Genomic DNA, 121,896 nt, shown 5'->3' on the forward strand with positions numbered 1-121,896 from the left:
AGTGTCCAGGCTGTATTTTTTAGATGCACAATGTCCAAAGAAAACCAGAGACACTTCTCTAGACAAAGTTAAATTTTGCACAAGGAGAGAAACAGAACACAACACACTATATGGGCACTCTGGAAATATTAAATATTCTCTAACTAATTCTGAGGTACAGTTGCAAAGGAAAAAAATAGTCCTGTGTTCCTGTGGGACAGATGAAGAGCTAGTGGCTTAATAACTTGTCTCTGCATCACCTAGAAAATCTTCATCACAATTACAGCAAAAGTTCAGGACTACTAAATTTCACCCCCACTGAAGTCTTGTCACCAAATGCATAAGTACTGCAAAGTCTAACTCACAGTCAATTTTTCTTTAATTCACCAGATGGCAAAGGTATACAAGGAAGAAGCTGCAGAAAATTTTCTTTCCCTACAACAGAGGGAGAAGGGGAACTGGTTTCTTTTATCATAAAGAAACAAAATGGTTATGGCTGATTGTGCAGGGATAGTCAAAAAATGTAAAACATCAGCTATTAGATAGCCCTCCAGCTCCTCTCCTCTAGCTGAAGCACGTGTTCCCACGTTGTCTCATGCACATTCCCAGACACCAATAACTAATTACTTTCAGACCTGCCTCCTTTCCCTAAAAATGACAGATGATGGTGGTCTAGCACGGGTCTGCCCAGATTCATCCCCCTGCTGTCCCAGCCTCCTCCTAGCCGCCCCTGCAGGAGGCTGGCCAGCATGGTGAGTTAAGCCTAAGATTCTCAGGATTCCCCACAACATAACAGCAATGCTTCAGAGAGTTTCTGCAGCTTGTTATGGGGGATGCCGTGCATGGTTACTAGAGGGTATATTTTCATTTAGTCTGAATGCTTGGCACCCTCGGACCGTAAACAGAAGCCTAGGTAGAAATAGATGGAATTATTTACTTACACTTCCAGTGATGAAAATGATTAGTCAATTAACTTTTCTAATATACAGTATCTTGTGAGAAGATAAGATGTCAACAGGCAAAGCTAGCCTCCAGGTTGTGTCAATAAGAACAAGCCCTCTGGTATTTACATTGATTTATAGTGAACTATGACAAGTATGTAAATTATGAGAGTCCCTTTTATGTTTACATTTGTGCATTTTTCTGTGGCTATTTCTGATGATAGGCAGATTAGTGCAGCTACTTATAATTTGATATCATTGACAGGAAAGCATTCAGCCTGGAGAGACACCCTGCAGCCCCAACTTCCTGTACTACAAGAGGCTGAGGGCACCGTGTTGGTAAATATTTTCAAGGGGAAAATGCAGCTAAAATTGGCCACAATGACATTACAGGGATGCGATGAAAAGACTGAAATAATAAAAAGTCCAGATGAAAAAGGTTTATAACATGAGATAGGTTCAATTAATTATTCAGTTCATTTAAGTAGTCTGGCTGGACAATTATAGACAGCTACCAATTCCATTACATAACCATGAAGCAATGTGTTCATGAGCTTCTATTTGTGCATCACTGTATCCACCCTCTTTTCAGTTCACTTGTACATGAGAGTTACTGGGCTATGGTCCTGCATGTGTTATATATTCTTGGTGTGTCAAGCCATATAGGTGCTTCAAGCTGCCTCTGACTGAACAGCCAGCTCAGGAAGTGAACATGGTATGAACATGGATAGCCCTGACCAGAGGTTTATGCATTCATTTTATGCAAATGCACCTTCACCCTCTCACTGTGCACTTCCACCATCCTTAGTCTAATCTGCTGCTCTAATTCTACCAAAAGAATAAAGCCCTGGAGATTACAATCAAGAAACAGTATTCCCTCACACATATCTATCTGAGGGAAAATGTTTAAGGAATTAATTTTACAAACACTCTTTGGATCAAAACTCTCTCAAACTCTCAGTTTGACGAAAGTCATGTGAGGAGTTTTGCCACAGGAACTCCATGAACTCTCCATGTCTTTGATTTCAGTGGGCCGTTTTGGTGAGGAGTTAATCCAAATATCATGCTCTCCAGAGAGCATGCTTTAGAGATTTCCTCTGAGCATTCACATTCCATCTTTGGTGAGAGTCACTCAAAAAAATTCGAATTCTCTAGAATATCAAGAATCCTTTCAGAAACCAAGGTGATTTACTCCAGCTGATGGCCAACACATAGTCCAGAACATGAGGACCAACGTGCCTATGTTTGCCCATATGACCATAAAACCAAAACCTGCCTGCATCTTTCTGGCCAGTTCTGTGCATTCAGACACCTTGTTTGCCTTAGCACCAACTCTGGCCTAGAATCAGCAGCAAGCACATTATTCAGATCTGATTCCAGCCTGAACTTCTCTCACACATCTGTAAAAAAATTAGAAGGTGGTTCAAAGCAGAGCCTATCTTAGCACAGGCAGAGCAGTCATCTGCAATTTAATTATCTCCATTGAAGGCTACCTACAAAGCTATCCAGTCACTGGCACCCCTAGATATCAGCTGTGAAGAAAACTGCACATCTCAACTCTCCCAAAGCTTGAATTCAGACCTAAACTTCAAGCAGGTTCAAAAGAATAAAGGTCATGCAAAAAAATCTCTCACCTGAGTGAATCCTGAATATTAGCCAAGCACAGTCACAATTTCTTCAGGGTACAGGAGTACAGGGTACAGTAGCTTTCAGGAGAGTGAAGGGGAAGAGGCAAAGCTACACCACTGGTCTTCTCCTTCTCTTATAGCTGCCACATGTTCCATCCAGTGACATCCTCTCTGGCAATAAGTTCACAGAGGTGTTGGCACTACTGCTGGGCCCTGTAGGCTGCCTAAAGTTCTGAGGGTCTGGGAGGAAACCTAGAAACTACAGGAAAAAAAAAGCTGGTTTGTTCACCTTTACTTTTTTCCTGTGAATATCTGCAAAAAAAAAAAAAATTGAAAGCTTTGAAAAAATTTAACAGAAACATTTTCCGCATAGAAAAGGTAATTTCTCTTGGGAGAAACAGTAAGAGAACCTCTAGTGCCTTTATCTTAAAGGATGTATCTGCTGAACATCAAGCAGTCAATAATCTATCTATAAAAATTAAGCCTTCCATGTGATGTTACTCCACTGAAAAACTTGCAGTTTTGAGTTATTAAAATTCCTCTATTCCTTAGGTCAAATGGCTATAGTGTAGTGTCAAATACACTATAGTGTAGTGTTAACAATACAAAAATATCTCCACATACATGTTCATGAAGTAAAGCTGAGTATTAGCTATTAGATCAATTTTCATTATTTAAACCCAAAGAACAAATATACAAACACAAAGTTCTTAGGAAGGGGTGATGTAGTTAGAAAAGCACGTTAAAGAGATTACTATTCTTGCAAAGTTTCATCTCTTAAACCAGCCAGGATTAAGCACTTGTATTTCCATTATTTCCAGTAGAAACATAGACTTGTTCTTCTAACTAAACAGTGTAATTCACATTCTCAAAGTTAAAAAAATTTTCTTTTGGTTACAAGTAAGTAGCCCACACTGGTATTTCAACCTTCAGTTATTAGAAAATAAATAACTGCAAGAAAACCTGAAAATCCTTGTGGATGAATGCTACTTCCTGGGGCTTCAAAACTTCCAGAAACTTTGCACCTCCAACTCTAACTGCAAGCCAGAAGAAATTACCCAGGGCATCAAAAAAATACATGCAATAAGCTGCTGAACAAATAAGCTGTTTTGACCTCTTGGTTTAACCACGTATGTAAGAGGGCGATAATGTCCTATTTCATTAAACAGAGGCTATCTGAGAAGTTGAAATGAGAGAGGAATCAAATATTCCTGTTCTGTAAGAAAAACAGCCATTGCAAGGATAATATAACATAGAAATTATCCTCCTTTTCTTGATAGAAAGGAGGAAAACAAGACTTAAGTCACTGATTCCAAGAGGAACTAGGCCTTATCTGTTGTCAGAAATAGCTACACAAATCACTTGGAGGCAGGTCCCTGTGTTCTGCCAAATTGCTAGTAACAGAAATAATGTGAAATAAAAAAGTGAGATCATCATATGAGATCAGTTATCCTACTGGGTGCTGAGAACAGTACCTTGGAATGGCAATAAGGACTGGGGAAGTACCCATCATTGGGTACAGTCACAGTCCTATTAAACAGCCAGTTCTCACCCTGTCTGTGGATAAGTCACACACAATAAGTCGTGGGGTCAAAATCTTCAAGAGTCAGTAAGGTATGTCTGTCTTAGACCAGTTTGGAGAAAGCCTAATGGCAGAGACTGCAGGAGTCAGTCTTTGGATATGGGAAGAGTCTGAGCAGTAACAGGAGTGAGATCTTCCACAGAAACCAGACTGTGCAACTTCCCTCAGTAATTGCCAACCAACACCAAAGAGAATAGTCTCTGCTCTGAGTACACAGCTCACTTCATACACACTTGGTTATGTGTAGTGCGTACGTGTATGTGTGTGCTTGCATATTTCCCTTAACATGTCAAAACAAAAACCCGCAAACGCACATATCCTTCTGGAGGAAAGGATGAGAGAATAGATGTGGGATAAGTGTTAATTGCATTGCATGTAGCAATACTTTAAGATACTCCCTCTAATGATGACCAGAGTAGCTGAATATATGGCAAGTAGGAGTGATTTTTGCATAAAACCTCTAAACTGGAATTTGTGTAATTAAACTCTGTAAAACATGTCTGTACTTGCCTGCTGCTAAAAACACCACCAATATGAACATAAAGCAAACAATATTAGTTTCTTCATGTACTGGGGTAGAGACCACATTGATAGTTATTCATTTTAAAAGGAAAAGTATGAGATGTAATCTTATATTTCATAGCTCCATCTCAGCAAAACCTCTTATTTTTAAACATGGGCTTCAACCCCAAGAAACAGTTTGCTGTATGAAGGCCTGGCATGATTAGTGCCAGAAATGAGAGGGTTTCAGAAGCGTGAGATACATACTACTATAAGTGTTAACTTTGCAGGACAGCAACAGGCACCTCTCCTCTTACACAGGCAGCTGCTCCAGAAATACTCCCTTGTTTACTGCTGGCAGTGCACGCACAAGGAGCGCACGCCTCCGCTCCTGCGCCGCATGTAACGAGGGGGTGCGTGCCTGCCGAATCCTCCTGTCAGCAGATCTTCTCGGTTTTCACTTCTTCTTTGCTACTTTGCAAACTCTCAGCTATTTTTTCCCAAGCCGTAACACAGGGGCTCTTAGAGATTATTGCCATTCTCCCCCTGCCTGTCATACACCTTGTTTCCAAGTATGGTCACTATGAGGGGACTGTCGCTCGGAGCCTTTGTGGAAAATTAATGGTAGACAGGAAAGGGCAAAAAAGACAGGACAGATGGCTCTGTCACCACTACCAGCCTGATGCCATGAGAGCTCTTCAGTGCCTTTGCAAATGCCACTCTGTTCCACAGACTTACTCTGAAGTTGATCCAATTGCACCCTTGGCAGCTGTCTTTCTTCTTTTTTATAAGATTTTTCCTTGTCCTTTGACTTCCCAGGCTCATCCACGTGGTGAATTGAAAAGGTCAGTTTTTAAATTAGTGACTGGGTGCTGATGGTCTGAAATACTGTTTAACTATAAACCTATTGGCATCTTGCTAGAAGTAGTGTTGAATAGTGTTGTTAATAGGGCTTGTTTACGTGTTGGTTAAAATCCAAATCGGGTCAGCTGAGACTCAAAGATGCAATGAGTAATCTTCTAATTCAAGTAGGCAAATGGAGTGATGTCATCTCACTTTATTCTTTAAATGGCATTCTGTCTAGTTTCACTTTCACAGTGAAACACACACCCAATAGTATATTGTGTGCCCTTTGGAAGCACAAAGAGATGCCTCTCCTTATGTGAGCAGTGCCAGACATATCGTGGTTTGGTTTATGCACATGCTCGAGTAAAGATATGCTTTATGTCTTTAAAACACAGTGAACAGGGTGAATAAATTGTGATGTGATGCCAGGCCATACAGTCAGAGTCTGCAGAGAGAAAGCTAATCCCTCTGAAGAAGTGGGGTTGTAATGTCTAGTTAAGTATTTTCAACCTATATGATTGTATTTATAAGAAAACTTCTACATTGTATACATCCCAACATGGTTTGCTGTTACGCAAGAACAGTTCATGTGTTTGCAAAGCCTGGGATGCTTGTATAATTTTGTTAATTTGGAGAGAACATTTCCAGGTTTGGTCAAAATTTTAAAAAATGGAGAGTTAGCCTGAAGACCAGAAGAGCAGGTTCTATGATGTGATTTGGGATGGAACCATTTGTCTAAATGTGAAAATGTGTGACAGTCCCAAATCTACAGACAGTATTTAACTTGATGTGAAGGAATACCTGAGATCTTGAATATTGTGGGAACATTAATGGGAATTCTGAGGCAGAAGCAAACAGACCATCGCTCACAAGGGATTCTTGCCATTCCTGTATCTCTGAAGGTACAGGTGGTTTCCCCACTACCAGCTCGAGTCCCCCATTGATGCCAGCTTTTCCCATGGTGGTTTTGTGTTGCACACCAACACTACTGAGTATTGGAAACTTCTTTGCTGGCACTCTAGCTACAGATTGCTTTCAGGAGGATAGCTGACCCCACCTTCTGCAGTGGAAAGAGCTTTCTCTATTACTGTGAGTCTGGAGGGAAGGGGATTGCCGTCATACCACTGTATCATGCATAGTCCATGATGTCATTCCTTATGGAGAAGTCTGCTATTTCACATGCTCGAATTTTGTTTGCCTAATCAAACTTATCTTCAAGACTGATTCAATGAAATTTTACAATGTTGAAGTTTTAATATAAAATGAAGCTCCAATCTGGGCAAAAAAATTCTCATTCTGTAGTGGTGGGTTGCAACTAAGCCTGAATATGACGTAATAAAAGAATTTGCATGATCTATCTCGAAAATGGACTTGAAATAACTGAGTTTGCTAGTTTGTAGTACAGAAAACGCCACCACCAAGCTTTGTGACTTTAATGCACATATGAAAGATCACTTTGTGATAGTCTGCAACAGGGGTAAACCCTGTATTTATGAAAACCAAAGCTGATAAAGGTATGTAGCAGCAGGATTTCAGAAATATTAAAGATGAAGCACTCTTCCTATCATAAAGCAGTCACTGATTAATTTTCTGGATTCACCTGAATCATTCAGTATTCTTCCTGGCATTTTGAGCAAGAAGAAGATGTAGCTGAGTTACACTGTTTCCAGCAGACCTCATTTCTGCTTTGTGTTCAGACAGATTAGAGAGTGAATTTTGTCATTTGCATTTACAAAGCAAGATGATGTACAGTGTCAATGTCCCTTATGAGGTTAAACAGGGAAAGGTGCAAGCCATTGTATGCCAACATGTCTGTTTAACAAAAGGTGGTCCTGCCTTGTCTGGGCTTCACTGACATGTCAGTGCTCAATGCCATGAACAGTAAACATGCTGAGATGCCAAGCATGCTGTAGACACCACTATTGAATCTGTTGTAACCAAAACAAGGTACCATAGTCATCCACTTCCAGGTCTGGAAACACCTGTTTGTGTGTTCTGCATCCTGTCCTAACTTTAGTCAAAGCCTGAAAGCAAAACACAATTGCTGAGAAGGGCATCAAAACATAACTGCTGTCCAATATTGACTCTTGGATGTGGACGTGCTGAGTATGGGAGGTGGCATGCCACAGTCCTTCATGAAAGAACTTTGAATTGTGAATATAAGTGTAATTTCATGTCTTATATTGATGAAGAAGGCAGTATTAGGCACTCCCTAAATTCACTGAGCGTCATCATCTTTGTCTTTTCCAGGATGGAACAAATATATCTACCTTCCTCTCCTCATATGTCTCATGATCACTGTTCCTCTTCCTTTTCATTTTTCTTGAAATTTTCCCTAACACATTATGCCTACTCCCCCTCTTGGGCTGGATAAGTATTCTGTCCTTCCATTGTCCAGCTGTATGTCTTCTCAGCCCCGGCCTAGATTTGGCATTTCTACTAGTTGTCCTTGCAGAATTTAAATAATAAAATGTTGTCAATAGAAGACAAGAATGGGACTTCTGTTTTTGTACGTGGAGGCTTAAGTTCATGTTTCCACCTGCTAGATATCACTTAGACATATCAAAATGCATCAGATAATTTCCTACTATTACATTTCCTTGTAAACAAATGCTATAATCCCCACAGGAAAGTTATGTCATGATGAATAGGAGGGAAGAGTCCTCTGCAATCTACATGGGAGCACAGACACTGTGCCATTCCTTAGCTTCTCTTTCACCTCTCAGAAGCATGGCCTCCGTGGCAGTGTTCAATTCTGCGTTCCCTTTTTATGTGGCAATAATTATATATCACCACCGTGAGATCTCATGAGATGGTTGCAGAAGGAGTTTAGGAATATCAGGTTCTTAGGCAATCCACAAAGCCTAACATGAGGTTACTTTTTCCAGGCGGCAAGCCTGAGTCAGGTGCTTGATGGAGGGTAACTAAATAGCATCTGCCAACTTAGAGAGCACTTTTGAAAAACAAAGGTGCTGTTAGAGTAAGCCCAGAGTTATTTGCACAAAATTGGACTGCAGCTCCTCCTCTTGGCAGCAAGCCTTGGTGCTGTGAAGAGCCTACATGAGGCCTAATGAAAGAGCAGGGCAAATAAAAAGTACTTGTGATTTTAATAATTTCGTTTACCAGGTAGATGAGGAAAGAACATTTTTCCAGAAAGACCCTCAAATCTGAAGATGAGATCTGAATTTTGGTGGTGATTCCTCAGTGGCAATAGGTAGGTGATAAGCTCAGGATAAAGACTGTCCACTTTAGGAAAAGACAAATCCCTTGTGAAGAGGGAGATGGAGACCCCCCCCAATTAAACCGGTTCAGCGGGGAATAAAGTATGCACTCCCTGGACTGCAGGCTAGAAAGGAGAGTGCTGCCTGGGGGTATAGCCAAAGTGGACCAAAAAGAGCTCCAGAAACAGATGAGAGTAGACACAGTGCCTCTCCCCCTCAGCCATGTCTCCTATTTTCTCCTATTTCCTACTCTACTCACCCTTCTGGAAGAGCAACCCAAGTGCTGCCAGTGTTGTGGTCAGAGAAAAGAAGGCAGAGATTTAAAAATGGATAAACCCTCTTCATGTTTACAAAATTTAAAAGTAATACTAATGAACTACTGCTGCAGATTAATTGGAGAAAGAATGAGATCACACTATCTCTCTTTTCTGCTAACAAAATATCTGTATTGATAAGCAGAGACCAAGACTGCCTTTCACAGGATGCGATCCTGTGGATCAAAAGTGATGTGGTGGCAAGGACAGTCGTGTCACAGTGACAGTGGACCCATTTCTGTGCCTACCTGACAAACAAATGCCTTGTACTCTTTGTAGTCTGGGGAACGCAGAAAGACAAGGGTTGCTCAACATAGTTCCTTCCCCAACATCTCATAAGGTACCCTCTGTTGCAGCAAGAGCTGAAAATAAGGTCATGCATGGTGACTCAAAAGTCCTGGTCAAGATTAGCAAATATTAGAGAGGAGGGGGAGAAGAATAGGGCTGCTGCATGGGCCTGGCAGAGAAAGTGTTAGACATGAGGGCTATATGAACATGGCATGCATATGCCATTAGTAATAGAGGAAGCTTAGAATAGACAGGATGCCTAGGAGGACAGAAGCAAGGTGTTGGATAACAAGTTATTAAATGTCAAGTGAATGGAAGTGTCTTCTACACCAGGTCAGGTGAGTGCTAATTAATTCTGCCTGTGTCAGCAAAAGGGGTAAGAACTTACAGTTGCTCTTGAAAAGCAGTTACATGAGGTTGAACAAGATGGCTTTATTGCCTGGACATTTAGAGCAAGAGACATGGTTTGCGTGATGTGATGGTTACAGTGCCTTCTGAGGCCCATTTAGGCCTTATGAACAATAAACAGGGAAAACTGCCCAACGTGCCCCTACCTGTGGTGGGGGGTTGGGAATGTTGGAACTCATTGATCTTTAAGTTCCTTTCCAACCCAACCCATTCAATTCTATGATTTGAAAACCATGGAGTCTGTTACTGAAATAGCAGGATAGGAAATCAGTGTAGTCAGAATATTGACTTGAATTACTATTGTAACAGAAGAAAACTTATCTAAAGGCAAAGCTGATGTAAAATGTAGTGTGTGAGTGCAGTCTAAGGAAAAAACGGGTGCTGAAACACCATGTCTCCCCAAGGGCATGATCACCTCTAGGCTCGCCTTCCTGCTCACCAGAATTTGGAATGTATTGTTTCTTCATTCATCTCTACCTGCTCTCTAACACTGAAGATGCAGTGCTCTAATATTCCTCAAAAAAGCCTGCATTGCCATAGTAAGCTCATGGATAGCCAACACCTCTCACCATGCAATTGGTTCTTGTTTTCCAAAAGTAATGTTCTAAAAGGGAAGGCAGCTGATCCCAATTTGATTTGACTCAATGATCTTTTGCAACCTTTAAAATTCTATGATTCTAGGATTTTATTAATCTGTTTAAAAATACTGTTTAGCTACCTCTCTCTGAATTTGTTTTTGGAAGAGTTCAAGAACCAGAAAAATGACATTAGCATTACAGATCTACAGAGTAGTAAAAGTCCTAGAAAGGTTCACCAACAGTTCTGAGCATGAAGTTGTTCCCCTGGTCAACCTAAACTTGTCTCCTCTTGGGAACTGTTCCTTGAGAAGTGGGCAACGTGAAGAATTGATTAAGGATCTCCACTCTGCACAAGATTTAAGCAAGAATTGAACTATCATAATAATTCATAGCAGATTGCAGGTGCTGTATTAAAATTGCTTTTCTTTCCTTCACTTTGCCAGCTCCTTTTGTCGGGAACAATGCAGGGAAGGGCTGTTTTCAGGAAAAGGTTAATGGCGTGTTCGCAGGAACAAATGTCAAGAATGAACACACTTTTAAAACATTGCCTCCATGATAAGTATAATACACTATTCTATCAAACCAATAATACACTGTTCTATCAAACCAATGGAAATAATTTTCCCATGTTTCAAAGGGCCCTGGGAGTTTAAAGTATCACTTGGCCACCATCAGCTTTTATTATTTGATCTGACTCTTAAAACATTGGCAGTTGCAATTAGTCAATATATGTATCCAGAAAGACAAGCGTCAATAATGTCAGCCAAAAGAGATATGTGAGTAGTTTCTGTATATAGATGACATTTGTTACTACTGTGGAGACTGAGATGAGTAGCTATGTGTGACCAGGCTCTTCATGTCTGCATAAGAGCACCTTAATGATAGTTTGGCCATCTACACTGGTAGGCATTTTTAAACCTTTCAGGAAGCCGCAATCAATGTGCTGCTTAATTCACTGAGCAGGCTCAGTCTACATTAAACTCTTGCTATAGGAAGGACAAAAGAAAGCAGGAAATAACTCAGAGGTAGCAGGAAACAGCAGCTGGGCCAACACTGCTCAGGTCAACTGGTAATAGAAAGTGGGAAAAGTGAGACCCAAGAGCAACAGGAATGCATTAAAAGAATTGTACAAAGTTCTCCTACTCAATTAAACCCTCTATGTTTGAAATTATTTAGCATCTCAAATCAAATATGTAATGTAGAGGCTACAGTATTTAAGGAAGAATTAATCTTAGTTGGGAAACTAACAGTCATGTGGGCCCATAACTACATGGAGAGGAGACCCTGGTAAAGAGGACTCTGAGTAGCAGTTACTGACAACTTCTATGCATCAATCTTCACTGGCAAGACCAGCTCTCAGGCATCTCTGACCCAGGAAATCAGAGTAAAGGAATATGGGATGGAAGGCTTTCCCTTGGTCAAGAAGGATTGGTTTAGAGAACATCTAGGCAAACTTTATATCCACAAGTCCATGGGACCTGATGAGATGCATCCACGAGTGCTGAGAGAGCTGGCAGATTATAGCCAGGCCATTCACAATCATCTTTGAGGAGTCACAGAGTTCAGGAGAAGTGCTTGAGGACTGGAAGAAAGAAAATGTAATCCCAATCTTCAAAAAGGGCAAAGAGAATGACCCAGGGAACTACTGACCCATCAGCCGTGCCTCAATGCCTGGAAAGGTGATGGAGCACCTCATTCTAGAGGCCATTTCTATCCATATGGATGACAAGAAGTTGATCAGGAGTAGTCAGCACTGATTCACTAAAGGTAAACCCTGCTTGACCAACCCGATTGCCTTCTGTGGTGTGGCAGCTACCTGGATGGATGAGGGGAGAGCAGTGGATATTGTCTATGACAACTTTAGCAAAGCTTTTGACTTTGTCTGTCACAACACCCTCATAGGCAAACTCAGGAAGCGTGGCCTGGTTGAGTGGACAGTGAGGTGCATTGAAAACTGGCTGAACAGAACATTCCAGAGGGTCGTAATCTAGGTCTGGTTAGAAGCCTGTCACTGGTGGTGTCCCCCAAGGGTCGATAGTGGGCCCAGTATTACTTAACTTTTCCATCAATTACTTGGATGAAAGGGAGATGCCTCCTCAGCAAGTTCTCTGAAGACACAAACATGGAATGGCCGATATTCCAGGGTGCTGTGCAGCCCTTCAACAGGACCGCAACAGGTTGGAGAGATGGGCGGCAAAGAACTGTCTGAAACTCAACAAAGACAAATGCAGGGTCCTACACTTGGGGAAAAACAACCCCATGCTCCAGTACAGGCTGGGGGCTGACCTGCTGGAAATCATCTCTGAGGAGAAGGACCTGTGGATCCCAGTGGACAAGCTGTTCATGAGCCAGCAGTGTGTCCTTAGGGCCAAGAAGGCTGATGGGATCCTGGGATGCATTAGGAAGAGCATTCCCAGCAGGTCAAGGGAGGTGAACCTGCCCCTCTACCTCAGCCCTGGTGACGCCACGTCTGGAGTGCTGTGTCCAGTTCTGGACTCCTTAATACGAGAGAGACATGGAGTTCCTAGAGCTGGTCCAGCAGAGAGCTACAAAAGGGCTTAGAACATCTCTCTTATGAGCAATGCCTGAGAGAATTGGGCCTGTTGAGTCTCGAGAACAGATGACTGAGAGGGGACATCGTCAATGCCCATCAGTATCTGAAGGGGGGTGCCAAGAGGATGGAGCCGGGCTCTGCTCAGTGGTGCCAAGCAATGGGACAAGAGGCAATGGGCAGAAACTGATGCACAGGAAGTTCCACAAGAATGTGAAGAAGAACTTCTTTACTGTGCAGGTGACTATGCATCAGAACAAGTTGCCCAGAGAGGCTGTGGAGTCTTTCCCATTGGACATATTGAAGCATCACCTGGACACAACCCTGTGCCATGTGCTTCAGGATGTCCCTGTTCGAGCAGGGAGTTTGGACCAGATGAACCCCCTGTGGTCCCTTCCAACCTTACCCATTCGTACACACTTTTCAAAACTCTATATTCTGTTATTAAAATATTTCATACGACTTGACTGAAACATACTGAGCAAAAGGTTTAAATCTTAAAACTTAACATCTCACTAATGAGGATGTAAGTATAATCACGATCCAGGTCCAACTCTGGCACTCCTCTAACCCTGCTCCACTTGGTCACAGTCCCCTTGCCAACCAGACAGGTCGCTTCTGCCTTGCCTGGAATTTTCTTGATCTTCTCTCCTGAGTGACAGTTGCTGGCACCCTGCAAGCATGGGAATTTGCTGGCATATTGTGGGTCAGACACAGAAGATGATGGAGCAGAGCAGAAAAGACAGGTGAGACCCTGCTAACTGAGGGTAAAGACCACTGAAAAGAGGGGGAGGTTTTTCCGCCAAACCTATAGGTCGAATGTTTTTTTAGTTAGTTTCTGTCCAAACGGTAGCCAACCCACAAGCCATTTTCTGCCTGGACCGTATTGATGAACCTGACTACAGTGGCAAGGTGTTAAAAGACCCACGCATCACTTAATACACAGTATTAAGTGAATTCAGGTGCCAACAGTCACAGCCACTTCTCCATGGTGCCAAGTAGCAGAAGGCAGGAATATCCCAGATAATCAAAACGTCAAAATTACTTCCTTGGAGTTGTGACTAATTCTTTAGTCCCCAGGTCCTTCCATCAGGCTCTGCCTGGGCTTAGCATGAGAACCACACTGGGTGCAGACCTGGAGCCAGCTGCACCTCATTGTGCCCTAAGCCCAAGATAGGGCTAGGAACACTGTGCTGAAGTGTCTGACATAGGTCTGGCTCAGCATCCTCCCATCCAAACGGTAGCGCATATTGTCACACCTGACTTGGCACCTGGAGTTTCTCTGCCCCTGCAGAGAAAACAGAGTAAGCAGCCCGTGAGTATCAGATGCATTTCCTGTGGCTTCAAAGCTTTTGTTAGACTGGAATATTTTAAAATACCAGACTGTTAATAGCAACAAACACTTGCAAAAGTACATTTTATTACTGCTCTGTTGTTTAGTAAGCATATTTCTTATTAATTTCAGGTATCCTGCTTTGTGCTGTAACTGAAGATCTCTTGGAAATTGCTTGAGCAACATATCTTAGGAAGAAAAGGAGAGGAGAGGAGAGGAGAGGAGAGGAGAGGAGAGGAGAGGAGAGGAGAGGAGAGGAGAGGAGAGGAGAGGAGAGGAGAGGAGAGGAGAGGAGAGGAGAGGAGAGGAGAGGAGAGGAGAGGAGAGGAGAGGAGAGGAGAGGAGAGGAGAGGAGAGGAGAGGAGAGGAGAGGAGAGGAGAGGAGAGGAGAGGAGAGGAGAGGAGAGGAGAGGAGAGGAGAGGAGAGGAGAGGAGAGGAGAGGAGAGGTGGAGATTTCTTGGGTATACCTCAACATGTAGAAAAGGCTTAGGAAGGGATTTCAAGGACAGCCAATGGTCTTCATTAAAGGACTCAAGGAGGGTATGTATTTCAGGCTCTGGGGAAGTACAGTAAAGTCCAGAGAACTGTATGAGATCTTGACAGATAGGTTGCCATGGCCAGTGGCATTGGCCAAGCCGATGAAGGTATGTGTGGTAAGAGCAGAAACGAGTATAATGGCTATCAGAGTACTGCATTCAAGAAAGTCATTCAAATGTGCACAAATATTTTGACTGACTTGTTTTTGACAAATGGAAAATACCTACTTGTTAACCAGCTAGTCTGTTGCTGTTTCAATTGGAAATAAGCTTTCCCAACAAAAGCTCTGTTAAACCAGATGTCCTGTCTTGTTAGTCTTAGAAATTTTCCGTCATACAACTACATCATGACAGGGTGAGGAGCTAGGGCTATGGATATCTACCACGAAAAAATAATGGCATAATCATCTCTTTAGCTATCATTATAGGAAGTCTTTGGTCAGAAGGAAGCCAGAAAATCCAGCTAAGTCTTCTCCATGAAGTAGATCAACTGTTATCTGAATTATAGTAGCCCAAACTGATGAATTACACGTGGCGCTGACATTAAATCTTGGTGTGTCTAGATCTTTTCTGGTTTTTAAATATGTCTACCCTCTGTTGGAGAGTCAACATGTGTTGTCACAGGTCAGTTGCCTAATTTTAACCACTAGTGGGGCTTGCTTATTCTGGGCCAGAAATAGGAAGCCGAGTGATGGTCATGTGTCTGACAAGGAGCTGGGCAGTGGGCCAAAACACATTTGAGCTGGATGGAATTTCTTGCCACTGTGAAAATGCAGTGCTAAATCTTCCTCCCCCACTCGCCTCTTTACACACAAGTGGATCCCTCTAGTACAGTGAACTGTCACCCGAAACTAACAAGGAGGATGTGTCTCCCAGCAATCCGAGCTTCGGTCAAAAGTTCACCACTTGCCAGCCCCCTATGCCAACTTGGACCAAGATTTCTGGAATGGTTAGAAAAATATTTTAATGTAATTCACCTTGCTATGCTATTTCATTAATAACCTCTAAAAATGCAAAGAGTGCAGCCTTAAAATTCCTTTACATCCTCAGCATATGACTAATAATAATGAAACTTTCTTGCTGTTGGCGGAGCCACTCTGTGAATGCTCAGTTTTCCCTGGAGTTTCATGGAGCCTTTAGCAAATGCAGTACATTTGCCATGTCCATTTTTTACAGCATAGTAACCGCTGTTCAGCCAGGCTTGCCTGAGCTGGCTCTTTGTCCACCCCACCACACTGCACTCTCCTTTCTCCTTGCATTTTGCTGTTTTTCTCACAAGAATATTTTTTACAGGCATAATTTGGACGTGCGTGAAATACTCTTTTGCACGTTACTTCTTTCTTATTTTCTCTGTGTTAGTTCTGAGTCCAGCCTCTCGCTGTCCTCCAAAATATGTCATCCATGCAAAGCATGGAGCTGTTACCAGCCCGAGACTGTGTGTGCTGAGTGAAAAGGGCTCAGTCCTCAGATTGGGACAGACCGTGTCTGACATGCCATTATATAACATGAAACCAATGTATACAAGACTGTCTTTAGGAGTAGACTTTACAGAGATCCCCATTTCTATATCTTGCTTCAAGCATTTCTTTCTAAAATAGCCTTTGAGGAGTCAGTGGATGAGACTCTGCTCACTGTGGGTAAATCCAGGGCTACAGGATTGCTTTTCAAATCACATCTGCATCCAGGCTTCTAGGACCAGGACTTCATAAAACACTGGATGGTACCTAGAATTAAATTAAATTAAATCTAGATTAACTTTTTACTCTTTGCTCCAGATTTTGCCCCAAGGGCAAAAGGAGAGCAAAGAGTCAAAATGTTTGTATGCTCAACACCTCCAAACTAGCAATAAAACAGAAATCCTCTCATCATAATATTTTTTAAAGCCTGTAGCAAGGCCTGATTATGGCCCATAAAGTGTACTCCCTATCAATCCTTGACAGGTCTGTCTTCACTGCATACCCAAATCTAATGGGATCATGTTCCACAGCTCCCAACTGACATGAGAGTATTTGGAGATGCCATGCTAGATGACTGGAATAGATCCCTTGCCCTACCAAAGCTTGCTTTGGACCTGGGAGGTTTGCAAAAACATAATTCTTCTTTGGATCTGGTGTTTTTCCCAACACAAGAAGCAGTTGAGATCAAATCAAGAGAGCTACCAAAAACCATGAGAGGTTATAATCCAAACATATTCTCTCCAACAAGCTTGGCCAGAGGAACAGTTCCCTGAGGGCTGTCCTGCGCCATAACCAACTGCCCAGCCACTCTATTTTGCATCAAGAGATCTGTTCATACCACACCACACCAGAGGCAAACAGGCAGGTTCAGAAAAGTGTAGAGAGGAGAAGTGTCTAAACACTATTTTTATGGCCAGATACCTTCCACTGCACTAATTCTAAATTATCCCTTTCCCAATGAATCCCATTTATTTCGTAACCCAGCCCTGTGCCTGTCTCAACTAACATTTCATTTTTAGATTAAGGTTGTGCCATATGCCCTGAGAGTTTATTTACAGGAATTTCACACACTAACAGACGTAATCTTCTAGGTGATGCTGACCAGTGAAGGAGTTTTCCAGAAGTGAAATGAGAATGGAATATTTTTTCCACAGTATTTCCATGTTTTCTCAGTGTTTTTCTATTTGTTCAAAAATTTGGCCCAGGAAAAAAACTGGAGCATTCCAAACTGCTCTAGAGGTAAGCAAAAACTAAGGGAAAAGAAATAAAAATTTATCAAGACAGATTAACGACATTTTAAAGTCTAGAATACTCATGGACAGATGCAAATATTCCCAGTCCCAGTTGCCTTGGATTTTGTAATAACAAAAAATTAGATTTTGGGAGCTAATTTTCATGGCATGGACATCTGATTTGATTTGTAGAAAACAGACAGTGACTAGTTTTCCTCCAAAGTATGTGCCATCGTTACACTTCCCAAGACATTGCCACATGTGAATGCCATGAACATGTGAACATGAACTATGTTTTTCCACATAGGTTTTGGCCAACGTCTCCAATCATCCAGTTGTAAGTGGTGCAGGAGCAGCTGCAGTCTGAGGGGATTGGAAGTGTTCCCTTGCAGGGGCTTTCTGGAAACAATGACTTCCTATGACCTCTAGGACAGAAAGAAAGGCCTGCATCTGGCATCTTCTGGTTTCAGAGAAGCATCAACTACTGGCCTGGCCCCACTCTTCATGTTGAGGCAGTTCTTCAACTGAATGTTACCTTGTACAGTTTTTTAAGAGAAGCATCCCTTTCCCATTTTTTAGTGAATAATTTCTTGGTTTCTAAAAATCTTCATCTTCAGATCTTTCATTATGGTTGTCAGAGAAGGAAAAAGAATATTTGTGTGTATGTCTATCTATCTGTCTGTCTATCATGTTTATATACACATATATGTGTGAATGTATATTTGCATACATGAACATGGGTGCACTTTTAAACCACTTTTTCTGCCTCCTTCACAATGAACTGTCCATTTGTGACAGCATGTCAGAATATGTTTATCTGGCATGACATCCTATGTGACTGATACAACAATGGTGTGCCATTCTGAGCAGTCACAAGCCCCATTTACCCAAAAAAGCCAAATGTACATGTATTGTATGCAAGCTGATCAGTGGAAAGTAGTCAATACATGTAAATTAATCAGTAAAACAGTCTTTTAAAAGAGCTGTGTAGATAGCAAGTGTTTCCTCAGACTCATTCTTACTGCACTTGATGTTGGCCCACAATGTCAACCCTCAATCAGCACGCTTCTGGAAACTTCTGTTCTCCTGAAAACCAAACCTATTCCTGCACTCATTTTGTTCTCCCTTCCCCCCTTTAGCAAACCATTTTCTTGTTTCCAGCACTTTTGCTCTCTGGGGGTCAGAGAGTCAGTGAAGCTGGAAATCTCAGTGCACATGGGAGCAGGCTGTTAGAAGCATTTTTCACACATCAACAAGACCTGCCCTATGTAGTTTTACAGACTGTGGTGTGAAAAAAGGTTGTAACAGCCAGCTGGCCATCCACACCAGGAATGCTGCTTATGCAGGGCTGAGATGAGGGTGCAGCTTCCTAGGAAAATGTCCAAATCCAAACTGGGCCTGCAGAAGTGGACACCTGTTAAAGGCACACACACAGTGAAGTCTCACCACAGAAACTGAAGGAACCACACTGGGATCTCCAGCTGGCTCCAGAAGAAAAGGTTGGAAAGGAGGACTCTGGCAGAGAAGGGAAGCACAAGCTGAAAGTTCGCCCCTATGACAGAAAGGTCATCACTAGAAAGCAACAGCATCAGGGAAAGCCCTGTCAAAACTATCAAATAAACAGAACTAAATGGTGATCAGTTGTAGTGCTTATAGTAATTAACATGTGATAGGGATTTTTAAAGGTGCTCCAAAAGTTCCCAATACAGGTAGATTTCCAGTCCTTCTTGAAAATGAATTTTTTAAAAATGAGAGAAAAGTATTAGCTCAGTAGGACTGTGGGAAATTAATGTTTTAGATTTTGATCAAGTGTTTCTACAAAAGACAACAGCATTGTCTTTTGGAGACATTATGAATCCCTCAAGGAGGCTGGAGGTGAATTCTGTCCGTGAAACAGCTGCATACTTGCTTTCAGGCTACCTACCCCCCCCAAAACAAAAAGTGCTCTTTCCAGTCCTTAGTTTAGAGTTCCCCCATCATATCTCTTAGATCTGAATGTTTGGCTTATAGATATTAGTTGCTCAGCCTTCTCTTTCCATGACATCCCTCTCAAATTGTCTCTGCTTAGGTATTTGCTATTTGTGAGAAATTTGTATGATAAGCTAGTAGGTAGGTAGGTAGATATTAAATGGATAAATAATCTTGGTAGGAATAGTCTAGCAGACACATAAACTACAACTTCCAAAACATTTGGAACTCTTTAGTGTGAGACATTATGTATCTTGGGCATATTTTCACAGATACTTTAAATGTTTTTTATTCTTTCTTTAAAGTAAAAGTATTGACTCTTTGTGTTGATAAAAAACTTGTAACCTATTTGCATTTTAGGATAAGTGGTGAGTATAGAAGAACACAGTTGAAGAAACAAATGTTTTGGCGTAGAGATGATTGCCCTTTTACTAAGTCAGTGAGGATGATAGAGTAATTTTTTCTGCTTAGTGTTTCATGTATGTATGGAACCACTACGTTAGCATGTGCTCTCTGAGATGCAGAAGAAAACATAGTTCTGGCTGAAGCACATATAACTGCTTGGATAAAAACATGCAGTATCAGCACACCCTGAATACCATTTAGAAAATTCATTTTACCCGTGTGCCAGCTTTCTTTCATCTATGCAAAAGCTGTGAGGCAGCATTACTGATTTAAGAGATTAACACATACAATTCATGGAGTAGGAGTCATCTTGCTTTTCCCACATAAGAGAAGCATACAGAAGAGTGCCACAAGGCAGTTGCTTTTAGGATCCCGGTGGAAGGATCCCTGAGCAGGGAAAACTGGAGAACACTTAACTGATGGACCCTATTTCTATGGGGCAACTGACTTTTGACACTGTGCCAGGGCAATGCACAAAAGTAACATGAGAGAGAACTGGCAACCAACCTCTGAAGCTCCAGCAAAGAGCAGGACACACCCCTCAACCTGTCTGCAAGCAGAAAAGAAGCAGTGTAGCCATAATTCTGCACATGCAGAATGCAGGGCAAGAGAGAACACAGGAGCAAATAAGTTATATGACATCGTCTCTGACACTGGCTTCAAACAGTGTAACTGCACTTGCAGGTCATTGGAGTGTGGCACCTGGTGTATTTCGCTGAATAATGAAAGTTGTCCTCCCCCATGAAAACACATTCACCTGGGAAAGAGAACAGCACGCAAAAATTGGTGTGTGGTTTCCCTGGAGCATGGCAGCAAGCTGTGCCTACATGGGAAGAGGCAGGAGCGGGGTGTCCCATGCGGCAGGAATGTGAGGACTGTGGAGTTTGCTTGGTGTTGGAAGGCGAGAGACTGAAATATGGTTTGGCACGTGCCGGCTGGAGCGACATGCTGAAAGACAGGCTTCTGTCCTTGGGCATGCAGGAGGCTGGGACAAAGCACACAGCATGTGGGAGAGAAAAGAGCTCGAAGGCGTTCCTGAGTGTCCTGATCTTTCTCTGGACTATGGAGCTGATGGCAGGCTTTCCCCAACAGCTCTTTTTGAGTGTTTCTGATTTCCCTGGAAATCACCCTCAGCTCCTGCTTTAGCTGCCTGGCAAGCAACTACCTGCCTGCCCCAGGAAAGCACACAGGGGCTCTTGAAGGCAGCAGCATCCCAGTACAGAAAAACCAGTAAAGCCAGGTACCAGCCTCTTCCCAGGCTGGAAGTAAAGGAGCAAATCAGGACAAGAGACACACAGACTGGTAAAATTGTCCCTAAGATCAGCAATACACAGTATAACAAAAATTGATGCCTTAATGGTGGGCAGGCCAGTTTATTTAATGCAGCAGTTGTATTATTTCAACAGAAATATCTTTGAGCTGCCTTCCTGTCACACTCTGCTTTTGGCCAGCTCTTCAGCTTTCACACTCTCTCCTTTACAATAAACCATACCCCCACCTGACCAGAGAACTGTCTGCATCAATTTCTGAAAAATCTCATTCAAAAACTGTGCCAAATTCTGAGCCTAAATTAAGTCCTGTCTATTCATTTCTTGTGATGCAGCAACTCCAAGTATGTGCCAAACTATGTGCTTGGCTCTTACCAGCTATATACAGAACCCCAACAAAAGTTGAAAGGTAATTTTTAAAATTTTCCTCAATTGGGTTATCTTTCTGAAATGAAAATTGTGTTCTGTTACCTTGATATAAAAACTGGACCTGCATTTCAAAAACTTGATTTGTTAGAATACCATCTCCATCAATTTGATTCAGTAGACAAGAAGTTCTTTAATGCGCACAAGCCTTCTTCAGCAGAGGGGTGAGAATGGCTTACTTTCTCTAAGATCCTCACAGGAGGCTCTTCCTCTTGTGCCAGCTCACTGACTGATTCATATGTACGTGTAAAACTCTTTGCAGTTCAGGGAAGTGCCCACCTCAGCATGAGAAGAGATTCTTCTTTAAAAAGTACAACCATCCTGCATGAAGATCTCAGTACACGAGCCCTGATATGAATGTTATTATTTGCCTTTGGGGGTGTGCTTGTTGCATAGGATTTCACTTCATTCATCCTTATTTTAATAATTTTGTGTACAAGCAAGGGCATGGGCACAAACTATGCATCCTCAATAGAGTCTAGAGCATTGTTATTTATTACAAATAAATCATCTGCATACTAATTTCTTATCTTTCCATATTAAAAGAGGTAAATCTACACAGATACCAATATGAATCTAAGTCAGAGTTCTCATCTGGGCTACAATATGACTATGTATACATTGTTGTTCAGTGGACTGCATTATACAGATATTTTGAAAATCAAATGACATTTTTTTTGTCCCCTTCTCCCTCAGACAGTGCATACCTGTAGTGCCAGTACACTCCTGCATTCTTTTCTTACTGTCTTCCTCTCTCCTTCTTCTTTGTTTTTCCAACCTCATTTCTGAAGATGGAGTTGGATTTTGCAGCTGTGAGGACTAAGTTCTCTATTAAATATAATCATAAAAACAAAAAAGTAAATGTAGGCTCTGTTCAGTTTCATAAAGGCAGGATATTTTCCAGGCCCTGAAATCACCCCTATTTACACTTAACCCAGGAGCTACATTATTTGGGGCAATTCCAGGCAATGAAAACACAATTCCCTGTAGCATGGCTCCACCTCCAGTATTTTGCTATGAATTTTCTTTTTACTTTATTTTGCAATTTTGTTGTTTAAAATATACTCTGTTACCATTTCCTAGTGGCACTGTCTCAAAGCTTAGCCAAATACACACTGAATAAAACAGAAGTGACACAGTGAGCCCCTCTGGTATGATATAATATTGCCCACTCTGAGCAATTAAAGTTGAGGAAGACTTAATCATGGAAGTAAATGAGAGCCTTTCTTTTCCTCATCCCAGCTTCACATTATTGGCAGCCTACTAAAGTCTGTGCAGACATTAAAAAACACATACCTTACCTGTTTGTGCTCTACTGAAAACCTGATTTTCTTGTTGTTTCCTTGTGTCAAGCCACTTACTCTCTCAAGCTGCAGTCTTCCTCTGCCACCTACCTCCCTCTGCCTGAAATATTATCTAAAAAAGTAGAAAGAAAGATGCTTCCAAAATGAAAGCATTTACAGGAATTAAACTCTTTGTACAAAACCACTTTCTTTTTCAAAACAAAATGGGAAAAGGTATGACTGTGCAATCAAAATCACTGATACTGGACATTGCAGAGGAATTACATCAGGAGTTTAGTGACTGTATTAATAGAACTGGTGCATCAGAAACTTCAAAAGAGCAACACAGCCTTTTTCTGCTTTCACATGTTAGCAATTTAACAAAAAAGGAAAATAAAACATAAAACCCCCCTATTTTGTGCATGGAGGCAATTGTTAGGGAAAATTTTCACTGAAATAATCTTTCTTCCCTGCACACAGAAAAAAATATGTACTGTAGATATTATATACAAATACAAAAAAAAAAATGTATCTTGGTGTATGAATCTCAGAACAAGCCAGATTCACCTTTCTGATGGCTCACTGCTGAGAGGGGGAAAGAGGTGCACAGTGATTCAGCTCAGATCTGAATGTGCCAAAATACCTGCATCAGAAAAGCTGATGCCTCCGCCTCTGAGGGCAAAACCAACTCTGTTACTATGCTGACTTGGGAAAAAACTTCCATGAACATTCCTATTTCAAAATCAAGCCCTAAATTCAATGCATTCAGTGTGTTCTCACACATGTGAATGTATTCCCTCATGACAGCTCTGGATTTCCCTTCCAGCCCTGCATAATGATCTCTTCATCTGCCGCCATCAGTAGAGGAGAGACAGGTGATGCCTCTGGCCTGTCAGGGCTGGGCAGGACGGGTGAGTGACACGCACCAGATGCTGCACCCTGAGCTGGGCTGCAGCTCCCCTGGAAATACATCATGGAGTAAAAATCAACATCTACATTCCAGCTGCTGCAGAGCATGTCACTGGAGCAGACGTGCTGTCACATGTACAAATGCACACCAAATAGTATCTGTACAGTGTGATCAATTAGCAGCTAACAGTTAATTCTCTGAGGTGTAGGGGGAAAAAGGAAAAGGGGGAAAAAATCACACCTTCAAAAGAAAATCAAAATTAACTGTACAAGCTCTCTGAGGTTGAAAACTAAAATAAAACCAGGTTCTCCAAGATAATGAAGGAGACAATGAAGTCAGTGAGATGTGTCCCCTGACTTTCACTTCGTGTTTTACTATATTTATAACACTGATTTTTATCTTTAATGTCAGTTAATTCAGTGCCCACAAAAACTACCAAACCAGAAGCTCTTGAGCCTAAAGTCTTCTGTATTAATACAGACCCAGAGGCTGGACCTCAAAAACATTCCTGAGAACACCATGGTAACAGTTGCCAAGCCCTAAAAAAATAAAAAGCTTTTAGGGATATGGAGCACAAAGACAAGATAAGAAAGAGGAACAGCATTATCTATCTTAATTCATTTCAGCCAAATTTGACCCATGTAGACCCACAAGTAGTACATTCAGCTAGAAGCTAAGTATGTGCTGAGTCCTACAGGCAGATTGAAGCATTAGAGATTTAAAGAGTAAAGAGGAGAGCAGGAATAGGAAGACCAGTGAAACTGAATTTATCATCTCATAGAGGAAACACTGCACAATATAAGTGATACACACAGCAAATAAACAAGAATTGCAAGACATAAGTCAACACACAATCTTTAGTATTTAGAAATATGACTATTGCCACATAGGAGTATAGTACATTAACAGTGTATAGGAATATTTGCATTAGTTAGTTTGTGGTCTGTGCAAGATGATCATCAGTAACTTGAAAGCTGATATAAAATCACACCAACAAATTCAGCAGGTAGCATAGTAACAAGAAGACTGGTGAGTAAAGTGGGAATTGGGACATTTGGCAATACCTTGAGTCCATTGCTGAGTCTCTTGGCATTCTCAAGAACAAACAGCACATGAATGGAGCTGTTTGAAGAGTTGCACATCTACGACCAAGGAAGAAAAGTGATGGAAAAGGTCTTAGAAAGGATGACTGTACAAGGTGTCATGAGCAGGTGTCATAGGCTCACATGGGATCATCACAGTTTTCAGGCCTAATTATTTGCAATATCAGATATGTAAGAGTTTAGAAGAGGTTCCAGAAACTTCCAAGTGCCATCAGCTCTTCACCACCATGTTTTCTATATACTTGTAGTATCAAAACTAAAAATACTGTGCTCATCACAGTGGGAGAGCACATCAGTATGACGTCTTTAAAATTGTGTCATGACAAAAAAACCCAACAGCCATAAGCATCAATTGCTAAGAAGGTATTTTACTTTGTGTATACTTTCAGCAAGAGAAATGTTAGAATAATAACAAATTCTTGCCTCAATATTTTTAAAACAATGTTGAAAATGTTTCATAGGTTGCAAATAAAAAAGGTACAAAAACTATTAGAGGAATTGCAGTAGAATTTTTTTTTCCTGCCCATTTATTTGGCAGGAAAAAAATTATTTTATGAAATAAATAAGTTTCATAAGAGCAAATATTACAAAGGATAAAGGAAAAAGCAAAAGGACTGTTTAGATAAGTGAAGTAAGTCATTATATGAACCAACAGCTGGAAGCTGAAGCCAACCCAACTCAAGCTGGAAGTGAGAAACACCAAAGGCTGCTTAGCAAGTGGCAAATGGCTGCAGTGAGGACTGGATTCTCCACCCACCTCATGGTATCTTCTATTTGGAAAAGCATGCCTTTCTGCAAACTGTTAAAATTTACCTGATCTTCTAAATAAGTTTATTATGAACAGCAAGAATGATATATGTGGTATAATTGAAAAACCAGAAAGGTCCCTTCTGGATGATAAATACTTAAATCCTTTAATTGAATGCGATACTCCCTGCTCAAACCTTCACACACCGGGGGCTGGCAGGCCAGCACCAGACGTAGGATTTCCAGGGATGATGAGCAACAAATGTGATCCATGCCACCACATTTTTGTCCCAGTCTTTCTGAATGTTGTTTTGCTTGATGATCTGTTTGCTAGTCTGGTAAACCATTTGCAGTAGTACCCAATTCTTGTTTTGTGAAAGGTTCCAATTTAGTTAGAAGATAACACTGACTTGCTTTAGAGAAATGTTTTCTGAGGCAAGTTGTAAGTTTCTGCATCTCATTGTTTATCAGAACCCATCATTCTTTATTGCTAGCAAGATTTTCTTTTCATATTACTGCTGTGAAATACTTACCAGTGTATGGCTTAGGAGTAGGCCCACGCCAGTGCTGTAATGGTACACAGCCAGTTCTTAACCTATGTCCTTCCCAAAATTATGCTTTCTTTTACTGCTGTCATAATTTTTTCTCTGAAGTAATTCAGCTGTTTCGTTCCAAGTCTTTGTAGTTCCTGATGTTACTCAAACCAACTAAAATTCTTTAGTTAAGACCAAGGAAAACTATTTTTATATAATTGTAAACACACAGTGAGATCATTAGTGAATATAGTTTCTGATCATTGGTTTCCAGGATGATTTCCTATAGCAGCACTAATTTCACAGATGCACCAAAGAAGCAAAATAATGCCAGCATTTTTGCATGAATATTTGTATTGCTCTGCAATAAGACACTGAAGTTTACTTGTGTCTTACACTGCACAGTTTTACAGTTGAATAACTGTCTATAAAAGAGACTGAATTCATACCGAGCCGCATCAGACCCGGTTCCCCTTACATACAATTGAGTGTGAGGTAAAATCTCAAAATTCAGCCCTCAAGGAGAGATTCTTCAGGGTACACAAGCCAGACCATCAGCCACATTGCAGCACCCAGTCACACATGTTGCTGTTACACTTTGGGTTTTTCTACACAAGAAGGGAATGCTCAGCCTTGGCAAGTGTCAGGTCCTACCTTTGCTATGGCACAGAGTCCTGGTGAAGGGCTGGTCCGAAGAGCAGGAAGGCATGCTGTGTCTTTGGAGCAGGTGTTCATTGGACTTACCCTCTGAGAAATGGGCTTTTTCTGGTACCTTGCCCAGCATACTAACACCTTTGAAACAGGCACAGATCTGTGTGTGCTGGGAAAGCTCCCTGCCCCTCATAAGCAGGGACACAGAGGTGGAGTGAGATCCTGTTGTCCTGAGTAAGATCCCACAGTCTCTCACTGTTTGGAGCGAAGGGCTGTTCTTTAGCTGACTGCTTTAATTTGGACACCAGCCACTGAGTGAGTCCTTCCCACTACTGTGACTATTTGCTTACTGCTCAGGAAGGTATATATATATATATATGTATATATATATAATTATAGAGTATATGATACATTTCTTATTTTAAAGCCTAATACCCAGAGGTAATCCCCTCATTTTCTTGACCACTGACACAAAATTGGCTCTGATGGGGGAAGGAGCAACGCTGAGGCAGAACCCACAGCCACAGTGTTTCAGGCTGCATTGGAGTAGAAAAACCAAATTTCCCAAACTAGAATAGGGAGAAAAAATTTTGCTTAAACATGAATTTTAAACCTTGCACCTGGTTCAGGAAACATTGAAACATGCTCATCAGGCACTGAAATATGATTTTATGAATGACAGGCATTCAAAACAATTTCTAGCACTTGGAATATAAAAATTGTATTTTGGAGAAAACAAAATAGAGTTGATGTTTAGTTATAAACATGAGGTTTTTCTGCTAAAATTTGTTTAAATATTTCCAGGTCTTCAAAATTCAAAGTGTTCATTCTTTTTAGATTTTTCCCAACACTACTGTAACCAATCAGCACTTGAAAACTGAGTAATATACTTTCTCTCATATTTTCTATATTTTTTCTGCTTTATTACAGGTGCTTAAAACAAAACAAAATGGGTCTCTTCTCACAGCTGTTGTGACCCATACCATGAAGCTGAACATTTCAAAGACTTGATATTGAAATGAGAAATTACATCTCTGTTAAAAAATAATCTGCCTCCTATGCAACTCCTCTAAAATGAGCAATGAAGATACATTCACCTGTTTACAACTTTGCATGTCGTACTCAGCAGAAAGCCAAGGAGTAAATCCAGTTTACCTTCACAATAATTTGTTGTTTTGACGTGACTTTGCCCTCGGCGTAGTTTTAGTTTCTATTAAATGCAAAAGCATTGCCGTTCCCGGGATTTGTAATGATTCAAAAGTTTCTGGGGAGATTCCTCCTCGGGAGCAACTGGTTTTTCCTCCTTCGGTTTATCAGACCTCTCAACTTCTGTGGCTTTGGTGGTGGCATTTTCCGGCGGACGCCGGACTTGGTGGGATTTGGAGGGGGTCACCCAGATCCCTGCCTTTCCCGGAGCTCCACTTCGCCCCGGCCAGGAGCGGGGCCTGACGAGGTGGGGGGCGGCCGGGGCATTCTCCCCGAGGGCAGCGGGGCAGCACCCGGCACAGGAGGCACGTGGAATGTAACGAAATAAATGAAATAAAATCAAAGGCAGCGGGAGATGGGTTCACTCACTGGGTAAGCCCCCATCTCCCGCCGACCCCCGGTTCCCCCCGCAGCCGCCTGCCGGTCCCTGCGTGGCCGGAGCCCCCTCCACGCCTCTCGCCCCGCTGCTCTCGGGCAGTCCCGGCTGCGGAAGGGGGGTCTCCCTGCTCCCTCCGCCGCTGCCACCCGCCGGGCCCGGGGCTGAAATTCTCCCGGCGGCCGGGGAGCCCCTCCAGTCCCGGCGTATTTGCGGGAGGGAGCCACGCTATAGGAAGGGCGGAAGGCAGGGAAAGAAGACAGGGAGGGGGTGTCAGCACAGCCCAGAGCGGCCTCATCCCCCCTCACTCCTCCCACCAGTGCGTGGTGCCTCTTAACCCCCAGGAACCTCCCTCCCGCGAAGCATTAGTCCACTTTGCAGAACACGAGTTGAGAAAAAAATTACTTCTCGGCCGCGGCTAGCCATGAGCTGTTTGGATGTTATGTACCAAGTCTACGGTCCTCCCCAGCCCTACTTCACAGCAGCCTACAGCCCCTACCACCAGGTACGTGTAGGGGACAGCGGGGAAGAGGCAGAAGGTGGGAGGGGTATCGTCTGGAGGATGGCCGTCTGGGGCCTCACCAAAGGGAAAAAGGGAAAAGGAGAAGGGGAGGGGAAAGGGGGGGCGGGAGGGGGGGAGATCTGTGAGCCTGCGATGGTGAGCGGAGCACAACCGCATCCCACCTTGGCGCGGGGCTCGGCAGGGTACGTACCCCGGCGGCAAACGACCGGCTACGGGATGCCTTGGGAGAGAGGGTGCGATTTTAACCCTCAGAAGGATTTTTAGGGTGTTTGTTTGCTTGTTTGTTTGTTTGTTTTAAAATGTTTGCTTGTTTGTTTTCTTTACCGGGACGGGCTCCCTCTGGGCGCGGCGGGTCGGGGTAGCGATGTCCACCGTGTGTGGGGACCGTCGGGAGCTGCGAGGCCGGGCTTCCCGGGGCATCGCTCACCCCTGCGCTCCGGCATCCCGGCCGCTGCCGCGGAAGCCGCTTCGTGCAGAGATTTTACAGCCGCCTCGGAGGGCTGCTCCGGAGTTACGCTCTGGAAGTGGGGGTGGTGAGAGAGACGGGAGGTTGAGCGGTTTCCCCGGTTTGACGAAGAAGAGGAAGCCGCTGCCGTGAAGGGGAACAAGGGGCTACAGGATGCTCCCCTCTGCCGGGGCGCTCTCGGCGGCGGCGGGACCCCGGCCCGTCCCGTCCCCCAGCCCTCCCGGCTGCCAGCGGCGGCCGTCCCCTGCGAGACCCTCAGGTGCTTCGTGGACAGGAGCCACGTCTAGCCGCCTCACTGCGCGTAGCTCCGCCCGGGTGGTCGCGGGTGTCAACTAATCCCGAGTTTTCAATAAGATGATCCCTCTGCCGCGGGGATGTTTCGGGCACGCACGGCCCGTGGTGTGCGGGGATCTGCTGGCGCCGGGACGGGCACCTTCCCGCGTGGGTCAGGCTCGGCTCCCCGGGCTGCACCTGCTGCACACCGCTTTCCTTTTACCCCTCTGCGTTCCCAGTTTTTCCCTCGCCCTTACCCCTTCCAGAAATTAATTCCTTCCTCCCCCAGCATAACGAAAAAGGGGATGGATATGGAGAACAGCGCCCCGTGCCCCAGGCGGGTGCAGCCCCCGCCGTGCAGCGCCGGGCCGGGGCCAGCGGCGTGGCGGTCCCTGTGCTGCCTCCGCCGCCCGGCAGCGGGGCCCAGTACCCGTCACAAATAGCAGATGATGTCTTCCCCCACCTTGCCTTCCCTCCCACCACCCCTTCAGCCCCTGGCACACGGCTTATGACATTATTAAGGGGGATGATCATTACCTCAATGGCCGAACAGGGAGCCAAGCGGAAAGGCGGTCTTCGCGACGAGTGACATTTTTAAATATATCGCGCGTCTCGGCCCAAGACTCTGCCCCGTCCCCTCGGTTCTTCCCCCGCCGGCCGCCCCAAGGCTCTGTCCGCAGCGGCCAAGCCCGGGCTCCGCGTCCCAGCGCTTATTGCTAAGAAACTCCCAGCAGTTGCAGACACGCTATTGCGCATGAAGACGGGAAACATCCGACAAACTTCAACGCCCGCCGTTTTCCCACTCGGCGGAGTCCAATAAAAGGAGATTAGCCTTGTAGTAAATACCTGGAGCTTCTTGCTGTCCAGGGAAATGCTGAGTTTTGACATGAAATGTGTCTAAGACTGCCAGTCTTTCCTCCCCCTCTTTCCTTCTCCCTCGCCGCAGTGGGTTACAGGGCACTCTTTTGCACCAGATTTTCGGAGCCGGGGACCGAGCGGCTCTCGCTTTCTCCCAGCTACGGGCGCTGCTCCGTGGGTGCCGGCCGTCGCCTGCCCGTGCCCCCTGCCCATGCCCCCGCATTGCAGCCCCTTGGCGGCCGCCGTCGGCTCCGGAGCCAGCTCCAAAGCGGCTTCTCGTGCGGGGCTTGGAGCAGGGGGAGCCGGCGGTATGACCCCCACCCGGCTGCGCCTTCCCCACCCGGAGGCTGTCTTGCTCCATCCCGGCCGGCACCTGTGGGTTTCGGGCCCCCAGGCCTATTTGCAGTCCCTTGGTTGACCCCGGACTACAGAGGGCGATATGAGGGTGTGGGGATTGTGGTGTGTGCTGAGGAAACGGCGGGCAGCCGAGGACCAGTCTTTTGCATCCCCTCGGAAAGACCTCGGGAGAGGGTTCGGCGCTGCACGCCGGCTGGCACAGGACGGGCCAGCGCACCTTGGTGTGCTGCGTGACCGGCTCCGTTTTCTTTCCTTCCCTATAGAAACTCACCTTTTACTCCAAAATGCAAGAAGCCCCGGAGAGCGGCAGCAGCGCCAGTGCCGGCAGCTCCTTCTCCAGCCACCCCGCGGCCAGCATCAAGGAGGAGGACTGCAGCCCCGAGAAGGAGCGACCCCCCGAGGCCGAGTACATCAGCTCCCGCTGCGTCCTCTTCACCTACTTCCAGGGGGACATCAGCGCCGTGGTGGACGAGCACTTCAGCCGGGCGCTCAGCCAGCCCAGCAGCTTCTCCCTCGGCAGCGCGAAGGCGGCGCGGAACGCGGGCTCCTGGCGGGGTGAGCGCGCAGCGCGGTGCGGGGGGCGGCGGAGGCCCCCTCTGGGCCGGCACCTCGTCCTCACCTCGGCTGCGCATCCCGGCTCTCTCCTCCCTCCCACCAGCGGCTGGTGCCCGGCAGGCCATCCTCAGGCCAGGAGCTGCCAGCTGCTTGGCCCTTTTAGGGTAAAAAAGGAAAGAATAAAGCCCTTCAGATTATGCCGGGTGGACATGGCCCAGGGGCATAACAGCCTGGGAGGCGGTCAGGGGAAGCAAATTGTCTTTTCACTGCAGGTGCTTTACCTGGAGGGGGCTACAGCCCAACTAGCAGCAGAGTGACCCCCAAACTATGATTGTGATGAGTGCATCCCCCGTTGATCCTTTCAGCTTTCACTTTAGAGTGGTCATAGTGATGGGAGCAAAGCAAAAAGCAGATATGGGAACCATCTCATCATCTTCCCACCTCTAAAGAAATTATTGTGTGTGTCCCTGTATCTTGCCCTGAATGTATCACCACCCTGATTGCTGCTGGAGCACTGACAAGGACTCTTGAGTTTCTGAAAATGAGGGCTTCCGGACCTGCCCATGGCCATGTGCTGTCATGGCTTATGCACAGCTCTCCGTATCCGTTCCTGATTCACACTGGACAGGCCCATGATGGTACTCAGGGCAGAGGGGAATAACCTTCCTCACACTCCATCTGCCAGAGAGTTAGGGCTGGCACTTCCTTGTGGGCAGTCTTAGTAACTCTCCCTCACAGGGCCACCTGCTCGGCCAAGGCTGGTTTCCCAGTCCCTCCATGAATTGCTGTCTGTAGTGTCTAAGAATATTTCACGGGTGAGAGATATTCAGTGCTGGAATTGATGGCAGGAGAGGAGGTTTTTTGCTCATCATGAACTGCTTCCCCTTCTCCCTAGCAATGCCAAGGCTCAGAGCTGACATACTCCCCTGGTAAAGAAGTATTAGGAGCATTTCTTTCAGGAACAGTGTGCATTCCCAAATAACCATGCATAACATCTATTTGTGCTATTAATAATCACCAGTCCATCTTGCATGTTGCTTACTGGGCTAAGAAAATGTAGGGCCCTTGTCCTTTGCCCTGCCAATCTCCAAAGGTCTGCAGAGGGCTTCCCAAAAATGTTGACAATATACCTAAGAAACAGGCCAGTGTAATAGATGGAGAATTGCCCCCAGATATTTGAGTAATTCAAGCTTGCCTTTAGTCACATCGCTATTACTGCCCACTTTGCAACTGCACTGAGGCATCAGCCACTTTCCGTGAAGTGTTGGGCATAAATGCTTAGACAAGGAGGTTATGATGAAAACAAAAAAGAAAAACCCAGTCCTGAGAATTTCAGTGGTGTGTAATAGCTCTCACTCTGTTTCCACCACTGAAGAAAAGAGATGTTTCTCTTGCCTTAGATAACAACTTTCTGCCCATCTACATACTAAGAGAAACCTCGAGCAAATAGTTGCAGTTTCATGGATAAGCCATAGGCTAGGTGTGTTGGATGTTTAGTTGGAGAGGAATCTGTACTTGTTTGGAGCAAGTTCTTGTGTTTGGCAGTTTTTCGTGGAATAAAGGGAATGAAAGGTCTGGTTTGGGTGGATCAGGGAGGGACAGAGCCCTAGGGAAAGGAGATCAAGGCTTGTGGGGCATGCTCTTTGCTGACTTTCTTTCCCACTTCCTTCACCCAGATGGGTCCTTTCCAATGAGCCAGCGCATCTTCCCACCATCCTTCTGGAACAGCACGTACCAGCCCTCCTCTGTCCCAGCCAGCCTGAGCAGCCCCCTGGCAGCTGCTGCCCACAGCGAGCTGCCCTTCGCTGCTGCCACTGACCCCTACGCACCCGCCTCTCTGCACGGTCACCTGCACCAAGGCGGCCCCGAGCCCTGGCACCACGCCCACCACCACCACCACCACCACCACCACCACCACCCCTACATCGGGACACAGAGCACTGCCTACCCCCGCCCCACCACCATGCACGAGGTCTATGGGCCCCACTTCGACCCCCGCTACGGCTCACTCCTGGTGCCCACTGCCTCCGTCCGCCCCCACCGCCTCACCCCCGCCTCCGTATCCACACCAGTCAGTCCCCCCTGTGAACTGGGCAAGAACGAAGCGGGTGCTACTGCGGCCTGGACAACACCGGGCCCCTTCCCCAATGCAACGGGGGACATGGCACAGAGCATCGGCCTCAATGTGGACACAGGTAATGAGCTGCCCCTGGTCCCTCCAGGTCCTGGCTCAGCTGCACCTCTGATCCCTGACTCCACACCATCCAGAAGGACTCATGGGGGGTGGCTGAGGTTCTGCTGTGGGGGAATGAAGTGAGGGTGGAAGCCCCATGTGTGACACCTGAGCTCTGCCCTGGCTGGTCTTCTTGGAGCTCTCAGGCCAGGCAACTGAGGAAGGGAGAGGAAGTATGGGACAGGCCAACACATCACATCTCCACAACATTGTTTGAATTTCTGATGCCCTCAAACATGACCTGAGGCTACAGGTTGCTTTGAGGTACTCTTATCCTGGCCCTGGCCTTGCTCCTGCATTGAGCAGTGAGAATTTTGAGCAGAATGGAGCAGCCCCAAAGGTTGCTGCTTGGCCCCATTCCTGTGCTGCCCTGAGGGGTCATTTCTAGACACCACGCAGTTTCATGAACTAGTTCCTCTCCTTATTTACCTATTCCTTCCAGTTTTTGAGATGAAAGCACAATTGCATTTGCTGAGCAAAAAGGCAGTGGTTCTCCCCTGGTAATGCCTGTTGGGGTGTCTTGGAACCAAGGCTGTGACTGTAGTGCTGACAAAAATGGGTACACAGGTATAGTCAGCAGTGACAGATCCTGAGTCAGTGGTTGTGAAGGCAAGGAGAGTCTGCTCCATGCTGGTTTCAATATTGCAGCCAGTAATGGCTCCTTATGGTGTCCTCACTTTAAGCAGGAGGGACATGTGCCTGTCTCCAGTTTGGCTTGGGCTCTTCTCCTTGTTTCACAGCCTTCTGGGGCTCTGGAGATCCCATGCTCTAGACTGATCTCAGCTGGCAAGAAATGCAATTTGTTTTCCTCTGTCCTTAAATGCCTGTACCTATTTTTCTTCTTCCTTTTTTTCTTCTCTCCGTTCTCAGGTTTGCAACCTCAGGATAAAAGCAAGGATCTGTACTGGTTTTAGAGCTGTCCTTCATACTTCTTCCCCTGGCTCTCCCCTGTAGGTCTCTACCCGTTAGACATGGTGGCATTCAGAGCTGAAATCGGGTCAGTTTGTAACAGCTTCTGATCTTGGTTTGCAGCTCGCCGTTACTCCTTCTGTGGTGGATCCCTTCTGAGCTGATGTGCTGACTCAAAGACTCTCAGATCCCCCCTTACCCTTTTCCAAGCCCACCGTGGCCCTGCTGCTCGGGGAAAGACAACGGGATTTAAAAGGACCTGGCATTGCAAGGGGGATACTTTAGACTTACTTCAGAAAGGGAAGGCCTTCTGTTGCAAGAGGAGAGCCAAAGACATTGAACTTCTATTTAAGCAGACCCCACACCCAGACCTGCAGCCAGACTACTCTGAAAGAGTTAAATGACATCATGAATGGTGATGCAAAACCCCTGGCCTTCATACAGGGAGCAGAGGAAATTGTAGAGTTTTTTTTAGTGGTGTGAATATGAATATTTTTTTATGGCAGTGAAGGTTATTTCTTGAATGCAAACATGGCAAGGCTACTCAGCAGTTTTGAACTGGATTTTTACTTTGCATTATAGAAAAGTAAAAGGAGAAAAAACTGGAACTCACAAACATTTTCGGACTATCGAGGAACCAGTCAGATTTTTCAGCTTTGTGGTTGTGAGTGGCAAGTGTCTGACTGAAGCCACCTGCCCTGGACTTACAGATATGCAGCTGTTCCCCTCACAACTGCTTAAATCCCAGAAAGACGAAAACCAAGGTGGCACTTTTCAGAGTTTGGCACATTTGCATTGGACGTATGACAGTTGTTGGGTTGGGGGTGGGGTTGTTTGGTTTTGGTTGGGTTTTTGGTGGTTTTTTTTCTTTTTTTTTTTTTTTTACAATAAACATTTTCTGGTGAAAGTAAAACCCTCTTAAAGCAGGGGGGAGAAAGGGATATGATGAAGAACGGCTCACCTTCAACCCAACAGCCTTTAAGGGGAACACCAGAACGAAAAGCACGTGATGGACACTTGGTCTAAGTTGCCTCTAACACTTTCCTTTGTCTACTTGTTGCTGTCATTTGCCACTTTAGTAGTTGTTTTGTTTGGGGTTTTTTGAAAGGGGGAATTAGATATTTAACAGTAGCAAAGCTGTATTAAAGGTATCTCCTTCTTTCACCCTGTGTACTTTAATGAAGTATTAAAGCTAAATAAGAGAAACGAGGCAAACTGGAAACTTCAGGATGAAGCAGGAAAAGTATCTCTCATGTGGAGGAAGTGAGTTATTTTATTATTTTGCATGAAAGATAAATAGACATCCTAACAGTTGAAAATATTTTCTTAGTAAGTAAAATACACAGCGATAAATACAAAAGATAAGAAAATATGAGACCATTGCAGTGCTATATTTTAGCGTATGGTGTGTCTGTAAGATTGGTTAAAGTAAGGGATCTGCTCCATATTTTTTCTGCTAGAAGAGGAGACTGTAGCATACAGAATTGCTATTGCAGTGGTAAATTAAAATGTTATTACCAGGTGATGAATAATTAATGAAAGAGAGCAGAAATGGCACTTACCATGTACTTAAAAGCTGATTTTTTATAGACCAAACATCTGATCCCAGTACTACTGTGTTTTGGGGTTTTTTTTCTTGGTTTTTTTTTTTTTCTTAATGTAATGTCTTTGAAGCTGACAAATTTTAAAGCACATAGTAGGAGATTCCTGACATTACCCCCTGACACTAGGAGAAGCAGTAGAAAATGGACTTTTGTGCTGCAATGAGAGCTTTTACCTTCCACACTCTCAGAAAAGCTGGCATAATGTTCACCGTGTGTCAGAAGTGGCATTATGAATAATCCAAAGTGGCATTATGAATAACCCAAAGTTGCTTCTCCTAGGTTTGGTGGTAACTCAATTTCTGGGAAAGAACAGGAATCTTAATAGAAAGAGTTTGACAAAGCAGCATGAGTACATTCTGTGAGAAGCTGACAAGGAGCACCCCCAGCCAGAGCTTAGCAAATGGCAGGGGGAGACTTGCCCTGATTCCTTCAGCCAGACAAACCGGTGGGCATTTTTCCCTCAGCCTCCAAATAGCCAGAGCCCAGACAAGCTGCAAAGGGCAAGGGAATGACCCCAGAATTTACATTATTGGTTAAACCAAAAACATTCTGTGGTGTTTATCAAGGAAGAAGGCACCAGCTTTTTGCAGGAGAAAAGTAACTAAAAACGGCATTTAACTGCAGAGGCTTGAAGTTAGCAGGGTCATTTTGTGAGCATTTGCCTGAGGGTTTTTTCAGGCTGTTTATAAAGGGGTTTTTTTTAAAAAAAAAAAAGATAAATCTGAGTCTATCATTGGTCGTGCTTCACCACAGTTATTTCTTTTTTCTTTCTTTTTTTCTCCCCTCTTCTCTGCAATTCCTAATGAGGAGGGTTGAGTGACACAGCCCAAATACATTTGGAAATATTCATGTAAGCATAAACCAGTAATTTACTACATTGGCATTTACAATTAATTTTGACTGTGAATGTATTCAAGCATGAGAATTTATGCAATGACTACATGAATATTGGTTTTGGCATTTGTTCTGTGGGTACGTTTTTTACTGTTGTGTCATGAAACCATCCAAACACAAAAGCCAAGACAGCGGCTCAAGGTGTTAAAAGTTCAAACAACTTTTTAAGAATGCTCCTACTCTGGGTGGACTGCAGCCTGAAAGCACACGTCCTATTTTGGCTAATCCTTGCAGTTTTGCTCACTCTCTGTTATTCTGACTCCTGAAGGACCGCTCACAGCACCAACCTTTAAGGCTTGAGCACGAATCTTTGCAGGACTAGGACCACAGCTCCTAATGGAGTAACAGTGCACATGACCTCCATGCCATTTCTCAAGTCTGTTTTATTCCTCTTTGTATCATAAGTTATTACTCCCTTAGTCATGAATGCTTGCAGAAAATCTGGAATTACAAAAGAAACCCTTCTTAGATGATGTGTAAATATTACCTATCACGTGCTTGTCATACACTGAAAGGGATGTGAGCCCCCATCCCTGCAGCTTGAAGAGCAGATCCTCCTGATGTCCCTTTCTGAATGTCATGCACCAGACTGTGCTCTCTAGCTGCCCACCCGACAAACAGACTAGCCCAGCTGGGACAGAGAAGCAGACACAAACAAACAGCTTCAGACCCATTCGTGCAGGGTCCAGTGAAGGAGGCAGAGGGATGGGATCTTCTGCAGAGCATGGCACTGCTGAACATAGCAAGGGTATGTGCTGCTGCCCAATAGCAAGAGTGTGCTCTCCACAAGGAGTTTCCAAAATGAGCTCTGGATGTATTCACCACAGATATTTATTTCCCTTTCTGAAAATAGCTGAAAATTAGCAAAGCATGAAGCAGTACTATTTTAATGATCTCTGAGGTTTAAAGTGATCTGTCAAGGGAAGGATGGAGGTGGGGATAAGGCATGGTATTTGTGGGTGCAGTCTCTACTTTATTTTAAAGAGGTTTCTGCTTCAGTATGGCTGCAGTCACAAGAATGCAGCATAAAACTCTTAAATGCATGTATGTGCCCCTACACTTACAGCCTAATGCTGGAGAGCTTTAGGGTAATGTTGCTTACTTCTCATCTCCTTTTCCAGTGTGTTTGCCATAGGAGCTCCCCAGCAGAGGAGGAGGAAGGGAGAAGAAGAGGGTGAAAAAGAGTTTGAATAATCCGTTTTGCATCCCCTAGACCGTGCGCTGCTGCCTCTGGGGAAATGTATCTGCCCTGTCTCCTCCTTGGGTCAGGAGCTGCTGACCCTTCTCGCCTTCCCTTTGAAGTCATATTTAGGTTCACAAGACAAGCTCTAGCTAGGGCTTAAATGTTGGGCCCTTCTCGGAAGGGAGGAATATGCTGCTGGTGGCTTTGGATGCAGCAGCTTTCTCTGACAGTTGCTGTGCATCTTTTTCTGGGCAAGTGTTGTAATTAATGTGCCCTTTTGATTACAGAAGGATGAGCCAGCTCCTGTGGAGGATTGTAGTGTCCTGGCTGTCTTCCCAGGCCTGCCACCCAGAGGAGCAGTTGCAGCAGGGAAAGGAGAGAGTCCTATGATTATTTTCAGGAGTGAGACATTGATTTAATATGCTTGGCAATTTTGCATAGGGAAATGCAAGTAGGACATCTTAAAAAAAAAAAAGAAAAAAGGGGAAAAGAAGAAGAAAAAAGAAAAATAAGAACAAAAAAAAGAAAAAGAAAAAAGAAAAAAGGAAAAGAAAAAGGAGAAAAAGAAAAAGAAAAAGAAAAAGAAAAAGGAGAAAAAAAAAGAAAAAGAAAAAGAGAAAAAAAAAGAAAGAAGAAAAAGAAAGAAGAAAAAGGAAAAGAAAGAAGAAAAAGGAAAATAAGGAAAAAAAAAGAAAAGAAAAAGAAAAGAAAAAGAAAGAGAAACAAAAGTTTTACTTTAGTCAGTTCCCAAGTTTTGGGACTGCAGCCTGGGGAACCATATTGTTAATTTAGCTCCCAGCATGGTAGCACTATTATCTAATCTGAATCTAGTGACAAGAAACTCAGCCTGGGCTCCTCATGTTCATTTCTAATCATAGAGGAGGAGTTACCTTTGCAGCGCAGCTTCTACTGCCTCTTTAGCCAGGCATAACTCAGGAGTAATGTGCATTGACGCTGTGAGTGCAAATCATAGCAGAGAGGCCCTGGGGTGCCATGTCCCCATCCTCCTGCCCCTGCCCTCTCTGCATCAGGTCCCACAAGAGAGAGGAAAGATGCTGGAAAGAGCCCATTCAGGTGTGCAGGAGTGTAGGAGTGCAGGGATGCAGAGAGCAGGAATGCAGATGTGCAGGGTGCAGGGATGCAGCATGCGGGAGTCTAGGAGTGTAAGAGTGCAGGGATGCAGGGTGCAGGGATGCAGGAGTGCAGGAGTGCAGACGTGCAGGGGTGCAGCTGTGCAGGGGTACAGGAGTGTAGGAGTGCAGGTGTGCAGAGGTGCAGGGGTGCAGGGGTATTGGGTTGCAGGGTGCAGGTGTGCACACCCCTGGGCCCCACTCTCATGCATGGGCACTTCCATTTGCCATGCTCAGCTGCATTTCACAAAAGCACAAGCTGGCAGAGGACTGGAGCATTTCTTTAGGTATGCACCAGTTGCTTATTCATTCATGGTAAAGGCAGGATAAACACCTGGCAGGAGTGCTGTCCCATTAGGAGATGTAATACCACATCGGATATTAATGAGGGTACTCTGTGTCCCTGCTCCATGGCACATTTCCTTCTGCCCTACCTGGCCCAGGTACAGCTGCAAGGTGCCCCTCCTCCCTCAACATATCCACCCCAACATCTCTGCTTCTCCTCTCCTTGACTTCTGTCCTCAGCCCGCACCCTGCATCTCATCCCCTCTCTGTTCTCCTGTGTCACCCGGGCTCTTCCCTCCTGCACTTAGTATTCTGGCCCCACACTGAAGCAGAGAGGAACAAAGAAACAGTGTTAGGACAGGCACAAACTTTCCTGTCAATTTTGTTTGCATGGAGTCAGTATTTACACAATAAACAGGGTCGGACAAACACAGACCTTCTCAGGAAGAGCCAGTGCATTGGTCTAATCCTGCACTGAACCGCTGTGGAAGGAACCAAGCCCTAGCCCCTGATCCAGTGGAACAACTCCTTTTTTCCAGAAGTTGGGTCCTAAAGAACTGTGACAGCCCCAGTTGCACACAGACACAAATGATTATTCTCTCTTGACAGACCTACACAGCTCCCTCCTTGTATTTAACTGCAGTCCAAGTGAGCTGGATCAGGAAAGAGACACTTGATAGCTGCTGTTTCCGTGGTTGAAATATTTGTGAAGTTAGCGCATAATCTGAAAGCAGAAGCTAATAAATTATAGGGTGCTAATTGGGGCCGGAGTGGAGCTGTCAATCATATTATCCTAAACACACAGAGACCCTCATAACCTAAAAAGGCAAGAAAGCATCTAGGAACAGCTCCCAGTTGTCACTAGCCATGACCTCCACTTCAGTGAGTGCACAGAGAGTCAAGGCAGAGAGTTTATTCTGTTAAGAAAATGCAAATCCTGTATTTAAGAGAGCACTTGTAGTTGACTTTGTTTACACTCTTTGGGAGTGTGTTTCCAGAGGCACTTTATTGTTTTCCTTTGCCACTTAATTTGACACTTTGTCACTTAAAAAAACTGTGTAGGTCAGATAAGAATTTGCAATTTGCATATTTGCATAGTCCTTAGAATAACAGTCATTTTATTCATAGTCCAACCTCCTTGCATATAGGCTTGTTTTTTAAAAGCCATCCTATTACTCATATAACTTTTATTGCTTCCCATGCCCCAGAAACATATATTCCACTTAGGACCTGCAGGACTCTGATCTGAGCCAAAAACACAACTGTGCAAACATGGTAACTATAGGACATTTGCAGCTCTAGTCACTTTGTCACTACTTTTTCTTATATTGCTTCCATCAAGTATTTTACTCATAATATAAAACTGAATCAAAGAATGCTAAAGAAATTTTTAGTAACACTTTTCCCCAGAAATTTATTTCTGTATGCAGATAGGTAGGCATTGTAGATATAAAAATGCTGCTAGCAAGGATTTTCTTGCTATTTTCTAAGTCTGTGAGAGACTTTTCTCTCTCACAGAAGAGGTAGCAGAGTTATGTAAACAACCAAACCACCTTCAACCTTGAAAAGTCTTGTTTATGGTACAGCAGAAAATATTTTGACAATGGATGTTTTAGGATTTTAGCCAATCACCCCCAAGGGGTGGCTGATCCTTTGTCCAATTAGACTATGAAGAAAAAAGTCTATAAAAGAGTTTGTAAAATAATTAAATCAATCATGCTGCACAATTCCTGCCTGCTGGATCTTCTCTCCTCCTCCTCCCTATGGCTGCGGGACATGGTGGTATGCACAATTCCTGCCTGCTGGATCTTCTCCTCCTCCTCCCTATGGCTGCGGGACATGGTGGTATACCCTAGGGCCTAGGCCTGCAGTAATAGGCATTCCAGAAAGCATTCCCTGAAGAAAATATCTCAGTGGATCAGATCACCTTGAGGGCCATCACACAGAACATGCAGGACAATCAGGGCATCAGGCTCAGGCAGTATGGGTTTACCAAAGGCAGGTCTTGCTTAACTAACCTGATGTCCTTTTATGGCAAGACGACCCACTTAGTTGATGAGGAAAAGGCTGGGGATGTTGTCTACCTGGACTTTTATTAAAGCCTTTGACACTGTTTCCCACAGCATTCTCCTGAAGAAACTGGCTGCTCATGGCTTGGCCGGGGCTTTACCCAGCTCACTGGGTAAAAAGCTGGCTGCATGGCCGGGCCCAGAGAGTGGTGGTGAATGGGGTGACACCCAGTGGGCAGCGGTCACAAGTGCTGTCCCCCAAGGCTCAGTACTGGGACCAGTCCTGTTTAATATCTTTATCAGTGATATGGACAAGGAGATTGAATGTTGCCTCTGACACTTTGCAGACAACACCAATCTGGGCAGGAATGTTGATCTACTGGAGGGTGGGAAGGCTCTGTGGAGGGATCTGGACAGGCTGGATCTGTGGGCCAAGGCCAGTTGTGTAAGGTTCAACAAGGCCAAGTGACAGGCCCTTGGGTCACAATAACCCCAGGCAGTGCTACAGGCTGGGGGGAGAGTGGCTTGAAAACAGCCCAGAGGAAAAGGGCCTGGGGATGCTGGTTGGCATCCGACTGAACATGATCCAGCTGTGCCCAGGTGGCCAAGAAGGCCAATGGCGTCCTGGTTTGTGTCAGAAATTGTGTGGCCAGCAGGACCAGGGCAGGGGTTGTCCCCCTGTACTCAGCACTGGGGAGGCCACACCTCGAATCCTGTGTCCAGCTGTGGGCCCCTCACAATGAGAAGGACATTGAGGTGCTGGAGCAAGTCCAGATAAGGGCAACAGGACTGGTGAAGGGTCTGAAGCACAAGTCTTGTGAGGAGCAGCTGAGGGAGCTGGGATTGCTTAGCCTGGAAAAAAGGACACTCAGAGGAGACTTTATCACTCTCTACAACTGCCTGCAATTGAGGTGGGGCAATTTCTCCCAGGTAACAAGTGGCAGGACAAGGGGACATAGCCCCAAGCTGTGCCAGGGAAGGTTCAAGGTTGCACATTAGGAAGAATTTCTTTATGGAAAGGGCTGTCAAGCACTGGAATGGATTGACAAGGTGGCAGAGTCACTATGCCTGGAAGTGTCCAAGAAATGACTGGACACAGCACTTAGTGCTACGGTTTAATCGACAAAGTGGTGATTGTTCAAAAGTTGGACTCCATGATCTTGGAGGTCATTTCCAACCTTGATTCTGTGAATCTTAGAAGGGAATCAGAGCTGATGAAGGGTCTTGAGCACAATTAGCCTGGAGAAAAGGAGTCTCAAGGGTAACCTTATCACTCTCTACCATTACCTGAAGGGAGGTTGTAAGAAGGTGGGAGTCTGTTTCTTCTCTTAAGTAACAGGAGACAGAATGAGAGGAAACAGCCTCAAGTTGCACCAGGGGAGGTTTAGATTGGATTTTATGGGACATTTCTTCTCAAAAAGGGCTGTCAAGCATTGGAACAGGCTTCCCAGGGAAGTGGTGGTGTCACCATCCCAGGAGGTTTTTAAAGGACAAGTAGATGTGGTGCTTAGGGACATGGTTTAGTGGTGCACTTGGCAGTGCTGGGTTGATGGTTGAACTCAATGATCTTAGAAGTCTTTTCCAACCTAAATGATTCTATTCTATTCCAGAAAGAAACCCCAGCTATGTCAACAGAATTGCAAAAGAAATTATTATCCAAACAGGGAGTGGTTATTTTACAGCTCTGTTCTCACAGCAAAAGATAGAAGACAGCGATGAAAATCCTCCAAATGGAAGATGTCACACAAAAAAGTTAATGCATTATATAAAAGGTTATTTATACAGCAGTATCAGTTATGTCAGTGGAAATAATCACAATATTTTGGCATCTTCACTTGGCTTTGATGCCTTGAGTTTCTGGCTATTTTTTAGAGTGAAAACATAGTATCAGTTAGATTTGCTAAGTGTCATTAAAAATAGAGCCATAATTGTTTGAAAAATCCAGCTGGTAGGCAAGCTTCTGCAACTCACTCCAGAGGGTGTAACAAAAAATTTCAAGAATGAATTAAAAGAAACAAAAGTGAGTTAGAATTTTTTAGTCACTAACAGACCTGCCAGGGCTATTTTACAGACATTCTTTTCTGTAACATCCTTTTTCAGGTCTGTTATTAATATCAGCTTTGTGTAGAAAGAGGTACATTTGAATCTAGAACAAAGCTTCCCTTCACAGTTACTATTAAAACGCATAGTCCTAAACCCAGATTACAAAGGATCAATTTCACCTGATTATGCTCAGTAAAGCGACACCTGAGGACTCAAACCATCACAGACAGCATGCCACAGATGTCAAAAAAAAATTTTAAAAAGAGAAAATAACCTGGAGACATTAGTCAATTCAAATAGATGCTAAAAGTTTCTCTGCTGAAAACCGTCATGGAAGGCAAGGATGCAGTGACTCTGCCATCACGATCTTTGTGTCCTTCTGTACAAGCAGTGAGAGAAGCAAATTTTGAGGGACGTTGTGATCTAGAGGGTGTTAGTAGTCTCTGTTATCTAGGGTACCAGGAAAGCTGAGGAACAACAACTTTAGCCTCAATGCTGGACCCCAGCTTGAGGTTCTCAGATAAGTTAGGCTGAGGTGAACTTAGTTCTTGCTTTTCTTGTCCTCACCACTTCCTAGTTTCTGCAGGTAACAAAGACTAACAGAAAAAAACTTGAGTTAGTGTAGCTGTACAACCTTTTGCCTTTCTGGTGGTCATTTTTAAGTTTCTCAAATCTTGTGATGCTGCTATTGAATGACTGACAGTAAAGTCTCCCAGACCTGAATGTTAAATATAAAAAAGACAAAGAAGTCATCCTGTTCCAAATCACCCCAAGTTTTTCTGTCCAACCTGATAAAACCAAAGACGTCTTTTGCCTTTCATATCTTGTCAAATCATCCTTTCAAGATGTATAAATTTTCCCTTCAGGGCTCTTGACAGCCACATTCCCATAGCTTATGTCAAACTCCTGGGCACTCCCTCTGTGGCACATGGGGATAACAGAGTGATCCTGCTAGAGCCTGGCATATCTCTCAGCAGCAGCTACATGCACATTTCCATTATTTTATCTTTGATCTAATAATAATGTCATAAAACATTGGTTGTACTTTCATAGTATCCTGATCATGGTCCCAAATAGAAAGCATGAGGTACACAGATTTTGGATAGATCTGGTCATCAGTATGTGCCAGCTCAAAAGCCCTTGAAAGCAACCTTGAAAAACAGAAATGCACTGATGGCTGGGTGCTACCACCTGCTGTAGACCTGAAGATGGAAGACTTAGAATTGATGCCACTGAGAATGCTGATTTAGTTAACCAGTAACATCTGCCCTGGCCCTTCATATTTACAAAATAATTTACAAACATTAATTAATCACCACAGCATTTGTGTTGGTTTGTAGTAAATACTAATCACAGGTAGAAGTAGAACATTTGTCATCCATTGGTATGAATGTCAGGTCTGCAGTTGAAGGACTAGACAAACCAGCTACAGACACACAATATGTCCATGTCTATCCAAGCACAGCTCAGAGTTCAGCCATGGCCATTTGAGAGACCAGCACTTGTGGGTTGTGTGTGTGGCATCATGTGTGCAGTGTGTTCACCAGTGCTGCTCAGTGTCTGTGCTGGCAGCGAGGAACAAGGAAGAGCCTGAGACAGGAACTGGCTGTGGCCCAGAAACTCACCTGGGGCATCCCCTGATCAGCGCCTGGGGCACACCTCTCCTCTTCCCCAGCAGATTAGACACTGTACTGGGTTGGAGTGTATTTTCTTCACAGCAGCTTGTCTTGTGTTGTATTTTAGATTTGCAACCAAAACAGTACTGATAACACAGTAATATTTTACTTATTGCTGAAAAGTGCCTGCACAGAATCAAAGCCACCTCTGCTTCTAACTCCATGCCCCCTCCCCAGTGAATAGACTGAGAGTGCACAAGATATTGGGAGGGGACACAACCAGGCAGATGACTCAAATTAACCAAACAGATATTCCATGCCATGTAATGTCATGCTCAACAATAAAATGGAGAAAAGGAGACTTAAAGAGATTAGCCCTCCTTTTTCAGGAGCTGGGTGGGCATAGGTCTACCTGTCTCAGGACAAAATTCAAGCTAAACACTTGGAGACAGTTTTTATACTGCTGTACATCAGCTTAGCTTAACATATCTAGCCTGATTTACAGCAGTTGAAAATTGGGTCCACATGCCTTATACTACCCTTATCTCACATATAACCTTTCTGATATGTCAGGGTTCTTTTCTCCCCTAAATATCTCTTTCCTTTAAATGACATTATCACCCTTAAATCCATCTATACTTATTTAAAATCTGTAGCCTTGAAAATCAAGACATTTGAACTCAAGGATTTCTTGACTCTTTCCCGTGATCTGCAATAGGAGGATGCAAAAGCAGAGGCAAACACAGGCCAGGTTAGCACCCATTTCCCTGCCCAAGAGAGAATGTGCTTAAGAGGTCTTTCATTCACATCACCTCTTATAGATGTGTCTTCCCTACTGTGTCCAAAAGTAGCATGAAAATTGCCATCAGGCCCTGTCTGCTGGAAAGCAAGAGGTGACCCCCTGATAGTGAATAAGCGTTGATGAGAAAAACGTGAATCATCAAGAAGAGTTTGAATGAAGAGAGAAAGCAACACTTCAGTAAGGTAGAGATGAGTAGGGCCATGCTCAGAGCTCATACTGTATCACTGAGCATGATTCAGGTGACTGCAATTACTGGGGAGGTTTGGTATTGTGTCTTCCACTGAATTCAACAAGTTATAGATTAGGATCCTCGAATTTGGATCAGTAAGTTAATTTTTTATCCTGTCCAATACATTTTTCATACTATAAGGTACAAAAGGCATAGGTCACTGCTCAATATCCTAAGGTTTCATTTCTTGGCAATGTGTTAAACTTGACACTTTGTTCTCATCATGCTATGATAAATCTTTCATTAAAACTAGGCTCATCTTGCAACACTTACAAAAGGCAAACACAGCAAGAATTATCTTCCCTCTTTTCCTTTTGTGCTGCTTTGTATATTTGTGACTGTTTCAAGTCCTGAAGGGCATTACTCCTGACTGCTCTCTGTCACTGATGCTCATCCTGCCCACTAACCCAGTTTACACATGTTGGTTAGGCTCCCACTATTCTTTTCCAATGCAGACCTACACAAAACTGAATTGACTTGGGATATAACATCACAGATGCTAGCAAGACCTGGGAAAGGTGTTGTCTTGGCAGAATTTTGGGAGGCTTCTCCTACTAAAGAAAAAGACTCATATGGAGTCCTGTGGTTGTTCAAAACCTTTGTCTGTGGCTTGCTGACTGAGCAAGCTTCTTTGACTTAAATGGAACTATGCACACAGAACACATTCAGGCGTGGTGCCTACAGAACTGGGATCCTCCTGGTTTCTGGCCAGCACATGACATAGGTTAGCAAACATTACTAATTTTTAAATTACTGAAATGGAAGGAATGGCTGTACAATCAATCAAGCAGCACTCGAAGAGGAAGGAAACATAATACAATATTTATTTGTTTATCTGTTGCTCAGAGTCTGGTAAGCACAGTGAACTACTGCAATTGTTTTTATTAGCAAATCTGTCTTTTACACTGATCTGTAGATGGAGAAAAATATTTATATAATGATTGAATGGGCTTTTTCAGGGACTTTGAAGAATCCTAATTCAAAACATCTCAATTTCTATTTCATTTCAGTAAAATGTTCAGACTCCAAATTTCTTGTTCATCTGTATTGAATCTCCATTTAAGAAACTTTTGAAGCTTGACTGCAGTGGAGTTGCTTCTTGTAAATGTATATGTTCTGACATCAGATAGAGCCTTTACTACTCTCCAGTGTGCCTCATTATCAAATATTTGCATAAAATTACAGAATGTTTCTAGCTTCCTGAAAGATGTCAGTGAATAACTCTGTATAATTTGCAAACTACTGCTCATTATGAAAGGCTAGAAAAAGCTTATTGCTGTCTTTTAGTCAATAATTATTTGTATAAAATTTTATTATATACTTCGAGTTGATCTGTAAACACACCAAGGAAGAGTTCCTCCATACACCCAGTCTGATAAAAAATAAACGAGGATGATGAACATTCAAAAAGTAAAGGAGAAGAAATGTAAGAAAACAGGACTGTCCAGACTCACAGATCAATTGCTGTGCAACTTAATATGCAAGGTGATTGCAAACATTTGTTTAAATTAAATAGGGAAACAGACCGCCCGCAGCAGTGGAGAACCTGGTCACCCTTTTTCAATTGCTTTCTGATTAGGAGTCTGGTATTGATGTTGTTTTTTCAATTTGTAAAACCTTGTTTGTGCACAGTGAAGCTAGACTTCAGCTGTTTGGTTTTATTCATGAACAAGCTGGTCTGTCCTTTGAAGCAGCATACCAGCAATCCCTTTTTAGAAGGACTGCCTTGTGCCTGAGGCATATGTGATTGCATAAGTTTAATCAATACCACAGTAAAATCCCTGACTGTCTGATACATGTTTTTTTACTTTAAACTATCTCCTGTGGTGCACCCAAACCATAACATGTAGAAAATCAAAGGATATGTAATCACTGTCTTATCCTGACACACACCATTCAGAACCTTATTGTGTTTTCTGGTAGTTTTATTAAAGAGTTGGGTTTTTTTTTTAAGATACCTCTGTAAGTATGATGATGAGCAGAATATTTTCCTTGACTTATGTCTTCTTTGAAGAGTTTTTTCTCCTCTTTCACTGTCTCTTTTAAACGGTGGTAACCAGACTTAACTAATTTCGGCAGAATTGATGCATTCTTCATCTTGGTTGCCTTCTTTGACTACTACCAAATAATTTAAGCCCTCTTGATTCCTTGTTTCCATTAGTGTGGCTGAAAGAACACTGTCTGAATCTGCACATGGAATATCATTATCTGCATTAGAAGAAAAAAAAGGAAAAAGAAAAGGGGAAAAAAATTAAAAACTAAAATAAATTTAAAAAAAGAAAATACAACAGCCCAGTAATATACATGTAGTATTAGAAAGCAAACAAAATCAGACAACTGTTGGAGAAAGTTGGTCTAGTGACCTTGTAAGAATGACTGATGATTCAAATTTATTTTCTGCTATTGTCTGCATGGACCAAAACTTTAAGCAAATCACTTGGGGAAGGTTGCTTATCCGTCATATCTCCAGAAGCAGCAATACAGTCATGAATACATGACTTGCTTCTTTTCCTTGTAAAGAGGAGTAAAGCTAAAGTGATTTTACTCTGAACCTTTGCAGTAATCCTGCTAATAATACTGCTAAAGAGTCCTGTAACATTGGCACATTTCTATCTACGAAACCATTATATACTCTCTCTCTAGAGGCCTAGTCTAGACTTCTGTCTCTCTAGTATTCTGTCCTTCTAGAAACTTAAATTTGGCAATTCATTCTGTTTTTCACTTTTTTAAAAACTTCTATTTTTCCCTAATTTGATGCATACATGTATACATAGTTTCTTGAAATCTATTGCAGGGGATATATATTTTTAAAAATATAAAAATTGTTAACTAAACGCTCAAGTTATAACTGCTACTATTTTTTGCGTTTGTTTTTGTAATGTATACCTTCTTTTATTACACTCCCTCCTTATTTTACTTCATAACTGAAAAATTAAGCATGTGACAGTCAGGGTTATCTGTTCAAAGGAATCACAAGCACTGTGCCGTTCCACCAGGCAACACATAATTTGTTATGTCACTATAATCACACATCTCCCCAAGCTATAAAGCCAGAAATTTATTCCACATGCTAGAGTCCATTAGGAAATTTTATCAGGAAAAGTCTGAAAGAAAATTTTGATTTTAGAAACCTGTTAGCAAGATGGGATTTGGGACACAGAGCAAACTGTGGTCACATACCACAGTGACTGACAGCAATGAAAAATCATTTGGTACTCACTATGTCAGTTCAGGGCTATTATGGTCATATTTAGTAATTCAGGTCCAACTAAGCCTTTACCAACCAATTCAGCTCTTCTTTGTAGTTGTTTTTTTGTTTAATTTAATGGCAACCTTCAGGGGCAAGTTGCTTTTGAAAAGGCACACAGGCAAATGCTGAGGGGATGTTTGCAGCAAACTCTTAAGAGGGAAACCTTAAAATAAGGACCCAAGTAAAACTGGGTATTTACAGACCAGACATATGCCGGCTGACCTGCCTAAGTATAGAACACTAGAGGAGCATTCAGATTTGTTTCCTGTATAAGTATCTGGAACTGATGAGGTGATGTTTACACAAATGTGAGTATGAGGTCACTGAGATATTTTTACCAGATATATAGATACATTACTAATTCTTTCCCCAACAGGTCTGAAGAACTACAGAACATATAAAATTTTATAATCCTTTTTCAGCTTATGCGCCACTGTGTTTCTCATTACAGAAAAAAAAAGCTAAAAAATCAAACACCTTGCCTTGGTTTTACTTTTTGAGCTTTGGGAATGCAATAAGGAAGAAATACTATTTTTGCAGAATATTCTTATCATATCCAGTGATGGAGGAAGAATATAATATAGATGACCTTTCTCCTATGACATGACGTGTAAGATACATGGCCACTTTCACAGTGACATTTTTGACTGTAAGTGCCCTTTCCTTCACTGTTGAGTCATCTCTTAGTGCAGTGTTCAGCACTGATGAAAGTTTAGCACCATTCTGCTGTACGAGGCAAAGAAGCGACACAAAGATTTCAAGCTGTGTAGCACAATGCTTGACTGTTATGTAAGTCAGCAAAGCAAGCAAATAATTTTTGCTCATTTAGTTGGAGCAGAAGAATGGATGGAGACAGAAAATACTAAAAATGAGAAACTGAAGAGAAAAATCCATGATATGTTGTGAAATTCCCCCAGAAATGTGAAGACTAGAAGCACGACCAGCACTCTGAGAAGCCATAAGTCAATTCAGAGAATTATGAATAATCTTTGGAAGGCCCTCCCAAAAAATGTTAAGAAAATGAAGGAAGACAGCAACCAGATTGGAGAGGCAGGTCAGTATATTTATGAGATATCATTATTTTCTTTTCAGTTTTAACATCGCTAAAATTAGTTGATTGATGTACAGTCATGCTGGGTTATACGTGAGTAAATGCAGGATAAACCATGTGATGTGATCCCCTCAGATTTCACAAGCAAAGCCGGGCTGAGTCAACAAAACACCTCAAGAGGAGACGTCCAAGAAACACCTTCATGAAATCTGAAGTCGTGCTGGAGAGTCAACTCTAAAGGCTTAAATTGTGAGGGGTTGTCTACACTGTGAGCTGCTGCATAGTGTAGAGTTACCCACATTTGCTTTAAACAGTCTGTCTCAGGGCACGAGGCAGGCTAGCTCTGTCAGTCCAGAGCTTTGTACACACCTAGAGGAGTACCCCACTGAGAAGCAGGTTCCCACTGGGCTCTGTGCTGTCCCAGGTAGACTGCTTCCAATAGTTAAAATAGCAAGTTCAAAGCTCAGCATTGTACTTGCACAGACACACGTCTCAGGTCCTAAATTCATGTGGCTTTGACCTTGCTGGACACTTTTCCTAGTAGAGCTGTGCTTAAAGCTTGTGCTCAGAGCTTGTATGTAAAGCACATCTGAGCCAAACCGCAGGTAAATTAATTACACCTCTCTCCGGGGATAGGGAGAAGTTTACTCTAGAGGGCCCCACAGTAATTGACACAAGAAACAATGATCGCCTGACTCATACTAATGAGGAATAGGGTTTGCTTGCTTAGCCTCCTCTGAGAAGAGCAGCCCCGACCTGATAAAATCTGTGCTTCCCCCTTCCCAATCCCAGCATCTCAGTCGGCTGCTTCCTGCCGCAGGGCAGCCACAGTGCCGAGCCGGGCCATGGATCCTGCCTCACGATCACAGAGTGCCTTTCCTTGCCTGCTTCGTAAACTCTGGGGGCTTGCAACATGTTCTGAAGTCCTCCCTGGAAAGGTGCAAATTTTTGTGATGTCTTGATAAGCAGATGAGGGGTTTTTGGCGTTTAAATTCAAGAAGGTGACAACATTTAAGAAGAAAAAGAATGTCAGTAGAAAAGCTGATTGATTGAGACTGAATAAACTGATCTAGAGATGCTGATCTTATATTACAGCTATTTCAGGGCCAGATCCTCAGCTAGCATAAATTAATGAAGTTCCATTGAAACCAGTGGGGTGCCACCAATTTACACCAGCTAAGTAGCCAGCCTGAGACGTTACTAATTCTGGGTGACATAATCTCATATGATGCTTAGCACCTTCAGTATGGTAAGATATTTAGAAGTCCAGCCACATTTGCTTTTTCTCAGTAATACCCTCCTGTTTTTCACATACGTACTCTGTCCTTTCTCACTGCTACACAATGTATGTGGCAGTAAACAAGAGACTGGCTGACTTACGGGCATGGAGGAAAGATATACCCCACAGCAAACACATTCGAGAGAAACACTTGATGACATGTCTTTGCTAAGGGTGAAAAAGGTGGCTACTGAACCTTGACTTTTTTACCTCAGCCACGTTGGTTAGCTCCACGTGATAGTTCCTGTGTAGAGAGTATTTTCCTGATATCTGATGGCCACCTGGAGCTGGAGGTGCTGTGTTTCTGTTTCTGCACATAGCCAGTAAGAATATAAATAGAACAAATATATATCCATTTAAAAAGTCCACTCTGTATTATGTATCAGTGGAGATATATCTGTGTTTCCTGCCTAATGAGCCATATGATCTTGCATGGTTTGAGGGTGACTCACTGAGCTTTGCTATTCTGTCAGACACTAAAGGCGCTAAAAGTGAGAATTTTGTTCACCCTACATTTCCCCTGCACTAATCTGCCTGAAGAATTACCTTTCTTTTTATTTTAATATATTTTTTAGAGAACCGTGGACTGAAATCTCTATGTGCAAGAAGCTGTCCTCGTAATTACAGATATAAACTACTTCTTCCTTGTTTATTAAAATTTATAATATAAATGTACAAAAAAAAAAAAAATCAACAGTTCCATATTTGCTGTAATGCAGTAAGGCTATGTAAATAGGAAAGCACTCCCTTTCTCCAGGTTACAAAACAGGATTAATTTTACCCAGTTTTAACCACCAAGGTCTTACATGTCCAATTTAAGCTCCTTGCCTAGGCTGTCTTTACAGTCAACAGAGAAAGGAGGAATGAATAGCTTTGTGGAGATGCTTAATCCACATCCTTGCCTTTACACATTAACATCCCCTGAATATGCCTACGAGTCTCTGGTGACTGTCAAACAGCCTAGACACCCAGTGTAAATGCAGTTTTTATGTTTTAGTTGCCTATATCTGTCCACATCTGTCTACACAAATGTCAGCTCTTACAGTCTTATACCATCTGATTTTTTCCCGTGGTCCACAGCAAAGTATTGGCATGAGTTCACTTGCAGAGTCTTAAGGCTCATGTGAATTCTCTGGAATCAAACACCATTTGTCTGGAGTACAAATAAGAAATTGCTACACCACCAAGTTCCCCTTTGCTTGCAGTGTTGTAACCACTCACTCTTTTTTGGAAGAAGCCTTTCCTCTGACCTCTGCTGGCTTTGGGTCAGCCACTCACTAAGCTAAGTGGGGAAGGGGATTACTGAATTTCAGAAAAATACAAAGGAGACTAGATACAATGTTCTAAAAATGTCTCTTATCAACACATCTTCTTTAGAGAAGCTTCCGTTTGTCTAAGTGATTACGTTCAGAGAGGGGTGTGGAATAGTTTTTAAAAGGCAGTTGGGTTTAGGAAAATAAACTGATGACTCTTACACAGGGAACAGAAAACAGGTGCTCAGCCAGTAGAGAATGCAAACATAATTAATGATGAAGTCGCTGATTCTAGCTTTTAATATCAAGTCCTCTCTGTGCAAAATTTTGCACAGAGATTTTAAAAAAATACAAGTGACAGTTTTAGCAAGTACTTGAACTGCTAAGAAAATAAATACACTGGCTTTGGAAAGAAAAATGAAAAAAAGAAATATTACAAAATTCTAACTCTTGTATCTTCCCACATTTTTCAAGCAGTATCTCCAGTTTAGGGATTTAAAAATCATAGGTTTTAGACCAAATGTGTTTCCTTTCAGTCTTTAGTCTTTTATCCTGGATTTTCTCCAACTGCCTGGCATCTCCTCTTGCCAGAGGAGCCTCTTTTTCTGAGCAATTAGAGTTCTTTTCCATATGGGTCCAAAAGGCATTGTGAGGAACAGCCCTGATAAGAATAGTCCTTCTGGGTCATAAAGGCAAGAAGTTGCTCCAGCTGCTTAATGCCCAGTTGTCTGATGTCAGGAAAGGCGTTTGCCAAATCAAACAGGTGTTTCCATCTGTAAAGGGGCACTCATGGGACCTGAAAAGCTATAGTGCTGTCTTATATGTGCAAATGTAAAAACTGATGTCTGAAAATAGATGGTCCAGTTATTTTTGCAGCAATGCAGGGACGTCCTTCTAGCATGCTGCACTTCTCGGATCAGAGAGAAGAACAGACTACCTTTCAGCAATGAATGAGAACCCCAGTGACAGGGCCTGTGCTCAGTAAATTTCCATTGAATTCAAAACCCACTGATGTCTCAGTCCTCCAGCTGGGTAGTGCTGCCCTCACTCAAATAAATATTGTTACTGCTACTTTAAGCCCACAAACAATGTCTTGGGAAAGCCTGTAAGACCAAGAAGGAAAAAACACTAAACTGGTAGACCCTGGTCCTGAGTTTGCTTCCCTCCCTTCCAACGCAGCAGTGCCAGGAGGTGCTGGTATTGCTCAGGCATGTTTATTGACACTTGATGCCTGCTTTAGAAGGGTAACTTGCAATAACACAGCATGTGCCCCTTTTGCCATCCCCATGCTACCCTGTTAGCATGCTGTCCCCTAACAGACTGTCTGTATTGGTTTACCCACACTTGCCATCTCTGTGTCATACTGCACTAGCATTAAGATTATTGAGAAAATCTAAAGTTTTTCAGCTCTCCCACCTATGAAAGTCACCAACAGCATGTATGGACCTGCTAAAAGTGTGGCTACCCATAGGTAGGTAAGACTTAACAGAGTTTGGAAGATGTATGATTCCCTGAAAGGCTAAGTATCTTAGTTATTTTGAGGCATGTCATTTCACTTTGCTTGACATTTGTCTCTTTCTTTTGGAACTAGGTCACCTGGTGAGAGCAAGAATTTCTTGGCAGGAGGCTCATGACTGGAGTTTCATTACACACAAAGGCCAATGACCGTGTAGCATTTTTGGAAAATGTTGTCCAGGACAATCCATCATGGAACAGTCTTTTGGATTATTTGTTTTGGCTGTCATCTTTCTACTACTACTACGAACACAAGAAATACTTCACTTAGTCTCAGCTAGAAATGAATACACATTTTAAAAATCACTAACTTATTATACAATGTGTTACAAATTACAGACTGAGACATATTCCATGCCCCAAACTGTTTTCGACAGGGTCGTAGTGGAGCACATATTTTAGTCTGGAAACACAACTAGAACCTGAATGGCCTTTTCTTGCTTAAATCAATCTCACTTCTGGAGCCCACATTTCACTGAATTCCACTGCATGAGAATTACATGGCAGGCAGAAAAATTGTCAAATTAATTCAAGGCTGGAGAGCTACAGAAACCTGACATGCATGTGTCCCTGATCAGATAATCCAGCAACATTAAGACATCATGAGGACTCTAGGCCTTCAGTCAAATATACAGCATAACATTTTAATGGGCTTTTTAAGGCTGTGCTTGGGGAAAGAGGGAGATAACCTACAGGTGAGCTATAAACATACAGGAAAATAAGTATGTGTATTAAAGAGACATGTAAAGAGCTAATAAAGTGTTTAGTCTTTTAAGTACATTTAAATGGAAGGATGAAATGTAGATGAATAAAATTCAAGCTACCCTGTTTCCCAATGGGTATCTCCTATATGAGAATCATGAAATGAACCTGGGGAGAAGTTAAGGACTTTTGAGAATTGAAGCATGAAAACATTGAATGGAAACATGAAAATAGTTGCTTTGTCTTCTCCTCCCAATGCAGATCCAGCAATTGGTCTGTGGCAACACCAGCTGGGCAGAACCTATGGAAAGGGAAGAATGGGGGGAAGCCAGAAGAGGGAACATGGCAGCTGGTGGGGAAGGGTACAAGGCTCAGGAAGAGAGTGTGCCAAGCAGAAGCTCTGAGGGCCAAAGCTGTGCCTACACTGAATTGCCCTGCTTACCACAGTAGGCCAGATTTTACTAAGTTATTATAAACAGGTTTAATGGAATCTGATTTTAAAAGTGACTGCCATCAACACATTCTCTGACTAAAATGTACGTTATAGAGTACTGCTATTTTTAAGACCACCCTTAAAGTCCATTATACTACCACATTTTCTGCAGTAAATGGATTTTTTTCAAATTTTTATCCTTCAAACTGCCACTTTTCATGGAAGCTTCAATCCATGTTTTCCTTTTCAACTTGGTAATTTCCAATAAAGCAACTTTTGTTCCTGGCAAACAAACAAAACAATGGCTTTTTCTCTGTGACCTCTGCTGTGTGGCAGAACCTGAAATTTTGGCAAAATTTTGTTTCTTACATTAAGAATATGCATTTATCATCCCAGTGAAAGCAAATATTTGCTTAGATTGAGCAAGTTAGCAGCTGGAGAAAGACCAGGCTTATCTGACACATACTAAGCAGACACTTGCACTGAAACTAAAATTCTTTCATGTTACATCAGTGCCAGGCCTGCTCCACCACAAACACAGTAACCTATATTCCAGCCTCTTTTCCCAACTCCAAGCAGCAGAAGGGCAAACTTCTCTAGAAATTTCAGCCCTGATAAAGATTTGACAGATATTGATGTATTGGCTTCTTAACTCCATTAGTTTTCATGTCTCTATTGCCTCTGGAGTTAGGGACACAAAGAAGAGATGTCTAAGCTAGGAAACCAAACTAGTTCAGGAGTAGGTGCAAGCAGCTGAATCAGTAGAGACCTGTGTCAAGTGGATGTTGTGTTCCTGTAGTCATCTGAAAATTAAACATCTGAGATCCTATAGCTGAGATGTTGTATTTTGGACACTATACTGAGTAACGTGTTTGGGGGGCACCCTGCTTGAGCAGGGATGTTGGACTGGGTGACTTGCAGTGGCCTCTTCCAATCTCACCCACCCTGTGATTCTATGTGAACCAAATTAAATATGGAAAACCACCTAGATGCCAGCCATCATCAGTGAAGAGTAAAGCAAGAGGTGACTCCTTTCCTGCTATGAAACATGCCTAAAAACCAGGAGTTGTCACTTTCTGGAGGTGTCTGTTTCTGCTTCTGACTACAGAGCTACCTAGAAGAGTATCCTAGATGAGAGTCCTAGCTTGGAGACAGCTGCATGTAGGTGAGACAAAGTCCATCCAAAATGTAAGGCCTATTAGCTTGGGCATAGTGCCTAATTAATTGGCTGTACTCCTTTCCTGAGCCAATGCCAGGCTTACATTTGTGCCAGACTAAGTATCTCTTTCCTGAATGTCATTATTGAGAGCTAAAATACCCTTAAAGAAACTAAGGAATTACACTGTATGCAAATAGCTTTTCATTATAGCATAAGGGTGAAAAGTCAGCTGTTAAGAAAGCATGAAATTAAGATTATCAATGCAGGTCCCATCATGTCTTTGTAAAGTTTTTAGTCTTATAATGACATGTAAACATGTAATGAACAGACTGGATTTGACATAAAGAAATAAACTGACATTTGTAAAGCTTCACAATGAATAAAGATTTGCAAAATATCAAATAGACTACTATCAAGTGACCATTGGACAATGCCAGTGAATTGAACATAGGTAGTATCCTGAAGAAAAATGTCTATGTAGGTGTGTAATTGAGTACTGTGTCATTCCTGGAATGGATTAGGAAGTTTTTAGGAAAACATGAAGTACTGAAGTATCAAAACTGTTTGTTAATCAGGGTGAGTTCCTAGTTCACCAACAATTTTTGAAGGGGAAAAAAAAAAACCCCACAAAAAATCCCCACCAAAACTAAGCCTTTAGATATTTTAGAAACATTCAGGTTTGGTTTTTCTAGAATGGAAAGTAGTTCTCTTACCATTCAATATTTTTCATTATGAAACCATAGCATGCAAACAGATTAATTGAAAAAATAAAACTGTGAAACAAAAGTGAAATATTTCAACCGAAAAAATATTTCTTTTTGTAGAATTCAGATCACATTGTGTACTAATATTGTTCACTTTTTCTCAATATTTAGTTAGTCAGGAATTACTGCAGGGTGTGAATAGATTGCTGTTCTGGCTCAGTCAGGATGTTCATTTCCATATTTAGATGATTTACACCACAGTTGCACAGACGACTTCAAATCTAGTATTACCTTTTTTAAATTCCTGTCTTCACAGCTTTAATCATGTCAACTGAGCTTTGTTGTGTCCCGTATCTTAAGTATGTCTTCCCTAATATCACTTAGTTTATTCATTCACAGTGTGCAGAGCATAAGCAAGACCTGAATCTATCAGGGTTTGGGCTTGGATAAAGGCTACCTTAGTAGAGTGCCTAAATTATGCCTCACTTTCAGGGGTCAGTGCTGAATCAGTACTCCTATAAGAAATGCCCAATGGCCATGTTTAGCTCATGGAGAGGGCATAGATGTCTTTGAAATTGGAACAGACTTCCACATGGCTCTGCAAGGAATTTAGGCATCTATTTTAGTGTAACAGGGTTGTGAAGTACCAAGAGTTTAGAGGCAAGTTGGATGTCTCTGAGAGTCAGGCTTAATTACCTCATTAGGGCCTTTTTGCTTGGTAAACTTACACATCCTTTATCTAATGCATTGTACCTAGCAGACACATAACAAATCTTTACAAGTTCAGTACAACAGAGGTAAATCTTTGCTGTTTCCATTTAGCAGCCAGAGAATGTGAGGCAGTGACAAATGTAATGAAAAGCACTTTGCTTACAGGGAAGAGGCCACAAGAATAGCAGGTGCTGGCCTAGACTCACCTTCAAAAGCTTCATTGATGACTCCAGTTGATGCCTCTTTGTCTTCAAGGCAGTGGATGAAGGACAGTGGAGAGTGTCTTATCTCTTGCAGTTTGTCATGAATATAAGAGAAAGTAGGTCTGTTGTGAGGTTCTTGGGACCAGCATCTTGTCATTAAATCACATCTGGAAAAAAAAATTAAATTCAAACAGTAATGATAATAGAATAATTCATCTCAACACTTACCAATAAACATCTGAGAAGCAAGTTTGGCCTGAAAACTTTCTATGTGGTACAAAGATTATCACCAGCTGCTGAGGGAAGGAAAAACAAATTGAAGATCAAATTAAAGTCAGGAAAAATCACTGTGAAACATTTTAGTTTTTCAAAGATGGATATTTTTGAGATTGGGAGCAGATAGAACACTGAAAAAAAAAGACATATTTGCCATTAGCATCCACTCTCAGTGAAGAAGTCAGGAATACTTTCTAAGAAAGCAGACAAGAAGGAAATTCTGTCACAGAAAAAAAATTTTTAAAAAAGGAAGTGTAAAACCAGAAATGAACCTGAAGTTCTCAACTTATTTAAACCTCCTTCAACTCAAGCTACCTCAAATTTAGGGGAAGGTCAAGGCAAACCATCCAGCACAGGGAGGGTTAATTTAGACTTCTACCTCCAGACCAAAACAAATAGGAATAGGTTTTCCCATCAAAGGCAAAAATGGTATGAATTTCCTGTGGGAGCAGGGATTCCAGCCCACCCTGTACAGCACTATTGCTACCATTTAGTGGAAAACTTCACCTCCTGTTTGTCTAAATGATAGGGTTGGTTTTTATTCCTCGCTCAAGGTGAGTTTATGCTACACAAAACCAAATCCTACAAAAGCCAGGGGGAGACAGCTTGAAAACCAAAACACAGCCAACACCTGGACATGCTAAGTGTTGGGAGTGGAAAGAGGTCTTAGAGTCTCAAAACCAGAGAGCAGCCAGTGAAAGGCTGGTTCAGAAAGCTGCATCTGGAATGTGGAGCATTTACCTCTAAGCCTTAAGTTCAAACCCTCCCCTGACAAATATCTTCCCAGACCTGCTGCTACGCGATACCAGGCATTAATCTGTTATGGAAAATGAATTGGCTTGCTCAGATCCTTGCTTATCCATCCTAAAAAGATGACTGCTCTCCTTCACCACAACTGGGCATCTTAATTTTACAATCTTGATTTTACAATTATACTTTTCTTTAAAATATTAGTCACGTGAGAATGTGAGTAGAAAAATCGTTTCAAAACCACTTTTCATCAACCTGTATTCTTGTGGTTTTCAAGTTGAATAGAGTAATTTTTTTTTCAAAAAGATTCCATGAAATTTTGAAAATCCATTTTAAGAATTTATAGAGTGGTAGTGGCTTCTTAACACTCTGGATCACTTCATCTGCTTACTTTCAGGTGTACTGGTTACTGATGACATTGGAAATACAGAAGGAAAAGGACTGAATAGGACTCAAGGTTAAATAATTGGTTTTCCTTCTGCTGCCAGAAAAGTGTCTGTCATGCTGAATTCCAGCCTTGGATGCTGGAAGCCAAACAATCTGCTTTCTGGTCATGCTTGCTATCCAGACAAAAAACATGAGTTCAGGTGCTGTGCTTCATCAGGTTTGCACTTGGGCTCTCATGAGCAGAGCCTTGTGGAAGAAACAACCAGTCACAGAGGAAGAAAAAACAGGAAATGATACATAAGTCACAGACTCATAGAATGTTTTGGGTTGGAAGGGACCTTCAAGGATCATCTAGTCCAACCCGCCAGCCATGCACAGGGACATCTTCCACTACATCAGGTTGCTCAAAGCCCCACACAACCTGGTCTTGAACAGTTCCAGGGATGGGGTATCCACAGCTTCTCTGGGCAATCTTTAGCAGTGTTTCACCACTCTTATTGTAAAAGAATTCTTTCTTATAAACAATCTAAATTTACCCTCTTTTCATTTATGAAACAAGAACATCGTGAGCGTGGATTATTAATATTTTTGTTTTGTTTCCTATGACCAATCTCTTTCTAAATAACTATTTTTTTTTATTGGACAATCTGCTTTATACAGCCATTCAGTTTTGCTTTGGAGTAAGGCGATTTCTGCCAAAACTGTAATTCAGTACTGTAATTTTGTTATTTTAATTATATTCCATATTTTTATTGCCTAAATCAAGTTACTTGGTGATTGGCTTAAAATATCAGTACTGGTATTTTTCACAAAGTATTTAATTCAGATAGGCTTCAGGTTTCTAATGATAAAAACTTTCATGCTTTCTCAGAATACATCTGCAAATTTTACATGTACAGCTATTTGTGGCATGACATTTAGCTTTCGGGGCATCTGTGACATCCAAAGTTTTAAGTCATAAGGCACAAACTTTCACTAGCTCAGAAATGCGTGACTATGAGACAAGTCAAGAGGGTGAAAGCCAGCTTAACATGCCAAAATACATCTAAGTGACAGATTGAGCATATTCCTATGTTTTTGGAGAGCCAAACATGGGCTAGCAAATAGTGCATCACTTCAGCATGAGAAAGAGACCCAGAGGATTCCCCTACTTCCTAGGGAAAGCCTTTCAGGAAAGAAATGAAAAATGACAATTCCAAACACATCATCAGCTAAAGGTTTGTGTTAGGTTTAAGAACTAACATTTACCCTAGATGTACACCTACACACCTACACTTCACACCTGAGTTTTTTCTGGGGGCAACAACCATATGTCCAACAGAGCTGCTTATGTGGGACTAGTTAGAATTTGAGAGCCTGGAAAAGTGAAGAACTAATATTCAGTATCTGATATTGCAGGCAGAAAGTGAACATTCCTGAAATGCACTGTAGTGCACAGAAGCTACAGGCATTACCAATTTTTTCTCGCATGAAAAGGAATATACAACTGATGTGTGATTTTCTTAGAAAAGGAGAAAATATATTGCGATGAAGAGCCCCTGATTTCATCTGATACATTCTGTGCAAGGCCGCCTTCTGTCTCACTCTCTTAATCCCTCCAAGTGATCACTCCCAGAAAAAAATAGCAAAAAGCTTTTAGTTACTGAACTAAAATTTCTTCATCAAAGTCTGTTGTATAAGTTTGTATAGGACTGAGCATTTGATGAAACTGCAACTTCAAGTCAGCAAATGTCCTGGTCCTTGTACAAATTCTCTAGACTGTAATCTGTGGCCTTTGAGGATCTATATTAAATTAGCTCAGTTCAGTCCAAACCTTGGCATTCTCTTGTGTGAAAACCTCATACCCAGCTGGCTGTTCCAGATGTGGATTTCTGACTGCAAATATAGTTCCATTCATAGATCTAATTCATGTTTCAATAAATGTGTCTCATTTATACATACCCAAGCCCCTTCTTCAATTCATTACCAAGCTTTACTGAGCCACAGTTCTCTGTGGAAAAGTAGATGATTAGTCCCTGGAGTAACAACTTGTGGAGGCAAGGGGAAGAATTTCTCCCCCTGAAAAAAAAAAAAAAACCCCAACCAAACTAAACAAACAATCCCACTTCTTTCGTGCTTTTACACCCCAAGGTTTCTGTGCCAGCCCTACTTGCACTTGCAGTGTAAGCCTACCACAGATTCCTAAACACTTCTCAGCTGAAGTACTTTGGCCTTTGAACTCTCTTCCTATCAGTGATGGTTTGTTTTGTCAAATGACAATGAGCAAGCCAAAGTGCAGAGGAGACAATTACTGACTGCTGATGTCCTGATGCAGGTTCAAAACCACAAGGAGGGAAGCAGGAATGTCAAGAATCCCAGCATGCCATTAATGACCTAGCAAAGCAGCAAAAAGCTGTTTATGCTACTGACAGAAGCTGCATGCAGGTGCTGAGTGTTCACCAAATGAGATAAAAGATGGTACAAGAGTCTAAGCTCTTCAGCTCTTTGGCTGTCAAAAACTACTCTCAGGCACTGATCCTACAAGTTACAACAGGAAGACCAGTATTTAAGCTGTATCTGCTATGCTAAATTCAAGATCTGGGACCTTAAAATTATTTCAAGAAAAGTTTTCTTGATTTTTCTGAAGATCTGATCACTCGTTTTAAGGCAATTTATGAGCCTTTGCTTAAGTTTGAATTTCAGAGTAGTACATGGATATAGCTTTCTCCTGTGCTTTTTTGTTCACAGGACAGCTGTCAGAAATTTTTTGAGGAAACCTTTCTCAGCAGAAAATATTGAAATTAAAATCTCTTTGGGCTTTCATTAGTTCTGTGACTTCGAGTTCTCCCTCTGTTATTAAATCAAAATTCTAATCTCTTCAGTTTTTCAGTTCCTTCAAGTGCTAAACCTTGTTTTGGGGGGTTTTGTGTTTCCTATTGCTAATATGGTATTTCAGCTATATCTACATAATGATAAATAATCACCTTCTCTTAAACTCCGAGCATGGTAATTAGTCTAAGATCTATCACAGAGATATTAGCTTGCCAAACACAGAATTATTCTCAAGCCTTTTCCTCAGCCCCAGGAGTCAGAATTGTTCACTTTTAGTAGCCTCTCCCTCTATTTGCAGCTGTCATGTGCATTGCTGTGACTGCTTATGCAGAGTGGGGGATAAAGAAATTGAGACATGAAATTAGACAATACTGAGTGATTGTTAAGCTCATGTTCTGGTTCCTCCTTTATACACCTCTGGTCAGTATGGGTTTGATCCACTTGATGTATTTATTTTACTGTGCTAATTGCAAGAATTTTGCAATTAAACCTGAATTTTATGCTCAAGACACAAACAGGAATTGAAGGATTTACTTATCCACTCCAGCTGAAGGCTAACCAGAAGTGCAGACTTCCCTTTTCCTGCACTGCTTCAGCTTTTCTTATTGGCTTTTTGGAGTTCTCTCTACAAAGGGCAGAGTTTATTTTTCACATAGGTTCTAATATTAGCCTAATTCCTGCAGCTACCATTGAGAAAGAGAGTTTTATCCACAATTGCAGACACATGGTGTACAGAGACTGGTAAAATCTTTCTCAGAGCCATCTTAACTTCTAACCAATACCTTCAGGTACTCTCAGTCTGTTGTCACAGGACTACCAGATCCATGCCTTAAATTCTTATTCATAGGCTGGACTACTGGATGAATTAGTAGCAGGTTGGCCAGTTTTATTGGAAACAAAAGTGGAGGATGTTGGGCTCTGCATGGGCATGATTAACCTTCAAAATTATGACAAACTAGCAAAAAGCCTCTTGCTTCTTATAAATATTATCAACAACATTTAAACAAAATTAACTTACAGGTCACCAGGACAATTGTTTGGAGATTCCAGCCTTCCCCCTGATCGTACATGTTGTACAACTTCTGTATTGGAGAAACCTGGATATGGCTGCTGACCCAAAGTTAATGTTTCCCACACTAGTACTCCAAAAGCCCTAAGAAACACCATGAAAAAAGAGAAAAATTAATAACCATAGTTATATAACCATAATGAAACCTCCCTATTAACAGTTAGATCATGCCTAACCAAAGAGTAAGACTCAGAAAAATTAGGAGTAAGAGGACTTAATTTGGTTTTGTCCCTAAGCCAGCCTCTGGAATAGCTAAAATAAATAATAGTGTGTAGAACTGAGACACTTTCCCAGACTCACTGAGATGCAGATCAGAAGACACTGAGTGTCCACATCTTCTCCGGGCAACACTCCAGCTGAGCATGTCCTCATATAAACAAGTGTTTAGAAATCTCTAGAGGTGTGGTTTAAAATGGAGAGAGACAAGTTCTGAGCACCACTTGTGGAGCAATCAGCACCTCATTTGGTTTGGCACAGAGTACTAAACTACTTTCTTAGATAAGCGCAAGAGTAGCAGTCAAATAGATGGGTGCAGGCGCTGGGGACTTGGAAAAGACCTGTGGGCTAAGTACCTGCGGCCACTAAAATCTAAACTTATGTGAATATCCATGGATATTCATGGATCTGATTTAGTCTGGGGATTTTTTTCTATGTCTCCTGACAGTGGGTCTCTGCTTCTTCACCATAAACTCAAAGCCACTCAAATACACTTTTAGCAAACCTCCACAGCAAAGTATTGTGACCTTCCCCTGATGATGCTGCAAAGTCTGGTCTTTGAAGTAAAGAAGTCTCTAGAAGAGGGTGAAACTGCAAGGGCAAAGTATTTGGCTGTAGGAAGGAAATGTCAATAAGCCTAATGGAAAGCAAAATGGAACAGCATGCAGGCAGTCAATTCACTGCCCAATCAAGCAAAAATCACATTGTGTGCCTGGTATAATTGTAAAATTGTTTGAGTGACACTACTTCCTTCCCGCCAGAATCCAAAGCTAGAGCCCAAAGCATAAAGAAATATATCTATGAAATATACTTTGTGGTATAAATAATTTGTGGTAATAAAATTTCTCATTAGATCCTTAAAATTTTGCTTAGGAGGAAATCTGCTCAAGCCTAAAAATTATTAGAGATGACAACATACGACCCTGTAATTCCTCCTATAAACCAATATTTTCTTGCTGTGGGATTTAGTATGGTTATCTCCACAGCTGTGTGGCTCCTATAACTCACCAGACATCAGAGTGACTTGTAAAGACACCATCAATAAGGCTTTCAGGAGCCATCCATCTGACAGGGAGTAGACCCTCTCCTCTTTTCCTGTAATAATCATTTTTATAGATATCTCTGGCAAGTCCAAAATCACCGATCTTTACTATCCGGGATGAGCTCTCATATTCCTTCTCTGACACAAGGCAGTTGCGAGCAGCCAAGTCCCTGATTTGTAAGGCAGAGAAAAGAGGATGGAGTTACCATTGCAGAGTAATTCAGGTCTATATGTCACCTGGTTCAACACTCTCTTCAGAGCAGTGCCAACCCCAAATTTGGATCAAGTAATTTAGGGTCTCACCCAGTTAGGTTTGGCATATCTTCAAGACTGGAGATGACACAGCCCCTCTGGACAACCTGTTTCAGTGATTGATCTTGGATGTTGTGAACAATATTATCTAATTTCCTTTTCTGTAAGTTGTGCCTGTTGCTTCTCATCTTTTCCCTGTACCTCTCTGAGAAAAGTCTGGCTCTGTGTCCTCTAAAGCTACCCATTAGGCAGACAAAGACAGTACATGAATCTTGCCCTTCTCTCTGTTGCACAGGGTAAGATTCTTGTCTAGGGTGCAGTAAGTCCTTGGTTCAGATCTTAGAGTAGCCCACCATTTTGTGAGAGAACTGTGAGTGATATTTAGCAGAAAAGCATAGCATTAGATTTTACTCCAGTGCTCTCTCCTTTCTTGTTCCATTGTGACTTCTTTCTAGAAATTTTTTCTGGGTAAGATAATCAGTCCTGATACTGTGGGTAAACCTGGGAGGACTAAGGAAATAAGTTCTGTACCTGTGTATAAAATGCATTTTCTCTAAATAGACACAGCCTTTGCAAACATCCAAACATATATCCAAGAGGTCAGTGACTCTCAGTAAAGGGCTCTGGAGCTACAAGAAAGAAAGACAGAAGTTAGCTATGTCTTCCAGCTTTACCAACTCAGAATGACAACCTCCCTATGCAAGATTTCCCCATCGAAATGTATACGATTTTTCCAAAACAGTCAAAGTACAGATGCAAAATCTCTGTATGTCAATGGAGTGAATGCTAATTTGAAGCAGGGTAAATTGCCAAATCACTGCACTGTAAGGAATATGCAAATGATATCATCCTGCTTGATTTGCAGCTAAGAATACCCTAGGGTCTTCAGAATTGTGGAAGAAATGGGACCTTCAAAATTTCCTCCTACTATCAGATCAGGTTTGTTTGTTGCTATATAAATCAGTGTAATATGTTATTCTAGTAGAACACGTGTATATGCATTTCAGTAGGATTCAATACTGACTGTGGATTTGATCTGATTAAGTAAATGAACAATACAATTGCTATAATGCTATAAAATTTCATTGTTGAGTCCTTTTGACCTCCAGTCCTACCATCCATATTCCTAATCTGCACACTAACTAGAGAGAAATTTACTTGAAGTTGTTTATTCTTTGTTCTTTTCTCTTCTTTCCTTCTAAAGAATTCAAGGACACAGGCACAAGGATAGTAAATTCTTATATGCTTGGACTATGCTTCTCACATAAAGGATACTGTTGTTATTCAAAGACAAAAAAAGACCTCTATGATGCCTAGTAGACCACATACATGACCACCATTATTTATTATCACTTTCAAAGGGACAGTTTATGATTTTCACAGTGAGAAATCCAGCCGACATCTCATGACTGAAACCACAATTTTGGTCAGTGATCTAATGACATTCAATCTCCTTCACAGCATCATTGAATGCAAGTCAGCACCCAACACTGAGGTCCCAGGGTATTAAGGAAAATCCAGGTCAGACCTTGCAAGTACAGAAACAGCTGAACATCAGCATAGGCTTTTAGAAAGGGAAAAACTGAGAAATTGTGGGCAGTTAAGGTTAAAAATGTGAGTCTCATGTTCTTTACCTTTTTCTTCCTGGCTCCTCGTAAATAGCCAAGTAGATCCCCTCCTTCCATCAGCTCCAGTATAAGATACTGAGGTTCATTTAAAAGACACACACCAAGTAACTTCAGAATATGGGGATGATCAAATTTACTAAAGAGAAGGAAACAACTGTAAGATTACATATGAGAAATCCAGCTGGTTGATAGCTAATGGAGTGTTTATAGTTGCAAGCAATGAATGAGCAGTTTGGCCTTTACAATCCTGCCTCTATGAACAACATGATTCAGTAGCTCACAGTGCCTGGATTTGCTCAGTCATGGGGAGAGTTCAGGGACATCCTTCCAAAACACAGGCTTACACTGTCTTTGACAGGCACTTTAATGCATGCACACTTCATCATTTTTCCAGGAAGAAAAGAAACGTAGTCAAATGGCAATTTCTTCTAGGAATAAGAAGCTTCGTCACCTGTACATTGAAGGTGTCTGTATTATTTTAATAGAGTATTTTTACTACTATATTCACAGTATAATGGCTGATTCAGAGAAATACACAAAGGCAAAAGCACAAGGTGCAATATATTATTTTCACAGTTCAGAGGGGAACAGTTTTTCACAGTACATTTTCAAAAGAAACAAAATACATATGAGGAATACTTCTAATTATACTAGCAATTGTCTCTGTGTGTCTAAGACAGGGATTAGCACAGAGAAATCAGTACTCTCAGTACTGCAAGCATTCTTTGAAGAATGAAGAATATTTATTGCCTCTGTCAGTGCCTGCATTTTTTCAATCACTTCACTTGTGTTAGAAAATGGTTTTCCCTTCTCACTGCTGTGTGAAAGCACTTGCACAAGCAGTCAGAGAAACTTAACTCTATTGGGAGAATTGATGGTGTCCAAAATGCTGTCAAATGCGGCAGTGTAAACAAACAAGTAAGAGAGGGACAATTTCCTTCTAATCTCTTTCAGTTCACCTAATCTCAGGTGTGGGCATAGACTCTTGCAAAAAGTGTGATTTAGAATTTGACAGTTCCCCCCTGGCCCCTAGCACACACCTCTCAATCAGACAAACTTTGGCACTTTCAGGAGCAAAAAGAGGGGAAGGAGCACCTGGCACTTTCCTTGCACCCAGTGCAGACCTTTCTCCACTGAACTGTCATTCCTTACTTCCCAAGGGGAAGACACAAGAATTTCCTACATGTATTTGCACACAAGTGACTCACCAATAACCAATATCAAATGACTTTTTGAAATAGAGGCAACTCAATTTTCCCTTTGCTGCATAGCAATAAGAAGGAACAAATAGTTCTGGCTTAACTGAGCCAGCATGCATAATATTACAATCCAAATTTTAATGAACATCCAAAAAGGTAAGCAAAATAAAAGTTGCACTTATGTATCTTATCTGTTTGTAAGTACTCAGATGCAATTTTTCTCCTTTCTACCCTTTTTTTCATTTGTGAGACCTTACAGATGAACATCAAGTAAAATCATTAAACCCTCCATGAGGTAATTAAATAATTCTTTTTTTATATTAAAATATGAAATATTCAAATAATACAAAATATACATTGTTGTTGTTGTTGCTGTTTTTGCTGTTGTTTAATGACTACTGAGATTATAATACTTAAATTTTCTGTTCTCTTAATTTCTGATTCATTATATTGGTGTACATATGGGCCCATATCAGTGTTTACATTTAAATGCAAAAATATTTCAATTATGTACTCTTCCAAGATTTCTGGGTTTGGATTATTATCTGCAACAAGAATTGGGGGAGCTTCAGAAACTTTAACTATGGCTTCATATAATTTCCATACTACACAGGAAAAAAAAAGACTTTAACTGGGTTTATGACTGCTAGGTAGACTAAAGATAGATTATAAGGAGTTTACATACAACTCTTACTCTTTGTCATTAATTTGCATTTTAATGACATGGTTGAATTTTGGTTTTAACAAGCCTTTTACCTCATTCAGTTACAGTGTGTCAAAAAGGGCAAAAAATGCAAGATTTTTTTTTAATGTGTAACAAAAAAAAAGAATGCTGCAGAAATCAATTTCAAATTTAATAACACCATGTTTTCTGTGCAGAAATAAATCTTTCATTTTTAAAAAAATTGCTTCTACTTCTGCACTCATGAGATAAAGTCAAAGTGCAAAAGTGAATCTGAAAACTAAACTACGCTCTCAATCTTATGCCACCAGCTGAAAATTTCAGTTGAACTTCTACTTATTTCTGGGGACACTCTAGAAAACCAGATTTCTAGCTGAAACACAAACCTTATTATGTGAAATTCTTGCACTGGTGACAGATGCATAATTTAACACTACCTCAATAGAAGAGGCATGTGGCAGCCCCTAGTGGCACACTTTAAAAAATATTTTCCACTGTAAGTTGTAACTTTAAAGCATCAGTTTGGTCTGATTTGTTTCTTTCAGTAAAACAGGATTAGCCAAATGATGTCCAACTGCCTTTAGTAACTAACTTGGTTTTAGAGGAGCAAAGATACTGAAACACACCAGTACAAATCCAAATAAATCCATGATATGAGCATACTGAACTTGCAGTCTATAGCTTAAATTTTGCTTATCAGATTTATGGCTTTAGTTCCATGATATTCATCAGTAGTGATTTACTGGTTTGGCAGATACACAAGGACACCCCAAAAATGCCAGGAAAGTGCTGCTTTCGTTCCTCTGGAAGGCCAGCACCCTCACACCAGCTTTGAAGGGTGCCCAGCGACAAAGCTGTCCCTACCTCATTAAGTGTGCCTCCTTCAAGAATTCACTCTTCTCATGGTCTGTCGCACCCTTCTTCAAAGTCTATTCAACAGAAAGCAGAAGTGTAGTAATACTTTGGCCATCATCACCATTATCACATGGCACTTAAGTAAAACAATCAGACATAGATGTGGCCTTAAATACATATTATTTTCTACAAATCACTACAAGGCTAAATGTTAAGAGATTTGCAAGAAACACTGCAAGGAAATACCCAGATCAGCCATTTATCATTTCTCAGGTAAAACCTCTGAGACAGATCTCTCTGCCCATCCCATTCTCTTGCCAAAGAAATACACAGCTGTGATTACCTTGACTGCTACTTTGGATTCTCCACTTCCATCTGCCAGGATATCTACTGCAGTCCCTTCATATACCTCTCCAAATGCTCCACTTCCTAACAATTTGTGTAAGTTGAGTTTGTCCCGAGGGAAAGCTGGCAGTGATTCAATTTCTGCTTGAGAAGGAAGAGTGCTACAAAACAGCAATACTAGTCACTTGTTCATACCTAAGGATGTCTGAAATTTTATTAAAATTCTTCTTCAAATGAAGCTGGTACTATTTGTCTCATCAGGTACATTTAAGGGGAGCTCAGGTGAGGCCTGGATGTTTTGGAAGTTATTGGAAAACATCAGGTCTTCTTCCTTCCCTGTGCACTTGTGTTTCTTGCCAGAGTGACATGAAGGATGGGCTGGGGGCGATCCAGGCAGGGCTGTGTGCCAGGGGGGCAACATGGCAAGGCATCCTTTGGAGCAGACCTGCCCTGCAGCACACATGCAGCCCTTAACTCTACCTTGAGGTTTTAGGGATAAGTGCCCTAAGGAAAACTGGTCCAGGGAAGACCTCTTAGACGTTTTTGTCCTGAAAATACATTTGCTCTGAGGACATACCGTACAGCATAACAGGCATTGGCTAGTCCCACTGTCTCAGCCATCTCCCTGAGTCGAGCCAGTTCTTTATCTTCCTTGATAAACACTATTTGTCCAGGCAAGGCCTGTTTTCCAGATTTCAGTCTTCGCTTCCATGCTGGAATAGGAAAGGAGGCCATTAGCTGTCTCACTCTGAGAGCACCCCAGTGTGTGAGCAGGCTGAAAGGCTGCAGGTTTTATGTTATTCTGCTCAACATCACCTCCCAACAGCTCATGTAAGTAAGAAATTTTTATCTGGCCATTTTTTTCCCACAAAACACAGACAACTGTTCATTGAGCTGAGAACTCAGTCAGGTATCCATTTCTGTGTGTGACAAGACTCCAGGGAAAGGATGAGGAATGAGAGGATAGGACCATCACATGTGGGCATTTGCATCTCAGGGTAATCATTACAGCCTTTCTTCAGGGACAAAGCTTAAGAGAAAGAAAATGGGACCCTTTTGTGAATAAATGTAGTACCGAACTTGAGAATTGTAAGGTACAAGGATACACACAAGCATTAGAGTTCCTTAAGCACTCCTGTGCTCTCCCTGCACGTAACCAACAGCAAGAAATGCCTGAGGATGGAGTGAATTTCTATCCTGTCCTTGATACCAAAAATATAATCAGCCATCTCTAGAGCCTCAAAGAATGAGAATATACAAATTCCTGCCAGTTCCCATCCTAGGGGTTGTTCAGCATTTCCCTAAATCTGGAGGCCAACCATTTCCCACCTTCTGAACTGCCTTTCACTGAGGCCTGGCAAACCAAGGGTAAACAAAAAACTCAGTCACATACCAAAACCAAATAGCATGATCACAGCCAAACACAGCACAACAACTCCAATCACAGAAGCAATGGCAATGATGGTGCCCATGGAGATCATATTATCTGTTAAAGAGAAAGGGAGAATTGCTTAATTACTGTGTATGCCTGCAATGTCAATCCCACAGAGAGGAGCACACCTGAGACAGCCCTTCAGCTACCTGCTATGTAAAAGCCTTCCACTGCACAAAGCTCTCTTGTAGGCTATATGTGGATGTGCATTTGGTCAGACTAATCCTTCTCCCCCAGACCTGGGCCATTCCTCTAGTAATGACCTAATGTATATGCAGAAATAGAAAATGCTGATCTGTTTGGCTGCTCAAGGTGGGATTTCCAAAAGTACCCACAAAGCGTAAGTCTAACACTCTGGCTGAAGGCAAGAAGTAATTCTGGTATCTTTACCCAGTGTGTGAGCTTGCCTGTTTTCAAGAATCACATCATAAAGCAGAGTGGCAGAACCACAGAGACAAACTGGTATAAATGAGCAGAAGCATTTTTCAGGCCCACTGTTCTGAGCAAAAGAGCCTGGATGACCACTACCAGCAGGAGTCACCATATAAACATCACCATTTATTACTCTACCTTTGGAGGAATATTGTTATTAAAACAGCCAGTTTCTGTTCATAAATTGGTATGACTATATAGAATAACATGGAAAAGACTAACAGAATACAGAAGTGTGATGTTGTATTGTCCACTGATTCATTTATTAAATGCCCTTCACATTGTTCCCCCCTCACGTTCCCCTGCTCCTAGCCCTGGCCACTCCCTCGGGTCCTCCCTATTGGTTCCTGTTCCCCAACTCCGCCCATGTACCGCCCCTGCGATGTGACAAAACCCCCCTGCACCCGGATCACGAGGGCTCTCTGCCTCTGCGGATTGCTGGGACAAGATGTAAGATTAGAGATCTTCTTAAACCCTCATGGAGAGACCCTTCTCGCCTCCTTTGCCATCACTGGTTGTAGGGCTGCCAGCTGCCAGAGCAAAAACCCTGGAGCCATCTGAAATGGACTACGGGAGGGCAACCATGGTCATACTGCCCTAAGCAGCCCCGCTGAGCTCTCAGGAAAGCTGCAGCCTGCTAAACTAAACCTAGCATTACAACACAGAAGTACAAGACATACCTTCACTCAAAATTATATCCACACTGATGTCACTGTATTCACCAAGTCCTAGCACATTTGCAGCTGCTGCTCTGAACTGGAAAGTTCCTTTTACGTTCTTGGCCTTCCATGTGCAAATACTGCCACAAGAGCCATTGTAAACCACCTCCCACGTGGACTTCACATCGCTGCTGTTGCCAGACTGTTTCCTGCAACATGTGCAGCACGACACAGGAATGTCATTAATGCCATAAGGGTAGTTTACTACTTTACCCTCCCTCCATTTTTTGCTTCAGTTCCATGGTTTTCACAGCATTTCTCTGCCTGCAGGAAAGCTCAATCTGGTCATGGGATTTTGGCTACAGAGAAGAAGATTGTGCCATGCCATTTCAGCAATGCTAAGAATCAAACATCTTTATTTTGGCATTGTAAATGAAATACTAGAACATTTTAGACATGGAAACTGTTCGGTATATGCCTGATTCACCTGTTTCAGTATATGCCTCACAGCCAAGACTTCAAAACTTTCTTATTTAGCTTCCTGAAAATAAAAAAAACCACCATTTATTTTTTTTTCTACTCTGCTTGATCTTTTTGCTCTCCCAGACCCAGAGTAATTCAGTGTCTCTTGTGAATCAGGTTTCACAAGCTAAACAGGAAGCAAATCATTGGCAGGGAAGATACCATTCTTTAGCTAGCCACTTTCCCATAGTATCTGCTGACTGCTGGGTATATTTCTTCATTTCCCCATTGGACTGAGATTGACTGCTCACAATAAATTCAGAGCTGATTATTCACCAACCAAAATAAGACCATGTACTTAAACTTGAAAGGCCATATCTGAAATATCATTTCATGTCACACAACACCGTAATACATCATGTGAAATGACCTTCATGAGCATGTCACTCATTCTCCCAACACGCTATAATGAAGAAAAAAAGGCAAAAACTTCTAAAACAGAAAGACATGGGAAAACAATATGTTCATGTGCTTGGTGTGTCCATGTTGCCACTAGAGCTGTAGGGAAATGGAGGTTGCTTAAAAGGGTTAGGCAAACACTTTCTAGAATGCTGTACAACTGACCTAACATTTTTCTACCTGATGTGAAATTCAGTCAAAAATATCTGCATGCATACATTCCAACTGCAAGAGAAAATCTTATTTCATTAAAAGACCACCTCAGTGATGCATTATTCCAGAGACGAATAAGAAGCTGGAGTCTGGAGAACAGAGCAGCTAATGCACAGACCTGGCACAGGCCAAGGGACTGACCTTTCCTTACCCATCTGCAAAACGCCAGGTACAGACTGTCTGTTGACATATCAAAATTATTGTTTTCTCAGAGCATGCGGGTCAGTGCTCCTGCATGCTCACAGAACTGTAGGAAGCTTACAGCACTGGGAAAATATGTCTGGGTGAAAACTTATACAGGTAAAGCATTTCCTGCTCCAGAGTGCTGTCATCCTCAGCTTTCATAAGCAGAGAGAAAGACATAATGGCTGAGTTTAGAAAATTGCTTCCCTCTATCAGTAATGACTTCAAACAATCACTGGAATATCTCAGAAGATGGACTTTCCTAATTTTTAAATAATACATTAATTAAGCTTTGCACGGACTGCTTTAAAGAAATCTCTCCAGAGTCACGGTCAAAAAAGTAGAATTTCAAAGTCACTGCCCACAGCAACATACTCTAACCTGCCCAGTCAGCCCTTCCAATGCCAGTGCAGAAATAAGTGTGAGCTGGCACTCTAGTGCGACATGTATAGCCCAGGCAATCAGTATGTGATGACAGAGCACTTTAAAAATTATACAGTCATCCCACGTGGAAGGGAATATTTTATTTCTGGCAAAGTTACAACACCTTCTTTGAGTCCTCTGAACACCAATATATTTATACATATATTTTAGCCAAAAATACATACTACATGTAAGCTGAGATTGGTGGTTTGAAATTATCTCTAGATCTTCTAATTCACTGACATATATCCAAATATATAATTGTATTTCAAGATGGCTCTGAAAATGTTGTTAGTGTATATTTCCTTCTATGTTTTCCCGGAATTTCTGGAAATTATGGGTACTTGATTTATCTAGGAAAGAGATCCCAATGGCAAGGGCCTTTTGCATCGTATATATTTCATTCTTCCCATCGGAGCCAACCTGAAAACCCCTGCACAGCCGGATTTTTTCTGGGCTGCTACCTATGGGAAGAGTGCATCATGCATTGCTTACCTGCTTTCTAAGACGTAGTAGGTCAGTTTGCTTCCATTGTCATCAGCCTTTTCCCACTGTAGAGAGTTTTTAGAGTCTTCTGCTTTTTTAGGAACTCCTGGCTTACTGGGAACACCAGCTTAAGCCAAGCAGGGGAAGAAACAGAACCCTTAAAATGTATTTGTAGCATGACAAAGGGCTAACAGATACGGAGAAAAATCTGATGTGTACATGGGTGTTTACACATACAAAAGGGAGGAGGATCTACATTAACAATCCTCATAGAGGATGAATCCTTGGCCTTTTCTTCGTGATGGATAAATTCCAAAATTTTTACTCACATGCAGCTTTTCACCAGTAATGAGTTCACTTGCATTATAGGTGTTTCATTTCAATTCCCCTCACTCTTTCCTCTGCTCCACTTGGAAATGAACCCCATTTCTTTCCCCCTATTACTTTTGAAGGTATGGTATTGTGTTATTCATTTTTCAAACACACAGAACAGAACTATTGGGTCTTAGTGTAAGAAAGTTGCCTGCTAAATTCTAGAAAGTATTACATTTAATATTCACAACCTGAAAATAGTCTTAAAATCTTGTTATCCTGCATTAAGTTCTTACCTGTAGTTTTAAAGCTTGTTGAAGAGGAAGTGCTTTTCACTCCTGTAACATAAACTACTGTTACTCTTACAAAGTAGTTGGTCCAAGGAAGAGTTCCTGTGAGGTTGCACGTGTAAACAAGATTTCCTGTGCACAAAGTGTTTGCAGGAGAAAACCAGTCACTTTTTGTTGGCCACTAGGAAAATAAAATATCATTATGGTCAACTTTCTTGCTCTGCTGAAAGTGTGTCACAGTTCTATTCCTGGGTGGATTAACTACTTTGCCACCTCTTAATATCATAGTGGAAATCTGACGCAGGTGCTGTTTCAACCATGGGACTTTGTCCTCTCAGAGACCAAGGACATAAACCCTAATTTTCTTCTTTGTTTTCAGGAGACCTACAAGCCTTGGCAGTAACAAAGAACAACAGATTAAGTGCCTGCTTTACGCAGCCAAAAGGAGCCTTCCCCTTATATTTCTGGATCATCATGACATGCCCATGAGTTCAGCTTGCCATGATGCAGTTGAAAGGAGGTGGGTTAGTGGAATTGTGATGTGACATTTGTTTTAGGCCAGGGAAATGTTTGGTGTAGGCCTAATGAATCTGATTCTCTATAGTAAAGAATCTGCATGATCCAGTTTAGCTCATGACTTTTTGTGCGTCCAGTGGTTCAAGTGTTGAAGTCTGAAGTTTCCATGCATGCTGCTCTCACTGCAGCACTTACTTCCTACTCCTTGGATCCGGTCTTCTCTCCGACATTTTCTCCTAACCTCTATCACAGCAAAATAAAATCCAGATACTAGGTTGTATCTAATATTTATTGCTGAAAACCCTTTTCTTCTTTTTGTTGTGCAAGGCAGACATAGGATTTGCAACTGCAAACCCAGTTGGGGCAGGGCAGTGAGGAAACAGGGATAGGACTGCTGAAACAGGAGACTCAGGCGGAATTCTGGTGAGGTCATCCAGGATGTCCTTTGGCACTATGGAGTACTAAATGCTACAGCTGCACTCCTCCTTGTTCCTGGCAAACACTGACTCCATCCTGCCCCTGCTGAGCAGCTAAGACTGACATCACCATGCCCAAATTATCCACTGAGACTCTTCATGTACATCCTGCCACCCACCCTGTCCTGCTTACCAGGACAGGGAAGGTTAAAGTTTCTCTGATCTGAAAAAAACCCACCCCAAAATTTAGAGGTATTTTTACCTTACGCAGCTCAAACCAGAAGCTGGTTTCATTGACGTGCAGAGGAGCTCTCCATTCTAGCTGGAAACTGGTATTTCTGGGAATTATGTTGATAGGTGCAGGTGGAGTCTCAAAAGTTTTTGCAATGACAGGGACACTTTCAGAAAACCAGTTCTCATCAGGATGAAAAGCAAGAACCTAGTAAGGAACAGATGAACTGTACAACACCAGAGCAGTTGGAAAGGCAGCTTTGCTTTAGCAACACCACGTGTTTGGAAGACTAACTTTTCGAACAAGACAGTATTCAGGCAATACAGATATAGCTGTAGAAAGATTTTGAGCCTCATAGCTGCAGGGTTATACACCTTCAGGCTGGAAGTTTGTATCCAGGAGTACCCTTCATCAGAGACTCTTCTTAGTTTCTCATCTCAGCTTTCTACCAAGTCCCTTCTCTGTCTAGACCTTTTTAAAATGCCACACACTCTTACACAGACATGCAGATGTCACACCACATGTTAGGCAGTGTTTTAGAACCACAGAAACACAAAGCCGAGAGGTGCCTCAGCACATTGCTTTTCACTAAGCCACAGGCAAATATAACCTGTGTTTGGGTATGCATACTTCCATACACACGTACAGGTATTTAGGTATGTGTGTGTATATATGTTCCCCATTATACCATCCAAATCATTAACAAAAGCCCAAAGTCAAATTAATACCTACAGATCCCCTCCTGCCATCATCTGAATGTTCTCCCAACTGTGTAAATCACTTTATTTTTGATACCCAGTGCACATTCTGCAGACATGTTTACTTGGTTACTTTTGAAAATGTCACTCTGATCATAGACCTGCTGTCCAAATACATCATTTACTACTTTTTTTTAAGCCTTCATCTGTAAAGGGTGAAGCAGTACATTTTGTTCTTATGAATCCACATTGGACACTTTTGTCTGCTTTACAGAAGAGCAGTCTAAAGATTTTCAGGTTGAATAAACCAGTAAAACTACTTGCTATTATACCTTGAATAAATTATTTGTTCCAGGATGGAGCCCACTGACAGACCAGGCAAGCATCCCATTTGAAAATTCACTTTTTCGTAAAGGTGTTGCTGGGACAGGAGGCAATAAATTGACAGAGATCTGATAGCGGATGGATTCAAGAGGTCCATTTGGCTCCAGAGGTTCACTCCAAGATATGTTGATGGTGGTGTCAGATAAAACTAATGTTTTAATAGTGTCAACTGCCTCTGGTACTGAAACAGAAGGAAAAATTAATTGCCCTCTTAGAGAAGTCAAAAAATGTAACCAAGGAAAGAAAAGAAGGTTATAAATGTATGAATATTATTCATTTACAGGACTGAAACTCTACACATGTAAAACTCATGTTCTTGTATAGTCAGTCACCTGCAGAGAAGTTCAAAATATTTTTAGTATCTTCTTGGCTGTCCTACCATGCAAGCAGACAAAAAACCCCAACAACAACAGAAAAACAGCTGCTCTCATATACCTCTACATTTATAGTCATATCACTGAATTCCTGCATTCTCTTAGTTTCCTAATCAGGGTCTCAGATGTGAGTTTACTATGGTGCTTACTTGGATATACACACACACAAAAAATAATACCTGCACTATTCCAATTGGAAAGTCTTTTCTTGAACAGAAAAGTATGAAGGAAGAAAATCCAAAATTAAGCGTTATTTCCGATAATTTACAATTTTGCTTAGAAATACACAGTTTGGCTGAGCTGCATATGGAAGAAACTGGGTTGCTGGTCAGATGTCCATACCAGCTGATTATTCACTAGTTGTTCTGGAAAAATCAACCCTTCCTTTGAAGCTTTAAGATCACAGACTTTGTAATGGTATATGGTATGTCCCTACTCTGCATAAAAAAATTCTTTATTTCCTATGGAGCTGTCCAGACAGGTAAAAAGTTAACAAGTCATTACACTATTTATGTTCCAAACATATCAGAATGATGAGTCCATATGTTCTAATTCATATCCTAGTAGAAAGACTACAGATTATTTAATGCAAAATACAGAAACTAGACTAGGAAAGAAGACAAATTTCTCATTTGTCTAGCTAAAATGTGTGGAGTAAGAGTGACACTCTGTGGCAAGAGCAATGCATTAATTGTCTTCCTCTTTTTTTCATTCCCTCTATCTTGCTATTTGATGGAAAGCACAAATTATTCCAAGCTTCTTTCACTTCATTAGAGAATGAGAGAAAGGCAGAGGGAATTCACACAGCTTCAGAGGTGTTAAATAGTGTACACACTTCAAGAGGCTCTAGCAGCATCTGATTACAATTTAAACTAGCAGTTACATTCATGAAATTGAGAACATAAGTGCCAGGACACATATACCTTCTATTTACAGCTGGCTGGAAGTTTTTCAACAAATTGTGTAAAGCTCTGAATGTTGGTACAGACATTTATTCTCAGGGTTTGTAGGCTGGGGTGGGGTGAGGAGTTTTTTTGTTGGTTTGGTTTGCTTTTTGTCTAAGACTTGATTTTCATCCACATTTTTTGTTTTGTCCCGACTAGAGAGGCCTGTTCTGAGTTTCGTGTTTCATTTTATCATGAGACTGAAAAATTCCATTTGACTGGAGCAATCCAGTCTCCCATTTCAGGTGCTCCCTTTATGTTTCATCACTGAAAGAGTGTTTGTTGCTGCACAGTTTACCTGACAAAGAAGTAATTGTGTCAATTCTTGCCACATCCCAATAGTATTTAATCATATTCAATCAATGTGCCACACAAATTTTGTATTACAGATGTGGAATCCCGTGCAAAGAATTGAAATCTACTGATCGAAGGCTAGAGTTGTTGGGTGTTTTTTGGGGGTGGGTTTTTTTGTTTGTTTTTCTCCATAGAATCTGTAGGAAGGTAGAATCATCAAGGTCGGAAGAGACCTTTCAGATCATTAAGTCCAACCATCAACCAGCACTACCACTGTAATCCCTAAACCACTAAACCACATCACCCAACATCAGGTGCCTCTTAAACGCCTCCAGGGATGGTGACTCCACCACCTCTCTGGGAAACCTATTCCAGTGCCTGACCACTCAAAAGTGTAAACATTTTTTCTAATATCTAATCTGACTCTGCCATCTCAGCTAAAGCCCATTGCCTCCAGTCGTCTTACTGCAGGCATGGTAGAAGTGACCGGCTCACAATATTCAGAGATCCACATAGGATGGGAGCCTATTTGCTTGATGGTGCAGATGCTAAGAGATCTGACTGTTGAGAGAAAAAAACAGCATAGTTGAACCAGAGACCTTCCAAAGTATTGCATATCTGGATTCCACAAGAAGGCTGCCAATATGCCTGCACATCTTGTTTCACTTTCATTTGAAAGATGAAAAGAAGTTCACTTTAAACAGAGGGTTTTTAAGGGGAAAAATGTGACTGCTTCCAGGACAAAAAATGGGGAATGATATGTGCATAAGAGAAGCCACTTGGCAGCATCACTGGTGATGCTCTCCTCTGGACAATGGCAGCAAAAAGAGAAGCTGATTATTCTGTGAATGAGCCTTTAAAGAAACCACACCTTAGAGTGCATCCCTAAGGAAAGAAGAAAGGAAATCAGGACTCCTGGCATGTACTTGTTGCCAGGTATTCTGGATGAAGTGTTTTCTTGGGCACAGTTGATCACTAGGGGGAAAAGACATTGAGGAAAGTAAGAAAAACCCAGTGGTGGCTGTCCTTACTTCAATTCCAGTTATTTCACCACCTTCTGAAGCAGCTAAAAACCGAGGAGAGGTAAAAAGAGGTAAGAGAAAACCTTAGGAGTCCTGCTGTGGCTCCCTCACTGCATGTCACGGCAATATCTGCATGCACAGCTGTGCAGCGTGCAGTGCTCTGTGTCAGCCACAGCCAGCCCTGATGCAGCTGGGCTGGGGGAGCCAGTGTCCAAGGGCCAGGGGCTGCTGTGCCTCTCAGTTTCACTCCCTTACCCTCCTCTCAAAGAAGAACTGCTTCCACTCTGCAGGACAAGAGCCAGGCAGGAAAACTAGCGAGGATTGGGGCGATAGCATTCCCACATCCCAGTGAGTTCAACACCAAGTATCCCAAAGTACCACCTCCCCAGTCTTTCTGCAAAACACAGACATGCTGTCATGTAGACTTGGCTGTAATTCTGACTGCTGACTTAGGAATTAACAGAGGTGCCTTATGGCCTTGCAAGTAAAGAGTTTATGTGGATCTAGCTGATGCTGGCTGGTGACACCAGGCACAACAGAGAAAAACTGACATGACAGAAGAACAAGCACTATGTATACTATGGGGAATAGCTACCTCTTGTAATGGCTTCCCATGTTTTCAGCAAGTGAGTTAAGCAGAAGCACTGAGAAAATTATCTGAAGAAAAGCACAAGGGCAGCTCGTCGTGAAGACAAGTGTGCATGTACAAAAATACACATGCGAAACAAGAAAAAGCACTGAGCAAGGTAGTTCTATTGGGTTGGGTTGCAACACGTGCAAAAGCATAACATGCACCTTTTGCATGATCCTTTCCTTTCTGGAAGATGTCAAGAGCTTCAAGGAAACTGGCACACTAGCTGCCCCACAGCTGCAAATGGGTAGAATGAAGCAGGGAATGAGTAGAAACATCTTCCTGCCCTAATTGAGGTATTTACAAGCACAGGAGGCATCTAGCTCATTTAGCTCTGTAGTATTCTCAAAGAACAAGGACTGAAAGGGCACATCAAAATTCTTGAAATCAACTGAAAATGGGCTGTTGTCATTCAGGCCAAAAGTAAAAACAAAGCATTGTCTTTTCAGCCTGGTTCACAACAAAACAAATTTGCATTACCCTTAGAAACAGCAATTATGAAAATGACATCAAGCCAAGGGAAAAAAATCTGAATGCTGAATGAATACATAACACAGATATTTAAACATACAGAACCACATATACATTCAAATACAATTTATTTAAAGATGTGGTCCAAGGCAGAAACTGCAACTGTTTAGTCACTTTTCAGCCATAATTTATCTTTCCTCAGGAAGCCAGTAAGCCAGTAAGCCAAAGCATTAAAGAACATATATATATAAAAAGCATTATATATATAATGCCAAAGCATTAAAGAACATATATTCATATGTCTTATGAATCTTAGAAATTCGTCAAGTCTGTTTGCCAAAACCTTGTGAAGATCTACACAGGTTACATTTTAAGCAGACTATTTGTCTGCTTTCTGATTTACAGCCCAAACTTGCGCACACCTTTCTCTGAGATGAGAACTCTGTTCAAAATCAGAATAAAATATGAAACAAACCTCCGTATAGAGTTGTGCCAACTGTGCCTTCTCCCACAGGCAGTGCTTCCTCATCTGAATAGTAGTTTTTCACTGCAACTTGTATGGCATAACTCGAAAATGGCTGTAGGTTGCCTAAGACAGCAATAGGACCCTGATATTCCTGTAAGTCAAAATCAGATAATAAACATGCATTCTTAGAGAAGAGTCATATGTTAACCCAGAAACGTCAATGAAATGTGTGTTAAAAAAATAATATAGTAGTGTTTTTGCATTGTAATACACTTTAGTGTTTAAAAAAAGATCCTTAAAATCACAGTTTCAGTAATATGTCCCTACAGAAAAGAAAGCACATACTAAAAAACAAGCCAAAGAGTAGAGGGGTGCTTGCACAAAGGAAAACTGAGGTATCTACCACTTAGCAAATACAAGAGAGAAAAGACAGTTACTTTTGGGATGTAGAAATGGAAAAACTCATGACAGAAAGCTACAAAATGGTTCATGAAATTACTAGAAGTGATATCCCATTCCCTGTTTATATATGATACCCCACGCGTTTCAGTGTGAAATAGCCATACCAATGTTTTTTGCTGTGGAGCAAACAAACAGTATCCTGAGTTCCTACAGTTGTTTGTCATTTGTCTGGAAAATACCAGGTGTGTCGGGGTAGGCTGGGATATGCCAGGGCATAGCTGCTGTGGTGTGACAGATGGCAAGCTTAATGTAAAACTGGTGTTAGTTGCAGCAAGGATAGTAGGTTTCTCAGTGGCTGGCAAGAGAATCAGGCATCTTTTATCTAGGAAAGACATCAAAAGATTAAAAAAAAGTTAATTATGGCTGGACCAATTCAAACTTGCTTGGGATTCTACCACCATTCTTATGAGAAAACATAGCTACAAAGTATTCTTTCTGCTTTCACAAAGAGAAACAGAAAAAAATCCCACCTGAAAGTACTTTATTTGATTACTTTCATGGACACAAAAATAGTGGCCCTCAAAGAAACTCTCATTTATCTTTGGTAAGATACAACTTTAATAAAGAAATTAGGTTCTTCTTGAAGTAGAAGATGGAAATGCAAATTGAAGTTGCTGTGTTGTAAAGGGCAGTACATACTGACGAGCCCAAACTTGCCTATTACAGGAAAGACAGATCTGTTGAATAGACAGTGCCTTTCTCTAGCAATTAAATGTTATCTGCTTTTTGCTCCAAAAAGGTTTCCATGTGTAACGTGGTAAGGAGAGATAAATTTGGGAGGTAGAAAAGGAGTCTGTAGGGAGAAAACAATGGAAAACTACACTGACAGTTACCAAAAAGTAACGAAAGAAAATTCCTCATCACTCGAAGTACTTCCAAAACCAAAATAAAAATATATTAAATAGACTTCCTGCTAAGAAGGAAGAAGTTTAGGCATGTGCACAGGGAAGAAGGTACAAGGATGAATGCTTGCCCTCAGGCCAGAACAACTGACCTCATTGTCAAGATCTTTTCTCCCAAAGTGAGAAACCCTGCCATTCCTACCAAAGTCAGGTTCATGCATATTCCTCCAAATATATTTGCAGCAGACAATGTAAATTAGAAAGTCTCTGTGAGGATCTCTGGGTAGAAATAATCCGTTTGGACTGAAATTTGGTTCTTCCCTTTCTGCACCAGCTAAACCTGCAGCTCTTGCAGGAAACCCTGTCCCTGGGGATAGGGATTGGCACATTCTGTACCAGGGCCAAACCAAGCTCCTGCATCAATGCCAAGCCCACACAGATCTCATGAGAACAAACATGCCCAAAGTGCTGGCAAGGATAGCCTGAGCACTGGTCAGAGCAGCTGCAGGCAGGCATGACTGTACCGGCTACTCGAAAGAATGTGAAATTTTTTTATTCCAAAGAAGTCCATCTTGTTAGAACATTCTCTTGTATATTTGCCAGTTCTTTTATGCAAAACTGGAGTTCAAGAATTATTTTGTATATATTCATCATGCTAGTAGCTGTTCTAAACCTCTGCATTTACAAAGATAATCCTTATAGGTACCATGAATCCTAATTTTCTACTAAAACTAATGTTTTATTTCTTTCATTATCATTCTACAATGGTTTGTTTAAAATATTATGAGTTCTAAGTGAAGCCTGGGTCTACTATAACATAACCTGTAATTGTCTCTTGAGTACTTCTTTATAAATCACTTTAATAAGCAGATTTCATATCTCTTTGTCTTTAGAAGGACAGATTTTTTTCAGTTTTATGTACTTGTGAACAAACTCAGAAATCTATGTCATAACAGGGATCACTATCAAACTCTTGCTACAACACTGTGGAACATATTTGCTCTTTTTCTGTGCTGTAATGTGCACCACCTTTTCCACATCTCCAGGTCTGACACAACTTTGAAAATAGGCATAGTCTGGCATTTAACAAACAGGGGCAATATTCATCATCATGGCCTTCCATTATATCCAACAGAAGGCCAGTCCTTATATTCATCCTTTTAAAAATGTGCAAATTGTTTCTCTGTAGAAGGTACCTGAATCCATGAAGCATGCTTTACACAAATACACGTAGCACAATCTGCAACTTAAATACATGCTCTGAAATAAATTGGTTACATTTACAAAACAAGCCAGATCCCCTCTACCTGGATATGATTGTGCTGCTGAGCTGTAAGCTAAGATTTTCAGTACATGGTTTGCTCTCTTGTGAAGAAAGTGTCTTCTACTTTCTTTATTTGCTAGCCAAATTTCAGTGTATTCCTTTGTTTCAGCAGTCCAGTATATAAATTTGTTATCTGCAGTCAAGCTGCCAATTTTATTACCTGTAGGAAAACATTGCACAGTTAAGTTTTAAAATCAACCCTGAGCAGATGATTTTACAAGAGCAGATGGGTGCTTGTATTCACAGTTTGTCAATATAGGTATCTTGGCCATACTGTATCCTCGAAGACTTCCCCTTGAGAAGAGACTTCTGATATTTTCCAGTGGGTCTCGTAAAGCTGAGACACTGTTATTACAGTTTAGAAATGTAGATCTGAAGGCATTTTATTTTCCATAACTATGAGAACTGCTATTCAATTAACAAACACAAGAAGTAAAACACAAAAGCAAGACCTGTTTAAAGAAACTTTGCTCTTTTGTCCAAGATGAAAACCACCATGATCTGTCGTCTCCAGAAACAATTAAGACAGCTCCTCTGGTAACAGAGCAGCTTTACCAGCATGCCTCCAGAACGGAGCTGAAAACCGAGTAACCAAGAGTGAATGTTATCATCACAAGAAGTGAAACATGGATAATTTGTCATATGAGACCCTACCTGCGTGACGGACCTTCCCCACATAGTGAAGTCTGCAATGCCATTTTCAGGTGTAAGTCATTATTGTATCTTTTCATTGAGATAAACTGCAATAGGTGTAGCTAATACAAAACCCTAGCAAAATAATGTGTTAATATTCTAAGTGAAATCTATTGACAAGTAGCACTTGAGGTCGTAGCATCTCTTTTGATTTACATCTTACTAGAATACATACTTGCATCAGTAAATATCCTCACACTGCTCTTTCTCCTCATTTGTATAACAGGGTACACAACTGGAAACACAGAACACAAACATTTTGTCCAGATTGACTATAGAGGAATTAGTTTTATTTTAAAAAGTGCTTCATGAATGCTATTTTCAGAAATGAATGTTGTTTGAAGTAAGAGACAGCAAGAATCACAAACTACCTAGAAAAATAAGAGTTCTCAGACCTTGAATAGTTGGTATTTTGGTAATTCTCCAGCAGTGGCAACCATCCACATCTGAGGCCCATATTTCATCTCTTCCTCTGATAAAAAGCAGCTGGGGATTTTTGGAGTCAGACAAATCTATACTCAGAGGTCTTCCTAGCTCTGCTTCTGTGACATTACAGGTGCAGTAGTTCCTCATCTGTTTTTCTACCAACCCGTGCCCCAAGATGTGGTGCACGGTGTTATTCAGAGTATCATAATAAAGGATGCAGCTGCCATTATCAAGCTCTTCCATCCAGTACAGGCGGCTAGCAAAGAAAATGCATTGCTTTCAGTAGAAAAACTTCAACCCAACCAATCTAAATGCACTTCTAGTCTGAGTAACTAGTCACAAATCTCCCAAACATTTAAGATCAGGTAACTAGAGCAACATAATTGCAAAGTGATTTCAGATGCCAAATTATTATTTTTGTATAGAAGGTCACAGTAACTGACTATTCTGGATAAAATGGTTACTGTAAAAAAAAATGTTGTCTGGTGCAGAGTTTCATTTGCATTACTTACATAGAAGAACCTATCAGTATTTAAGCATAATTTGAAATCTTTACTCAAACACAGACATCTTTTTGAAATTAGATATGCCCAAGACCAATTAGCAGTACCAAAGTGGTACTACATCCAGAAATTTCTGAGATTTACATAATGCCAAAACTCATCTACTTTGAAAGTCCTTTTTGGTCCTTAACAGTTCAAGTTTTGATGAAAATCATGTCTAAAATTTGCTTTAAAAGAGTTATTAGTAATATGCACCTTACCTTAAGAAAGGATAGGACAACAGAGATGATACAGTTGAATTACTTTTGCCCAGATGCACGTTCAAGGCTTTTAGAGATTTTTTCTTGAGCTCAAGATCAATAACAAATATTTGAGTTTCATTCTGTGGCGTTTTCAGGGCAACAAAGAGATGCCTTGCAATCCAGTCAACTGTGATGGCTGTGACATTGTGAAGATATGCATCTTTGAAAAACTTAAGAAAAAAAATAAAAAAGGACAGAACTTTCCAACCTGATATTAGGACATTATGAAGTTCAATTTGTTTCTGAAAGAAAAATGTCTGCTTGGGAAGTAGAAGTCAAAATATAAAGATGTGTCATGGATTGGCAATATTTTTAGACAAATCAAAACTATTGTTCCACAAATATCAATTGTTGCTTCCACATTCTTGAAATTAGAATGAAGTAAATTAAATTAAATTAAATTAAATGTGATACAAATATAAACTTCTTTTATTTACTAGTCTAAATTTCAAATTAAACATCTGATAAAATATCAGCAAGGAAGATGTCAGTATAACCATTTATGATTGATAAGACTACTTTAACAATGGTATACTCTGGTCATTCTTACTTTTTCAAAAAACACAGTTGGCCATAAAATAATGACAATAATGGCCACATACTTTCCTAGATTCTCTCAAGTAAGGGAGTGAATAAAGGAATACCTGAGACATTGAAGCATTCTGTATATTCAGAATAAAAAGAGAATCCTCAATGATATGGTATGCTTTGTCATCATTAGCAGTATAACAGATGCCCTTTACATTCTTTGCTGAAAGTTCCCATATTGTACGACCACTGTCTGTGTCAGTAAGAAACAACTTGTTGGCAGAAATAGTTATTAGAGTTGGGACAGGGAAAAGATCTGGAAGGAAAAGGGCACAGAAGAATTTACAAAAAACCTCCATCCTAGATAATCACAGTCAATGATAAGAAAAGCAAGTACAAGATACGAATAAATGTATTATAAATGTATACAAATAAATGTCTGAACTTACTGTATTTGGGTGTATGTCACAGTAAATAAATAAGGAGATGCCCTATTGTCATCACAGTCAAACTACTAAGATATTTTCAGTGGCATTGTGAATGCTTACCTAACAGATTTAAGCATAGTAAAAGAGATTTGCTCATTTAATTACCTTTAACAGCCAAACTAGAAATAGCCTATGATCTCTAGTGAATCTCTAACTCTCTTGGTAAACTTTGACAGTCTAATTAGAAATATTTTATGATCTCTAACAGTATGCAGGCTACAGGTGAAAACCTACTGTTCCATGCTAGCCTGAAGTTGCACAAAAAAGCTAATTAAGCATAGTTTTGAGGAAAGGCTTGACAATCCCAAAATTTAATCTAATGATAAGGAATGTGTTAATCCTTCATATCAGAGGATGTAACCATTTCCTCCATTGTGTCTGCTGTATGTCACATAAAATGTTGGAGGCTGTTTATCAGGTTGCCAAATTCTTGTACTGACGTTTTCACCAGCTATTGCACACAAACCATGAGATGGCAACTAAATCATCCATACCTGATGAATTCCTCTCTGCCACATCAGATAAGGGTCCTGGACCTACAGAGGTGAAGGCCTGCACCTGTGGGACAGGAGATTGATACTTATGTTAAATAACAGAATAAAGGACTGCATTTGAGAGCCTGTAGAGTCAATAGAGACACCACCCCTCTCTGTCCATTTTGGAACATAAGTGTGTGCTCTGTTTGACATAGGGCTGTGTTGGTCAGTTTAAGGTCTACATTCAGGTTGGGACTGTGGCTATGAAGAGCATTTTAAGCAGTGGCCCAGAGATTGACAATCCATGCTGCATCTAACAATTAGAGCTCAAAGGACTCCAGACAGTCTTTTGGTTTCCTTTCCCAGCCTGGAACAATTCCTACTATTTGTTGCCCTTGCAACCAACATGGTGTTCTCCCCTATTAGTATCTGGTCTATTACATGCTCTCATGCTTTTAATTTGTCTTTCAAGCACACTTTCTGTATGTTCCAAAACTTCTATCACAATGAAAATATGACTTCTTCACAAGTTTTGAACTGGAAGCCTCTTTCCATGGAAGGCATGTGAGTCCTTGCATTTCTCAAACCGTGGCTCTGTTCAAAAGCCCTGTCACTCTCCACCAGATCAGTTGAATCTGTGTTCAACTTGCAGGTTTTAGCAGCGGCTTGGGGAAACCTCTAGAAAAGTTTCTTTTGGGCTTCTCCATTTAGTAAACAATATGATACAAAAAAGGTTAAGCCAGGTATCCACGGGTGAGTCAGCAAATCAGCAGTTCTACAAGCAGAAACCACAAGCTCTTGCCCCAAGCCAAAAAAACATCTCCCAGGCAAACATATCAGACGGCACAGATAGCATCTACCATCTAGCACAAGACAAGCTTAGTAATTTTTCATACCTGAAACCTTACTGTGAGGCTGGGAAGCACATCCTTGAGGGAAAACTGCATCTGGGTGGGTTTAACATGGCTTTCAGTCCACTCTGTGTAAGTGCCAGCAGTGCTGCTCTGATTCAACAGTTGGTAGTAAATCCTGAACTGAGTTAATATTCCATTGTCCCTCTCAGGTCTGTCCCACCTGAACTCCACAAGGACTTTCCCATCACTGTCATGTAGATTATTTTGTAACACATATATTCTAGGGTTCCTAGGTGCTGAAGGAACTGTATAAAAAAATAAAATCCACAGAACAAAATACTCCTATTAAAACACAAACTCTACCTCATAACTAACTCTTTTAGTTTTGAGCCTGAGCTTTACATCCCCAATGATGACAGAGACATATAGCAATTGGTGACATGTAAACTACAGAAGATTTTCTAAAACTTTATGGTAATTCCTTTCTATTTTTCATTGGTGTGTGGATATCTGATCTTAACTTGCCTAACCAAAAGAAAGAGCTGTATAAACAGAGAAAAAATGCACTCCTTTACTGAGATTGGGACATATCTATTTAGCCAAGTCCTGTATGTAACTATGGGGGTGTAAAAATTTTCACAACACAGACCATATTCTATGCCCTCTCCTATTCACTTTAAAATCTACTGCATCTCATAAACTTTCTCAGTGGTTGTCACTCAACACTATATTTTAGCTAACTTAATTTTGATGTGCATAAGAGCAAAAATACTGAAGCAAGAGTAAAATGTTCATAACATTTATTAAAAATCTAGTAAGTAGTTAAGATATTAAATGCAGCCTTTGGTGTTCATAGTAATGAATTCAGTTTCTCTTTCTTGCTTGTAGTCACAGGCACATGGGGGATATATTGTCCTGCATTTTCTGTTTTGAGTTCTATTACTTCAATTGTCTGCATTTGTGTTTGCAACAGATAATCGCCAAAGATTCTCAGAAACATGTCCTCGCAACTCTGCCTGCAGCTGACTAGCTCTGAAAGCTGCTCATCCCTCTCCAGGGTTTCACTTGCTGCCATTGAGATGCTCCCAGTACACATTACACGTGAGGAACAAGATTTAAAATTTCAGTACCTCCTTCAGGGGCTCGAAGGGCTACAGATGTCACTGGTGCCTTGCTCCAGTATGTGTATGCAGTGACAGAAAAAATAAAGAGTGTAAATGGTTCCAGCCAATCCACTCGGTAGGATGGCACTGTCAGGTTATGGGGATGGAGGCATCCTTCACTCTCCAGAGACTGCAAATGGAATAAAATAGAACAAAATAAAGAAAGACTCTTTTCCTGCTCAGAAAGGCCTTCAGTTTCCCAAAATTCCCTCATCAAACTGGTCAACTAAATCAAAACACAGCTTCTCTTCTGTGAATGGTCATTGTTTCACCAACTCCTGTGGCACTGTAGTGACGTGTAGCAATGTGCCAGCAATCTGCTCTTTGAATTTAAAGTAAAGCTTGCCAAATGCACTAAAGTTAAGGGTGGATGAAGGCTAGATTTCACATTCAGGCAAAGGCTATCCCACTGTAATCTCAGAGGACCCTTCTGTCTCCGAGTTACTGTGAGAGGCCTTCTCATGAATCTTTGATCACCGTGAACTCCTCGCCTGGTTCTTCATGCTCCAGCCGCTAGCCCAGAGCCACTGCTGGCTGCAGTGGTGGAGAAACTGGACAGCCTGCACTCTGTTTGCAATTTAGTTTGGTTCTTGACCAATTTGTAAATGCTGGAGAAGAAACAAACTCTATTTCTTTTTAAAAATAGATATATTAGCAAGTAGATGCAGTAATACATGCAGATAATAGGAAGAGATTGCATCAATGTCCTCACTTGCAGAGCCTTTGATCCCACGCAGTAAAAGACAGTTCCCCATTCCACCTTTGTGGGACTCCATGTGATGTGGAAACTAGAGGAATTTCCTTCAATTCTGAAAGAAGACTCTGGCACTGAATCCGGAATCACTTTTGGTGTAGAAGAAAAGTTTCCTGTCCATAAATGGAAGAAATAATAATAATCTAAAGAATGTGAGGAATAGGTGGACTATTGAAATGTGACTTAAAACATTAAAGTAAATTCTGTAAACCGTCGTTAAATAGAAACAATAAATAACAACACCATGAATTCTTTTTATCCATATCCGTACCATCAGCTTTTATAATTGCACATTATGCTGATATATTTATCAGGTGATGTATATATCTCAGGTGTATCCTGATATATTTATTAATAAGTTCCTCTTGTCCTCATCTTTTGTCAAATGACTAAAGAATTTCAAGAATGAAGAATTGCAGGCTGACAATGAATACCTTTATTGAGGAGTTTAGAAAAAGAAAATAATGTACCTGGCAACGGTTTAAGTGATGTGTGAACAAGGGTAAAGGCTGTAAACTCTGCTGGTTGTGAGAAGGGAATGCTAAGGCTCTGATTGACTTCCTGGGTTGTAATGAACCGAAGCCTATTAATCCAGAACAGACGACCGCTGTAGTATTCCAGTGCACCCTGAGATATTTCTGAAGTACTCCATGCTGCAAATTCTGTGACGATGGCATTACCACAACTGTGGAAACATGAAATTAGCAAAATGATAGGACACATGTAGGGAACAGATTTATGCAATGTTTGACATATTGGTAAGTTTCTTATAATTCAAATTCTTAGTACTCATGTACGGGGCAGGAAGACAAAGCAAAAAGTTTTCTTTATGCTCTTTAAAGCAGAACATTTTTCAGAATATGAAACATTGTAGAAAGGACAGAAAGGCCTTCATTCTCTTTATTTTATTGGTAAACAGTTATAAAATAGTTTAGTATTCTGCTGCATAGATGCAGAAAAATGAGTATTTTGAAAAATCAGCCCACCTTCTCTCAGCAATTCCACTGAGACAGTGAAGTCTACTTCAGCGCATGAGATTCATTCTACTTCATTACATCAGGAATCCGGAGTTATTTGACCCTGCTAGTTTCCTTCCATTATTTATTAAGCTCTATTAACATTTTTCTTCACTGGGATCACTGGTGATTTAATCTGCCTTGTATATTGTATGTCAAAACTTACAGGCCTTTTTAGATCCCAATTTATCTTCTGGGTAGGAGATTAAGTATGTTGTGAGAGGCATCATTTTGCCATCTCAGAAATGTCTTTGAGCTTAGACACATGCCATCCAAAACAAATTTGGAAAAGCTTTGACACACCATCAGGTTCATTAGGCTGGATTACTTCTAATCTCTGTATTGTGGCATGCCAGGGACAATGATTTATGGCTGCCAATTGGTTCACAATGGAGTTGTATGTTCCAGCTAAAACTAATCAACATATTTTGATTCTTTAAGTGTTTGCTATTAGTCATAGCAAGTCTAAAATCAGTCAGAAAATTCAGCTGTTTCCACACAAATCCAGCCTGCCACATTATGAGCACATGTAAATACAGATGCTGCTCAATTAAGTTTAAGAAGTTTAATCTGATGCTTGAAAAAAAAAAAAGGCATTCTCCACATGGAAAGGAGCAAAAACATAATTTCACAAACTACTATGCATTGTACACTTTGCACTTAGAGAGCTGTCTTAGGGTGACTTTATTATGTGTATCCCATATCACTGCCCTATGCCCAGAAATTAATTTTTGTGCTTTTCTATGCCTTTAAACTAAGCCTGAGAGGGGGAAGGAAAAACTGAGCAAAACTTTTCCAAAGCAGTTTTCAGCTTGTTCAAGGTTACACAGAGATAGAGACCTTTTTTTTCCAGCTGTGGCAGGGGAGTGAAGAAGCACCCATCTTGCTGCTTCCTGGTCATCTTCTGGCCAGTTTCAGCTTCTTTTTCTCTGAAGAGAGACTGAGAGTTGAACTTTTTTCCCTTCCCTGGAATTTCGGATTTTCTCCCTTTTCCACTGGACTGCTTCAATATCAGAACACATTGGGAGAACTTTCCACTGAGCACAGAGGGCCTGGCCCTGGGCCACGCCCCAGCTCCGAGGAGACCAAAGGGAGGACTCTGCCACTTTCCCAGGTTTTTTCTCCACAGTGAAAGATTTTATTATTTAGCATTATTTTCTTTTTCCTGTGTGTTTGTTAAGTAGTTTTTATCTCCTTCACTTTCCTTTGAGGAAAATTTATTCTTTCCCGAACCTGGTGGGGGAGGGGTGGTGACCTGCCTTCTCTCAGAGGATATATTTCTAAATTTGGCCAAACTGGCACAAGAACAAAACATCATTTTTCTCAAGGTTTTAGTATATAATAAAGCACCATAAACATAATTTGTTACGTTTTGTCTTTTCAAACTTTGCCTTTCAGGAATAATGCAGCCATTTCATGTTCAGAATGATCAAGAGGAAAGCCTGCCCAGGTGAGAAAGTGGTGTCAGTTCAAGTCCTGAGCTTCATGAAAGATGAGCAAGTTACAGAGGTTCAGGCACTTGGAAGCTGTCAAGTGTTGTAAATCCCAAGATAAAATAGACAATAAGCAGCAATTATTCCCTAAAGCTAAGCCTAAAAATTGATGAGCACGACCTCAGTTCAGCTGAGGTTCCACACTATGTTTCTCTCACTGTAAAACTGTGTTACCAACCATCACAATGTGCAGTTTGTTATCAGCTAGCCATGATCATTAGCTCTTATTTTTGTTAAATTAGTAGATAGTGTGCCCAGTGCTGGACATTTTTTTCTTAAAGAATATTCCAAAACCTAATAAATGCAGACTTCCTTACCTCTGCTATACATTTACTTACCCTTCTTTGCAGAGGGAAGTTCTGTATAGGTTTAGACATAGACCATCTTGCACAAGCCAGTAAAGAAAACCATAGGTGAGATCCAAAGTTACACCAACCACCTAGAAAAAACCGGTCCAAACAGCAATTTGAACACATCTTCACTTCTGAGGTAAGAGCCCTTAGGCATAACAGTTGTCTGGACAACATCAGAGTAGCTCATTATTGGCAAAAATAACATTACTACCATGAATGTTCATTCTAACACAAAAAGAGATAGCACTAGAAAATAATGAGGTACTTGGTGGACACCTATTTATAGCAGCTGATGATTTTCTAGATAGCATTTTATTAACACCTGTCACAGTGTTCAGCCCTGGAATATCTGAGTACCTCAGATATGATGGCAATAGTATATCAAGTGATTAGTGGAACTACTTATCAAAATCTCTGGAACACCCCTGGTATTTTAACATTCTTTATCTGAAACAGATGGGTGATACCCAGTCTGAAAGTCATAATAACCTTTTGAAAAAAGTATTTCAAATCTTTTGTCTTTGTTTTCCAGCTTTGATTTTATACAAAAAGCATTTAATGTGTTGCATTACTTATGGAAAATAGATGCAAAATTTTAATTCATTTATTTGACTAAGCAGGAAATTTGAATATTTAAATTTTTGTAAATAATTTATCATTAAATAAAGGGGGCAGGAAATTAAACAGTCTTCCTGCTCATTACTTCAATGTTTCATCTTCCTTTAAGTGAGGTGAAAGATTTGTTGTTTCTTTTTAATAGGATCTAATGTTCAAAATAGATTTTCCTTGTTTCTGCAGTAAACAACAGATTCAATACCATATGCAACAGTAATAAAAATCAGACATTTAATAATCTGTTCTATGAATAAAAAAGAATTTGCTTCTATAAGTTAGTCGGCTAAATGTTATCAAGTTTAGTCTATTTTATATCATTAGCACAGCTTACAAGTTGTTTGGGGCCTCTCTGAACATGTTTTCCAGCAGCTCTCAAACTTCTCATGCAAACACTAGTCGTAACTATTCTTTTATAAGCTTAAATTTCCATTATGTATGTAAGTGGAACAGCCTCTTTTTTTCCTAGCTCTTCATTAATAAACTGCAGAAGATGATGACAGGAAAGCAAATGCTATATCACTTAGTTGTCTGTTGCTCCTTATGTAATCACATTCTTGACATATTTCTGTTGACATTGTATGTCAGAAAAGCAAGGTTTGAATGATTGCTCCTGTAGGTTGTCCTGTTAAAAATATCTCACAGCGTGTATGTGCCCAAGTGTATATTTAGTGAGCTGTACTATATTTTATCCCATTTACCTATTCTCCCTCCCATGCTCAACACCAAAAGACATCTTCCTGAATTTATGTTGCTTTTTTAAACATTTGGGTCCTTCTTCCTTGCCCCACTTTTTTTTCTGCATCTATTACATTGTCCTATAGATGTGCCCATCTTCTTTCTCCTGATCCCTGTATCACCATTATTAAAAGGCACATAAATATTTGTACAATTCATTTTCAGGAGTTAGACAGAAATTTAACACTTCCCTTCTGTTATGCTTCAAAAACAGGCAAACATTTCCCAGTTCATGAGAGGTATTAGTCTCTGGGCACGACCTGTATCTGTGATGGTGCAATGTAACTGAACATCATAAGATGCAGGATAAGCTTAGCTATTTGAAATACCTTTTGACTAGAGACAGAAACCACATCTAAAGGGTCCTGGCCCCACTTCCATATAATGCACTTTGCTGCTCCCCTATAAATTACTTTTTTTCTAGTCATATTGTACAGTGTAAACAACTTACTAAGGGCTTTGGAAATTCTATGCCAGATTCTAAGTAAGTCGGAAAAAATCAGAGTAGCTCTGCTAAAATCAATCAAGCTCTGCCAATACACACCAGCTGAGCTAAACAACTGATCAGAAAATAAAATAATTGCCATAAAAGGATCTAGTTCCTGCCAAAGAAATTAGACTTTCAAAGCTCTGCCTTTGTATTTGTTTAGGAAACCTGCCATTTTCACAGTAGTCTCTTCTATTCCTATTCCTAGCATTCAGATTTCAAGCTAAAAGGAGGTACAGATACAAACTGCTGAAGATCCAGCTGAACAGCAATTCTTTATTAGAAAAACAGATGGTAAATACCAGTAAGAACCACTTATGTGGAGAACATGCTTTAACTGCTGGATAACAGCAATTAGCTATTACATCTGTGTTTTAATACAGAGGTAAGATGCATTCTTCTCAGGTAAAGGACTTCATTGTGCAAGGAAGATACGTATTAGTACCTGTGCAAACATATTGCCACTTGGTATTGAGACAATAACGACCAGCTCAACAATTCCACCATTAAAGAACACTGTGCTGTCCTTTTTTTCTGATAGTTTTATTCTGGGTTTTATTTTAATAAAGAGACACCTGTCAGCTATAACTGGTCACTTCTCAATCTAGACATTTTTACTTGGCTTTTTGCCTGTGTGCATCACAGCAGGAGGCTGAGTTCAGGAAGTCAGTGCATAGATTAGGGCAGCAGAGAAGCAGGAGAGAAGATGTTTGTTTGTAGGAGGTGTGAATAAGTGAATGGTTGAAGGCTGGTATCACTGACATAGCGAAAGGTGCAGAAAAAAAATGACAGGACCAGACAAGCAGTCTTATTGCTGCCAAGGTTCTTGAAAGCAAGAACAAGAAATCTGAGGTTAGCATGAGGCGATCCAGAGAAGCAAGTAGTGAATCAAAAGACGAGGGCAAGGAAGTTGAGGTTTGCCACTTAAAATAAACTGGAACTTGTCAGTCCTTTGCAACAGATCATCCAGAAGATATATGCTGAGTCCAAGTGGGCCACTGAGCTTGGACAGCATATATCTTTCCATGGAGACGGTCCACACCAGCCAGCTTCCACAGAGGTAGGGAGACTAGTACTGGAAGATACACTGATCCTTTGCAACACAGAGACTTCTCTCATGTACAAAAGTTTTATAGCTCTTCTGTATTCAGGTTTACAAGTACAGTAGGTACCACACCAGAACCTGCCCTCCTTCTTCCCAAGCCCTTATGAATGTAACATACTTGTGAGATTGATGCCTTTTCCTGGTCTTAAAATCAGGAGTCAAACACGGTTAGAAGGGAAAAAGGGATTTTACCTCGGTATTTATTTTAAGGATCCTTAGGTGCACCACATCCAGGTGGAACATGCCAAAATGCACACAATCCATCGGGTATAACATTATAGGTCTTACTAATTAACATATCTATCAAAGATTCTCCAATGAGAGGCTCAAGTGACCCCCCCTCCCCGAGGAACCCTCCCCTGGATGGTTCTATCTCAGTTTACAGAATGTGTTCTGGAGAGGACCTTGGGGTCTGGGGCATTCTGATCCCTAGCTACGAAGCTTCTAAAATGTTTAGTCTCCTAGCTTGACAAATAAGTCTAAGAATGTAGGCTAAAAAAAAATAAGAATACAAAAGTTATAAAAAGGTATATAAAAGGAGTATAAAAGAAAAGGCAAAAAATCATCATGGCATCAAGATTAGCTGGTCTGTCTGAACATTAATTCATTTTCATGTACTAAACTAGGCCTGGCTTTTTTTTTATAATCAGAGAAACACCAAATTCCTTTTTTCGGGAAAGGAAAGTGAAATGTTCTGGGGAATGATGCAAAGATAACCAAGAGAGATAGAACTCTAAAACTGGAAAAGGTCTTTAATAGTTTAAAAGGCTTCTGGTGAAATGGGAGCACAATTTGTATGACAGATGGAATAAAAACAAAGGCTTATTTAGCAAGAGCTGTGTTTTAAAGTAAGCTGTTGCAGGAAATAATTTACCTGTGCTGACCTTGTTCTGTGGCAGTCAAATTATGCCTCATTCCAGCACTTGGGACAGAGGGTACAACCCCACACAGGCTGTGCTTTGAGCTGTGGAGCATTCAGCTCTTCTTACAGAGAAACTCCATAGACTAAAAGCAGTCCAATGGATGTCATGGTCCCTCAGCCTGACCTGCTTAGGACACAGCCTGGAAAAAGTTCAGAGGGAGGGAAGGCAGGAAGGCAGAAAGGCAGGAAGGAAGGAAAGCAGGAAGGAAGGCAGGAAGGCAGGAAAGAAGGCAGGAAGGCAGGCATATGCTAAGACCCTGACAGATCTTTTCAGGAGGAGAATACTCAGTGTCAGAGTTCTTCCATTGTGTAGGTAACACCAAATTCCACCTACCAAGAATGAGGTCAAATCTCACATGGTGGCAGAGGCAGGATGGATTTGGAGAAGACAACAATGATCTATGAGGAGCCAGCAGTGAGCCAAGTTTTTAAAAGAGACTTGATAGGACCTCAGAAAGGGGTGAATGGAGAAGAAAGGCAGGGGAGAGGTCAGCAGAGATAGAGAGGTTGTCTGTGCACAACAAAAATGTCTCCAAGTAGGGAAAGGGAGCTAAAGAGCTTCCACATACTACAGGACCTCTGCTATAGGTGAGCCATAGATGGAAATAGCATCTCTATTTTCCCTCTCCTTTCTACTGCTGCATGGGACCCAGTCCCCACCCCAATACAGCTAAACCAATAACCCTCTGTCCATTTTTCCCTCTACACTGTCCAGTGTCTTTACTCACTCTTGCAAGAAGCCCCCTTCTACCTGAGGAGCCACCCTGCTCAGCACCAGCCTCTTCATAGCCTTCTGGAGCTCCCTGTGAGCCTGGAGCAAAGCAAGAGGGGCCAAGCTGGGACCAGGCCTGTGTCTGACTTGGGCAAAGGATAAAGAGAGGATGGGGAAAGGAAGGGGTAAGTTGGGGAAGGAGAGCCTTGACAATCCTCAAGGTGTGGGACTTGCTGTTCCTGCCACCACACGAGGGATAGGATCAGGCAAGATGGAGACGTTCAGTGGCAGATGTGGCACCCTCACCAGCACTGCAGCAGCGGCAGCAGCAACAAGCTGTGCCGGGCTGCAGGAGGGGCAGATGCCATGCCCCCTCTCTCATCACCACAGGTAAAGCCTGTTTCTGCAGCAGCACCTCTGCAACCTGAAGTGCAACTCTGGTGCCCTGGCAAGTGCTAAGCCTCAAAACTGGCCCTGTCAGGTCCTGCAAGCTGGGGAACATCAAAAAAGAGGCTATGAAGCTCTGGTTCCATATTTTGATGTGAAAGCCAGAAGTGACCATTAGACTTCAATCATTTGGAAAAAGGAAGTACCTTTCACGTGGGGGAAGGACCAGCCTTACAACCACAATTTTGTCAACTATAAACACTAACTATATTCAAGAGATCTAATTACTAAAACACACACCATGTCTCCACCCCATCACTCCAAAAAGAAAGAAAAGTAAAAAATCAGTCACCTGTTTACCAGAAAACTGTAGCTGCTCTTGTAACATGAGATACTCCTCTCCATTCAATCTTGTGCTCTCCACTGAATACGTTGTGGCCCAGTACAGATAGCCATTTACTGAATCCACTGCTAAATCCTTCACTGGGAACACAACATGAGCCACAACATCTATATGGCCTCCCTGTAGTGATTTTCTGTAGATCTGGGGACAAAAGAATTGTTTTTAGCATCACATCTAAATCAGCAGCTATGATCAGCTGAGTGTACATTAGTGACTTCCACAGCTGTTTATCAAAAGACTGTGCAAGCCTTAGGCTTTCAAAGCCTAAACCTTTTGCATTCAAAGTAAAAGGATGAAGACTAATGCAAAATTATTAGTTCATTTTTGCCAGAAAGTAACAAAAGAAAAAAGCTGAAATAGCTTTTTCCCTTAGCTTTCCCAGTTTTGGCAGCCTTCTGTCTGACAGAATTTCTCACCCACTTCATATTCACTATTCACAAGTGTAAATGAGGGTGCAAGGCAGTGTGAAATCTGGCCTCCTAGCTCCAGTTTTTAAAACAGCTTCTGACTTTGCACTTACAAGAAATGAAAGGCATAATTTGACAGCGCTGCATAAATTAGCACTACAATTTTGAAGTCAGATACCTTTTAAATAATTCACATGTCAGTGTTCCTGATATGAGAGTGTACAAAGTGCAATTGTAATTATTTTTTAACTGCAGTGATCTGCAAAATATGACAGGACAGAGGTCAACCTCGAAAATCTCTGTGTAAACAAATAGTGCCAAATTTGATTAAAATAAAGTCCATCTACTTCTTGGCTGAGATCAACAGGCCAGTCTCCATTTTCATGATCTTCATTTATTTTACATAATGACATAATGAATTTTATTCATTATGTTGAATCCAACAAAACTGTTGATAGCATGTTTGATTTGCCTGTTTTGCACCTGGTGAATTCAGTATCCCGCATTAGTGTATGTTAGTGAATATTTTACCCCAAACTTTTGTATAACTGTGGAAAATCACTTAAGGAAAAAAAGGGCTCTTTGTTCTACACTATAATAGCAAAGGTCCAAATGTATCTCAGGTTGCAAGAAGTAGGCATTATTTTCCCAAATACTGCCTTACAGTCTTTATTGTTGACTTACGGGATTTTTTCTTTTAAGAAGTGCAGCTATACCTACCGTATTTGCTTTACCAGCCCAATACAAGCATTGACCCAACCAATCAAAGGCCAACATCCTTGCATTTCTGATATCAGATACACAAGTGTTCTCAGTGGTGCCCTTTCTTTTGTTCAATGTCCAGGTCTGAACTTCCCCCAAGGAATTAATCCAATAAAGAGTGTTATTATACCAATCGAGGTCTTGAAGAAAAAAAGGAAGACGTTAAGCATTACACAAGCATGTACATTAAAAAAACATTTTTTAAAGAATAAAAAGCATCCAGGAACTTCAGCTTTTTAAAAAGCAATACAAATGCACAGTTAGGCTCAGCTAACGTGAGGGTAGATTGTTCTTCATAGGCAATAATGTACATGTATAGTACATATATAGCCCTGATTACTATAAATACATGACATATATTGAGATGCTGGAGACAGAACTATCTAGTTCAGAGAGTTGGTTTTAGTTTGCTTGACTGTGGTGATGCCAGAAGGGTTCCACTAAGGATTAATTTGACTCATAAAATAGAAGAAAGGGGATGAACCCAAAGGGTTGGCTCAGTGAAGCTGCTGCACTGCACTGCACGACATTGAAGTCTAGAGAACTCTTGTCTTTCAGTTCTGTTGGCGAAATTTATGGAGAGCTAATAAATGCCAAAAAAAGCCTGTAGGAACAGCATGCAGTTTGTTTAGTGCATACCTGAAATGTTTCTTATATGAGGATAGAGAGGTTCTCCTGGCCCGTAGCTGTCCACTTGCTGCTTCCAGAGACCTTTAGGCCCCACTGCCAACATGTATGGTTCTTCTTTGGCTGTAAAGGAAGAAAACTGCAGTTGTGCACACCAACAAGAAATTAATGTGTAATATTTGTGTTTCAGTAGCAGCAGTTCCTGTTTCTGGAAAGCTACAGAAGCACCTTTAAAACTGCCCTTGTCCTAAGGAATAAAGGGCAAAGAAGAAATGCATGAAAATCTCATAATTTGAGAAACTCAGAGATTCAGGGCAGGTTCAGATCCAGAACAATAAGGCAATTTGGAATCCTATTAGATGTTTAAAAAACACTGTGGGTTTGGACCTGCCCTTACCAAAGTCAGGCAAAAGTCACCTCTAAGCCAGTCCAGCACCTTAAGCTGGAAGCTATTTTCCCCTCAGACATTGGTTAATTTAGGTGAATTAGGCTTCAGAAAACATTCCAAAGACATGCAAATCTCAGATGTTTTGCACACATCCATTTCCCCTTATTATCTATGCTCGAACCAAGGATTTTCAGCATTTGGTGAGCTTCACTTTTCCATGAGCTGTCATTAACCCCCAGGGCACTGCACAAACCTATTCATCATAGAAAGTTCTTTACAGAGCAATGGAAAGGGATAACACATCTTGTACTGTATCAAATAATGGTTTTGGTAGAATATCTGCATTAGAAAAATGTAGATAAGTACCAATATTAATGCATAAATAATATTTAATGTCATTATTCTAGTTTGAGAATCCTACTACTTTAACTAAAACCAAATTTACTTATCCTGTATTCTTTAATATTTCTAAGAAAAACATTTTTGTGCCCCTTATTTTGCAGTCTTTGCCCAAAGTGTGTGCCTTACCAGGTGGAAAGATTTATACACAATTCATTCTTCATTTTTCCTGTGTGACAAAGCAATTCTCACCTTCTTCTAAAGTTGTACCTCTAAATGACTCTGACCATGGCCCTGCACCAGCTGGAGACACAGCTCTAACTGACACCTCATATGCTGTGAAGCTGGCCAGCCCATTCACTGTAAACCTTGTGTTACTAATATTTGAGACAATCCATTCCTCCTCAAATGGATGCTGAGGTGACACTTTCACATCGTAGGTCCAGTTCTGCCAAGCAGATAAACCTGTGCAAAGCAAATAATCGTGTTATTATGGAGTAGATGGTTGTAACTGGTGATACATATTCTTTGAGAAAGATGTATATTGGAGACTCCTTTCAAAAATGCCAGTGTCAGTGGAATTAGGAAAAAAAATGTACACTCTTCACCTTTGTGACCAACCAAGAGTAGTACTTCAATCCCCCAAGTAGATAATAGAAGAACAAAAATTTTCCCTGGCCAGGTAATTTTCTACTCTTCAAAGACACATGCACAGAGGATAGAAATCATAGCACAGTCACTGATAAAAAGTCATTACATCTCTGCCATGCATTTGTTGTGTGATATCAGCACCCAACACTACTGCTACTCCATACCATGCTCAAGATCAAGCTTTCCTTAAAATCCTTGCAGGGGATGTATGAGTTACCAATATGAACTTGCATTAATTTAGACAGAACATTTAGCTATTTTACTGGCAAACTATGGGCTAAATTTTTCAAACAGAGGGAAAATTCCGTAGCTTCCATCAGGATCATCTATTAAAGTCCCTAAAGCCCAAATGAAGAAATGGGAAGTCAAAAAGTTACTTCTCTAGAAAGAAAAGAAGTGGACTTCCAGGGAGAATCAACTGAACTTACTGGTTCCAATAGTGCGTTCAGGTGGTCTCCAGCTGATCACAGCTCGGTCCAATCCAAACAGAGCCGTGACAAGACGAGGAGCAGTTGGTAAAGGAAAAGGCTGAGTTGATGCCCCATAGAAAACCAAATTGCCAATGCCAAAGTATTCTGGGTACACCAAATTGCAGTCCACAATGTACTCATTGAAGCTAGAACTTCCCGCTGGAGAGACCTCCTCATGGAAAACTGCCGAGCCATCTGTGACTGTAAATGTGTTATCCTCATAAATGAAGCTCTCCATGTCATTAAATGGCACGTGTGATCGCAGCGTGTGAAACTCTGAACCATCAAAAAAACCTGACACAAAGGCCTGTTCTGTTTTGTTGAAGAAAATGAGTCTCTTAGATTGGAAGTTGATCATGAAGACACTCAGAGCACTGGATCTCACCACTGGTGAAGCTGTGGAGGCAGTGCCAGGAAAGAGTGGAAGGTTTGCTCTGTATATGCCATCCTCCAGGAGACAGAAAATATAACTGGCCATAGAGCAAAATAAACCCAAATAACTACAGTGCAAGAAGTCCACAGATGAGCCACAAATATTTTAGCAGCTAAGAGATGTGCCTGTCTTTATGCACAATAGAAAAATGCTTTTGGCACTATTAATATATATACTGGGAGAAGTAGGCACATCAGTTTTTACCTTCTGGGAATTTGGATAGCAGATTATTGGAGAATATTCTTCCGTAATACTTTAAATGTTAAGCATGAAAATTTAAAATTCATAGAGCTTCCTGTTTATAAGAGCATGAAATTTCTGAAACCCAGATTTCTGTATTGGAAAAGCTTTATCTCTTCTGCTAGCGCCCTAAAGAAGAAAATGCAGAAAACAACGCTGCATGGCACCACTTTTGTTCCAATTGTTTTGTAGTTTGTTACTTGTTGCCAATTGCACTTTTGTTTTGTTAACTTAAGTGCTTGAAACAGGAACCTAGATGACCAATGAACTGGAGAAAATTAGAGAGGAGCTTTATAGGACCTTTGACACCAACTGCTCAAAGAAGTTCACTTACCCATTATAGGGATCAGCTATAACCTTCCTAGGGGATGTCACATAAAGAGGAGTGATGTCTTCAGCTACCGTGCAGTTCTCTAAATGGCAGACATGTATCTGGGGAATGAGAAAAAGGCGGGTGATGCATTCATAGGGTGCTTGCTAATGAGCAGACAAGCTGACCTGAAATTCTTTCAGGGGACTGACACAGTGAAATACCTCTCTCACAGTCCTAGGTCCTTCTGGGCTCCTGAGTTGTCAGTCAGCCAAGTATAACCCTCGTACACAAAGCCATGACACCTTACTCTGAAAGAGCCATCAGCCATACCTCTAAGCTGGAGGGAAAATTGTGTGTATCCAACTGCCTATACTCAGTTTGGAGGGTATAGGCAAACTGTACTTTGAAGATGATCTGGGAGGGAAGGGAAGTGCTTTTCTGGTCCTGGAAGTAATACCTTGGGATTCAGAAATCTCTGCCATCAGTCTGTTCATCTACAACTCATTTGTATCTTTTCATCACTACTGCTTTTCCTGTCCCCCTCTTCCCTGAGCAGTAAGTGAAAAATCAGACATGGCAAGAGAACTAAAGAAAAAAAAATCCCCCACTAACCATTTAGGGCAAGTTTCTAGTCCTTTGTACATTAGAGGACTACATAGGCACATGCAAAGTCTGACCACTAGTGTAACTCATGTTTCATGAGTAGGAAATCCAGTGTAGGGTTGCCATCTCCATTTTTACTTCATACTGAAGCAGCTGTAATCTGACATGTTGCCATTGTATGAAACACATCACATATTTTGTCAATTAAGACAGACATTATAATCACTGTCTAGATATCTGACCGCCTCCTGAGGCAGAGTAGGAAATGAACAGGCTAGATGGGTAACTAAGTGAGAAAAGCAGTGTGTCTGCACTGGGTATGAGGAGGGTGTGAAGTCAGTCTCAAAAACCAAAACATTTATGTACTAAGGAGAAAAATAAGGCAAGGAGCCAGAGTTCCATCTAGGGTGTTTACTTTAACTATGACATGATAGTCAAGCCTTCCTTCTTTTTAAAATGATGAAATATGTGAATATTAATTTTATATTAAAATATATTTTTGTAATTATATTTGTGCATACATATCTATACATAAATCATATATTCTCATGTAAAATTAATCACATGATGGTTCAAATGAAGTAAGAAATTAATTAAGCACTAGAGCATTACCTTTTCACTCATGACAAAGTATATCCTCTGGTAAAGCCAGTCTACTGAGATGGATGTAATATTCCCCCAGCCAGCATAAAAGAGCATTAGGTCAGATACATCAGACATATTTGCAACTCCTTTCACCCAGATAGAATTCCCTTCAGAAAAATAGACAACTTGCTGATAAATATTCACAGAAATTCCTAGAAATAGAAAGATATGTGCACACAGATAATAGAAGAAATGTTTCAGCTTTTCAGTTAATTTTTCTACTTGCCTTAAAAATATGTATTTTTCAGTCTGCAACCCATCATCGTCAGAGAAAAGTTAACTGTTTTTTCTCCTCACTTCTAGTCTTCTTTCAGATAATAAGGAAACATTCCCATTTGCTATGTAATTGACATTATTATAGAGAATTGCCCTTCAGAAAGGTAATCAGACAAAGAGAGGACATGTAATATGCAAACCGACACTGATTGCCCCTCTACAGGTCAAACAGATGCAATTGGCATCTCTTCACAAAGCACCATTCACTCTAGAATTCAAGCTTGAGATAATCTGTGCCACCTCTGCACTATCAAAGGCTATTTAGTCAGGGGCAATATTCATTCTCTGGAGTCTTTGTGGCTCTGTGAAATTTGGTAGATAAACTCAGATCTCCACACTGTCATCAAGGACCAGTATAGATAAGAAACATTAGGGTGGTGAGTAATTCGAGATAACATGGTTGTCCGGTGACTTCAACTACTAAATGCCTCATTAGTATGCTGACATACTAGCACTGTCTTTTAACACATGGCATTATTTTATTCAGAAGTTTGAACCACTTTCCCCATATTCATGTTGAGAAAAAAATATGTATTAATCACAGGGAAACGTGGATTCATCTTACCTCAATTTAGATACCTCAAATGTAAGAGATGAACCAGCTGCCTAGATACAGTGAAGAAAAAGTTGCACTGGGGAGAATGATTAATCTCTTCCTAGTGCCTGTCACTTCAAATAGGTCAAATCATGTCCTGAAAGTTTCTATTTCTCCTGATCAGCTGTAAAGGGAGACTGGATGCTGTCTCAAGCTATGTGAGGTACATTCTGTCCTTGGTGAAAAGAGGTCTTAGACACACTTGACGGGAAAGGGGAGAGCCCAATCTGATTTTACCTGTAATGTTGTGGTGTATAGTACCATTTGGCAGGCACTGAGCAGCTTCAAGGAAATGCTCTGTGTGTCTCTTCCTTAAAGACTCTTTTCTGGATAGAAAAAGCCATGCTGCTTTTTCCTTAACTGGGAAACAGAGAAATTCAGAATTTAGATGACCTCAACACGTTATGTTTCCTCAACTCAGATACATCATTAATAGACATGCACATGCGTGTGTACACAAATGTATGTATGCATGAGTATATTCTTACGTTAGCAGTTACAGGCCAAAACTTAAAGTCTTTGAGTTTTGAAAGTGTATGGGGTTATTCACCATTACAGTTGATTCTGGCTCCTCCCACAGGGTGAAAACACACCATGTGAATTTCACACCATCATTTCCTGCAACAGTAGTCAGTTCCCTAGTGAGGGAAAGTAAGCTGGAGCACCAAAGCCCCACTCTGACTCAAGGAAATTAAGGCACTAAGATATCCATGTGATTTCAACGTGCAGCAGAAATAGGATATTTAACCCCTCTGGACTTCTTTGAAAGCCCCAGTCAAACTAGAATATTATCCCACAGAGTTGGAGAAAAGCAATGCAAGTACGTTTATTCCATGTGTTTCGTTGTAATGCTTAGTGACTTATTCAAGAAACAAGTACCTTTCACAGGTAAAGATGATAATGGGATAATATAATCTGCTTCAAAGTTGATAAACTTAATAATTTTTTTCCTCATAGAATTTAATTTCCTCATAGAATATAGTCATAGAATTTAAAGTCAACAAGGATAGTTTTGGTCACATGAATTGACTTCATGCTTATAAAGGCCCAAGCAATTTACATCAGAACCTCTGCAGTAAATCCGCACCTTCTGTCTGGGCTATGCATAGCTCTGGGAAAGATAGCTTGCCTCACTTCTGTATCTCAGGTCCTTGAAAATGCAGCACATGCCCTGCTAAATTGATTGTTACCTTCATTTTAAAGATGATGTATTATTTCAAGTATGATTTTGGCTAATTTCCATCAGCAAACAATCCTTCCCTTTTTTTTTTCCACTCCAGTTTAAGCAGCTGTCTGCAATCAGATATCATTTCCTCATATGGGTATCACAAAACTGTGATCAAATGCTGTCTTAATTTATTCCCAGATAATCTGCATAGATTGAGCTGCATGTATTTCTCACATGATGCACACACTGTGAGTAATTTCAATAATGATGCCTTCAGAGCAGAGTACAAGAGGCCAATATTGCCTCTTTATCTCTTTTCAAGTAACATTTCTTGCAATCTACGGCAGCAATCAGATTCTTTCCCCAGCCCTTCTCAGGGCCCAGATCTACACATCTCAGTACCTGATGCAGTAACACCATTTCTGGACATGATAACATGAGGAAGGGTTGTTCCTGTTTGTGTCAGCACAGAGAGAAAACACAGCGCCTGTGCAATTCAGGGGGAAACAACTGAAATTTTAAGTGGTGACTAGTAAGGGGAGTGGGGTCGTTCCCCACCCCCGTAAAGTGTGGGTCTTGGGGGCATAGGGTTTGTTTGTTTGTTTTCTACCTTAAATTAATTGCTTGGAAATTGGATTGACATAATTACCACAGTTCGGACTTTTCAAAAACGACACAAATATTTATGTCTCAGGGTCGGCCAACCCTAGAGCAAACCTCTGTGCAGTCATCAAGTAAGGACATGCCAGTTTGTCTGAGCTATTACACAAAATAAAAATTCATATTTTAAAAAGCACTAGAGAAGCAAGTTCAATTTCTTTAACCAATAGAAGAAAACTGGCAATTCAGTCTTGAAGTGTTTTCATAGAGCTGAAGCATTTCCAGGTGTTTGACAACTGAATCTTTTCATGAGAAGGGCAGAGTCTTTTATTTTCTTTTCTAAAAGAACATTTTGGTGACATTGATTTCACTCTTATTTGTGTTCTATCTCAATATGTATCTTTCTCTGCCAATTAATTAATAATTCTGCAATTCTTTGAATAATAGCTATAGTGCACCATTACTTTCAACATTAATTAGTTGATATGGTAAAATAAATACCTCCATGAAAGAGAAAAGAAATTGGTATGATTTCACAGATTTGGCTTGAGATAACTGAGAATTTTTGACAAAAGAGTTTCATGTTAAGTATTTAATTATTAGAAGAAACACACTTGTTTGACTGCTGTTAAAATCTCATCTAGAAAATGGAATCAGGTTTTGTTCAGTCGCCACCTCAGACCACTGTGGTGTTTTTCATTTGTAATATAATTCAAATCTGTTTGGGCCTACCAGCTTCACAGGCCATTCCCATGCTGTGCAGCCGTATAATGTCTACAGCTGAAGTACAGGACCCTCTCTGATTTGCTGTTGACTCCTCAGCGTACAACTCCTTGACATGTTCAGAGCGTAAATATTCATCTCTTCTGCCAGGTATGGGGCAGGCCGAGGAACACGAGTTTGTCCCCAGGAACAGATGGTGATAAGGACTCTGCTACTCTTGTACCTTTGGATGCCAGGGTTGTGATGTTGGCCTCGGCAGGGGGTCCAGCACCAACCTCATTAACTGCCACAATACTGAACCTATGGGACAACAAAGAGACAGGTTTTGGTTGGCAGGTTTCTTTTGGAAGATTGCTTGAGTAAAATTTTATCAAATAAGGAAGCTGCTACAGAACTGCTTGACTTTCAGAAGATGCCCATTTAAATATAATGCTCTGGGAAAATTTAGAATAAAAACAAAACCAACCAAAGTCTGAATTGCCCAAAGGCAGAACAACAACAGAATCTTCTAAATTTAAATTCAAAATAAATTTTCAGACTCAGAAGAACAAGTCAACTTCATTTCAAAGGAAGATCTGTATTTACCAGTGCAAGCAGAATGCGGACCTTTGCGTTTAATAAAAATGAAGGAATTTTTCCAGATGCTTAAAGTACTAGAGAAGACTGCTCTATCTTTCTCCTGCTATACTAAAAACACAATGCCACACAAGCCAAAAAAAATTTAAAACAGCAGCTAAGAAAATGCAGCCTCTCAGCCCTATATCAAATTGCTTTTCCTTCCTCACCATCTGACTTCTGCAAAAGCAGCCAAATTACTTGGGATAACTCTGCTACTTCAAGGATGGTGCCCTTGCTTTTGGCAAGAACATAAGTAAATAGCATAATTGTGCAGAGGTCATGTTATAAGGCATACTCCATGCTATCTGGGCAAGAAGTGTGACTGCATACTTGGCCACATTGGCTATCTTTTCTTTTTGTACCTGTAAGTGGTGTTTGGGAAGGTAGAGTAGAACTGAAAGCTGTGCCCTCTTGAGGCTCTCAACAATTCGTGATTGTCACTGGTGAGGAGCAAGTTATATCCAATAATCAATCCATTTGGAAAAAGTGGTGGAGACCAACTAACTTCAACAGTGTTTGGACTTGAACTCTGAATATCATTAATGACAGGAGCTGTTGCAGGAACTACAAGACAGAAATATCTGACTCCAATATTTGATTAAAACATTAATTGTTTTTCATTTTAAAATACATTTTTAGGTTTCACACATGTTAATTCATTTATACACCAATAAATATTATTAGGGACAGTTAACATTTCAGCAACAATTCACTTTTTTTTTAATGTCCAGGAAAACGGAACTGTGTTTCAATCAACTACATGTATAATTATGTACAAAAGTATCCCATGTGCCCTCCCAATTTTGACCATGTACTTTTCTGTGCTTGCTTTTAAAACCAAAAGCAGGGAGAAGCCCTAAATCTTCTAGGTTAAACAAAAAGAACCTGTAGTTTGTTAGTTTGGTCTTCTGCAGCTACCCAAGAGACAAAATACACATGATTCTGAAGATTAGGGACCAGTGTTGTCTGCCAAAGAAACAGCAATTAAACCCAAATGTTTCTGTTAAGGTCCTGAAAGATGCAATTAATAGTGCAATTCCTTACCTCCAAAAGCATGTGTCCGATAGCTGGGACTAGGTGGAGAATGGAGCTGCAGCTGAGATGTAATGATCCAAACTACTTGAAACACGTATTCTGTGAAGGCTTGAAGGTCTTTGACTGTATATGCAGTTTCAGATACTACCTAGATAAATGCACAGACACAACTGGGTTTTTCCCTTACTCCAGCTGCAGCTGAAAGTTATTTTCAGCGTAGGCTTTGATTTTCTATCTTTTCAGAACATTTTCTCTTCTCTTTCCTTAGAACCTGGCACCAAATCTCAACAAGGAGCAGGTGGATCAAAGGACTAATGCAATACAATAGTAAATTTTAAGAAAAAAGTAAAAAAAAAGCTAGAATAGTAGCATATTACAAGCAATGTATTTTAAACATATACCACAGCTTTAAGATACAAAGGATCCTTGTTACACTGAAATATTTATTGTCTGAAGTAATTGCTCCCTATTATTTCATCAATAATTCATTCAGAAGAACTTCCTGCTTAGCAAATTATCTTTACCTTTGATTTGTGGCACCAACTTGTCATGCCCTGTAAATTGGTCCAATAGAGATGATGGCAAGATAACAAGTGCACAGCTGACGCAGAAGAACAAATTATGAGAACAACTCTACTGAGCCAGAACAAAGGTCTTTCTAGCTAAGTATTGTGCTTTGATGAGAACCAAAAAAATTTCTTCAAGGAAAGGTATTAAAAAAAAAAAGAAGAAAGCCTACAGCTGTACTTCTCCTGAACATTCTCATTGGCATTTCACAAGCATGGCTCAACACGAAACAATGGGAATATTTGCAATTAGTAGAACTCGAGTTTTTCTTCCACTAATTTTTCCAGTCACTTTTCAAACCCTATTTAGTAATTTTAGCAATTTTAGTATTCAGGAGTTTAAATATAGCGATTTAACATCCACATGTGCCAGGAAGCAGATGAACATTTCGACTACCCATTCAGTGAGGAAATACATTTTGCTAGTTTTGAACCTGCTACCTGCTAGTTTTCACGAAGGTCCCTAGTTCCTATGTTGGAGGAAATGGGGAATAATCTACCATTTCTCAGCTTCTCCATGCCACTCATGATTTTGAAAATCTCTTTCATGTACCTAACATATTATCCAATATTTTTCTAAAAACAAAACAAAACAAAAAACTAAGAGCAGAGAAGAGCCAATTTCCTTGCAAAGTAAAAGGAAATGTCCTCCTTTACCTCTGTGTACCTCCAGTCACCAGGGAGCTGATTTAACTTCCACTGGATAATATATTTCACCCCAGAGATGTTAGCTGCCTTCCACCCTAGTGTGACACTGTGGTTTCCAATGGCAGATGCAAATGGCGCACTAGGATTGTTCAAGTAGTCTGAGGGGAAAATACAATCCAACAGTAAGAAAAAGTCTTTCATGGCAATCACTGCATCTCGAAGGTACAAACCTCTTGCCTCACACACCTGAAAGCCGTAAAGCCCATAAAAACACATAAAAGAGTATATTGAAAATGTTGCTGAGTAACTTGCATGGCATTTTGAAGACAGTTTGGTAAGTCAGACCGAAATGGGCCAGGTTCAAGTTGAGCAGTTGTGACTACAACTCCATACTTGTGTAAATGCATTTTTAGTTACAGCTACTTAGTAAAATTTTTCTGAATAGAAACATAGAGAAGGCGTGGGAGTCTTCTGAAAAGATTTTCAAGGGGACTATTTCAATAGATAGTATTGGCCCAAGGTATCCTCTTAAACAGTTGAGACTGGATTCAAAAAGTCTCATGCCCATGAAAGGAAGGGAAAAATGTTTTACTCCAAGATAAATTTCAGTGTATTTGTTAAAAGAAAGAAGAAGGGTGGTAGTTTTCTGATTAATGAAAATCCTCAACGCATTCCTATTTTTTTTAAATAAATCCAGATCATAGAACAAGACTATGAATTTATCAGACTGTCAGTTGGACACAGGATTCTATTCAAACTTACTTAGTACTTCAATTCCATATGCATCCTCTGCACAGCTACAGCCAAACTTACAGGAAACTGTCTGTGTAAGGCACAGAAGTCACTGGTTAGCTTTGTGTAAAGGCAGACTTCCTTCCAGAATCATGCAGACACACTTTAAATACATGCAAACTCTGCGGACATTTTGCATACACATAAACCTTGTGGAAATAATTACATTAAATCTAAAAATTAGCAGTACCATGAATTCACTCCAAAGATTTTCTTGAGAGCTTTTTCATCAATTCACCAGGCCCTGAATTAAAGGTTTCCTCTTTATACACTGTCCCTTTGTGGAAAGCATGAATATGGGTCTACATTAAAGTTGGAAATAACTTCAGTGATGACCATGGAGTTAGGAAGACAAGGTTTTGGACTAGTTAGTAATATATTCCACATGTTACATTTCACCCTTTCCTGCTTCATGTACTCTCTATGAATGAGGCACATTCTTACAATGTATTTCCAGTAAATTTTCAAAATAGCTGAAATCCGCAATTTTTAAGAGCAGCCATGTCTAATTCACACTTCATTTTCAGCAGCTACTCCTTCTGTTACAGTTGTGCCTACAAGCTGCAAACATAACAAATACCCCAGGGTAGTGAGCTCCACACTCACGTCCTAAGAACAGAAAAATCCTGAATTTTCAGTTCGGGTAGGGAAGATAGGTATAGTGTCATCCTGCTTTTTATGTAGAGAACTTAAGAAGAAGCAGAAACATGTTCTAGGTGGGTCTCAGTAGCTTTACAATTACATGCAAGACCGAGTCTCCTGGAAATCCAAAACTTTTGAGAAGTGGTGATTTGAGCTTTTCAAAGTAGGACATTTATTTGGGCTCGTTTTATTCTGCAAGTTCATTAAGCCTTTAAAATCTTGACGTTTGCTCCATACAGCAGTTACTTTTAAAGGGATAATTAACCTTTAGATCATTCAGAAGCAATTCACTATGGCAAGTGAGTAAAGTTTTTTAATCACTCTTCCTATGATTTGAGGAAACACGCTTCCAGCACCCTATGGAAACTGGTAAGACAGGTTATTTCAGACAACACAGTTGCACCCGAGACAGATTTGAAAACTTGCTTAGCAGTGTATTCCTATATACATTATCTCACATCCAGACATTCAATGCCAAGTGCAAGCACTTAAAATTTTTTTCCAATATTTTCACATTCAGAGAAATAAAATACTTCCAGGTAAATTATCATAACTGTTAGCAGGCGAAGATTCAGGTATTAGTACACATAAGTTATCAACTGTACTATCAACTAGAGTTTTCATTTATGACTAACATTTATTTGTTTTAAGGGGTAGTGTCCTCAGATTACATGCTGATTCATAGTGCCTTCTGCCTCATTTAACACACGTATTTCTGAACACTTGGTTTTTGTTGCATTATTCTTTCCTCTGATTTTTATCTGAACCTGAACCATAAATCCAATTTTTGCTTGAGGTAAGAGGATTGTTAAAGCTCCTAGCTTTAAACTTTGAGGGAAATTTGCCATCTGCTCTACTTGGAAAGAATAAATCCTCATATTTTCTCCATTCATCAGCAATGTCCTTGTATAAGCCACGGTCTGACGTCTTTTCTTGTGAATATTCCCATGAAATTCAGTGGCAATCCCCTGTTCCTAGGTGGAAGGAGAAATACTACCAGATTTCAGTTCCAAGGGGTATTCACAAAACAGAACTGAGCTAAGTCCCACTCTTATGCCCACTCTTTTGCTCTGCAGACTGCGATGAGCTGATCCTCTGCATGCAGTGACACACAGTGCGTGCCTGACATGTGGACAGTCAAATTGGTCAGCTGATCCAGTGGAAAGATAATCCCAAAAAAGACCTTGCAGAGTCAGCAAATTTAACTGGCATATTGAGTGGCCAGACAGGCAAAAAACCAGCTCAACCCAAACCCAAAAGCAATAAAACCCCCACACTAATTTCATATTTCTACAAAAGCAATTTGGTTATTTCTTGGACTGTTCCTACACTCCAAAACCACCATTTAGTGCATTAGTAAACCTTTGTCATCATCACAATTTGATCAACTAAAAAGCATTAAAAAAAAAAGAAAGAAAATAACAACCCTTTTAATCAAATTCCCAGGCTGCCTATGGGTTTGCATTCTACTCGTAACTCTCTCCAACTCCTCCATCACTTCCTTGAAATATGTTGCCCCCATCTGGGAACAACCTTCATCCTGAGGTCTGAACAGTGCCAAACACAATCTTCCAATCATCTCATCCCCATCCTGTCCTATCCTGCACTCTATGTTCATCCTGAAAGGGGCCATCTCTTTACCAGCACTTTGTTGAACCCATACTCATCACTGTGAACACCAATCCATCCTCAGCACAGACAGGCACACCCCACCTGACATCTCTTTCTAAAGGGCCACATGTTGCCCTTTACTGAATTGCATTTTATTTCATTTAGACTGTCTATCCAGTCAAGAGTTTTGTCCTCTAGCTCCCACTCTTTGTTCCACTTCTCGCCAAGCTGGCATAGTACCAGCCTTAACAAATATTCTCTCTGGATAATCTTTGACAGAATTAACTAAAAACTGGATGAACAACACTGTAGTGAGAGCCTAGAACATGGTTTACATAGGTCTGTCCTGTTTCATAATGTGAGATTAGTCTGCTTTCTTTACAGCAGTGTTCTTTGTCACACAGCAGTTTTTAATGCAAACTTGTCCTTAGTCACCATGCTAAAAAGGTACGTAACTCATTCTTCAGCTTTAGGGAGTACAAAACAATTAGACCTGAATTGATAAGTTTTTGTATCTACATCATATTTCTTAGCACTCTGTGGACATAGCAATCACTGAAATAGTGATTTTTTTTATATTGCTCTGATGGCATTCAACTTACCTCACATGCTCTATTGTATGTCTCGTTCTGCCAAGAAGCAAATTAATAAAATGTGGAGTTAGCATAAATATAACCACAGAGTATTTCGAACATATAATACCAATTAATTAGAATTTCTTACGGTGAAAGTACATTACAAAACATTATCACTGGCAAAAATGAAAGAAGGAAAACCCACACTTGAAAAAACAGAAAGTTCACTTTAGAATGATTGATTTTCTAAAGTCAGCAATGGTTGAATGGCATTCAGGTGTTCAAGAGATGCAGAAAAATGAGCAGTTTAAAAGCTATCATGGCAGTTGTCCCAGACCAATGCTAGTTCTCATCCACCTGGTTTAGTAAAAACAAGAAAGCAATCTGCTGAAGGCCATGTGCTTCATTTACATCTGCATGCATCTGAGACAGTCCCGGTAGAGTAAAATCCTGAAAAGCACTAGTGCATTCTCACTGTCTAAAAATCTGTGTTGAGCTTAATGAACTGTAAAATGCCCATACATTCTGACAAATGCAATGAAAACCTTTGATATTACAGGCAACTTGAATAGCAAGAATTATTAACTTCCCAAAACAGAATTTATGAGGAACTGAGAGAAAATACAGACATTACATCTTTTCATAGAAACACTGCTCTGAGTGGATTTTGAACGTTTGCCATTGGATAAGGTCCTACCTCATGGACTGTAGACAAGCGCTATAGAGCCAAAGCTCAGGTAATACTCACACATTTTAGTGGACAGTGGGTTTGCAGGGCTGCATTCCAAAACTGACATCCCTGTGTACACTGCAAAGACAGAGGATGGCTTTAAAAATGCCTTTGAAAGCAGGGTTCTAGAGGGAAGGGATACTCCAGCACTAGAGCTACATTGTAGGTACATATGGGTATTATAGGTACTCAGATCCTACAGTAAGAGAGTTACCTTGTATAGTGCCCTTCTTAATGTAAAACCAAATAAAGAGCAAAATAAATTCAGTCTTGTTCTGGGAATGAGTTCACTCAGCCAGCTATGATGTGGCCAGCACTCCCACCCTCCCAGCTTTGTTTTACCACTTTTTCTCTGCAGAAGCAGCAATATGCAGTATGCAGGACAGCAAAGCACAGAGGAAAGCTGGTCAGCACCAGCCCTCCCACACATGCTCTCCAATAGGCACTGGCTTTAAAACCATGAGTTTTCAGAGAAGTAATAAATATTATGTCACTCAGTTTTGATGTTGGACCTTTCTTGTTTATGCTGCCCCATCTACTTCTTAATGGTCATGAAGGTTTTCCTTTTTAAAGGGAAGCTGGAACAACTTTAGAAGCAGAAGACTCTGATACTGAGTGTTGCAAAGCCTAATGAAAAATATTTGAGGACTTGATAACACTGAGCAAAGATACACAGTAACCTTAACAGGTGAGTCAACCTGGCTATGTATTGTCATGACAACACAGACTTTTATGGTCCCAGCATCATAAATGGCCCAGCCTCTCTAGATACCAGGTGCTGAGGGGCTGCTTGCCACTAGTCTCTGTGGAAAATATTGAAGACTGAATTCTCCACCGCTTTTCAAAGAATATGTATAATTACTGATACAGAAATTATCAGGAACAAACTTTCCAACACAATTAGAAGCATTAGAAAGCAGGCATTCTTTATCTGTGCAGGACACACAGGAGGACATCTCCTTATTTTTGTGTGTATTGTGAGACTTTGCAACAAAGTGTTTATTCACTATAATCATACATATTCATTAAAATGTATTTCTTATCTAATACATAAACATCACCTTCCTAGAACTAACTTCCATGTATCTGCCTCCTACTGGAAGTCCTGTTATGGTCCTGAAAGTTTATCAAGAGGGGTCTCTGGCGGCTCTATTCACTGAATGCTTCGATATTAAAGGTGACCTTTCCTTGAACTATTTCTTTGGGCATGTGCTGTTGCTTCTTGTTACATAACTTGCAAAAACCCCACCATAGTCCTCTTTATATGTTTCTCCACTGGTTGCAGCCATGCTTATCATCCTGCATGCATACCTTTACATCCTTTCATCTTTTTTTGCCAGTTAGTCTTTAAGCTCTATTCGGCAACTTCAGGGGAGCTGAAAATTTTTATTCACTGTGTTATTCATCACCACCAGCTTAAATTGCATTTGCAATCTGAACTAGGAAATCAGCTAAAGTCCTCCAAGAATGCTCCTATGGAAAGCTCAGGTTAAACCCCCATGACAGACACAACCATTTAAAGTCCTAGAGAACTCTAAATGTTCAACAGATATAAGTTTTCTTACGTTTAATCACTGAGAAAACAAAATAAACAACTGTACAGAGGTAACTGAATAAGGCAGTCTTAATGATTTGCATGCTGGAGGGAACACTAGTTTTGACTTATTGTCTCAAAAATGAGATACTATGAACTTTGTAGATCACAAATATGAACATGACTCACAGCAGAGATCAACACCGTTTCCATATTTTCTTTAAATAAAAAATATAACCATGTCTCTAATAATTTGAACCAAATGTACCCACTCAACTTAGTGACTTGCTAGACAGGTAACTGTGCACATTTACATGAAGTCTTTGAAAATCTGGTCGCTGTACCCATTGTATTCAAATAGCAGGAACGTAAAATGTCAGTAATTAACAAAGGAAACCATTACTCACCGCTCCAGTGATGTCACTAACATTGCAAAATTTAGTAATTCCAAGTTCTCCTTCCTATAGGAGAAACACATCATTTTTTAAAAGAATAAAAATATTTCCCCAAAACTCTTTGATTAAAACACTTCTTTGGCTGATGTTTCTTCATCTGGAGAACTTTACTGTTGACATACCAGTAGCTTCTCATTTGAGATTAATTTCAGAGATACCATCAAACAAAGACATGGGCAGAATCAGTTGTGTTAATCAAATTATCTGAGGTAGGAATTTGGCTCTTACCTCTCCATTCTGGTTCACTGAGTCAATAGCAAATGCTTCACAAATATGCTGGGCTTAAATGACAAAGCCAAGTGGCTTTGACCTCTTGGGAGAGGAAAGACCTTCCTTCAAGCTAAATGCCTTTTGTCTGGCCACCTTTTGAAGGAGTTTTAAGCAGCCATATGGTGATTGCCAGCACCCTTCCTCTCCTGCCAAAAGTGCTCTCCAGTGAACATACCTGTTTTTTCACATCATTCAAAGTGTGCAAAACCTATCACTATCACTGAAGCATAAAAGATTTCAGGATGTATGCAACAATTTTAGAGAAGCTGAATAGCAGCTCTTAAATTTTTGACCTGAAAACAGGTAAGAGCAGCCTTAATAAAACAATTCTCAGGAAGAAATTTTCAGCACACAGGGCACACCGTGACAATAGTGAGAATCAAAGTTGTCACAAAAAAAAATTGAACGCAACAAGGAGAAAAATAAGATTTACAACTCTCAGACTCAAAGATTACACTTTTCTCATCTGAATCAATATATTCAGTATATTCACTGAACATAGATGTGATTTTCCTGTCTTTTAAAGCTGAAAGGAAGAGCAACCTATTTCTTATTCTGAATTAATTTAAACTCAAATCAAAGGATCTCCATTAAGTTTATCATTGTATGATAGGCTTCCATCAGGGAAAGCAATTAACTCTTTCACTGGTGCAAGAGTTCCAAATACTTTTAAAGGAACTGTCAGGCAAGTGCATGAAATAGAATAGAGCAGGCGAAAGTTCTCTGCAGCAGGTTTCCACAGTTAGCACCAAGACACAAAATGTCCTTTTTACAAAGCAAAGATACACAGTGCTCTAAACCACATCAACATTTCTGGCAAATAGAAGCAAGGAGGCAACTCCTGAAGGCAGAGTAATTGTCTAGATTTCAGAAGTTTTGCTTGTCTTTGTCTTGCACTCGTAGAACAAAAATAATAAATTCCACACACTATTCAAAGGAATATTAAGAAAGTATCAAACTAAGGATCTGACCACTAATTTTAATACTTACATAAATACCCACAATTTAAACCAACTAACTTAATAATTAAGACACAAGTTCAGGACAACTGTGTGTGTCACAGATTCCCAGAAAATTTCTTGTGACTTTACAGTTTTCCTCAATTATGTAAGAAAAGCCCTGAACCAGAACAAAATTAATAAGTCAAGTGAATAAACGGAAAGAATAAAAGTTTATCTTACCCACCCTCCAGGGTCTTTAGCATTTATAGTAACTGCGTGCAGTCAGAGTAGTGGGATTTGTTCCTTACCCGATTCCACACATTCAAATGTTAAACATTGGTTCTCAAACTCTGATCTTAGTAAAACACATTCTTTAGAATAATTTTGAAAATGCTGATAAGTAATATGAAGTTCTTACAGTGCTAACAACAATCTGTATTTCAAAAGATCAGGTACAGTTTTTGAAAACTTACCAGGTTACTTGTACACAAGTTTTGACAATTCCTTGAGAAAGCAGAGTACACTGCAGAAATCCATAGACAGTAAAAAGTAAGCCTTTTTAGCAGGAAAACCCACAGGCAAACGTTCCCCATAACTTAAATAATTTCATCTGTTAATCTGACTCTTCCCTTGGCTTGCCCATACAAACTCCTTTTAGTCTAGGTGATGGAGATGCAACTGTGAAATTTCTGCATGTCGGATTATTAAAATATTTTTTGAACCCTTGTTTACACTCCACTCCTCCAACAACTTCTCAGCTTCCTGGAGCACTTGTCTCGAACTTACGCAACCCCTATTTCATAGTTTCTTATTAAGCCACTGAAACAAAAGAGCTGACCAATGAAAGTCAGTGTATCTACTTACACAAATATCATTAACGTAAAAAGGAAACTAAGTGCAATGCTCTTAATCAGGTGCTCCAAGCAACATGGAAAACAGGGAAATGGTGGGGAAAAAACGGCCTAATGTTAATTTTGACTAGATTAAGCTATTTCTAAATATTTTTACATGGATGCTGTGGGAAACACAGAAAGGTGAAAAGGCTCTTAGGTGTGAGGAAAAAAGCAGGTTTTAAAAATAAAGAAATGCCTCAGCAATGGCATTGAAGCAATTGGATCAGGTAGGATGTTGGCTGAGTAAACAAACTAATGCCACATCCATTGCAATCAGCGATATGCTGGCTAATGTCAACAGTGTTAGACATGCTACCCTTCAAAATAGAGCAGCAATTGATTTCCTTTTACTGTCACATGGACATGGCTGTGAAGAATTTGAAAGATGGTGCTGTATGAACTTGTCTGACCACTCTGAATCCATCCACAAAAGTATGCAAAAGCTGAAAGATCTAACGTTTCAAATTCAAAAAGTCAGTGGATCATGGCTAGACGGTTTGTTTGAGGGATGGAGCTCTGCACCTTGGCTAAAGGAGCTTTGCAAGGCAGGTTTATATGTGCTGGTGATTGTAGTGGTGATATTGATAGTTGTGCCTTGTATACTTCAGTGTGTGCGACAAATGATAGCCAAAATTGTTAAGGAAGTTTTTGTCATACAAGAGAATGATGTAGGAAAAAGGATCACAGAAAGTTCTCAGAATCTTACCCAGGCAGCTATAGATGAAGGCTTTGAATTAAGGCCTTGGAACAGATGAGACTTATTTGAATGGTACAAAACAACTAATGCTGGATTTGACCTTTATTCTTGAAATAGACCCGACCTTTCACAGCATTAAAATCGCTGTGGTGTAAAATAGCACTGCTTAGAGCAAGCAGAAGAAGTGCCCTTATGTAGAAGAGCTATGAAACGCAAGGCAGTCGATAAGCGACAAAGTTAAGAGAGTTTCTTTATGGTTGTACTGAGAGGGGGAATTTGTGGGAAACACAAAAAGGTGAAAAAGCTCTTAGGTGTGAGAAAAAAGCAGGTTTCAGAAATAAAGCAAAAGAATTTAGGAATCAGCTCTAGCTGTGAAAACTTGAAGATAGAAGAAGATACAATTATATAGCAAGCAAGGACATTGACACAATGATTAGAGTTTCCAGGTTTGGCTGAGATAGGTTTTGAAGCTGCAAAAAATATGCTTAGCAAGATAGATAAGTTCAAGCCTAATAATGGAATATTGTGCATTATTATATAAGGCATAACAAGCAAGTATTGTGTACAACAGATGTACATGCATTACTGAAGATTGGTTAAAACAGTTGTTTGTAAATTTTAGAAGCATGCTATTGGCTAAAAAGCTTTCAAGAATGCTTTGTAACAAGGAAGTCTTTGGATGCCTGTGACGTCATGAGCTTTGTACCGTCTCTGTCTCAACTCTGTATGTGAGACTGATAATGGAATAAAATAATAAAAGTCTCCTGGAACCCCTGTCCAGGCTCCCCGTCCCATTTGCTCGCTGAAAACGCTGACAGATGCAACTAAGAAAATTTGTTGGTGATGATGAATAACCCTGCTAGGGGCTCTCTAGATGAGGAGGCACAATTGTACTAGTAAGTTTGTACCCATATCATGGAAGAAAAATGAAGCTGATAGATAAATCATGTGTCTGATTTAAAGAGTGGTGAAGAGTCTTACATAAAGTTGAAGACTCACATTAAAGAGGTCGTGGAAAGTCAAGCTTAAGACACATCCAGGTCCTGGTCTGTGGCACATCTGTGCTGTACCAGCACAGCCATCCAAAGAGTAATTCCACAGTAGAAAAGCAATCCAGCTTACACACACATACACATATATGTATATATAAACAAATGTTATGGCATTTTGTGCATGTGTATTACTTTTTATAAATCCAGTGTGCTACTTAATAAATAATATAGTATTTTGATGATCAGTTGAGGCTGGCACATCCTGTTATTGCTACTTAGAAAGGGTATCTGCTTTTCCACCATACGTTTCCAAGCCCCATTCATTTGTCAAGGTAATATTTCTGCAGTCATGCAGTAAAAGAGGCTGAGAACCTGCTTAGCACTAACCCAGCAACAGCAGAAGTGAATGGTTGGCGTTAACCTGATGCTGGTTTTTTCTGGCTCAGGCACTAGTACCATCCCCTGTGCTGTTCTGTCCATTCAGTGAAAGGAGTAAATGCACTAAGGCAGGAAGAAAGGGAAAGCCAGGCTGGAGACAGACAATGAATATTGGGAAGCATATGGCTCAAAGGTGGTCCGAGGAAGGAAAACGCTTTTAGGACCAGGTTCTTTCCTTCTCTTCCAGCTGCCCTGGGAAGCATTTGGGTGTTTCTTTGTGCATGATCTCAGTCTCCTTACCACTACTCAAGGAACAACCCAGATGAGAGTAAGGCTCATCTAGGATAAGATTTTCTTTCAACTAAGGGCTTTCAGCTACACAGGTGTGGGGGAATTACTGCCCAGTTTGCTTGTCACTTCTCAC

The 121,896-nt window shown here is 41.0% G+C and overlaps 2 protein-coding genes and 1 long non-coding RNA gene across 5 annotated transcripts; 1 reads left to right on the forward strand and 2 right to left on the reverse strand.

Moving 5' to 3' along the window:
- Window positions 1-13,435: 13,435 nt before the first annotated feature.
- Window positions 13,436-25,157, reverse strand: LOC125323532. The gene is made up of 3 exons (XR_007202551.1): window positions 22,171-25,157; window positions 16,340-16,431; window positions 13,436-14,125 (listed from the first exon to the last, which is right to left on the reverse strand). It is a non-coding gene; the product is annotated as an uncharacterized LOC125323532 (long non-coding RNA).
- A 3,504-nt stretch (window positions 25,158-28,661) lies between these two features.
- On the forward strand, window positions 28,662-36,452 carry VGLL2 (vestigial like family member 2). 3 transcript variants are annotated; one of them, XM_048298367.1, is made up of 4 exons: window positions 28,662-28,777; window positions 31,013-31,304; window positions 32,981-33,506; window positions 34,356-36,452. In XM_048298367.1, exons 1-4 carry the CDS (start codon window positions 28,697-28,699, stop codon window positions 34,489-34,491), a joined length of 1,035 nt encoding a protein of 344 aa, XP_048154324.1. In that variant the 5' UTR covers window positions 28,662-28,696; the 3' UTR covers window positions 34,492-36,452. The 3 variants fall into 3 exon arrangements, with proteins under 3 accessions (XP_048154324.1, XP_048154322.1, XP_048154323.1); XM_048298365.1 differs by having other exon boundaries at window positions 32,981-33,499; window positions 34,408-36,452; XM_048298366.1 differs by having other exon boundaries at window positions 32,981-33,499; window positions 34,570-36,452.
- Window positions 36,453-47,097: 10,645 nt separating this feature from the next.
- Window positions 47,098-119,240, reverse strand: ROS1 (ROS proto-oncogene 1, receptor tyrosine kinase). Its single transcript, XM_048295969.1, has 44 exons — window positions 118,986-119,240; window positions 117,254-117,307; window positions 115,331-115,390; window positions 114,610-114,636; window positions 111,725-111,785; window positions 110,972-111,120; window positions 109,758-109,896; window positions 109,076-109,277; window positions 108,319-108,395; window positions 105,842-105,964; window positions 104,701-104,885; window positions 103,507-103,604; window positions 102,458-102,969; window positions 101,631-101,843; window positions 100,664-100,774; window positions 99,983-100,164; window positions 98,805-98,996; window positions 93,475-93,575; window positions 91,098-91,312; window positions 90,579-90,740; window positions 89,841-90,002; window positions 88,753-89,015; window positions 87,875-87,938; window positions 87,009-87,208; window positions 86,323-86,534; window positions 85,529-85,815; window positions 84,424-84,600; window positions 82,379-82,596; window positions 81,822-81,963; window positions 77,559-77,791; window positions 76,559-76,735; window positions 75,371-75,545; window positions 74,772-74,889; window positions 72,558-72,745; window positions 71,407-71,499; window positions 70,591-70,726; window positions 70,012-70,174; window positions 69,678-69,742; window positions 66,939-67,068; window positions 65,836-65,933; window positions 65,019-65,222; window positions 63,744-63,878; window positions 58,505-58,668; window positions 47,098-48,449 (listed from the first exon to the last, which is right to left on the reverse strand). Exons 1-44 carry the CDS (start codon window positions 119,103-119,105, stop codon window positions 48,304-48,306), a joined length of 6,933 nt encoding a protein of 2,310 aa, XP_048151926.1. The 5' UTR covers window positions 119,106-119,240; the 3' UTR covers window positions 47,098-48,303.
- Window positions 119,241-121,896: the final 2,656 nt, after the last annotated feature.

The sequence above is a fragment of the Corvus hawaiiensis genome, chromosome 3 (assembly GCF_020740725.1).
Source record: "Corvus hawaiiensis isolate bCorHaw1 chromosome 3, bCorHaw1.pri.cur, whole genome shotgun sequence".
Classification (NCBI taxonomy): Eukaryota; Metazoa; Chordata; class Aves; order Passeriformes; family Corvidae; genus Corvus; species Corvus hawaiiensis.

Coding starts and splice junctions, on each gene's coding strand:
- VGLL2 (XM_048298367.1), top strand. CDS start 28,697: ATGAGCTGTTTGGATGTTATGTACCAAGTCTACGGTCCTCCCCAGCCC. Junction 28,778..31,012: donor CCTACAGCCCCTACCACCAG/GTACGTGTAGGG, acceptor CCTTCCCTATAG/AAACTCACCTTTTACTCCAA. Junction 33,507..34,355: donor AATGTGGACACAGGTAATGA/GCTGCCCCTGGT, acceptor TCCTCTGTCCTT/AAATGCCTGTACCTATTTTT.
- ROS1 (XM_048295969.1), bottom strand. CDS start 119,105: ATGGGGAACGTTTGCCTGTGGGTTTTCCTGCTAAAAAGGCTTACTTTT. Junction 87,209..87,874: donor GGCAGAGAGGAATTCATCAG/GTATGGATGATT, acceptor TTTTCCTTCCAG/ATCTTTTCCCTGTCCCAACT. Junction 70,175..70,590: donor AATGCCTGTTATGCTGTACG/GTATGTCCTCAG, acceptor GCTGTTTTGTAG/CACTCTTCCTTCTCAAGCAG.